Source organism: Prunus mume, linkage group LG4 (assembly GCF_029339155.1).
Source record: "Prunus mume cultivar Tortuosa linkage group LG4, ASM2933915v1, whole genome shotgun sequence".
Lineage (NCBI taxonomy): Eukaryota > Viridiplantae > Streptophyta > Magnoliopsida > Rosales > Rosaceae > Prunus > Prunus mume.
In genome coordinates, this window is record NC_142701.1 from 9982394 (window position 1) to 10118078 (window position 135685).

Genomic DNA, 135685 nt, shown 5'->3' on the forward strand with positions numbered 1-135685 from the left:
TTCAATTCCAAGAAATTCTAATACTTACAAGTAAGGGTTATGGAATGAAATTGATTATAATAAGAAATGGGAAGTCGGGAATTGGAATTATTCTAATACCTATGTGTTATTAAATACAAGACTGTGATCAATTAGGAGGGATAGTTGATCCCATTCTTATTAATTGTTCATCCTATTCCCTTACTTAACATACGAAGAATTTGGGTTCAAAAAAAAGTCCTACCAATTAGGCCTAACTTATAGAACGCGGAGTTACGCCCAAAAGAGTCAGATAATGCATGCACAACAAAGTTACGTCATAACATGCGACTAGCCACAATAAGGTATCGAACTCATCACAAATATATCATTCTCGCAATAATGTGAGTCGAACTTTAGACATCCTCCAATTAAATAGAGACAATTACAACTAGACCAAAAGCTAGATTTCCTTCCTTTTTTTCTTTTTTCAAGAATGGAATTATGGAAGGCCATTAAGTCATGTCCACCGCACATCTATTAGCGGGAAAAACACATACCTTATTTAACTAACAACCCAACAAGACTCGTTCCTTGCCACCCAAAACCTATATCTCTCTCTTCTCCCTCAACCTAACTTGGTGCACATTTGCATCTGCACCTGCAACCCTCGCCAACACTGCCGGTGCAGTGTGTACCTCCTCCTCCCCAGCGCAGCACACATATACCGAATTTGATATAATATCTTCAAGAAAACCAAAAAAGAAAATGTATCCACCCGCGCCATACTATGCTCCACCTCCACCAGCGTATTACGCACCGCCACTAATGCCGCCACCTCCAAAGCGGTACTCTCCGTGGCTGGTGCCGCTTATCTTTTTGGTGAATCTCGGGTTGTTCATATGGATCATGTATGAGAATAATTGCCCGTCTAGAATTTCAAAGGATCAATGCATGTTAGGCCAGTATTTGGATAGGTTCTCTTTCCAACCCTGGAAAGATAACCGCATGGTTGGTCCTACCCCTGAAACGTAAGGACACACTCTCTCTCTCTGTCTCAATGTTTTCATTTGTTTATTTCTGTTCTCTTATTTTTCTATTTATGCTAATGGGATTACAAAACTTGTTATGAGGGTAATTAATGTGACGAAATTGAGATGGGTTTTGCAAATGTTAGAGAGCAATTATTTCCATGTAATTTCCATGTAATTTGTCCTTTTCTTTTGGGAGGGGGAGGTGGAGGTTAAAAACCATAACCTATGAATTTCGATTACAATTAGGGGAAAGTAATTGATCTTAAGGACCTAAAGATTTCAAGTTATAATTGGAATTGGGTGAAAAGTTAGACAAAATATGATATCCATCACTTAGGTTGTGATTGGAAGTGAAAGGAGATATCCATCACTTAAGTTGTGATTTTATAACCAACTTCAACAAAACTTTCTAGAGTGAGGAAAAATGGAAAAGCAATACAAATTTAGCAACCATCCCTAATTCTCTCTCTCTCTCTCTCTCTCTTGTCTGTTCCCTAATTCTCAATTAGGCCAACTTTAATTAAGCTTCTACTAATTACTGACTGTACAAAACCTTAATCTATTTGCAGACTTCAAAGACTAGGAGGCCTTGATAGAAAACTAGTTGTGGATGGTGAACCATGGCGCCTTTTGTCCTCCATGTGGCTACATGCCGGGCTGATTCATCTGTTTGCCAACATGCTCAGCCTTGATTTTGTAGGACTTCGGCTTGAGAGGGACTTTGGATTTCGTAAGAAATTAACATTCATGATATAAATATATATACATTTTCTATGTTGAGGATGTTCTAAATTTAAGAAAAGTGCACACATCTCTCCTAGGGTAATCCAACAATGTAATTCAATGATTGAAACCGTCTATGTTTTAGGTTATCTTTAAAGGATCATCCTTTAAAAAAATCGTCCGATCTTGGTTTAGCCCTGAATAGGATGTTTACAATTCAAGTAGTCAATTTTACATGATGAATGCTTAGCTAACTGTTGTGTGAACTGTTTGGATTTGGCAGACAGATTCGTATTCGTGTATGTGCTAGCTGGGTTAGGTGGAAATTTAGCGTCTTGCCTTAATATTATCAAACACGACTGGTCAAGCAAGACTATATCAGTTGGCGCATCTGGGGCAATTTTTGGATTGTTGGGAGCTTCCCTTTCTGAGCTCATCACAAACTGGACAGTCTATGACGATAAGGTAACGCCTCTTTTCTCTTTAGTTATTCCCCTTCTTTTCTGTAACTCTTAACTGGCAAATAAAAGTTTACATAAACTCTAAGCTCAAAGTGCTGATATTGTATTTGTATCCAAAACTACGTGGTTTCCTATTCGGGTTTTCCTTTAATTTCTTTTCAATATAAACTCTAAGCCCAGAGTGCTTAACCTAAATTTGGACAGAAGCACAATGTCACAAGAGCATAAGCAGAAGTCCTATTTCCCAACAGTTAAAAGTTCGCACTGCTTATATTTTCTGTCCTAATATTGTGTTCATATCCAAAACTACGTCGCTCTACACTTCCATTTAATTAGCTTTTCAATGCAAACTCAAAAGCCAGAATGCTTAACCTTAAATTCCAACACAACCACAATATCATCACAGGAACATAAGCAGAGATCCTATTTCCCACACCTAATCCAACCTCTTAATTTTCCTATTCAGTGCTCAACAATCATGATACTCATCCTCAATGCTGCCCTCAACTTGGCTATTGGGTTTCTACTTAAGATGGACAACTCAGGTCATGTAGGAGGACTCGTCACCGGATTTTTCCTCGGTTTTGTTCTTTTTGTGAAGCCTCAGTTTGGATATGTAAGCAGCAAGTACATTCCATCATACCATCAAGTCAAACGTACAGCAAGGCACAACTTCTGTCAATATTTTCTAGGGCTCCTTGCTTTGGTCGTGTTGGTTATTCTGTAAGTTACTAATTTCATTTTCTCTTTCGACAATCTGTTCAAGGTTAACCATTGAAAGTTAGCTATCCAGTCTCTGATTTAAAAAAAAATTTCTTAATTTGCAGATATGGAGTTGGCTTTGGTAAGCTATTCAACATAAAGGAGATTAAAGAGCATCTGCCTGACAGCGTCAAAAACTATTGAGCTTGTATAGGTTTTGGGTAATGAACAAACCATAGTTTCTTGACGGTTCAACTGCATGTTCTTGAAGAATTGCAAGTATAACACAACAAAATATATACTTGCTTATGTACGCAAATCATATGTATGAACCGCATGCATATGTATCGTTGATGTATATAAATACCTGCCAATGTTCATATGTAAGTGTACATGAGAGAGATGATTGTGGGGATTTAAGAGAGGTCAGTATTTTGTGGATTGTGAAAGAGATGCTCAGATGAGTATTTCATAATTTTAGTAATCACAACAATTATTTAGCGATCTTCTTTTGGTTTCAGAATTTTTTCTGCATTTTTCGGACTAAGCAACCCGAGCATTTTTCACAGAAATTTTATTAGATAATGATGAAGTCGATTTCATTCCATTTTAATGAAAGCAAAACTTAGGCTACAAAACAAAATTCATGATGTCTGCAGTTGCCAATATGCATACCCTTTAGTATGTGCTAGTGAAAAATGTGCGGCGGTCATCATGATGTACGAATCTCAGGAGGAACCTACAACCATCCTGAAGAAAGAAAGAAAAAAAATTGTAACTAGTGTACGATCTATTGCATCTTGCATCGATTCCAAGATACCCTTGAGTATGGCCAATATTTCACATGACCAAGACACCCGATTTGACAAACACTTGGGGCATCTTGGCTTCACTGTGATATATATCATTTAAATCCCCATAATCAATATACATCCTTATTTTCTAACTAAAACACCTGGAGATGAAAAGGGTCTATTGCTGGTAGGCTGACTGCCAGGTGCCGGCACACAACATGCGTCATCATCACGACTCGACTTCTGTTCAGAGGTAAACCTTTGTGTTTGGTGAAAGACGATCAGAGTGTGACTGCAAAGAGAATGAGTAACAGACCGAGTAAAAATGATGAACTGTATTGATTATCACAAATGCCCTGTTTGTTGACAACATAATCGCCAATACAACTAAGGCATGAAGCCAATCCTAACCGCCTAACCAGAAACTCCTATCAAATCCTAACACACTTATGTTGAGTCAGCTTCCATATCATTTGGAACAAGTCATCATAGCTGGCAATCAACTGGTCAAAGTCAGTGGTTTGAGAATATGAAAATTTGTGGTAGAAGGCTGTGGCTGATATGCCAAGTCCTGTAACAAATACTAAACTATATCCAGGTTCGTTTTGCTGGCACAATTTCTCCATGTAACAAGAATCTACAATGGGATAAGTTAGAGCGGTTGAGCACCAAGTACCACATCATAGAGATTCTTGGATGTAATTTTTAGCAAAAACCAATCGAACCGATCCAATTATCGTTAAGTATCATAAAATTAGCACTTGGAAATTTTAAGTTTTAGTATGAAACAAGCTTATTTGTACATTTAAAAAATATATAAAATCTGAGAGAAACCGATGGAAACCACATTTCAATATGGATTGGTTTTTAACTTTTCATGAAAAATTAATTGAAAGCAGTTCAGAGGCATCATGCAGCATGGTCATTAATCATTCAGCTTCCTCTACGTAGCTAAAGTCAAACGTATTGTTTACTAATCCCAACCATTTTTTTTAATTTTCTCCCTTTTTTGTTACTTGTTCTGTTTGTTTTTTTCGTTGAAGAATGGAAGGTTATAACATAAAAGGGGCATAAAGTAATTTCCTCACATCTATTATCGGGGAGAGTTGCCAAACTTATCTACCACCCTAGCCAAACTTAATCCTTGCCACCCAAAGCCAAATATTTTTCTCTCGTCTATCTCTCCTCCTTGTAACTTGGTGGTGCACATTAGCATCTGCCACCGCAGCCAATAGTGCCGGTGCAGTGTGCACCCCTTCGCCTTCCTCCCCGTGGCTGAAATGGGGAAGAGACCGCCATCCTCTGAAGACATGGAGAAGGGACGTGAAAAGGCTCGACCTTCCATGCCTCCGCCACACTTATGCCCCCCACCACCAAAGCCATGGGTGCCGTGGCTTGTGCCGATCATATTTGTGGCCAATGTAGCCGTGTTCATTTACACCATGTACGTCAATGACTGTCCATCAATCAACGAGAACAAGTGTATTCTTCCTTCTTTGAAGAGGTTCTCTTTCCAACCCTTCAAAGAAAACCCTCTCCTTGGTCCTGCCGGACTCACGTAAGAATTTCCTCTCTCTCTCTCTCAATGATTTCTATTCTCAGTTTATTTTCTTGTTTCGCAATAGAATTTATGAGGCTAATCTTTTCGTTAAATGTGTTTCATAATCCTTACCATTTTCTCTTCTCTCTTTTTTTATTTTTATTTTTATTTTTTATTGTGGATGGTAGAGGTTTAAAATTAATAATCAACTGAGGTACGAGAGTGGAAAACAAACAAACCATTTGTATGGAGTTTGATTATGACTAAAGCATAACTCATTTGAGCAACCTACAAAATTGAAGGCGTATGGAAAATTAGAGCAACCTATAGAGTCGGCCTGTTGGCTAGCATTGTTAGAGGCTTGAGACTTGCTCAGAACATGAACATGCCATTCAATACTCTGTTTGGTTCTGTACATTCATATACTTCCGTCTGTGCAATCTCTTCGAATTTGAAAGAAAAAGAAGAATTTTCTTACTCAAAAAGGGCTAGTTCCAATTAATATTTGGATTCTTATGTCTTACTTAAGTAACCTAATCTCTCTAGCATAGTGTCACATTCTCCCTTCTAGGTCTTGGCAACTTCACTGCCCATGATTCTATGCCACCCCAAAATGTAGGGACAGTGGATTTCAGCAGCCCGAGTCAAACACGGGAAATCTATCCGGTTGCACTGCCAATTTAGAAATCATTCCTAGCGCAACTAGGCCAACTCTAAGCTACAACTTATTGCACATAGTCAGCATGCTCAATACATGAAAAACCTTGATCTAATTGCTACTGTTTGCAGTCTAAAAAAACTAGGAGCCCTTGAACGACAACGAGTGGTGGAAGAGGGCGAAGGATGGCGCCTCTTGTCTTGCATGTGGCTTCATGCGGGAGTCGTTCACTTACTTGCCAATATGCTGAGCCTTTTATTCATAGGAATCCGGCTTGAGCAGGAATTTGGATTTAGTAAGAACTTAAGATTCAGGGGATTTTAACTCAGTTTTTACATGATCAGTGCATGCTAACCATTCTCCACTGTTTAAATTTGGCAGTCAGAATAGGACTCTTGTATGTGCTTGCGGGATTAGGTGGAAGTTTAGGATCGACTATGCATCTTATGAGAACCACAAGCCCGACTATATCAGTTGGTGCATCCGGAGCACTTTTTGGATTGTTGGGAGCCATGCTTTCTGAGCTTCTAATAAACTGGACAATCTACGTAAATAAGGTAACCTTTCTTTTCTCCTTCTCTGGCTTTCAATCACTCTTAACTGGTAAGTCAAAGAACCCACAACTATGCCCGTGAACCGCCATCAAATACTATCAATATGACCTCTAACATATATGTGGCACTCACTGTTATATTGTAAGATCACATGTATGTTGTGCGAGGTACACCATATATGGCAAGCTCATACAAATTTTAAGCACAACTATAATTATAAGCACAGATCTATGAGGGATGCATCTAAGATCTAACTTTGCTATTCAGTGCACAGCGCTCCTGATACTCATTGTCGTCATTGCCCTGAATATGGCTGTCGGGTTTCTACCTAAAGTGGACAATTCAGCTCATATAGGAGGATTCCTTGCAGGATTTTTCCTTGGCTTTATTATTCTTGTTCGTCCTCAATACGGTTATATACGCCGTAAGCATCTTCCATCAACCTATGACGGCAAACATAAACCTAGGCACAAGGGCTATCAATATGTGCTAGGGATCGGTGCTCTTGTTATCTTAATTCTTGGGTAAGTTTATTTCCTTTAGGCAATTTACTGAATACCAATGAAAATTAATCAACCTCCAGTCTCTGATTAAGTTTTATGTTTTTTCATTCATTGCAGATACACATATGGCTTTGGTAAGCTATATGGTCTTAAGGCACTGAAAAATCTGCCTTAAGTTCTAGAAATCAAATGAATATTCTTGAGAACTCAACTGCCTACTCAAGAATTTCAGGTAAAACACCACCTCCTCTACAAGACCCCAAAAAGAAAAAGAAAAACAGAACACACCACAAATTATACTTCCTTATATCAGAAAAGGCTGAAACACATGCATATCTAAAGTGAATCTAACTTTACTGCTGACGTATGGATATATATTTGTGAATGTTCAGATGTTGTAAATGTATGTATATGTATGCTATGCATATATCTTGAAAACCAGACAACTAGAAGCTACTACAGATTTGAATACAGTTTGACATATGCTATATTCAAGTTACAGTGCTCCAACAGATATAGGAAATTAAGCTACATGAATGATCACTTTATACTAAGTTTGGCTTGAACACTGTTTCAGTATTATTTATTTGAATTCCGCAATTAGCAAAAGTTGTAGAATATACCACACACATATGTATACATGCAAACATATATATATATATATATATATATATATGTATATATGTATATGTATATCGTACGAAGTTACTGATAAATAATTTTTTATTCTTTCTTATCTGTAAAGAGTTCATATTCTCTTTAACGAGATGGTTGCTTACACCGATCATGCCAATGACAAGCGAAATATGAAATTAGTAAATTATGAAACTTCCGTTGCTAATGGTCCTTGATTGAATTTCCTTTTGTTTTCGTCTGAGAATGAGCATAATGAGTTTAACACTAAACTTCAAGATGGTAAACAGGGCTAATGGTCCTTGATTGAATTTCCTTTTGTTTCGTCTGAGAATGAGCATAATGAGTTTAACACTAAACTTCAAGATGGTAAACAGGGCTAATGGTCCTTGATTGAATTTCCTTTTGTTTTCGTCTGAGAATGAGCATAATGAGTTTAACACTAAACTTCAAGATGGTAAACAGGGCTGTGAGAAAGACGTAAATACCTACATGGTATCACCCCAAATATACTCAAAACATACTTGCGGGTGTGCATGCACACTCACTTGACCACAAAAAACAGGACCGACAAAGAGATTTTAGCACGGAAGAGGAACAGAGTATAAGCAAAGACAGCAGGGAGTCTTCTAGGATAAGGAGGAGTAGATGAAGACAATGCTATGTTTTAGTCAAGGTAGCAATGTAGATGAGTTCTGTAATTTCTATTTCAGAATTTTTCTGCATTTTGATTAAACACCCCAAGCATTGTTGATGGAAGATGATTTAGTCTCCCAATTCACATGCACACTGTACTTCTAGATGTCTTGTTAAAATTAAACTATACAGTAATCAACTTGAGAATGTCAATTAGACAACTCTGAAGGAAATTTTATTCTATTTAATGAAAGCAAAACTTAGCTTAAAAATCAAAATTCATCAGATCCGCACTTGCCAATATACATACCTTCAGTAGGAAAATTAAGTATTCTATTGCCTATAGCTCACATGCGTCTGAGCGACCAAAAATTGTGTAACGGTTGTTTGCAACATTGTCATATAGAAAATCCCGTATGAAACTGCATTCGTCAAGAAGAAATAAAGTCATGGAAACAGTTTATCATCGATTGCTTCTTTCATCAGTTTTAAATCTTAGCATACAAAAAATATAAAATAAGAAACAGGGAAGGACTTACAGAGGTACAAACTGTAGAAAGAATGCTAGCTGGGGGAAGGGTAAGTCTATGTATTCCATTATCTTCACAACAGCTTCTGACTTGATGAAGGATCTAAAATTCACCATGTCAGCTCTCATTTTTATTCATATAATCCCTTTATAAGATATATCTGCTACATTCTAAGTTATTTAAGATTAAAAAAATGTAAGCGGTTGGAAGCATCAAACCAAGAAAGTGTTTCACTGAAAATAAAATACGTTAAGTGAGAAATGACAACTATTTAGATGGAATTTAAAGTCGGAATCATTTATCATAAAGTTAACTTGAAGATGGTAAACTTAACTTAGGCAGACTATGTTCGTAGCTTATTAGAAACTGCTCTTAATAAACACAAAAGTCATTGTAAATACCTATCCTGTTCAACAAAAACAACACTTGAAATATCATCCGGAGCTCTTCCGGACCTTCTTAGCAGTTTCTTCCCTGCTTCACTCTGGAGAGCTTCAAACCTTATTCTCCTGTCAGTGGTGGGTTAAACAAGAATAAGAAAACTGAAGATAAACCTCATAAGACACCAAAACATTTGCAGTCATGAAACATATGGATGACATATATCATAATTAGAGTCTACAAAAGATCAAAGGAGGAGGAGAATCGAACCTATTTCGATCATTATCACGCACGAACTTCACACCTCCATTACATAAGTTACAAACACCTGTAAAACAAAGATTAAGAAACGAAAATCGGCAATCATGTGATGAAGTTTAACCAAGTCCACATTGACCAATTGAACTTATAACGTATCAAATTAGGTTGCCTTTTAATGCAAAGATATCACTTTTTTAGGTGCATCATTCAACAACACAGAGAAATTATTTGTCCATAAAATGAAAAAACCAAACAACCCATAATATTAAAAGGGTTCTATTTACACCAAGCGCATGATAACATAACAATAAGATTATGTGCTAAAATGAACTGCTTTACCGTCAAATAACATGATGGGCCTCGTGTCATTTTCAAAGAAGCCTGAAGTTGCTTCGACCCAGTCCACTCTATCTCCTCGGGTTGGGGATACGGTAGCAAACGTAGTTAGCCTTCGTCTAACGTGCGCCGGCCGTGACAAGCTTACTCGTACGCACCCACCAGGAACCAGAAGCGCCATGAAAGCCGTTGGAAGCGAAGGAATTCAGACCCAAAAATATAAAAACACAAGGAAATTGTGAAATATGTTAGTGTATGAATTATTTTGACCTTGAAGAGGTGAGGTAATTACATGAAGTACCCTTTTGGCTAGAATGAGTTTTGTGTGTGTTGGGGATGTGAGAATGGCTTCCCTGTGATAGGAGGGAAAGTTATGGGGTACAAGGGTAAATGGACGCTCAATTTTACAAAGTAGTTTTACGTGGCTTCACATTTGGGGTACCACGTGGAAGTTCACATACCATTGACATTGAGCTCTTGTGTTTTTTTTTTTTTTTTTTTTGGGGTCAAATTGAGCTCTTGTGTTAGATTTTTGTTTGTTGACAAGAGCAAAGCTTTGGAGGTTGAGGTGGAACTTTGGTCAACGGAATGGAGCTGGTAACTATAGTTTGACTCAAAATCTCATTTGGTGATTGTGCTTTTTAATTTTGCAATTTTGATCATTTTTTGTCTGATTTTATTAGAAATATAATTTATGACTTCTGCTAATTGAATTTGTTATCTCCCCCGTTATGTCAAACTATAACATCAACATGAAATGACAAGCATTGCAGGAGAAAATTGATTCAATCAAGTATGATAGTTGACATCTCAAATTGTGCTAAAAAATTTACAGTGTTAAATTGCTACTTAAGTCTTCGAATTCAAATTTAACATTTAACATTTCACATTTCCCTCGAAAACGATTACAACTCAAAAACATTTCATAGATAGGTTGAGTGAATAATTGGGTCAAAATATAAAGCTCGCCTTTTATTTAATCAATTACCAAGAAGATAATATTTTCAACAATACCGACCGTGTATCAATATGGGAATTTGGTACTCAGAGTCAGCCTACACGCATTTATTCATTCATCACTCTTGACAGACTAATTTATATCCCAAGACATGCAAAGTCCACTCCTCTGAAAAAAAACAAGCAAAAAGCTTTGAGTAGTTGTGAGTTGAATTCCTGACAATTGAGTTGATTGGGCAAAGAGTTCATTAATTGGCTACCTTCTTCTATTACCTACCTCATGTACTCACCATCAAATCAAATAAAAACTCTCCCCCTGCTTTTCTAGCTGAGAACTGAGGACAAAACACATTGCTAAAGCTTTGAAACACAGCTTGAAGCTTTTCAACTTCAAAAATGGCTTCTTTACACCGGAAAATTCATAACCGGCCAACATTTTCCACTAACACTCCCCATTTCTTAAAGATTATCTCAAAGGGTACTTGTAGACAGAGCAAATTTGTGAGCATCTCTCTCTCTCTGTCTCTCTCTCTCTCTCTCTTTGTCTCTAGAAATGTAGCTACTTTGCTTTTACATAGCTAGCTAGAGCCATTCATGCATAATGAGGATGTTGTTTCCACAGATAGGTGTCCGTAGTTTCCTTGTGATTAAGTTTTTGCAGAGATATAATGGTGTTTGCTCATGGTTGGTGTTTCCTAATTAACTGTTTTATGCCATGGAAACCTGTTATAATTTAGATATGATATGCATGTACTCATAGCTAAATGTCAGTGCTTAATTCTAGAGACTTTTATAGTACCTCTGGGACTTTGCCATCAGATTAAACCGAGTAAACACAGCTTTGTTCCATAAACTGGAGAAAAATCTTTGAAACACATTTGAAGTTCAACAATGGCTGCTTTTCCGCACGAAATTGATGACTCACCAACATTTTCTGCTACTGTTTATATGGCTAGTGTTTTTTTCTCTTCTCTACGGCTAGTATTCATAATACATGTGTGTGCTGCTGCTTGAAGTGAAAAGCGAGAAATGAATCTACATTGATGTGGTAGTGAATTTTTATTTTTATTTTTATTTTTATTTTTTTGATGCAGTAGCTATATGCTATATAGTTATTGAATCACTCATTTCTTAGCCGCAAAAGTATGGGATAATGTTTTTCACTTTATGATCTGTTACTTGACTGACACGTACTATGTTGCACAGAGGATTCCGAATAAGTTTTTGATGAAATATGGATATGATTTATCAAATCCAGTATTTCTCAAGCTTCCAAGTGGTTCAGAATGGAAAATTGAACTCAGAAGATGGGAAGACAAGGCCTGGTTGGACAAGGGTTGGCCAAAGTTCTCTAAGTTTTACTCTCTAGACTACTGTCACTCGTTAGTTTTTGGCTATGAAGGGAAGTCCAAATTCTGCGTTCGCATATTTGACCGAAACTTCACAGAGATTGCCTATCCATTAACAACGCCCGAGATGAAAGACACTGATGAAGTTGATGATTCTGAATCTGAATATGATGATGATTTTAGTGATGATTCTGAATCTGATTTTAGTGATGATTCTGTTGAAATCTTGGACAAATTTCTACCCCGCTCAAGAAAATCAAGTTCAAGTGGTATTAAAACAGAAACCAACATCAACTTCCACAATGCGGCTCCACATCTTAACTAGACCAAGAAAACACTCAACCTTATGAAATGATGCTTGAGAAGTCAATTATAACTAAGAATTCTCATCTGTTGAAATCAGACATGAAAATTACAGCATATGTGTTTTGCTTTTTATCTTCACCTTTATTGCGTTTTCTCCCATTCTGTTCTAACTTGTAATATCCTATTATTTTATTTAACAGGAAAATCTGAGTTTCCTGCCAAAAGACATTGTGGTGGCACGTCTACCACTCGAAGATTCATAAAACGGACTAGAAGGGCAAAAGTTATAGCTCTTCAGAGAGCTAAGGCTTTCAAATCTGACAAACCTTCTTTCATAGTTCCCATGACGCGATCTTATACCAATCGATCTTTTGTGGTAAGCTTTCAATAGACAACCGTGCTTGCCATCACAACTTCTGTTAACTTGTATTTATAGATCATACAGTAAGAAAAAGAACTAAGCAACTGTACTTCCACAGAGCACAATCATGGTACTCTCTCTTCAACATTTTCTTATTGTCTTTTTCTTGTTTTCCATTTAATTATTTTCAGTGGTTGCCATCCGATTTTTCCTTCCATATGACATGTCTTAGTAACAATTCTGGCAACGTTATGTTTCGGGTTTTGGATGGGAGAACTTGGTCTCTTGGATTGAAATGTGAAAGGGCAAAACCAAAAGCCAGATTCCAGTCTGGTTGGTTTAAATTTGCGCGAGACAATGATTTGAAAAGTGGTGATGTGTGTGTCTTTGTGTTGGTTGACGACATTAGACTTACTTTTGAAGTTGTCATTTTCCGTGCCATAGAAGCTGCAAACACCTTGTCACCGGGTAAGTTGTCTTTCAATTTGTGAACTAATTCAATCGAAGCACCACAGAGATTAACTATCTGTCTGTCACCTTCATCTCTCTTTTTTATATGCCTACAGATGTTGATGGGGAACAAACAATGTCCGAGATGGAAGAAACTGATGAAGATTATGATTCTGTTGAACTCTTGGACTATTTTCCACCATGCCCGAAAACAAGGAAGAAATCTCCAACAGCACCACAGCCTAGCAAGAAAAACAGAACATGTTCGATTAGTACAGCAGAAAATAACATCAGAAGTGTTGGTGGCTCGTCTAGGAGTCAAAAATTCCTAAAACGAAGACCTCAGGTTCCTAGGATGATGAATCCAGTTACGGAAAGCGGAACAGATAGAGCTCTTCAGAGATCAAAGGCTTTCAGATCAGAATACCCCTCTTCCACGGTTCTTATGCATCCCTCATATATCCGTGCAGGTTATTTGGTAAGCTTTCTATAGAGACATTATGCACAACTTCTGCTAACTTCTATCTGCGTATGTCAGTGTGAAAATAATAGCTAGCAAATTACATCATAAACGCTCCAAAATTCTCAGTTTTAACCTGCTTCTTTTTCTCCTTTCAGCATATAGGAGCCAAGTTCATCAAGGAACATCTTCTTAACCGGGGTCATGAGAATGCCATCCTTCGTGTTTCGGATGGAAGAACTTGGCCTGTCTCATTAGGCAAACAAGGCAAAGGTATAGTCAGATTTCAGACTGGTTGGATGAAATTTGTGCAAGACAATCAGTTGGAAATCGGAGATGTGTGTGTCTTTGTGTTGACTAATGCCATCAAACGTTTAATTGATGTTGTCCTTTTCCGCGCTACAGAAGCCGCAAAGTGCACCTTGTCAGGTGAGTTATCTATTGGTTAATTTGTGAATTTGTGCTCCATTAGGGCCGTTCTGCTTAACACATGTGTTATCCTTCCCTCTTTTTGTTTTAGGGGAAGGCAATCGACGTCCGACGATCAGTTCAAGTCGAAAAATTAAAAGAGAAGCCTGATGGATGAAGCAATGGAAGCTGAATATTTTGTTATGAATCCACTAGTACTACCGAGTCCTATCTGAATATTGAAGGCAGAGGACGCCTGAAAATTTAAAGATGTTCTAACATAAGAACTCATATTACCAATATATGCTTATATATTTGTCTTCCATTGTTGTTTTGATTACCTTAGAAAAGGGAACAATCTAAGAATCTCTTTTGTTGTTTTGAATTTCAACTTCATCTTGAACAGTTCATTTTGAAAGGCATGAATCTAGGAGGTCTCTACATGACTGCAGCAGAGTTGAATGATGATGAAGTATACTTGTGCGGTTCAATTCACTCCTCCAATATTGCTTGTATTAAAAAAACACTATCATAATATATCATATCTTTTGGTTTTCAAACTAATGATGGGTTTCAAACTAATGGCTTGATAAATTAAATGGGTAGGAAGAGAAGAGACAAAGCAGAAGTTATGTAATTAATACTTCTGTATAAAATTGACAAAATATTAGTACTTCTCGTTTCACTGATTCAGAACCAGAACCAACTAGTAGAGCTTTACTTACTAAAAGAAGACTATGAACTTGACATGAACTTGATTACTCTCTGAATTTTTGTATTGATGGAGTTTCTTTACTTTTTCATGTGCTCTAAACACAAATGGGAAGTTGTTAATGTACATCAAATTCACTCAGACAATGAAGGGTTTAGTCATTGATCTTTCGGCAAGATAACATGGAACTTATCTCTATCTATTTGGAAAACCTTTTAAAGAGGTTTCAAATCTCTAACGCCATCTCCAATGCTAAAGGGGCTAAATCCAAATTTTCATTTTTCAAAATACAACTATTCATGTATTGCCCGAACTCAAACAGTTTTTTTCCCCAACCCTCCAGACTCATTGTAGCCTTATTAAATTGTTTAAACATAGTTTAACTCTAATTTTTTTTTTTATAGTGAAACTTTCTTGAGCTAATTTTTGTTCATAACTTCATGATTTATTTTTCCAAACATTTTAACCTAAAAAAATTAAAATTCGACAAACTTAATTTTATTTCAATTAAAATGAAAACTTGTAGGCCATTATCCCATATGGCTTGAATTATTTTCTGATTTGGTGCTCGTCTCCTCTTCTCTTCTTTCAATTATTTTTTGACTTTGTGCCCATCTCCTTTATCTCCTTCAACTTTTCCTTTCTTGGATTCTCTTAATTTCACCTATATCTCCTCATCTCTTCCTTGAATTATTATTTGACATGGTTCACATCCCACACTCTACATAAAGCCTCATCTTCTTGTGGTCTCCAATTCACACCTCTTTGGGGTTTTGGGGCCATATTGAAAAGGATTAAAAGGAGAATGAACAAAATTATACGTAAGCTCCAAGAAAACCTTCAAGCTCTCTCAACTTATTTACAAGAACTCAAGGCTTTAAAGGATGATGTCCCGCGATTAAAGCGGTTAGAGCAGGTAAGTAACTGGATTTTAAGCGTGGAGGCTCTTAAGACTGAAATGAACGAAGTTATTGAAAGCCATAGCACTCAAGAAATTGAGAAATTATGCTGCGGAGGTTACTGCTCCAAGAACTACAGATCCAGCTACAAGTATGGAAAAAAAGTTGCTAGAAAGTTGGTGGAAGTGGAGGCTTTGAAAAGCAAGGGAGTTTTTGAAGAGGTGGCAGCAGAAAGCTTACCTACAACTCTAGTCGATGTGATACCTAGTGACCCAACAGTGGGCATGGAGCCGATTTTTGATCGGGTTTGGAGACACGTTGAAGATGAACAAGTGGGAATGATTGGCTTATATGGAATGGGAGGGGTGGGGAAGACCACCCTCCTTACCCAGATCCATAACAACTTCAACCGCACTCGTAATGATTTCAATCTTGTGATCTGGATTGTGGTATCCAAGGGCCACAAAATTGAAGTTATTCAAGATAAGATTGGTGAAAAGATTGGGCTGTCTATTGGTGAATGGAAGCATAAAGAGCAGCATGAAAAAGCTAAAGACATCTTCGGAATCTTGAACACAAAGAAGTTTGTGTTATTTATGGATGATTTATGGGAGCGGGTTGAATTAACCAAAGTAGGGGTTCCAGTTCCTGACAGTCGGAACAAGTTTAAGATAGTTTTCACAACTCGCTCTGAGGAGGTATGTGGTCATATGGGTGCCCAGAAGAAGATTAAGGTGGAGTGTTTGACTTGGGACAAAGCATGGAACTTGTTTCAGGAGAAGGTTGGGAAAGAAACATTTCTTCTTCATCCAGATATCCCCAAGCATGCTGAAGATGTGGCGAAGGAGTGTGGCCGTTTGCCACTGGCACTCATCACGTGGGCAGGGTCATGGCCTGCAAGAAAACACCCGAAGAGTGGAAGCATGCAGGTCAAGTCCTGAAAGAACTTGCCTCCGAGTTTTCAGGAATGGAAGAAAAGGTATTCTCACCTTTGAAATTCAGTTACGATAATTTACCAAGTCCGAAAGTTAAATCATGTTTCTTATACTGTGCTCTGTTTCAGGAAGATTTTGTTATGCGTAAAGATGACTTGGTATATTATTGGATGTGTGAGGATATATTAGCTGAATATGGTAAAGTAGAGAAAGCCAAAAATGAGAGTTACAATATCATAAGAACTCTTATTACCTCATGTATGTTGGAAGAAGAAGGAGATTCAGTAAAAATGCATGATGTAATTCGTGACATGGCATTGTGGTTAGCTTGTGACCGTGGGAAAGAAGGCGAGAACATCCTTGTGGATACAGGTGCTTATGATGTTGCGAAATGGAAGAACGCAAAAAGGGTTTCATTGATGGGTGGTGGTACCAAATCTCTAGATGAAACACCAAGATCTCCCAATCTGTTGACCTTATTTCTCAGAGGAAGTTTATTAGAGAGGATTGTGGATGGCTTCTTTGGTTTCATGCCTACGCTACGAGTTCTGGATTTGTCTGAAAATTACTCTATAACTCAACTGCCAACTGGAATTGCAAATCTAGTTTCATTACAACATCTGAATTTGTCCTGTACATGCATAAAACGGTTGCCGGTGGAGTTAGCAGCATGTGCATGCCTAAAGTATTTGAACTTAGAGTATACACGTAGTCTTGATTATGTTCCACCAAATATATTATCAAATTTCCCGAGGCTTAAAGTTTTGAGAATACTAGATTGTGGTTCTTCTAACCGAGTATTTTTTGACAATGAGAAAACCATGATAGAAGAACTGCAGGGTTTGAAATACCTTGACGTCTTGTCTTTGACAGTAGCAGGTACCTCTTGTTTCCAGAATTTGGACAGCCACCACATATTAGTGACTTGCACTCTAACTTTATGCCTCAAGGGGACCCATTCAAGCTATCTTGATTTATCAAATGTGGCGATGGCAAATATGAAATACCTATTCAAGCTTCTAATTAAAGATATGGTGGATGTGTACTCTACGTGGATAACACGTCTGAAAAATCTGAATTGCTTCCTTGGTCTTCAGTTCGTAGTAGTAGGAAATTGCACGAATCTCAAGAACCTGGAATGGCTCGTTTTTGCTCCAAATCTCATCGACTTGAGGTATATGGCTGCTCTAAAATGACGAGAATACATTTCGTGGCCAGCTGTTTACCTCCTTTGGGAGAGCTCCCTGTGAAAGGGATTAGTCACTGTCGTGGTGGACACCCTTAGGTCTAACCAAAAAAAAAAATGACGAGAATACTCGGTTTGAACACAACGGAAACTACCCCATTTGCAAAACTCACTGTTTTGCTTTTGATCTCACTACCCCAGTTGTGGAGAATATGCGAAAATCCCTTGCCCGTTCCATTTCTGAAGAAAATCATTATAGTTCGATGTCCAGTGCTTACTAGGCTGCCTCTCAACTCTAGCAGTGCTCAAACAAGTAATCTCATTATTAAAGGAGGGGAAGAGTGGTGGAATGGCTTAGAGTGGGAGGACCAAGCGGCTAGAAATGCTTTTCTTCCCTGCTTCAGACCCTTAATGTAAGTAAGGAGGGGCTTCCCTGATATGTCCGTTCACCAGTTTAATTAAAATATGTCTGACCCATTGCCAGAGAATACATGAGACATATATAATATAATATTGGATGTTTCAATTTATTATTATTATTTTTTGCTAATAGCGCAATTGGTCTATTTAAATAATGGCAAAAGAAAAAGTAATTGGTCTATTTTTTAAAAAAAAAACACTATCATAATATATCATATCTTAATAAATGATTTTATCGGTTGGGCACCTGGAATTATTAGTTCTACAATTTGTAAATGTTGTTCCGTCGGAGTCAAAGCATAGAATCACTTCAACCAAGTAATCGGCTGTTCTTATCGCGCTTAATTAGGAGTTGTGCTTGATTAGTTGTTTCTCTATACTGGCAGTTTCAATTTCTCCAAACTTCTTGTTTGGCTCAAACTTGGCATCCTCAAAGATTTTACTAACCTTATACCTTCTGTAAGGATTTAAGGACTGGTTGAATTTTGTACACTTTCCATGTTTATTCCACTGGTGAGCCCAAAATCGTTCATACATCTGTTGGAAAAAACACCCTTGGCCAAGATTTTTATCAAGTAAGATGACAAATTCTACATCTGTGCAATATGAAAAATAAATTTTGTAACACTAAAATGAGAATAAAAATTATATGTACGACACCTTGTCCATCTTAAAATCGGCATCAGGATGCTACTGACACACTTTTCGGGTATGAGTTTTCCCGAATTTAGACTTGGCCAAAGGCCGTGAATTGTAAAGAGTTTTGATGGGATTTCAGTGCATGAGACCTCTTCTTCAAGGTGGCACAAACACCACGTTACCGTTGCTACCTAAATTGAAAAGACTAGTAATAAGAAGCTTTTGCTGAAAATATTAAGCATAAGAAGAAGATAATGGAAATGGGTATGATGATTCGTAATATCAAAGAAGGAGATTGAGAAGCAATTTAAAACTCTAACACCAAAGAAAGATCGATATTATTGAAATATGAACTTGTCACACAATGTAGTATCACCTATTTATAATGAAACTTTTGAGCAACATGTCATGTGGGATTACTTCACCTATTTGAGCAACATGTCATTTGGTCCACAGAAGGTAGAGAGTATATGTGTAAAGTTTGCTACATCATCTTGCTGATATGGTACGTCTTCATTGGTTAAAATCTTTTCATTCCATTTAGTGACTTCCCTTATTAAAATATAATTTTTTGTATACTTAAACCCAGTGTTTCCTCACCCAAGTCGTCAGTCTCGGTTCGAAAACCCTTAAACCCACTGTTTCCTTCTCTCTATTTTTCTCGTTCTGGGTCGTATTCTTAGGAATTTATACTTTCTATTATCTATTTGGGTAATGAGAGTTTCTTTACTCTCTTTTTTCATGTGCTCTAAAGAGAAATGGTAAGTTGTTAATGTACATAACCTTCATTTTGGGCATTTGAGCAGTGTCTTTTCTATTTTGTTTTTAAAGTACATAACCTTCATTTTGTACTGATCATTACAAAAATGGCACCCATTATCGGTAGCCATTTGTAGTGATGAACCAGAGGCAGTTATGATATCCTGCAGAACCAATCTAGAGTCATGAATTGCTGATTGTTCACATTCATCAATGTCCCTTTTGATTGACTAAGAGATGCTCAATATTGTGGGATGCGTAATGATTCTCAGAAAACTAAACTCTGAGTCGTATCATTGTTTTACAGAACTAATGAAGCTTTGTGGCTATATGGCAGTGGAATCTAGAAGTGTGCAGAATTCGAGGACTTCTTCTACAAGTATGTCAAAACTTAGGATGGGAATTGGGGCTACTTATCATAAACAAGTGCAGGGTATGGAATGCAACTTCAAGTGGAACGAACTCGAGAAAATGAGTCGCATCTATGCTGATTGGATTGAAGATATCCCCCTTGTACATGGCTCATCAAGCAAAGCGGAGTGCTGATTAAGTTTAGGGATTTCAGTCGTTACTTTGCTTTTGTAAAGACGTGTTTTCTTTTTACAAGTGTGGTGTGTCAAATGGATGTAACTAGCAGAAAATTGGTTCGTGTAGTGTGAACTGACTTGAAAATGTTATTTGCAAGTTACTCTCAGAGAATGCTCCTTAGCTATGTGTGTTCTTGGTTGTGTGTGTATGAATCTGATTTGTGGTTGCTCAAAACCTACCGTATGTGTTTGCTGTTGTGTTAGACTCTAGTTAATTCCAGTTGGTAAATTTGTAGAAAATCAGTAATGAGGAATGGTTGGTGTTTCCATGGTAGCAGAACAGCAAAATTTTCTTTTTCAATTATTCCGTCATCTGTAGTATAGTGTAGCTTTGCTTACCAGTAAAAGTACGTTAAAAATATCGAAAGTTCAAAACTTTACTGAATGCAAAGGTTTTTGACTGCGCCTCAATCTGTTTGTTTTTCTATAATTGGAGGGCCATGGCCGCCGCCCTCAGGGCCGGCCCTGAAAATTGTTGTAAAGTCTTTGAGTGGAGCCCACATTTGGAAATATTGAATGTCATTCATCTATTTTTCTCATCAAATGTCTACAAAGGGCGTGTGATATAGAAAAGTTCTTTTAAGTCTGACTTTTCTTTCATTAAAATTGGATACATATATATTAAAAATCTAGAAGGAAAAAATAAAAATAAAAATTCAGCCTATTGGCCCAAGGCTAAACCGAGAAGCCGAAATTACAAAACCAAAAGGCTGACCCAGCCCAAAATACCAACCAAAAAAAAAAAAAGGGCACCGAGGCAACAGGGGATCAACCAAATAATAATAAGAAATAAAAATAAATAATAAGAAACCAGCTCAAAGATTTGCGCAGGAGCAGAAGACCCCGAAAGCCAACCAAAGAAAACGATACCAACTCCCACCAAAACCAGCAACCGGAACGTTCCAATTCTGCAATATAGTCAGACTCAGATTGGTTTTGGAAAGCTTTGAATCGTATAGAAAATTTGACCTTTTTCGAGCTATGATACTTGCAGTCTTGTTCGCCAACTCGGAAGGCAACATCCTAGTTGAACGGTAAGTGCGGATCTACATCTTCCGTTCTTTATTCAAAATGGTTTCACGCTACACCTACAGAATATAATATATATATATATATAGCTTCCACGTTACCTTACAGCCTGTAAAGTAAAGCAATGGCTAAAGTCTTCCTGTTTCTACACAGCAGCCAGACAATATAAAAGCTCCCACGCTACCTTCTAAAACGCCATAGTTGACTTACAGCCTGGAAGTGAATTATTGTTAGAAAGATTAAGAAATCTTTGGTGAATTTCTCTTACAATCTTGTGCGCAGAGCAAGCAAAGCAATGGGTAGCTGCTTGTCAATCTCCTTATCATGCGATGACATTGTTTCACGCTGCTGGGATTCCATTTTTGAAAGAGTACGGTATGTACGTAACCTCCAAGAAAACCTTCAAGCTCTCTCAACTTATTTACAAGAACTCAAGGCTTTAAAGGATGATGTGCAAAGAAAGGTTGAGCTTGCAGAGCGGCAGCCGCGATTAAAGCGGTTAAAGCAGGTAAATAACTGGATTTTAAGTGCGGAGGCTCTTGAGACTGAAATTAACGAAGTTATTATAAGCCATAGCACGCAAGAAATTGAGAAATTATGCTGCGGAGGTTACTGCTCCAAGAACTATAGATCTAGCTACAAGTATGGAAAAAAAGTTGCTAGAAAGTTGGTGGAAGTGGAAGCTTTGAAAAGCAAGGGAGTTTTTGAAGAGGTGGTAGCAGAAAGCTTACCTACAACTCTAGTCGATGTGATACCTAGTGACCCAACAGTGGGCATGGAGCCGATTTTTGATCAGGTTTGGAGTCACGTTGAAGATGAACAAGTGGGAATGATTGGCTTATATGGAATGGGAGGGGTTGGGAAGACCACCCTCCTTACCCAGATCCATAACAACTTCAACCGCGCTCGTAATGATTTCAATCTTGTGATCTGGATTGTGGTATCCAAGGGCCACAAAATTGAAGTTATTCAAGATAAGATTGGTGAAAAGATTGGGCTGACTAGTGGTGAATGGAAGCATAAAGAGCAGCGTGAAAAAGCTAAAGACATCTTCGGAATCTTGAATACAAAGAAGTTTGTGTTATTAATGGATGATTTATGGGAGCCAGTTGAATTAACCGAAGTAGGGGTTCCAGCTCCTGACAGTCGGAACAAGTTCAAGATAGTTTTCACAACTCGCTCTGAGGAGGTATGTGGTCAGATGAATGCCCAGAAGAAGATTAAGGTGGGGTGTTTGACTTGGGAAAAAGCATGGAACTTGTTTCAGGAGAAGGTTGGGAAAGAAACACTTCTTCTTCATCCAGATATCCCCGAGCATGCTGAAATTGTGGCGAAGGAGTGTGGTGGTTTGCCACTGGCACTCATCACAGATGGCGGGTCATGGCCTGCAAGAAAACACCCAGGAGTGGAAGCATGCAGTTCAAGTCCTGAGAAGTGTTGCCTCCGAGTTTTCAGGAATGGGAGATAAGGTATTCCCTCTTTTAAAATTCAGTTACGATAATTTACCAAGTCAGAAAGTTAGATCATGTTTCTTATATTGTGCTCTATTTCCGGAAGATTTTGTTATACTTAAAGATGACTTGGTATATTTTTGGATGTGTGAGGAAGATATATTAGATGAATATGGTAATGTAGAGGAAGCCAAAAATGAGAGTTACCATATCATAGGAACTCTTCTTACCTCATGTTTGTTGGAAGATGAAGGAGATTCAGTAAAAATGCATGATGTAATTCGTGACATGGCATTGTGGTTAGCTTGGAAAGAAGGCGAGAACATCCTTGTGGATACAGGTGCATATCATGCACCACATGTTGCGAAATGGTGGAACGCGAAAAGGGTTTCATTGATGGGTAGTGGTATCAAATCTCTAGATGAAACACCAAGATCTCCCAATCTGTTGACCTTATTTCTCAGAGGAAGATTTTTAAAGAGGATTGTGGATGACTTCTTTGATTTCATGCCTACGCTACGAGTTCTGGATTTGTCTGAAAATAACTTTATAACTCAACTACCAACTGGAGTTGCAAATCTAGTTTCATTACAACATCTGAATTTGTCCAAAACAGGCATAAAACGGTTGCCGGTGGAGTTAGCAGCATGTGCACGCCTAAAGCATTTGAACTTAGAGTATACATATGATCTTGATTATGTTCCACCAAATATATTATCAAATTTCCCGACGCTTAAAGTTTTGAGAATACTATATTGTGGTTCTTCTAACCGAGTTTTTTTTGATAATGAGAAAATCATGATAGACGAACTGCAGGGTTTAAAACACCTTGACGTCTTGTCTTTGACAGTAGGAGGTACCTCTTGTTTCCGGAATTTGGACAGCCACCACATATTAGTGACTTGCACTCTAACTTTATGCCTCATGGGTGAGAACCCTTCAAGCTATCTTGATTTATCAGATGTGGCGATGGCAAATATGAAATACCTTGATACCCTTCTAATTAAACGTACGGTGGATGTGTACTCTACGTCGATAACACGTCTGGAAAATCCGAATTGCTTCCTTGGTCTTCAATTCGTAGTAGTAGTAAATTGCACGAATCTTAAGAACCTGGAATGGCTCGTTTTTGCTCCAAATCTCATCCACTTGGAGGTATATGGCTGCTCTAAAATGACGAGAATACTCGGTTTGGACACAACGGAAACTACCCCATTTGCAAAACTCACTGTTTTGCGTTTGAGCGCACTACCCCAGTTGTGGAGAATATGCGAAAATCCCTTGCCCGTTCCATTTCTGAAGGAAATCCATATATCTGGTTGTCCAGTGCTCACTAGGCTGCCTCTCAACTCTAGCAGTGCTCAAACAAGTAATCTCATTATTGAAGGACAGGAAGAGTGGTGGAATGGCTTAGAGTGGGAGGACCAAGCGGCTCGAAATGCTTTTCTTCCCTGCTTCAGACCCTTAATGTAAGTAAGGAGGGGCTTCCCTGATATGTCCGTTCACCAGTTTAATTAAAATATGTCTGACCCATTGCCAGAGAATACATGAGACATATATAATATAATATTGGATGTTTCAATTTATTATTATTATTTTTTGCTAATAGCGCAATTGGTCTATTTAAATAATGGCAAAAGAAAAAGTAATTGGTCTATTTTAAAAAAAAAAAAACACTATCATAATATATCATATCTTAATAAATGATTTTATCGTTTGGGCACCTGGAATTATTAGTTCTACAATTTGTAAATGTTGTTCTGTCGGAGTCAAAGCATAGAATCACTTCAACCAAGTAATCGGCTGTTCTTATCGCGCTTAATTAGGAGTTGTGCTTGATTAGTTGTTTCTCTATACTGGCAGTTTCAATTTCACCAAACTTCTTGTTTGGCTCAAACTTGGCATCCTCAAAGATTTTACTAACCTTATACCTTCTGTAAGGATTTAAGGACTGGTTGAATTTTGTACACTTTCCATGTTTATTCCACTGGTGAGCCTAAAATCGTTCATATATCTGTCGGAAAAAGCATCATTGGCCAAGATTTTTATCAAGTTAGATGACAAATTCTGCATCTGTGCATTATGAAAAATAAATTTTGTAACATTAAAATGAGAATAAAAATTATATGTACGACACCTTGTCCATCTTAAAATCGGCATCAGGATGCTACTGACACACTTTTCGGGTATGAGTTTTCCCGAATTTAGACTTGGGCAAAGACCGTGAATTGTAAAGAGTTTTGATGGGATTTCAGTGCACGAGACTTCTTCTTCAAGCTGGCACAGACACCACGTTGCCGTTGCTGTCTAAATTGAAAAGACTAGTAATAAGAAGCTTTTGCTGAAAATATTAGGCATAAGAAGAAGATAATGAAAATGGGTATGATGATTCGTAATATCAAAGAAGAAGATTCAGAAGTAATTTAAAACTCTAACACCAAAGAAAGATCGATATAATTGAAATATGAACTTGTCACACAATGTAGTATCACCTATTTATAATGAAACTTTTGAGCAACATGTCATGTGGGACTACTTACACCTAATTTGAGCAACATGTCATTTGGTCCACAGAAGGCAGAGAGTATATGTGTAAAGCTTGCTACGTCATTTTGCTGATATGGTACGTCTTCATTGGGTAAAATCTTTTCATTCCATTTAGTGACTTCCCTTATGAAAATATAATTTTTTGTATACTTATTTTCCCATAATAAATTTATTTTCCTTCACAAATAAAATTTAGTTTTCTTTTTTGCTGCAGAACAAAAATAACTTGTTAAATTGTTTTTTTAAAAGAAAAAATTAAACAATAACAGAGAACAAAATAAAAGAAACGGCTTCTGAAGAACACGAAGAAACGGCCCTTTTAGTACGGCCTATTGTAGTTCTCTCAGACAAGCAAAAGGGAGAAGAAGAAGAAGAAGGAGGAGGAGGAGGTGGTAAGTGGCAAAGAGAGAGAAGAAATGGATTGGATCGGTGAGACCGTGGACTCTATCAAATCCCTTCAGATCCGGCAGGTCCTCACCCAGGCCGTCAGTCTCGGTTCGAAAACCCTTAAACCCACTGTTTCCCTCTCTCTATTTTTTTTGTTCTGGGTCGTATTCTTAGGAATTTATACTTTCTAGTATCTATTTGGGTAATGAGAAAATGTGGGTAGGCATCAAAATGTGATGTTTTCAACGTTTACTTTTCATTGTTTTTCCTCCAGGCGGTTTTGGAGAGTAAAGCTTGAAACTTTAATGAGCTTAGTGATAATTATAGGGTATTATTAAAAAATAAATAATGTGAATGAATTGTTTGGGGACTTTATTTGATTAACTAATGCTAATTTGGTTACTTGGTAGTGGTTCTAATTTGTGGCTGCTGGTTTAAATTTAAGATGTGCTTCTTCTTCTTTTTCATTTGGTGTTGAAATTTTATGACTTAGTAGTCAATTTCGAAATCGCACTCCTTTATCATACTTGGATTTTGGAAGAGTGATCATTGTTGTGGTTTCATATCTTGTCTGCAAACACTTAAGTGGGTGTTGTCTGATTTCTGTTTCAGGTATGATTGTTACATCTGCTCTTATAATATGGAAGGCATTGATGTGCGTTACCGGCAGTGAATCTCCTGTTGTTGTTGTTTTGTCCGGAAGTATGGAACCCGGTTTCAAGAGGGTGAGATAGAATAGTGCATGAAGGCTTCAATGGTTTAGTACCAAATAATATTTTGATCAAAGTAGTTTTGTCATGCCTTTTGATTTGTCTTAGTTATTAGTTTAATTCACTTTGTCTAATTTATACTTTTATCATAAAAGAAGGGTTGTGCAGGCTCTACATATTGATAGAAGAGAGAAGAAAAGTTCTCCCTTCTCTTATGTTACTGTATCTTTCTTTGAGAAAACAATTCTTGATACTCCTCTTTGTTGTACCTGGATTTATCTCTTTAGCAATGTCGTTTCTCAATGTATATATATGTTTCTTTGGCCGCTGAACTAATTATAAGAATGAATATGTTTTGCAGGGGGATATTTTGTTCTTGCACATGAGTAAAGAGCCCATTCGTGCAGGAGAAATTGTTGTTTTTAATGTTGATGTAAGTGCCTTTATTTATTTTTTACTCTGTTATATTGTAAATTTATCTTTTTATGTTTGGTAATTGTCAGGCTTGTTTCAGTATTCGTTCTGATTTCTTTCCTAAATACATTTTAATAATCTCCATGTCTTGCATTTTGGCTTACTGTGTTGTGAACTTGTGATGATAAAGAGTATATACTAGTGAGACATTATTTCGTGATGGATTTGAACATTTTTCAGTCTTTGTTGTTTTTGTATGATGATGAATTACCGTACAACCCACTCTTCTTTAAAAATAAATCCCAATCCTCTGGCATTTAAACCATTTGAGGGTTGCAATATACATTGTTTTCCTATTTTGTCAACTAGCATGTTTTTAGGGCCTGTGAGAGCTGTAATTGGGAACTTTCATTGGAACCTATAAGTATTTGTACAAAGGGCCGAAAGTTTTCAGTTGTAATCTCAAGAACAAATATTGGAATTTTCTTCTTTCTAATAATTTCTTTCCCAACATTCTAATTAATATGTGAATGGAAGCTGTGTGTTCCGTTAGGTAGTAAGTAGTAGCACTTTTTAAAAATAAATAAATAAATAAAAATTATTTATTTATTGATTCAGTATGCATCTTGTCAATAATGTGATGTAGGAATTAGTAGAGTGCCACTATTTGCTGGTGATGTATTCTCCTTATTGAGAAGTACATGCTAATATGTCCTCCTTTCCTTTGTCAATTTTCTCCAGGGCCGTGAAATTCCAATTGTCCATCGTGTCATTAAGGTAAATAATAGACCTTTTGATGTTGCTAAATCATGTTGACTTTTGGCCTTTGAAATGAGGTGGTGCTGAGTTTTATCTTTGAGCTTCATGAAAGGAATAATGAATTATGGAGGAGAATATAGGACTCTAATCAGATTTTGTGGACAAGGTTCAGGCATCTGTCTATAAGCATTTGATATTGTATCTGCAGGAAAAATTATGTAGGATCAAAAGAATCAAAATTATACTCACAGATTAGGTTATTCCTTCACCACATTATGGTTTAAAGGATAGTAATGTTATCATTCTTTCATGACATACACCTTGGACCTATTAGGTTAGTTGGAGAGGAACATAAAAGAGATCGTGATGTTCTCGAAAGGACCATACTAAATAAGGAGTAAGGTTCACATGCCTGATGTAGATTTAGCCTCTTCCTTTTTCTTTTTTCAGAATCAGTTCATTAAAATCACCTGGGGTCCAGTGAGCAGTAATCATCAATTGTTTTTGCAGGTTCATGAACGAGAAGATACTGGAGAAGTTGATGTCCTTACAAAAGGTACCAGTTTCTGGTGTATATGTAAATAGTTGTTTTGCGTGATATAATCCCTCAAGTCTTGATCAATTAAACTCTCCCAAGATGTGTCATACTTCATATTTTTGCTCTTACCTCATTATTTCTTCTGTTTCAAAACATGCTGCTGATAGTTATGTTTGTTTCCTGCTACATGGGTTCTTTACTCAAGTGTTCACCCCAAATCTATGTTGTGTCCTCAGGAGATAACAATTATGGGGATGACAGGCTTCTGTATGCTCATGGTCAGCTGTGGCTTCAACGGCATCATATCATGGGTAGAGCTGTGGGGTAAGAACTCTAAGCATTGCCTCCTTTTTCGTTTCATATGAAAAAAGAAAATAAGAGTATTGCCTCCATTTTATTTTTGGGTATTTTCCACGTATTGAACATCGGCAACTTTCGTATTGTGCTGCTGGGACAAAATTTCGAGCTATAGTTTTAAGCTTTTTTTCTTTCTTTTCTCTAGTGAATTATCTACCCCTCGTAATTCAACTTTTGGTTGTTCCAGTGCACTGAAAATGGAGCCATCCAAAATTATTTGAGAAACAAAATACTGTTTTTCCTGTTCCCTTTTTCTTACAAAGAGAAGTAAGTTGCGTGCCTCTTATCACAGATTTAATCACTTTGTAATCATTTTCAGGTTTTTACCTTATGTTGGCTGGGTAACAATTATCATGACTGAAAAGCCTATTATTAAGGTTTGTTTCTCCCCCAGAAAAGTTTCAGAAAACATGCACAGACAGATGATTTTATTCATATCAGGAAGTAATCCCTTCTGTTTCTTTTGTTCAGTATATTCTAATTGGCGCATTGGGGTTGCTTGTTATAACATCAAAGGACTAACTGAAGCAAACTCCGGGGGTGGTCAATCATAAAAAGAACCGTTCTGTCAATTGCCAGAAGTTCTCATCCTCCCCTTCGCATCTGCTAAATTTCTTGTTGTATGCTACATTTTTATATGATAGATGACAGCAGATTAGTTGGTTAATGTTTTAATTTTTATTTAAAGTTTCTCCTTTGTTGAACCAAAATTTTGCTGAGAACTTGGCCGTTCAAACCTGACTGTCTACACGCCCCATATACGGAGTAATTTTTCAGCAAGACTGTAACACTACCCTGTCCTGTTACTAATTTACCAATGTTATATAACCAGTGTGCTATACTATGCGCGAAAGTTTAAGTCTGATTCTTTCTCACAACCCTCCTCCAAACAAAAAAGGTTAGTTCCACAACGTATAATAAAGCGAGCCATCTTGCAAGGGGATTGTAGCTAAAGTAATTAAAAGCCGTCTTGCAACGGTAATTCTTTCTGCAATATTACTTGTATAATATATATATGTATATGTATATATATATATATATATATATAAAAGCGAGCAATCTTTTGAGTTACTTGCTTCCAATTATCAGACAACATGTGCGACATAAATATGTAACAAGGATTTGATAAAGCATCCAGGCATTTTACCATTGGAAATACAAATGCAATGTATAAACAGTGTTTTTAGTATCAATATATAAAATAAATTGTAGTTTGATCACGGTATTGAAAAGTATTTTCCTTTTTTCCAGTAATAATTTTCCTGTCCATTCTTTGAAACGTAGACTAAATCCCCAAAAAAAAAAAAAAAAAAAAAATTTGATCCTTTAACCAGTCCCCTCAAAATGTATTTCAGCAGTCCACGCTTCCTTACCATGGACCTGCACGCTGTGCCATCACAGTCCACAAAGTAAACCTAACTAAAACCCCCAAAAACCCCACAGAGCTTCCGCTTAGATCCACAATGCTAAAACTCCTCGCTCTCTCTCTTATAAATCTTCCTTCGCTCAATCAGCTATTATCCAACCCTTCATTCGCAGTCTCCACCAATCTAAGAACATACTTGTATGCCTGTATTTCTTCTGTTAATTTAATTTGATTGTAGTTTACGTTTCTGGGTCTTTGTTTTGGCACATGGGCATTGAAGCTTCTCTCAGGTTGGTGCCTAAATCTTGATTTTAGCTAATTGGCGTGTTCTAGTTTGAGAAATTTGAAGAACAATATATGATAAAGTCTCTGGTTTTAGTCATTGGGTGTTCTAATTTCTGGGTTTTGTTCAACTTGTGAAGTGGGCAGTGGATATATATTCATAATGGTTTGTGTAGAATCTTGATATTGATGGATGGGTATGCATCAATCTGAGGAAGCTCCTAAAACATGCTCTCTCTGCGAACCAGTCGCAGATTTTGTCATGCCGCCATTGCCATAACTTCGAATGGTTGTCCTGCAGCTGTGTCAAATCACGTTTTTGATACAAAACCTTTGGAAGAACCTGCCCTCGTTAAGCTTAAAGCCGAGAGAGACCCCGAAACGCTATTCCACCTGTTTAAGGCCAACGCTCACAATACGCTTGTCATTGAGAACCGATTTGCATTCGAAGATACGGTGTCTAGGCTAGCTGGAGCTCGAAGGTTTGATTACATTGAACATTTGCTTGAGCATCAGAAGACTCTTCCTCAAGGTCGGCGAGAAGGGTTCATTATGAGGATTATAACATTGTATGGTAAGGCTGGGATGACTAAGCATGCTATTGATACTTTTTGTGATATGCATTTATATGGTTGTTGTAGGACTGTTAAATCCTTCAACGCTGCACTCAAAGTTTTGACTCAAACCCGTGATTTAGGAGCCATTCAGGCATTTCTGAACGAGGTTCCACAGAAGTTTGACATTGAAGTGGACGTATTTTCGGTTAATATTCTTATCAAGGCTTTTTGTGAAATGGGAATTTTGGTTAAAGCATATCGGATCATGGTAGAGATGGAAAAGTTGGGAATAAGACCAGATGTCATTACATATACCACACTGATGTCAGCATTTTATAAGGAAAACTGGTGCGAGATTGGTAATGGTTTGTGGAATCTTATGGTGCTGAAGAGGTGTTTGCCTAATCTTGCAACTTTCAATGTTAGAATCCAGTATTTGGTTAACAGAAGACGAGCATGGGAAGCTAACAAATTGATGGGTTTGATGCAGAATGTTGGGATAACACCTGATGAGGTCACATATAATTTGGTGATCAAAGGGTTTTTCCAGGCCGGGTATCTTGAAATGGCCAAAAGGGTGCATTCTGCTCTACATGGAAAGGGATACAAGCCAAATATCAAAATTTATCAGACCATGATTCATTATCTTTGTAAAGGAGGGGATTTTGATTTGGCATATACTATGTGTAAAGACTGCATGCAAAAGAATTGGTATCCGAATGTGGATACCATTCATACATTGCTTGAAGGCCTAAAGAGGGGCAAGCAGCTTGGTAAGGCTAAGGCAATCATGATGTTGGTTCGGAAAAGGGTGCCTCCATTTTCTTCAAAACAAGTGGGGGATTTACAAACCATACTGAACAAGAGTTGAATTAAGATGAGGGACTGGAAAACTGAAAAGTGGTAGATTATGTAAACTGGACAGCTCAACAAGAGCTGGTATCTTTTTGCCCCATTCATTTGTAAATTTGCAGAACAATTGACATGAATTTTTTTAATCATACGAAAGGGACATCCTCATTTATTCAATAATTTGTAGTACCACCTCAATTTAAATGGAGCTCTGAATGGACAGCTATCACCCAAATTTGTTGTAAGTTCATTCTGCAACGGCTCCTCTAATGCTGTAGTCAGCTCTTCTTTTCAACTGTTGGGTCATTAGCTTCTGTGATTTTGATTGTTTGTTCAATGCTTTCAGCTTTGGTGGTGCAGAGCAGAAGGGTCAGGGAATAATGGCAAAGTCCTACCCATTAGATATCATTAAATGCTTATTTCGGTAATTTCAAATAATTTGAATAATGATGAAACAAGTGTTTATTTATTTATTTATTAGTATTGCATCCATTTAAATCAAATTCCTTTTATTATAATTAAAGACCTTACAAGTACGAAACTTGTTATTTAAAAGTAACACATAAAGATATAAGATGGCCGATGGTCAGAGTGATGGTTAGTTTATAGACATTGGATGCTTGACAATTAGTTGGTCATAATTAGTAGCTGTGGTGGTTTTAAACAACTAACTCTGCAAAATTGGGAATGGTGTTCTTATGTCTCAAACTTGCCAGATCTTCTTGACGATTTTACCCAATTTCTTTAATGGACCTCAAGTAAGGTGAGTAACGTATAGGGATTATTCTTTAACAGAATGTATATACAAAACCTTTTGATGATTAACAAAGTACATGCTGAATGGATGGTAGGTAATGTTTAGGCATACATGAGCAAAATGATAAGTTATCTGATGTGACTGGGGGGTTGCTGCAGTGTACTCTAAACGAGGAAGATAGAGAATAGGATATGCACATTTGTATATGATATGTACACACTAATGAACATATACTGGGTCAAATGTTGCTTACACACTAATGAATATCTATGCTAATTTAAAGTTTGTCTATGTGTCCCCATGCATGGTTTTCATGTAGTGTGAGGTCAGCACACAGCTAGTGTTTGCCTTTACTTTCTTTTTTCTTCTGGGGACTGATAGTGTATATATCTCTTGTTAGATGGACTGAAATCTGGATTGTGAAAAGATCGAGTGTCAGTTCCAGAAAAAAAAAAGATATCAGCAAATGAAGAGAGGATTCAGTTGCGGTACTTATTTAAACAACTTAGTTTATACGTCTGCAGTCCATGGTTCTCCAGAAGAACTAGAGCTTTTATTCTTATGAATGGGGCCTTTTTTGCTTGAGATGTTTTTGTTCTCGTATCGCTATTTGGCTTTAGGAAATTTCTGAAGTCCTCCTATCCAAGCTCTAATGCACACTTTTAGGTTACTCTCTAGTAAAAGATATATCTGTATTGTTGAGTGTTTTAAAAGGTTAACCATATCATTTAGCCTGTCTTTCATGGGAGGAACAGGGTAAAAACTTATTTGAAAAAGAAAAAGGAGGAGGAACCTGATGAAAGCATAACGTGATGTTCCTTTTGAGATATTTCTTCATAAGAAACCCATAAAAAATAAATAAAAAATCTCATAAATAATAACTTGCAGGGCTAATTGGATAGACTTTCTTTGCATATAAATTCTGATTTGGTATCAGTATAATGTTTTTCTCACCTTCCTACAATATAATCAAATATTTATTCAGCTATATTTTACAGAAAATCCTCAAACATCTTCTTCCTCCCTGCCTCAAGGTGCACTTTCTTCAGGTAAGGATAATAAATCTGTCAGTGGGCCCAACGTCAAGAACTTCCTTTCATTATAGATAGCTTGACGCTTTTTTTTATCTGGTGTAGTTGTGTGTGTGTGTGTGTGCTCTTTCTTTTGTTGTGTGTCTTTGATATATTTTCGACCAAAAAAAAATGTCTTTCATATATTGCTTTCCTTGCCTTTCTGATTTGGTGGGGTGTGTATGTGCGTACATTTGTGTGTCTCAGTCTGTATGAACAGCTGGTTAAAGTGAATATTATTGGGGGGGTCATTTGGTTGAGAATTGATGTCACATGTGTAACAGTTCTTCAGCAGCAAAGTGATTGCTAGATGTGTTTCTTTATATTTTAAGGTATATTGGATTATGTCTCTGATCAGAATGTTGGCTTAAACTGTTCTGTGGCAAGGGAAAGCGGAACGCACCAAGGTGGGAGTTGATTCATTACGCTTCATTTGGTACATTTGGAGGCAAAAAGAAGAAGTTGAGTTGCTGCATCATGAGCTGGAGCTTGTCCTGCCTAAGTTATTGTGGTGTGTTTCCTTTGCTTAGATAGCAGATCTTTCTTCAGCTCTTGGAATTCTTGTGTCGGAGGAGTTTTAGTGATTGCTCTGCAGTTTCAGATGGTTTAACCATTAACCACCACTCTCGATAGGTGAGAACAGGCTTGCTATTGACTGCTCAACCTCGATTCTTAAATACTGGCGCTGCCTAGGAAGTTAAGTAGCATTTTGTCTATGATAGAGCTTTCCAATTGTAAATTAACTGATATAGGGCTCTCTCTCTTGTTGGTTCTTGCCTTTGCCATTCTTGGAAATAAATCGTCTTCTAGACAAATGCGTGTTGCTGGTATAAATTTGTTTTTGTTCCAAATTGTGGACTTGACTTAGAGCTACCCATAGAGTTTCGGTGACATTTGTCTAAATGAGAAGTATTTGATTGGTGATGCCTGATAGCAACCCCAGCTCGAATATCCCCAAAATGACCCTTCCTTCAACAAGGCTTTCGTATAATTTAATAGCCTCTCCTTTACCTTATATGTTATGGGGTTAGGAAGATGGGAAAGAAAAGTGACAGATAATGCCAATAGATGAAAGCAAAACCAACTTCCCAATCTAAGACCACTTTTGCAGTTTTGAGACTTGGTATAACTAATCCATCCAGCCAGGAAACAGAAGGAAGGGATTGAGTCTCATATCTCGTTTGGTTTGCGAAATAGTTCTTTTGGAAATATAATTCCTTCATTAATTTTTACTTAGTTATTATTAAATGTCAACTGGCAGCAAGAGCCCATGCTTGTTGAGAGTGTTTTTTACCACGTGAGTTGCAGGATCATTGTTTGGCGAGAGTGTTTAAAAAAGTTAAAGGGCTCGTTTGATAATCATTTTGTTTTGTTTTTTTGTTAGAAATAGAGAAAATAACATATACAAGAAGCGAGAGATAAAGCAAATCATAGAGAAAGGGAGAGATATGGAAAAAATACATTTAAAATGGTACATAAAATGGAAACAATTTTAAGTGATTTTCTTTTTCAAGTACTTTCCCTTCTATCTCTAGCTAAAAGAGTAGAAGCGGAAAACTAAAACCGAAATTACCTTAAATATGAACTTCATGGTAACAAAATACTTACTGAACTCTCAAGACTGTAAAAAAATGGTGTCGTCGTTTAGAGCACGAAACGACAATAGAATACTCTGGACTTGACCGTTTTTGGGACCTTCAAAATAAAAAGCCAGGAAATTAAATCAAACTTGGCGCTTTTTTTGTTCAAGCAAATGCGTGCACTGATTCTTACTGTAATCTTCTTCTATACCAAGAGAACACCACCTCCAAACCCTCAAGGAGCTCCAAACTTGTTCAGACTCTCACATGTCGAAGACCCTTCTGTCTCGCATCAAACCCCTCCACAACCCGAAGCCCGCTTCTTTATCTTCTTCTTCACCACCCCACATCAAGAGGCTAGTCAATGACACCATCCAAATCCTCAGAGCCGACGACCAGTGGGAGCAATCTCTTGCAACCCGATTCTCCGAAACCGAAACGCTTGTTTCCGACGTTGCCCATTTCGTTTTGGACCGAATACATGATGTAGAATTGGGTTTGAAGTTCTTTGATTGGGCTTTTAAGCGACCCTATTGCTGCTCTCCAGATGGGTTTGCGTACTCTTCGCTTTTGAAGCTTTTGGCGAGGTTTAGAGTGCTTTTGGAGATTGAATTGGTAATGGAGCAAATGAAATTTGAAGAAGTAAAGCCGACCATTGATGCGTTGAGTTTTGTAATTCGCGCATATGCAGATTCTGGGCTCGTTGATAAGGCTCTTGACTTTTATTGTTTTGTAGTTAAAGTGTATGATTGTGTTCCGGATGTTTTTGCGTGCAATACATTGCTAAACGTGCTTGTAAAGAATCGGAGAGTTGATGTTGCACGCCGGGTGTATGATGAAATGGCGGAGAAAGGTGGTGGTGATCATGTATGTATGGATAACTATAGTACTTGTATCATGGTGAAGGGTTTGTGTAAGGAAGGGAAAGTTGAGGAAGGTAGAAAGTTGATTGAGGATAGGTGGGGAAAGAGTTGTGTACCAAACGTTGTTTTTTACAATACACTTATTGATGGATATTGTAAGAAAGGTGATGCCGAAAATGCTAATCGGCTTTTTAAAGAGTTGAAGTTGAAGGGGTTTTTGCCCACGTTGGAAACTTATGGAGCTATGATAAATGGATACTGCAAAGAAGGAAACTTTAAAGCGATTGATCGACTTTTGATGGAAATGAAGGAGAGAGGCTTGACTATCAATGTTCAAGTACATAACAGTATTGTTGACGCTAGATGTAAACACGGTAGCTCAGCTAAAGGAGTGGAGTCTGTAACAATGATGATTGAGTGTGGTTGTGAGCCAGATATTACGACCTACAATATTTTGATTAATAGTTCATGTAAGGATGGGAAGGTTGAGGAAGCTGAGCAGTTTTTAAACAATGCAATGGAAAGGGGATTGGTGCCAAATAAGTTTAGTTATACTCCTCTTTTTCATGTCTATTTCAGAAAAGGGGAACACTGTAGGGCATTGGATATATTTACTAAGATAACAGAAAGGGGACACAAACCTGATTTGGTTTCTTATGGAGCTCTCATCCATGGACTTGTTGTTTCTGGGGAAGTTGATACTGCATTGACAGTCCGGGACAGAATGATGGAAAATGGAGTAGTGCCTGATGCTGGCATTTTCAATGTTTTGATGAGTGGCCTTTGCAAGAGAGGGAGGCTTTCTACTGCCAAGCTGCTGCTTGCTCAGATGCTTGACCAAAATATACCACCTGATGCATTTGTTTATGCCACTCTGGTAGATGGGTTAATCAGAAATGGAGACCTTGACGAGGCAAAGAAACTATTTGGGTTAACAATTGACAAGGGTCTAGACCCTGGTGTTGTTGGGTACAATGCCATGATTAAGGGTTTCTGCAAATTTGGAATGATGAAGGATGCACTGTCATGCTTTAAAAAAATGAGGGAAGTGCATCATCATCATCCTGATGAGTTCACTTATTCAACAATAATTGATGGGTATGTCAAACAGCATAACTTGGATGCTGCTCTGAATTTTTTTGAACTGATGATCAAACAGGGATGCAAGCCAAACGTGGTCACGTACACCTCCTTGATATATGGGTTTTTCCACAAGGGAGATTCTTGTGGAGCTGTAAAAACTTTTAGAGAGATGCAATCTTGTGGTATGGAGCCAAATGTGGTCACATACAGCATACTTATTGGAAACTTTTGCAAGGAAGGTAAACTTGCAAAAGCAGTCTCCTTTTTTGAACTAATGCTGAAGAACAAGTGCATTCCTAATGATGTTACCTTCCATTATCTGGTCAATGGGTTCACAAATAATGAACCTGGTGCAATTTTGGAGGAAGTGCATGAGTCTCAAGAAAATGAGAAATCTATTTTTCTGGGTTTTTTTGGAAGGATGATATCAGATGGTTGGTCTCAGAAGGCTGCTGTTTATAATTCCATTAACATTTGCCTTTGCCATAATGGGATGGTTAAAACTGCGTTACAGTTGTGTGATAAGTTTGTAAATAAGGGTATCTTTCTAGATTCTGTTTCTTTTGCTGGTCTGCTTTATGGTATTTGCTTGGAAGGAAGATCCAAGGAATGGAAGAATATCATCTCTTTTGACTTGAAGGACCAGGAACTCCAAACTTCTTTAAAGTACTCGCTCATATTAGATGATTACTTACATCAAGGAAGACCATCTGAAGCTACACTTGTTCTGCAGTCATTGGTTGAAGAATTTAAGTCTCAAGACCAAGAAGTGGATCTTACAGACATAAAAACATAGAGGAAGAACATCATCTTTGTTTTTGTTTTTGTTTTTTTTGGCAAATGAGTCGTCAGTTGAGGTAAGCTAGCGCTACAACGGAAGTCACTTTTCCACTCCATGATACATTGAGTGGTTACATAACATAAATGAGGGTCATTTAGACATTTTGTGGACATGGTGACTTGATAAATCCATCATAAGAATTGGGTCTCGAGGATCCAAAAGAGTTTCTGTGACTCTATATACAAATCTTTTGGTAAAGGTATTCTTAACAGACCAAACACTTTGGACTTACGAGCCGAAGGTTGCTTTCTTTGATCATAGATTAATCCTACGTTATGGTGTTTGTGAATGCAGTTTGGTGACGCTCAAGTACAAATAGTTCAGTACACTTGTAGATTAGCTTTAATTATTACGTACGAAAGCAATCATGCATGTCAGCAGGATATTGGATCAAACGTGACTTTCCTTTTGAGGTATGTAACAAACGCAGTGTGTCTGTTGTGATCTTTTCTGTCTTTCTTTTTACTATTTCTGTTTTTCTTTAAGGCAAATAATGCGATTTTGGTTGTGATAGTGTTAACAGTATGCTCCTCTTTTTTGGTTGCCAGGCTAGGAAGGATTATGGTCAATTCTACTGCAGGGTGGTGAAGCCATAAAGGAAGTGGTTTCAGAGGTTAGTTTTACGTCAGTTACATATACACTGTTTTTCCTTTTGTTTTGAGTGTATGTTAACTTGTTAATTGCCCTGATAAGCAAATTGTACACAAACAATTGCATCGTGTAAATTGTTATAATGCTTAGGAATTTAAGCTAAAGCATTCATTTGTGCTCAAACACTAGGTCAGTGTGTAATTTAAAGGAACAATAAAATGAAAAAGAATTGGTTCTTTATTGATGATGTATATGAGGCTTGGATGCCTTTGACTTTGAGTAAGAAATTTGACTGAAAAAGTCCAGAAAGCATTGAATTTGATATTTGATCTAGCAACTTGAGTTACTGTCAATTCACAAGATAGATTTTAGATGCTTCAGCACTGACCAAAAAGTGTGAAAATATTTATAGTAGGTTTTTTTATTCTTTATTCAGATTAAGAAGTTTTAACACTTAGAACCTCAAAAGTATTTAGTTTGAGGCATCACACTGATGCAATTAATCCCAGTTTCTTGATAAGGCCCCGTGTTTAGCTCAAGATTAGGTGAAATGTTCCCATCTTTGACCTCGATTTCCTGAATTTTCAAGCAACTTTGTTGAGTGCCTAACAGAAAAAGAAAAACAAGCAATAAGAATTACATTTAAAAAAACATGTGCATTGGACATGTTAAGCTTTAGGTCATCCATTTCTAGCTAGCGAAACCCATGAAGCACACAAAGGACATAATAATAATAAACAACAACAATTCATCACTGTAATTTCTGGTGTCATCAATGTTTTGGCCTGATAATGATACCTTTGACGATTAGCCCACTTTTCCAGTGTCCGCCATGTTCATAAAGATCAAAGCAAACTTCTCCAGCCTCTTCTTCCTTGGCCTCAAAACGGCTACCAACAAGCTCTATCCATTGGTCTTTGGCCTAGATTTCCTGAATTTTCAAGCAACTTTTTCCATCCGTGAGTTTTATCAGGAGTGTAATGGGGAGTTCCCATCCATACCCTCCATTTGTTAATTTAACCATGTATGCAATCTCATAAACAACTCCTGATGGCAGCTCTGACATGTTAAACTGCCCTCTCACATTTAGCCAGCACATATCCAACACTTTGACTACCTCAATGTTATCAATATCACTGCGAAAATTATTCAAACATATAAGTACTTACTACTAATTACCAATGGAATTCATTTTTCCTAATTCGAAATTCCATTATAAGCTTATTTGAGGGACACCGTTGTGGAGCCCATCCATATTGTATTTTCATAATCCAAACCGTCTATTTTTTAGGTATTTCTTCAAAGATCTTTCATGCAAAAAATTTGGGTCTGAGCTGACGGCTTCAAGGCCTGCTTAAAAAATTTGGGCATGATCCAATTTCAGCTGGTGATATAATTTTATATATATTTTTAAAGTTTATTACAACCCTGCTAGCTACTACATTTTGTGATGACTTTTCTCATCGAACTCTAATCAGTTTTAACTTGAAAAGCCTCCTACTTATTTTGAGAAGCTAAGGAGAGCCTTATCTTAAGATCCAGTCAAGTACTAAAAACCAATTTAAATTCATGAGAGTAATGTTTAACAACTTCAAGATGCTGGATCCAGTCAAGTAATCAAACGAATTAAAATTGATGACATTTTTGAGAGCAACGTCTAACAAATTGCGATCATATACATCTTTATTATGTTAGAATTTATTTTAACCATCACATGAAGTTGGTGAAATGATTTTCTTCTTACTTGGGAGTGATTCTGGGCGGGGGGAAGCACCTTCCACTTGCTTCTCCATAAAATATATATGGAGAATTGATTCTTCATAGAAGTGATTATTGGTCTATCCAGAATTACTCCGAAACGAGCCTAAGATTGGCTTTGACTGAAATAGTTTTCACACTCGTTACATGAGTAATTGATTATATACACAGCAGAACAATGGAAACAACAATTAATAGATATACACATACATATGGACAATGATTTAGGAATTCTTAGAATCATAGTTAATGAATAGTCATCAAGGAAGAGTGATTTGTGGATCATGCTGGGGTTGACTTTTGACGAGAAGATCTCAAAGCCTGCTCTCCTGCTTAAGAAAGATAGGGCGTAATCAAACACGATCTCAATGGGTTTAATATATTTTTAAAATTTATTACATTTCTTTGATAACTTTTCTCGTTATTTAATCAGTTTCTTAATCACCTCTTAGATGTTAGCTAAGATCCAGCCAAGGACTCAAACCATATTTAAAATTGATGACACTTCATGAGAGAGCAACATTTAACAACTTCTAGATGCTAAGATCCAGTCAACTTACTTAGACCAATTAAAATTAATTTTTCCCCTATTACTTGACTTTGTTTCTTTTAATGATTTTTCTGATGATTTCAAAACTCTCACTTCTTATTTGTGCATGCATGCTTTGTGTGGTGTGGCTTGTGGTGAAATCTCTTCTTCCTCTTACAAGACAAGTAAGAACTCATTAAGGATGCATCATCATCAGTTGACATGCATCATCATTCGTCGCGCGGGGATGATGCTCCTAGTTGCCACCTTCCTCGCCGCCTCGACTATCCACGCAAGCCCTCCAACTCCTTCCCCGAACAGCTACACCTTGGCACTCCACAAGGCTCTGATGTTCTTCAATGCCCAGCGATCAGGAAAACTCTCAGACCATAACCATGTGTTGTGGAGGGGTGACTCTTGCCTGACAGATGGCAAGCCATCCACCGCCGGTTCTCCAACGAGTGATCTTGTGGGCGGCTATTACGATGCCGGAAATTCCATCAAGTTCAACTTCCCTGCTTCCTTCGCCATGACCATGCTCAGCTGGAGCGTTATTGAATACAATGCGAAATACGAAGCTGCTGAAGAACTCACCCACATTAAAGACGTCATCAAATGGGGCACCGATTACTTCCTCAAGACCTTCAACAATTCAGCTGATACCATTGACAGGATCGTTTCCCAGGTATGCATATATAGCACTAAACTTTCTTCCTTTTTTTTTTTTACTAATTTGCTGTGTATTTTGACAGGTTGGTTTGGGGAACACGGATGGTGGAAAAGACACAACTCCTAACGATATAAATTGCTGGATGCGTCCTGAAGATATAGATTACACGCGTCCTGTGACCGAATGCCACGCTTGCTCTGATCTTGCTGCGGAAATGGCTGCCTCCCTAGCCGCTGCATCCATTGTTTTCAAAGACAACAGAGCCTACTCAAAAAAGCTCGTCCATGGAGCCAAAGCACTTTTCAAATTTTCAAGGGATTCGAGAGGCCATTATAGTTCTGGTAGCTCGGATGCAGCACTCTTCTATAATTCCACCAGTTACTGGGACGAATACGTATGGGCCAGCACTTGGTTGTACTATGCCACAGGCAATTCCTCTTATCTTCAGTTGGCAACAACACCTGCTCTTGCCAAACATGCTACCTTCTCCCAGGCGCCTAATCAATACTGGCCCAATCATGGAGTATTGAGTTGGGACAACAAGCTTGTTGGTGCTCAGGTACATATTATCTATATATAATAAGTGGTGTTCATGTTTCAATATGTTATGTTGATGCAATTTATGATTAGTACTCTTTTATTTAGGTGCTTCTGACCCGTTTGAGGCTATTCTTGAATCCTGGGTACCCATACGAAACAACTTTGAGGAGATTTCACAACGAGACCAACACAATCATGTGCTCATACCTACCAGCTTTCACAATCTTTAACAGAACAAGAGGGGGCTTGATCCAATTGAATCGTGGACATCTTCGAAGGCCGCGACCTCTTGAGTATGTAGTCAATGCAGCCTTCTTAGCCACTGTCTACAGTGATTATCTTGAAGCTGCAGATAGCACCAAACCAGCAGGGTTGCATTGTGGACCCAACTTCTTCTCTGTTGATGTCCTGCGTGATTTTGCTAAAACCCAAATTGATTACATCCTTGGAAGAAATCCACAGAAAATGAGCTATGTTGTGGGCTTTGGTAACCATTTTCCGAAACAAGTCCACCATAGAGGCGCATCTATTCCTAAGAAGAAGATTAAATACAGTTGTAAAGGGGGGTGGAAATGGAGGGGCAGTTTAAAGCCAAACCCATATACAATTGTTGGTGCCATGGTTGCTGGTCCGGACAAACACGACGGCTTCCATGATGTTCGTGCTAATTACAATTACACCGAGCCTACTCTTGTGGGAAATGCAGGTTTAGTGGCAGCTCTTGTTGCTTTGTCAGGAGATCGAACAACTGATGGGATTGACAAAAACACCATGTTCTCTGCAATTCCTCCAATGTTTCCAACTCCACCACCTCCTCCTCCATCAGCATCAAAAGCATGAGAGATGTCGAAGCCGTTATTGTTCATGTTCTCAATGTGTCATTTTTAAGTTCTACACTGTGAGAGTAGTTTGAATTTGAAGTAGCCTTTACCTCAATATATATTTATAACTATGCAAGACATGCGGTGCAGGAAAACAAATTATACCCTCGAGATAAGTACGATCAGCAGCATATATATGTAGCTTTGAAATTTGATAGTTTTGTTTCCCTAGACCATAGGGGAATGAATAGCTAGGAGCTAGTAAAACAGAGAATGAAAGATATAGTACATTTGAAATTATCTGCATGCAAGAAATTATTTGAAATTCATTTGTTTTATTCCTTTTTTTCTTGTTCAAAATCTTTGCATACATGATTTACCAAAAAAATATATTTGCATACATGGATTATCTATATATATAAAGCAAAAGGCAGAGAATGGTGAAATATTCAAAATACCAGAAAATGTCATTGGTTAATCCAAACATTAAGAATTAAAACTATTAATTAAATGAGGATAATATGGTAAATTCACCTTTTATATTTAAAAATTAAAATTAAAAGAAAAATTAAATAATGAATCCTATTTTTATGGAACACAACTATCCATTATATTTTTTAATTCTAAAATAAATTTAATCTTTTAAAAAAAAAAAAAAACCTCTCTCAGGCGCGGAAGCAAGTGCGAAGAGGCTAGTAATAGTCTATGCAAATAATTTTCCATTATAATGTCATCTAAGTACATTATAACCTAACCATGGTATAACCAAGTACTCATACCAAGCATCAAAGTCTTCTTTTACACCAAACTCTGGCTAATTAAGGATATCACCCATTCCTAGTTGTAGTTTGTTTAACCATAATTAATGATAAGATTTCAAACCCATAACACAACGTTAGAGCTCTGATACCAAGTTAAAATAATATTGAACCTGTAAAGCATAGGTTGTCAAAGAATTGGCCAACGATGTATATGCAGATCTTGCGTAGAGTTGGCGTACAGTCAATATCTCCTTTTTAATTTTAATTTTAATTTTTTTGACCAAGAGTTGGTGTCTGTCTACATTGATGAACATATTGATCCTACCAAATTCCAGGGTAGGAGAGACGGGCATCCACAAAGGTTCTTGTATAGTACATTAGTAATAGCAATTACACAAATGAATTGAAGGAAAAAAAACAACAGGAAGGAAGCAAAGACCAACTTGGGATCTGAAATCATAATTTGAACTCACAAAAGCAATCAGGCAAAGCAGATCCTCTCCCCATGGCAAAATCATCTCTGTGGGCCTTCCATAGAGCGTTCATCAATTCCTTCCCTCTCAAACCTTGAAAAGTGAATTCTGCAAAAGCTCTTCTGCTTAAGAAAAGAGTCTTGTACAAGCCATTAAAAGCTCTCATTGCTGCAACCATCTTATCCATATTTCCAAAATACGTTGCTATATACGAATCGCTGTTAATAGACACGTAGTAATCCAATGCAGCTTTCGTGTTCCCATGCATGCTTTTGAAATCCTCACCACTAAGAAGGCTAGACTTGGTAAATACATTGGTGTAAACAGATGTTAATCCTTCAATTTCCATCAGACCGTCCCCAGCAGCCAGATAAATGTTTGTGCTTGTTGGGATGGAAAGCACTTTAAGTATGAAGGCTGTCTCATTAGGTGTAAGGGGGCATTTCCCTCGTTTCCTCCAAATTTGGGCCACCTCTCCAGTCCATGGTTTTCTATCCCCCCGTGCTGCTTCAATGGCTTCCATGGAGACAGAAGAAAGGTCTGGGTATTCGCATTGACTGTAAGCTACCATATCAGGCTCAAAACGAAGGTGAAGTGATAGAAAAGGTTTAGGTATGGCTTCAAGAAGCTCGGAGGCTTTCTTCTCCAGGGATTTGGTGAGGCGTAATGCACTGTAACAAGCTTGACAAAGGGAAGCTTTTGCATACTGAGGATACCTACAAAGTACAGAAGACAAAACGGTATCAGTGTACTTTAAAGATCAGCAGTTGTAAGATCCGAAAGCTATGTATATCCTTTTCAGTCATGAAACTACAAATGTTTATTCAGATTAAAAAATAAATAATAACCAAGAATAAGGCCTGTTTGGTTTACAACCCAAAACCTTTTTTTTTCCATTTCTTTTTTGGCTTTTTTTAAAACAAGGCATTCAATAAATCTTTATACATATGTATACATAAGAATAACAAGGGAGCCTTTGACAGACTGTTTCATATAGACCTAAAAATAACCGAAATTTTGAAAAAGCCAAAAAAAAAAGTTGTTTCAACATTTTGTAAAACATCGTATCCAAAGAGACTCAAAACATCCGACCTCAAGTACAAAGTCGCCACGTGAATCTGTAAACCAGAACATGGGCCTAGATCCCAAAACTCCGAACCAAACACTATGCCCTAGACAACAGATCACTAACTCAAGCCCTAAACCTAGCACTCTGAACCTTGGATCTAGGAGGCCCTTTTCCCGAACACCGGAGCCAGGCTCGTATCCCATACCACTGACCTTGGACTCAAGTACCAAACTTCAAACTCCGGCCCCTAGCCGTGAACCTAAGTCCAAAATAAAGAATGCATGCCCAAGCAAGGCTTCATGCCTAGAAAAAAATCTCAAAACCAAACCGAAAGCCTAAGAATGAATCTCAAACCTTAGACTTCAGCCCCTAGCCGTGAACCTGAGTCCAAAATAAAGAATGCATGCCCAAGCAAGGCTTCATACCTCGAAAAAAATCTCAAAACCAAACCGAAAGACTAAGAATGAATCTCAAACCTTAGACTTCCGCTTAGACTTCACCTAATACCCAACCCCCATATCTGGACCAAGTCTTGGAGCCCCGGATCCTAAACCTAGTCAAAACCACATCCCTGAGCCAAAAGTGACAGACCTCAACCCATAACCCAAGTAGCAGACCCCAGACTTGAACCCAGGCCCGAAACCACAGCCACAGAACCCAAGCCCCAAAACCGAGTCTTCTAACCCAAAGCCACACATTTTGGACGTGACCATAGCCCCAAATGTATGCCTCACTGAGCCCTATATTGAGGATTCATAAGCCAATACCAACTAAATGGAATTTGAAAACGATTTTGTATTAATACCAAACTTGTTTCCATATATTTAAAAGACTGAGAATCCCACCGATTTTTTTGCATAGTATCTTAATTTTGAATTATGAATCAAACAGGCCGCTATTCATATTGAATCAAATTTCATATCCAACGTGACGATAATCTTACACATTACAGATTTATCAAGAAACTTTTCTATATGCTAACAACCCTAACACAAACTAACCAACATTTTCAAGTTGACTTTTACAACTTGATGGTAAGTTTTTGACCACATTTATTGGCCTTTACCAAAAAATTTGGTACCTATTCACAGTACCAAGTCTTCCAATGTAATTTCCAAACACCCAAATATAAGAACAGAAACGAATAATGTTGAAATACCTATCCCTTCTTTGGCTCATTGCTGGCGTGATTGAAATATAATGATGCTCTAGTAGCGAAGGAAGAACACTTTCAATGTAATCAAATTGGCCTTTGCGTTTGCTGCAATCTACATGGAAGGGTTCTTTTGATGAAATATCGGACGGCAACTCTTTCACAACTTTGATGAAGCCATTCATCTGTTGAATGAAGTAGTCAACATCAAAGACATCTGCAAAACCACTGATGTGAAACCAAAGCGTTACATGAGGATACTGCTTGGACAAGCAAAATTAAAAAAACATATTCTTTTAAATGAGTGGAGTAGCCATATATTCTGCATATGAGATCATTACCATAATCAATATTTAGGTATAGCAAAAGCCATTCTGTTCAGTTTGATAGATAAAGTAATTAATTGTCTTTGCCTCAAGACATTGAAGGTGGGTCCCATAGTTTATCAGAATTTCAAGAACCAGAGGAGGTGATATTCCACCAGTCCCATGGAAATGATATGCAAAACACCAATTACCTTGATTCATTCCAATAAGCAGCCACCTCAAACTTTGGCAAAACCAGGGTTGCATTTAAAAGACGGGCAATACCAACACCATCACATAACTGCACTCCACATAAATAATTTGTCATACTTGGCAAACTGGCTGCTTAAAGTCAAGCAATTTTAAAACAATTAATGAGATTCTTCAATCACTTACATCTCTTCTCATCTGATTAAGGCCACCATAGCAATCCACCCGAATGAATCCATTACTCTTTGATGGTAGAGCTGCAGCATTTTAACAAAAAACCAATGCAATTTTCTGTGATAGTCAATTACGCAGAATGAGTAGTACCATAAATTTTTGTCTGCAATGATAGTCAATTACGATTGACTCAGAATATCAAAACTATGCAGTAACCTCATCTCAATCCTAATTCTATTCCCATCACAGCAAAATACCATAAATTTTTGAAAATTTTGTGGTGTCTACATTTTCATATAACAAACAAAGCCCAAATAAAATCTATAAAACTAAAGAGTTCTCAATACCCGAAACACCACAAATCATTCTGGGGTAACATTTCAAATATTTTAATTTCAGCACGCAGATATTACTTGCTTTCTCTAGTTTGTCATTGTTCAATTTAAAAGCATTATTTGCCCCAATTTGCCAAAATAAAAAATAAAAAATCTAAGTAACCCAACGGCGGGCTAACTTAACAGGAGGGGAAAGGCAAGGAAGCAAAATTAGCCGGAATTACCAGTGAGGTGTCCTTTTAGCCACCACTTGCAAGGTCTCCATTCTACCATCCTCTCAACACTCCATACATCCAACTTGTTCCTGCATTCACAAAGTCAACCAGATATTTATGGTTTACGCAGTTTTTGGTTCCCAAATAATGGCAAAGTCACTTCAAACTATGCCCAAATTGCGTTGTAATTTTCTTTTCTCACATTTTAACAGCAACCAAACATGGAGGACACGATTGAAAATAACAAGGAAAAAAAAAAAGAGACAAATCTTTATTTAATAAATGAATGGTTTTTGCATATAAATCGTACACATATCCAATGAACTAAAAATATATGTATATATTATACACATATATGCATAAGAGAACTCTTGAAGATCTAAGATTTCCTCCAATTTCTTCACCACTAAAACTATTCAACAAATTAAAGATGAAAGAACAAAGAATGGTAAGAATAAGAAGCAGAGGAAGAACTTATAAACACATACATGGGTGAAGTGAGAAAGAGAGGGGCTTTGTAGAGAGGCGAAGTAGGCGATAAGAGAAGCACGGCGAGGATGAGAGAGAGAGTGAGGACCCCTATGGTGAAGATGGGCTTCACTGAAATCACCACCATCTCATTTCTCAGCAGCTAAATCGATCTGAATATTTGTTTGATGACCCTCAGAAAAACGAGCGGAGAAGAAGAAGCTCACTGTGGATTGTCTATCTTCTCATTGCTGTAAGATCGAGAATATATTAGAGTCGGTGATTTGGAACGTGGACCGGACCGGATTGCACACCGGTTTTCTACGATTATTGTTTTCTCAGTTGTGCCTTTGATCAAAAGGTTGAAAGGGCATAACTGTAATTAAGCCATTATTATTCAAACTTCCGTGCAAAGGAGCACACTGGCCCGAACAACTGGCATGAAAAATTAACAATAATCGATGTCAAATACAAAATGTTATATTTGAATTTGATGACTTGAGTGACAATTTCGTACTCTATAAAAAATTTTACTCCACTCGAAATGTGAAATAGCATTTTTGTTATGAAAAGTTTTCCACAAAGGCAAGCAAAGACAACATGAGAGAGGCACGTGCATCAAACAAAGGGGGAATTCTGAAGGGACATTTTGGAAAAGGCCAAAGGAAAAGAGAAATTTTTTAAAAGAAGTCAAAATGGGCAAAAATGCCCTTATTTATTTTTAGATTTCTAAGGAATCCAATACATTTATATATCTTTGGTTTGAAAGTAGAGGGGTTTTTCTGTTTTTTTTGACATTTTTTTGACATTTTCCAAAAGTGAAAGTTTTTTTTGTGGCTAAAACCTAAATGTACTAATTCATGAAAACGTACCCTTCCTCTTTACACATGAAGAACTTTTAGACTTGACCTTTTTTTAAAGATATAGAAGCATAATAATCACTCCCTAAACAACTAAAGAAAAGTTGCAATAAGTGAAAATAATTCCCAGCACAAGCTCGGATGACATAACTAACCACAACAACAATCATCTTTTCTCTTCTCTCTCAAGACTTGTTTTGTGTTCTTAACAAGTGCTATGAAGTTTGAACTCATAATCCCCTCTAATAAAATAGAGACTAAAATGCCACTAGGGTTCTTAGTTATTGGCAATTATAATTTGGAGCTGAATCCATTCTGTTCAAATCAATTACTTTTCTTCAGTCAGAAGATTTGAAATTAAATGTCAGAAGGTTGGTTGTTATTGCATATTAAAGAAAGAGAAAAATAAAAATCTTACAGGCAATCCTCCTTCCAACATAAACACATGTAGGAAGGTTTGCTTATTCTTACACATTAAAGAAGTAGAGAAAAAAAAACAAAACAAAAAATTTACAGGCAATCTCCTTCCAAGCCTCTAAAACAAGATACATCCATCACCAGGAAAATTAAAAGGAAAAAAAAAAAAAGGCTGTAATTCTTTTACCATCATGTTGGTTTTCCATCCACCTTCACTTTCCTGCAAGTCAAATATATAGAGCCTTTAGCAAACTTGTAACTGTTGGGCTTAATTTGTATCAAGCAAGCAAAGTGTATATATATATATATATACACACACACACTAATTAACTATCAACTAGAAGAAAATAAATTAAGGATCGAAATATATGTACCGCCACTTGCTCAGCACCCAGGAAGACGATACCGAGGTGCTCATGATGAGGTTCTTTTGGTAGATGGCTTAATTTCCCTATCAGCAATGCCTTCAACCTTGGGCAAATCACCATCTTCCTTCTCACACTGTTCTATCAGTGAAGGGCAGCTTTGGATAGACAGATGCTGGAGGGAGGTTGGCAAGCCATCCCCTGGCAATGACTGGAGTGCTTGGCAATCTTCGATGTAAAGATCATGGAGGGAGGTAAGATTCTTGAGCACGTCAGGGGCCCCAAATGACTCGAGGCTCGCGCATGAGCTAATGATCAAAACTTGAAGAGAGATTGGGAGCCCTTCAACTGGCAGTGTCACAAGCTTAGGACACTTCTGGATGGAGAGAAGTTGAAGAGAGGTGAAGCCGTTGAACAATGTCCTGTTTTCTTGGTTGGTTAGATACTCAAGATCTCCACAATTACTGATGTACAGCGCTTTGAGTCCTGGGAGACTAGGCCATTTTGGAAGGCAGATGAAATTTGAGATGTTTGAAACCGCCAAGGAGTATAAACTCCCGGTGCCAGGTATCATACTCACTAGTGTTTCATCAGGACAAGCATCCAATGCTAAAACCTGAAGCCTCCCCGAGCAGCGTTGGTCAGGTAAGGCTCTCAACGACATGCATCCACTTAATTCCAGTTTCTGTGGGCAGAGGTTTCTTGGCAGCGAACACAGCTCGGGGCAGTTGATAATGTTCACTTCCAAGAGAGAGAGAGAGGAATTTAGGTGTCTAGTTCCCCCTTGGACAACATAAACTAGTGGTACTTCCGGCCAGTGCTTCAGCACAGGATTGTCAACAAGTTTTACGAACATTGCTCTGTTGAATGGAACGGTCTCCAGTAATGCGCACTTTGTGATCTTTAGAACACGCAGATTTGGAAAGAGGCGAGGCATGTTCATCAGCTTCGGGCAGTTGCTTATCTTTAACATTAAGAGCGATTCGAGCACCTCTTCTTGCCATTCCTCCAACTCCAGCATATTTTTGAGACCGAGTTCTACAAGGTAGGGCAGCTTTCCAAGAGTGAGGATTTTGATTCTTGTGCAACCATTCAAAGAAATATTACCCAAATTCCGAAGCTGTCCATGTTTCATCCAATTTGGAAAGTCAGTGCCCCTGTAGTGACATATTTGGAGCTCTTTGAGCCTTGAGTAAGGTTGCAGGTCTTCGAGTACCTGCTTAGCAGCGGCTTCATCTTGCAAATTAACGTCAGATGTGTTGCTGCTCCATTCATATACTACTTTTTGAATCATTTCTTTTCCTTTCAAGTTAGCCTCCACTGCATTCTCTGAATTTTCCAGCTTTGAGATGTGCAGTGTTCCTGTAAGGTATTCCATTTTCTTCAATTCTTCAAGTTTGTATCCAGTATCCCTGCCAACCTGAAATTGTTTTATGGGGGTTAAATGGGAGCATAAGGAGCAACAACAAAAGAAGAGAAATGAAAAAGGGAAAGCCAACCTGAAATTTGTGTAAATTGTGCAAACTGGTTAGACACCCCATGCCTTGTGGAAATGTGGATGCCTTGTACCAGAACATTTCATCCAGCTCCAGATGCCTCAACTTGACAAGATTTTTGAGCTTCTTTGGCAAACTGAGAAGCCAAGGGCAACCCAAAAGTTTCAATGTCTCCAAATTGTAGAGCTTGCATACAGATTCTGGAAGCTTTTTTATTTCAGTTTTTGATAAATCAAGGTAGTGCAAAAGCTTCAACTTTTCAATTGAATCTGGCAGCTTGAGAAGTGTGCTTGAACTCAAGTCTAGCACACGCATATACGTAAGTGAATCGAATATCTCATATTGCGCTTTCCCAAAGGTTCTCAAGTGCTGAACAGGAAATAAAAGTGTGCGCAGCTTGTTCGATCTGCTGATGATCTCTATAGTAGGCTGCTCAACATCTTTTGAAAGAAGTGATACATGACGAGATTTTTCATCAACTCTTGGCTCTAAACTTTTCGTATCTGTCACTTGGCAACAAAAAGGACTGGAAACTGTTTGTGCAAAGTCATGGATAAGATCATGCATCTTATATTTTCCGTCATCCTCGCCTTGGGTTAAGCTTTCAAAGAAGAACCTGTCTGACAGCTCCTTGAAGTATGCTCTTCCTATGTCTTCTGTCCTCTGTCTGTTATGAGGTCGAATAAATGCTTCTGCCATCCACAATTTGACCAATTCATTCTTTTCATAAACATGAGCTTTTGGAAACAGGGAACAGAACGCAAAGCACTGCTTGTGATCAGGTGAAGGCAGATGGTTATAACTCAATCTAAGAACTGGTTGTATCTTATCCTCTTTTACTTCCAATGCTTCACTTCTCATGATATGTTTCCACTCATCCACAGTTTTCCCACGTAGCAGACCTCCCATTTGTTTTACTGCCAAAGGCAAACCACTGCATTTTCTTACAATTTCTTTTCCATATACTTTTAACTCTTCAACATCACACTGTGCAAAACTACCCTCTTTGAATGCAATCTCTGCGAACAATGACCACGATTCATTATCATCCAAACATTGCAAATAATAAGGGGTTTTTGAACCCTTAATATTTGCAACATCTGAAATCCGACTAGTCACCAGAACCTTACTTCCCCTGCCCCCTAGATTTAAGACATCCAATAGTGGCTGCAATTCCACATGATTATAATTCCATAAATCATCTAGGACAAGTATAAAGCGTTTTCGGGTCAGGATGTCTTGAACACGGGTTTGCAGTTGGGCATAGGAGAGGTTGTTGACATCATGGCCAATATTTTTTTCAGACATGTGAGAAACCACTATTTCTCTGAAAATGCTCTTCATGTCAAAGTTGTTTGTTACACAAACCCAAGTTTTAATCTTAAAATAATTTTCAACCTTCTCATCGTGATAGATAAGTTGGGCAAGAGTTGTTTTACCTAATCCTCCCATCCCTACAATGGGAACAAAAGAAAGATCGCCCCCATCACTGGCTTCTTCATCTGGTATTAGCAGTTCTATAATCTTTTTTTTATCCTCTTCCCTGCTAACAACTAGATTGTTTGAAAGAGAACCAGTTTGTTGTGGTTGTAAACTACTTTGACTTCTAGACGTAGGGTTCCCAATGATGGTTTTATAGTGCTGTCCATTTTGTAAAAGCGCACTTATTTCTGCTTTAATTTCTTTCAACTTGCGCAATTGGCGCTGCTGAAATAAAAAGTTGCAAATGTTGAATGGGAGTTTTCGTACCTGCTTCTTTATCTTCCACTGGTGATATTCTGTTGCCCAACAGTCAATCAAATCCTCCGCATCATAAGCTACAACTTGAAGCTTTACGAGCCAATTCTTCATGTCGGTAGAATTAGAAGAATTGAGTTGAGTAAGCAACTGCTGAATGTCTGTTAACGTGCTCTCTAGCTTTTTTATGTCATCCTTGACATGAATGAATGCAAAAAACTCCGCTGTAGCAAGAGAAGACAATTTTTCCAGTGCAATGCTCACGGCAGGACTTACAAGGGTTGTGATAACTGTTTCTGCCATGTTGCTTGCTAGCTTGCTATTTGCTTCCAAAGTAGAAAACCCAGAGCAACAAATGGAAGAGAAAGATGATTGAAAGAAAGGAAACAATAAGCTAGTATGGCCTAAGGCCTGAAGAGCCTCCCAGGCTGCCTTCCTTTCTTGAATGAAAGAGAGGCAGAGCAAACATGGCCTGCAGGCTGCTTTAATTCTATATGCATGTTTGTGCGCTTATTTATAGAGGAAGTCATTAGAAAAGTTGCATGATTTGATTAGACTATTATGATTAAACTGGATAATTAACGATTTTTCTTTGGACGGGTAAATGGTAATGTGGATATGAAACTTGTGTAGAACAATTTGTGAATTGGTTAACGTTTTAAGTAAACAGTGACAGATGATGAAGTACATTGCAAGGTGGTCGAGAATCTTGTTGGGCATCCTCCTTGTAGGGTAGAGATCAGCTTGTCCCAATAGTTAAACTATCATGAATTAGTAGAAAACTGTACATCTGTTATGTCCGAGTCCCAAAATTAAAACTTGTTTTAATCCCCACACTATTATTTTATTTAAAATATATACTTTAAACACTACCTACAAATTAAGTCCACCCCAAATAATAATTCACTTCAACTAGCAAACAAAGAACAAAAGTTGTATGCCACGGGTTTTCTAGAAACATCAAACATTGTATTCATTGCTCATGGAATTAATTTTTCTTGCTGAATGAGTCAATTTTTGAACCATATAGAAAAGTATATATCCCAATTTCAAAAAATTGACTCATGTAGCTTAAACCAACTACCAGAAACTTCAAACATTGCATTCATTGCTCATTGAATTAATTTTTCTTGCTGAAGGAGTCAATTATAGAAATTTCAAAAAATTGACTCAGACCTACCAACTATCGAAGACTTGCTTGGTCTATTGGTGGAAGACCTACCAACTATCAAAGACTTGCTTGGTTTAGTTGTTGTTTTCTGCGGTTTCCCCCTTATTTCACCCATACAAAAAACTACCAAGGACTTAAACCAACTAGAGACCAACAAAACTTAAGTCTTAGGTATTGAGTAAGTTATACCCAAGATCTAAAATATTGATGGTTTCGGAAACATCAATAGTCTAAAAACACGAAAATTTTGATAGAATTATTGGGAAATTATCGATATCGATAAAAATTGAATAAAACCCACGGAATTTGTAAGAAAAACTTGAAAAAATTTCTTGAAACTTTGGAGGATGTTTATTTAGTCAATTATCTATTACTTTATCACAAAAAAAATAATAAAAAAAATGGAAGGAAATGCATTGCATGATGGGTTTAACTCATTTAAGTTAATTATATAGCGAGCTAACAAAGACTTGCGAGTATAGAAAATATGTAATAATTAATGAAAGATGATTAAACATACCATAATCATTTATTTATAATGATTTACTATAATATTTTACACTCTATACATTACATGATAAGATACATGAGTGACTTAGTACCACATAGAGTTCCTATAAAGTTTAAGTTTGAGCTATTTACACTAACATTCCTTGAGGTTTTCCCTTTTTTTACAAAACTCCTTGAGATTTTAGAAATTACAATAACACCCCTTGAAGTTTTAAATTGTTTTCACAACACTCATTTTCATTGATTTTTCATCCAAAGATTAATGATTTTATTTTAAAAAAATTCTCCAAATGACAAAGTTGGCATTTGAGATTAGATTGCATACATTTCATTGAGGTTAATTTTGTCATTTGCATAAGTTTTTTTTTTCAATGAAATCATCAATTTTTGGACCAACAATCAACGAAAAGGAGTTTTGTGAAAACAAACTGAAACCTCAGGAGAGTGTTTGTGTAATTTTTGGGACTTGATGAGGGTTTTTTGAAAACACAAGAAGTCTCAGGGGATGTTAGTGTAAATAACTCTTCAAATTTTTCATTGTCTTCATCATCTCAATATTATCGATATTATAGCCATATTTTGGCCAAATGTTACTGAAGTATGAGAGAAATTATCGACGCCGATATTTTCCGATATAATTGATATTTATACGATATGTACATGGATATGTCCAAAAATATCCTAAACTCGAAAAAACGATAATATCCTCAATATTTCCTTGATATTATCGAGATTTTAGTCCTTGGTCATACCAACTATCCAGCATCATATTAATCACTAGGTTACACAAACTTGTGTCTCACTAATCTCTACTTTGGTTTTGGTCCTTCTGGAATTTTAAAAGTCACTTGAATTGAAAAGGTCTCAATTTGGTGGAGCCTAGTTAATTCGACATAGTTCATCAAACATGAATATGCCAACTTGGTACCAAAATATAAAATTTGAAAAGTCATTGATAATGTTGATTCTCAAATTTATACAAGTCATGCGATCCAGACCTCACACCAACCATATTAATTAAAATTTCACTTTCAAATTCGAGAATTGTTGAATGAGGATACCATCGAGTTTCTTTGACGGAATTATGACGTGAAGGGCAAGTGTAAGGGTAAATTGGACGTTCTAGATTTTACTCTTGTAGATTTTATTCTTGTAGCTTCCTAAAAGGTTCAAATTCGAGAACTGTTTGATATCGTGAAGTTTTTTTTACAGAATTATCACGAGAAGGGCATGTGTAAGTGTAAATTCGACTTATGGCACGTTTTTACTTGTAAATAATGGAAATTAGAAGAAAGTGAATGATTTCCATTCATGACTTTTCGTTTGTTTACTTACACAAGGAATCATTTAATACATGTCTCTCACCTAAAAATCATTCATCAAAATGGGAATTATTTGACCTATCTCATTTCTTCTTATTCCTATTACTTAAAAGTAAGCATACCAGGTCTAAGTACCTCACACACGTACACCACACGTGCTAATTCCGTTGAACGGTAATTGTTACCCTGGAATTGGATTAATAAGTAAACTATGAAAAAGTGAAAAACTATAGTATTATAGTAAGGTAAAACTTGACCCAAACTATGGGGACGAAAATGGTTATTTGGCCTTTATAAAAACTACATGAAACTCAGTTCGTTCCAATTCCAAACTGGTAGGTTGTAATAGTTTTAGAGAAGCCGAGCAGGTGAGGTCAGTTCTTCCCTCTCTCTGACACTGGTGAAACAATTTGATCATGACGGATTCTGCGAAAGGCGAATTCCAGGAGTTCAAGAAAGTGGTGAGCCTAATTATATATATAATTACCAGACAATTGCAAGGTGCTTATCTTTTAACTTGTTTTCCCTATTCTTTTAATCATTGTGCATGCAGAAAGTATGGGTTGAGAAGAAATCTAGATGCATGACGTTGTACGCAAGATGGTTAGATGTCACTTGGGGTTTCCCTCCATACTGGGTTTGGAATTGTTACAAAGAAATGAGGTACGCATCATATTATCTATCCATGCCTTATTCGGGGCACAATTTGAATTATATATTACTATCATCATAGATTTTTGTTATTAATTAAGCACGGTAAAATGGTGATTAACTATTCGTTTGATTCACAGTGAAGACAACGTTGAGGTAGTCAAGCTAATGTCTGTATGCTGGGTGAATGTGAGAGGACAATTCAAAATGTCAGAGCTCTCAGCAGGAGTTGTGTATGAGATTGCATACAAAGTCAAACTAACAAATGGAGCATTTGGATGGGAACTTCCTGTAACTGTTAAGATCAGATTCCCAGACGGACGGGAGCAAAAGCGGCAATATAGTCTGTTTCAGAAGCCGAGAGGGGAGTGGATTGAACTTAGTGGTGGTAGTTTTGAGGTTAAGGGAGAAGAAAATGGAGAGGTGTGGTTTGATCTTTGTCAACATGGGGGGCACTGGAAGAAGGGGCTTATCATCCAAGGTATCATCATCAAGCCGGCTGAAAAGATTGACTAGACGGCCATTATTTGGTTATCAGAAATAAAAGATACAAGTGTAGGATTTTTTTGTTGCTGATCATTGCTAGCTGAAGTCTTTCTCCAATGGCTCTGGCAGGGATTTGTTGTACATGTAATACTATCTCTTTCTTTTTCTTTATTCTTTTGGGTTATATGCATCCTAACTTTTTAACCATATGACCGAATAGGATTTACAATCTTGGTAAGATGCTTAGTGGCCTAAACAGAACTTGGATTTGATGATGTCTAAACCTACAAGCCTAAATGTAGTAGGATTATGAATCTCCCAAACAGCTGGAACTAAGATGAATAAGATTACGTCTAATCGTAATGCTATGATCACCAACTTACTTAACAATTTATGTGGTACATGAGATGGCAACTTATGTCATTTGTCACGTAATTACTTAATCAAAGAATTAAAATTAAACCATTTATATAAAAACTAAATAACCATAAGTCAACGCCTCTATCCTCCCTAGATCTGCCATGGCCTCCCTTGGTTTCCCTCCCCACACTCTATATCGCTTTCCTTAATCACCAACACTCTATCTTTTCCTCCTCATAACCCATACCCCCTAAATACTTATTTTTTTCATCAGTCTCCATGCTCTATTGGGTTCATGATTTATCATGTTGTGTTGGTACAAAAAAAGCAGATTAATTTCACTGAAGGTGTAAAACAACAAGTTTGAGTTCTTCGAAGTAATTTAGATGCCCTCTTCCCCTTGATCCGTACCCCTCTCATCTGTCTTCTTTTTTTCTTTTTTTTATGGCCTGCAAGAGTTTTTTTTAAGATATAGGTTTTTTTTTGGTTGGATGACTTTAGATATAGTTCCTTGCGTGTATTTTGAATACAAAGAACATAAACAATAAATCAATTTGTCACCAAAAAATATTCCATAATAAATGAAAATCGAGAAACTCAATTAGACAGTAGAGGAGTAAGTAACTAACCCTTCAGATAACAACCCATAATCTTTTCAAGATTTCTCCAATCATATGATGCCAATGTCAATATCTGCAGTAACATAAAACACATGACGATGATCAAAATGCAGTTACCTTAGCCATGTAGCAAAGTATTTAATGATGTGTAATTAAAAAAAACTAAATAAATAAAACCAGTACCATCTGAATTCCCCAGCCCCAGGGAATTAAAATTATTTACATTTTTATGCAGCCAAATATCATGAATATGCAATACCAAATTGATGTTTTAGCGATGGACCGAGCATCAAAAGATGTATAACTGCCAGTAGGCAGTAACACTACCCACCAACCACACAACTGAGAAAACAGTAACTAGTATTACTTACTAACAGAGGCATGGAAACCAATAATTTGCTTCTCCCAGTTCTGGTTTCACACCACCTGATTATCAATTCTAAGGATATAGTCCTGGTTAAGTAACTAACTGGGGTATTACTTAACCAGGACTATGCAAGAGCACGATTCTATACAGATAGACAAATAGAGTAGCATGAAGCGGGGACTACACCTGACAGTTCATCCGGAGAGCTCTCTTCAGACTCAGGAAACTGAGTCATGCAGATCCCGCCAGTCCCAAATACCCAGCCTTTTGTTTTATCAATCACTTTCATTGTCAGTATGCTCACTTCTAGATGTTACATAAGTTTTATTACCTCTCATCAAGTTTGCCATCTCTAGTATTGAACAAGAAGTGCTTTGTTCCATCTTACTTGCAAGTATCTCAGTATGCTCGAGGAACCCTAAGCCCCTGAGCCGGTTCCTCAACATCTCAACGGTAGAAGAGTATGGTGGTATACCTTCATCGATCATTATCTCAAAGTATTTACAAGCCTCCTCTAGCTTATGTTTTTTCTTGCACAAACCGTGGATCATTACGGAATATGTTGAAACAGAAGGATAAAATCCCATCTCCCCCATACTCTCCCAAACTTCCGTTGCCCGATCAAATCTTCCTATCCTAATCAACAACTTTAGCACCATATTATAAGTATGTCTATCTGGCTTGCAGTTATCTTTTTTCATTCTATATAACAACCTAAGAGCCCTGTTAACCTCGCAATGATCACAATGATAAGCTTGGATTGCATTGTAACTCCACGCATCCGGCATAACTCCACTCTCAATCATCTCATCCAAAAGTTGGTAAGCCTCTTCCACCTTGTCATTCTTACACAGTTTCTTGATAATACAATTGTAAGAATACACATTAGGCAAAAGATTATATCTCTTCATCCTGTCAAGCACCCTAAAAACTGAATGAATGTCATTGGCTTCACAATATGCACGAATGAAAATCGAATAAGTACAAGCATCCTGGTCAGTTCCATTTGACCCCATCTCCCGGAATATCTTATAGGCCTCATCAACTTTCCCACCTTTACACAAAGCTTCCAAATAACTATTATATGCAGGCACATCCACCAAACATCCTCGTTCAGTCATTTCATCAAACAACTTACGTGCTTCATCCGAATCACCAATGTCTCCCCAACCCCTCATCAAAATACTATAAATCTTAGCATTCAACTCAAACCCACTCTTAACTTTATCAAAAAACTCATGGGCATACTTGACATGCTTTCTTTTACATAATGTATACATAAGCTGATCAAGATCATGAACACTAGGCTTAATTCCAAACTCAACCATTCTATTAAAAGCTCGAATAGCATCACGAGGCAAATTAGCTCTACTGTAAACTCTAAAAATAAGCCAGAAAACTTCTGGGACAATCTCAAAACACTTGGACTCTCTTACTTCTATAAGAAAATCCCACAACACAGCATATTGCTTGCTACTTCCCAAAATCTCAATCAAAATGTGATAGCTTTCAAAACTGTGCTGAAACCCCGGAATTGTTTTAGCCCAGAGAAAGAACCTGTGGGCAGGGAGGCCAAGATTTTTGCACCGTTTTAGAACTTGTTCAACCAAGTTTGTGGATATTTGGGTACACAAAGGGTTGAGGGAATGCTCCAAGTCGTGGTGAGGGTTTCTGTGGTCGCTGAGAATGCGTGAGATCTCATTCACCAGGTGTGGTGATGGTGGAGGTGGTGGGTTTTGGTAAGTGAGAGAAGAGAAGGGATTGTAATGAGTGTTGGGTTTGGAGGGTGAGAGAAGAGAGTGGAAGATACAGTGAAGGGTTTTGGGTTTAGAGGTGAGAGATCTTAGGGACATTTTAGAGAGTTAGTAAATGGATTTGGTTTTTGAGAGACAAGGCGGGGCCAATATACTGGAAATGCAACGCAGTTATAGGAGAAATGCCAAGGCCTACTCATGCATATGTGATTGTCCGCAGGAGTTTGATGTAATTCGACTTCACTTGCATAACTATCAATTATAAAACTTACGCAACTACAAGGGTCTTTCTTTTAATTTTTTATTAATAAATCATATAGCCATGCGGATATACTCCGTTTAGATAAAACATGCTCAACTCGTATAGCCGCCCGGCTATACTACGGTTTTTTATTATAAAAATAGTATCGCCGCGCGGCTGTATTGTTCTCGACACAACTGCTGCCCGGGGCTCGGGGGGCCCTTTTCTTTGTTACTATGAATAGTAGAGCCGTACGGCTGTACATGGGATCGTTTTATGAATAGTATAGCCGCACGGCTATACGTGGGTTTTTTTTTGGACCGGCTATACTATTTTTTTTGAAAAAGACGACGGACGACGACCGACGACCGGCGACCGGCTAGGCGGGTCCTCTTTTTTATTTTTTATTTTTAACGTATAGCCGAGCGGCTATAATTGGGATTTTAATAAATAGCCGATCGGCTGTACTGTTTTTGGAAAAACACAAATTTAACATAAAAGAATGCATATATTTTGTGAAATATTGATGGAAGTTATATAAGAATAAATAAAAATTCATGATTATCATGGAAGTCTTAGAATGTTTATTGTGTGAAATATTGATGTCGCATGATATTCATGAACTTGGGTTAGATGCGTGAATTAGTTTGTGACAAGAATGCATATACTTTGATTAAGAGGAAAAGTTCATGGTCTAGTTATGCTACTTTTGGAAATGTAAATGCAAATTATTAGTTCCTTTGAATTTAGCACGTAGGGTATTCCTCACTCCCATCTTGTTTAAAGATTCGTGATGTGCAACCCTTAACATATTCTCAAACCTATTTGGAAATCATACATTGTCACATTTTCATTGTTTTTCTTTTTCTAGGACTTTGAAAACTTCAGGGAACAATATCAAAGACTTGGAATTAAACTATTTTGAGATGGTGGAGTAAACTAGTATAATGTTTTTGCATCCGGTCCAACTTCTTTAGTGTTGAAGATTGCGGGAGTTAAGTTTAACTTTTTTTATTAAGTGTTGAAATTGCAGAAATCAAATTTAACTTTTTTTATTAAGCAGCGTCATGAAATATGGAAAAGATAATTCCAACAAAGTCCTTAATTTTATATGATTGAGAAACCTTTAGCCACCCAAACAAATTCAAATTCAAAGCAACATAACTTGGACTTAGTGTTCAAATTTGCATGCATACTTTTTTTTTCTTTTTTTTTTGGGTGAAACAGTAACAATTCAATTGAAGAAACAGGGCACAAACCCAGATTACAACAATAAGAGCACAGCCCTGGAAGGAGGTTCTTGCAATACATATTGTAACAACACCACCAACTAAGCTCAAGTATTACAAGATAGTTAGAAAATAAATATACAACTTTAAACCCAGCTAACAAGGAGTTACAGATGATGAGGATCCTATTTCTGCAGCAACCAGTGCTTAAGAGAGATCAAGAAAGAGAACAAACTCTCAAACTTCATGGGACAGGAAATACCCCAAGAGTGGAGGGCATTACTGCTCAACTTCCACTAGGATATTCCAAAGAATATCACAGCATCTCCTAATCCCCCTTGATTCCCAAGCACAATAAAAGAAGATCCACCAAAATCAGCAGCTCCACCTCCAAAACAGTGAGACCGACACTAGATCTACCACAAAAGTAGCAGATCTAGCAAGATCAGCCAAAACCCAGCCCCAAAAGACTGGGAAACAAACCCTCAAGAAACGGGGAAGAAACAAACACTTGCAACAGCAAAGAGCAAACAAAACCCAACAAAAGTTGGGAGGGAAAACCTCTTCACAGCATAACGGGGGGAAGAGTTGCATATTATATATTTGGTTTGTTGAAAATATTAATTTCATCCATAACAAGCTTAGTATAGAAACATATGGTTTCAGGTCTTGCCAAATAGCTTATTACCAATCAAATGGGAAATTAATCTAAACTTTTAAATAACTTTAGGGTCAATTACACTTGGCATGTCCCATCTTTTTCACGAAACAGATAGCCCCACACCCCACCCACTCCTAAGACAAAACGGAAGACAAAAGTTATAAGCATACAACAAATGCCTTTCCCATAACATATTCTATTCTTGGATAATATATTTTGCAAAAAATTTATTACCATAATCAAGTTTAGGGTACATAATTCAAGCTAAACACACTCTAAGAGGAACCTCAAACAAGGAATTTCTTTCAGCTTGGCTCCTCAGCACCTGCAATTTCCCTCTCCTCAGCTGCAGCGGCCATCAAATCATCAAAGTTTTCCGACTTCCCAAGTATGATCTCAATCTAAACCAAAAGAAAATAACAATAAATACATATAAACAAAATGGAACACAAGGTTATTTCTTATTTAGGGGACAGGGAAGACAAGACTCAATCGCTTGTCATGGATGTGGGGTGTAAAGTTCTATGCTTCTTGAGCTGGAAGCCCTCGCAAAATGGTAGAACTCTTGTTGAGATGACCTCAGAAAACAAGATTATACTCTAATGACGTACACTAAATGGATATGAAGATAAATTTTGAAAAGAACCCAGGAAATTTTGCTAAATGGTCAAAAAGTAACTGCAAAGGAAAATAACCATATAAAGTTCATATGAAATGATAACACTATTGGTGCACTAAACTTTTAACCTCCATGTAGGAACCTTTACCAGGACAGATAGCCCAAGAATATAAATCCATACTTATTATCATGAATCAGACCAATCAAGTAGGGCAACAATAATTGCAAAAGGATCTCTCCATGCAAAACTCCAACGTTTCATTAACATAAACATTCAGTCATTCTTTTTAACAGACCTAAGCTAGACATATTTCAAGATAAGATTCAAAAAACATTTTAATAGAAATAAAACTTCAAATACCTTGGCTTTCTGGACTGGTCTCCCTCTAGAATCATCCTTTATGTCAACAGTTGATGTCATGATTTCTGCATTGATATTCAAGAATATATAAATTGAATAATGATAGTAGCTTTGCAGAAAGATATAAAAGTAGATAGAAGCCTCACTTTTCTCAACGGCCAGCCCATTGTTTTTCAGAATTTCTGCAATTGTAACAACAGTGGCAATAGCTGCAGTGGTACAATGAGAATTAATCTGCGAATTAGCATTCATACTAAAGAAATCCAAACTATAATAAAACACTACAATATTCAATGCAACTTAGCTCCCTCAAACTATAGAATTGCCTAAGTTTCAACATTCTTAGTTAGAAGTTTGTTTCGCGGAATCACATTCATTTCCCATGTTTGATAAGTGCACACAGGAGGGGAGGTTCCCATTGCTATTGGTGTCCAAATCCCATAAAATGGGGTTTTGCATTCCCAAAAGGAGCAGGCAGGTCTCCCATCTACTGGCTTAAACTTCATAATAAATGACAATAACAACAATGAACCTATTTATGCCTTCTAAAAACATTAAAGAATTTCATTGGTTTCATAAAACTATCTCCCCTTCCAACGTTGCCAAATAATGAAATGGAGCTTACTGTCATGGGTTTCTATAAACCCATGGAACAGTAATGGGTATGGGATTCTTGGAATCCCATTCTGCAAAGCAGACGGCACCTTAGAGCAACCCCTCTACTTGTTAACTAAGCACTTGTCCATTTGTCCCTTCCAACTACCAATTAGAACAATTCTACTAAAAGCCTTTGTTTTCCTATTAAAAGTTTGTTCTCTTTCTTTGAGTATATATTGAAATAGTAAGGACGTATTTACTAGAAAATTGTAATAATCATCATATTAAACATGAGCAAAGAAACCTAAGCAATGACCAAACTGGACCAACAAACAAGAGAACTTCTTCATCCTCGCCCATTGGAACATGTATGCAAGAGTCTACACTCTAGAAGTTGTGAAACACGTCAAGATTTTATTCAAATTCTCACTACTAGAAACAGAGTTATTATGACATAATGGCTCTTGGCAAACTTTCTCTTTCCAAAGCTAAACAAATGTAACATCCACACTATAGATCCCAGCTTTAATTCACTATGACCAACAGACATCAAACAACAGGAATGTTAGCTTGTGCATAGAAACCACAACAGGAATGTTAACTTGTTTAATAATATATATGAACCCAAAGAACACCCATACAAATGACCTAACATTAAGTTTCATTAGTTATCCAGAACTTAATTAGGAACGTCAACAGTTCTGTGATTTTAGCGTCATATCCAAGAACATATTAATAAGGCACACACTAGCACACGCACAGAGATCCACACACACACACACACACACACAGACAGTCGTAAGTTTTAGAGCTTAATGAGATGGAAACAGCTCAATGATTTCATACCCATTCCTAAAGCAGAGAGCTCCACCTCATTGTACTGTTGCATATACCTCTGCAAAACAATCAATTGACAGAAACATGATGAATACAAATAATAAAAGAACTGATAAGAATAAATTATTAATCCCAAAACACTTAAAGAAGAGGAAAAAAAAAAAAAACTGCTTCGTTTATGTCAACCAAAAACATTCTATTTCCAGGTAAAGATTAATTTTGCAAGTTAACCAACAAACTCAAATTTCAGCAGAAGCCAGGCATTATAAAAAAGAAAGAAGAGAAAACCCAGAACCAATTTAGGCATACAAGCATATCTACACATGTATGCGTATGTAAATATCCGTACAAAGACAGAGAATTAAGAACAGGGTTGGGAGAAGGGTTTACCTTGGCAAGATTAACATAGAAGAAGAGGGGCTTTTTGGTATTCGAGACCTGAATTCGGTTCTTCTTGTGTGAATCTGCGATGATGATGTTGTTCACACCCTCAGTAATCTCCTCCATTGCAGTGAGCCAATTAAGTGAACAGCTTCCAAAACCCTAACCCTAAATTCCCTTTTTATCAGTCTCTCGGTTTTTTCTCTTTCTAAAATTGATTTCTCATATATATATGGGCCTAAGGTAACAAAAAGTGGTTCGGTCCGAAACGATAAGGATACAAGCATTACAGCAATTCGGTACCCACGGTACAATACTTCAAAGCACATAATTTTTTTTTTTTTTTTTTTTTGGGTGTCATTCTGGACAGTGCAAAATTTCAATCTCGATTCTCACTGAACACTAAAAACTAAAACCTTGAAATATATACAAAAAAATAGGTTCATTTTGTCACAATAGGAGTTTTGTTTATACTCTTCTCTTATTTGATTTCTTTGGGTAAATTGGAAGTACTCACTTATTTGAAATTTTTTGAAGTGACCGAGTTCGAATATTAGCATCCGTAATATGTGTGAGTTTAGTATGCTATCGCCTCTTAATAGGAAAGATCCTCAAAAATAAATTATGTGTTTAATTATAGAAGCAAAAACTGCATTACACAACTCCAAAGTCATAAAACATTAATTAGCCAAGTATTTAACCATGTCTGTCAAGATTATGTACGTTAATTATTAAGATTTTCTTTCAACTGTTCAATTAAACTTTGAAAATTATTTATGAATAATATATAATATGTTTGGGGAAATTGGTTCTGTGCAACTCTTATTTCATTTAACTTCTTGTTAAAATGTGTGAAATAATTAATGCAATTATTGAAGTAACGACATTTCAACCGTCGAAGTTTGGGCTCATTCTTAAGATGGCCCCCACAGGTTGGATGGTTGGTCCTATAATGACACAGCGTCGGGTTGGGGGAATTTTGGCACGTGTTCACTTCCTGTTTGGGCTTGGCTCTTGGTGTCATTGGATCCTTCGAGAGAGAGGGTCGCTTTACGGGCCTGACGGCCATTCCCTATCTCGGTTGGGCTTTGGATGAACTTAGGGTTTGGATTTTTAGTGTCTGGATGGAGTCCAACCACTTCCTCAAGTGGTCTGGGCCTAAGTTATTTTTAGGCTCTCACGAGTAGGCCCCATTGACATTTTGGGTACCAACACTTTCAACTCTCCGTAATTGATTGTGTTTATCAATAATATTACATCTTTTTCGCAAAAAATCAAAAAAACAAAAACAAAAACAAAAAAAAACAAAAAAACAAAAAAGAGGTAGAGGAAATATGCAAGAATATGACAGCCCAAACTGAGAGCATTACCCAATTGGGCAAACTGGTCTGCAACAAAATTCTTTTCCTTGGTAAAATAGGTCATCGAGTAAGCCCAGTCACAGCAAATCAACTCATGAGGCATTCTATAGTGAGGGTCTTATATATGGCCTTAGGTGAGTCCTATCTTATAATCGTACGATCATCCTAACCAATTTGATCTAATGGCTAAGAAATATGACCTCACCTAAGGGTCATATAAGGCCCTCACTATAAAATTCTTGATCAACTCCTTATACTACTTCATAAGACTGAAAAGAGGGTGGCTCTCTTGAGTCTTGAAGCCTTCATCCCAAGAAATAGTTAGCCCTTAAAACAGACCCTCAAAGTCCAGAGCACCCTCGTCTCTTGAGACATAAAAAGAAAGAACCTTTTGAGAGCTTTTGTTGGTGAAAATCATACTGTCAACCAACCACAGAGCAAGCAAAACACCTTTCTGTTTATTTTATTTCCTTCCTCTCTCTTTCTGGTTTAATATATTTATTCTTGCAAGAAGTCTACCAGCTAGCTGGTTTGCACCTGAGAAAGAACTAATTAATATTTTTCTAATATTTGCAAATTGCATGCGCATGCTGCACTTGGTGCGTTATTAATGTATAAGCTGTAGAACAGTGGTGCAGGTTGACATGGATTAGCAAGCAAAAGCTGAGGGCTTTATCGTGCATGCCAAAGCATGGTCACTTTCAGTCCCAGCATGTGTACGAATTTACCAACTCTGATTAAAATTTTATAAACTTTACAAGCTTTAGGACAAACGTTATCATAATTCATAACGTTGGTTGCTTTCGACATCACACCTGTGACCAGTTCGCACTGCTCCACTGGAGTATGTTTTTGGACATGTTGCCAAGTCTTAAATAAATTATCATACCTACTTACAAAAATAATATAACTTTATCATGTATTGAGAAAAATTCGGTGACTTCATTAAATAATCAAAGAAGTATATTAAGTACTTGTTAATATATATTTAATATAACCCAGGTGTAAAACCTGATCCCCAATTCGATTAGATAAAGTACCTAGATTAGGTTAGTTGGTTAGGACAGTGAGCCCGTTTCCTTGCACTCAAGTTTGAATCCCCTTCCGATAGAGTAATAGAATAAATATAAGTACCACTACAAAGTTAACTTTTTTGGATATAGATTTTAAAAACTAATCAGTTAAAATTTTCTTATATATAAATTAAAGTAGCAAGAAATCGTTAAGATATATTAACTCAAAAGGATAAAAGTTATTCTTGTACGAATACAAGATCAGTGGGTGGTGAGTACCAATAAATGGTTCGTTAAATTGGACTTGGATTGAGACTCTCTTTTAATGTTGTCTTCGTCCGATATGGCATGATATGTCTCCTCTCATATAGTGATTGAAATAAAATTTATTTGATCAATCATTCAAACGTACAATCGTACCTGTTTGGTGCTTAATATTGGAGGAGAAAATGAAAGTAGAGGCGAATGACTTTTATGCTGGACGGATTAGGAAGGATTAATTATAAGTTACTGTTATCTTACCATTTTATGGGGGTTAGATTGAATAAGTTTTTTTCATGAGTTATTTATCTTCTATCTTCAACTAGATTATAAAACATAAAAATAAAAAATTGATTTCTTCCTTAAACATGCTTTAAATATATAAAATATCCAATCCAATGTAACGAAACATGCCCATCCGACAGTTTGATCGAGAACACTTTCATACATTTTAGTTGGAATTCTATACCAGAGAAAAATCGGAGCCTCGAAGCGGATACCTACCTTACTTGAATATTCCCAGAAGTGGTCTTGCCTATGTAATTAAAAACTCATAGTCAACACTACAAAATTTTACATCATGCCAAAACTTGTGTTTTTTTCTCTCTCTGGTTTTGTTTTTTCACATACGTTTGACATGCTAACTGGATCACTCATATTAAACCCACTCAACAACATTAATATATGAATCACAAAAGTGTCACCGCAAGGATTCCAAAACACAAAGCTGCGCCCTACCAAAATTTAAAACAATTAATAACCCACAACACAAGTATAAAATAAACGTGAAATGCATGCAGATCATTTTCTTTATGCTTTAATTTCTGTTTAATTAATTTGGGTGCTTTATTATTTATGCAACCCATTGTTGTCGCATAAAGCCGGTGATATTATTTTATGTAGAGGCAAGTAGGCCACATGCACTTTATATGTGCCCGCGTGGTGATGTCAGAGACAGAGAAAAGGGAGGGGGGGCGGCTGCAGTTGTCTCTACTGTAAAATTTTAGTGGAGTTTTAGTAGAAGAAGGTGATTGATCCAATTACGATCCTTTCAGAAAAGAAGAATGAGGAGAGATTCATGTTGCGTAAGCAAATGAGACTTGAGGATAATTGGTATATATATGAAATATATGCCGACAGAACCATAATCTTCAACATGACATTTGAGGAAATTTGTTGGCGTGAATCAACTATTTCTACTACGAATAGATTTTGTAATTAATGTATTTTATTGTAATTACTTAATTTGAGTAAAATTAGAAGATTTTGTATATATATTTTTTAGTTTTGAATCGGTTCCAACTAACAAGGAGAGATATCAGAGGTCGGTTGAGAGATTTATCTATTTATCACTTACACGTCTTAACATTGCCTATGCGGTAAGTGTTGCTAGCCAATTTATGCATTCACCTACTAAGGATCATATGGCTGCTATGATATGTATTCTAAGTTACTTAACGTCTGCTTCTGGAAGGGGTTTATTATTTAAAAAGCATGATCATTTGGATCTAGAATGTTACACTGGTGTAGATTATATAGGGAACATTACATATAAGTGTTCTACATCACATTACTTCACCTTTGTTGGAAATAACCTAGTTATGTGGCATTGCAAGAAACAAAATGTTGTATCTCGGTTTTTTGCAGAGTGTGAGTACATAGGGATTGCCCAAGGGATTTGTGAAATACTATGGTTGAGGTGGTTACTTACTGAAATTGGGTTTAAACAGAGAACTGCTACAAAGCTCCATTGTGATAGCAATGTGCATTCGATGTAGCTAACAATCAGGTGCAATATGATCGAACTAAACATGTAGACGTTTATCACCATTTCATTAAGGAGAAGATGGAGCATAAGTTAATTGCTATACCATTTGTGTCTTGTTCGGAACAGCTTGCAGATATATGTTGACCCATGTCATGTCAAAGTGACGATTCGAAAACTCATTTGACAAGTTGGGCATTACCGATATCTATGCACCCACTTGAAAGGGAGTGTTGGCATTAGTCAACTATTCCTTTTAGGAATAGATTTTGTAATTATTTATATTTTATTGTAATTACCTAATTTTAGTAGAATTAGTAGATATTGTATATATTTCCTATTTGTATTATCTCTGTATGTAAGTATATATCTCCCTCCGTGAGAGAAGAATAAATATATCAATTTATCCCTAATTTATCCATATTTCCTATTCCAATACAAGTGATACTATGGATGGTGAAATTGAACCTATGACCTTAGGTGCCGAGTAAATTTTCTTAACCACTTGACTTGAATTATAAGTCCCTTTTATCTCCACTTTACACTTCAGGTAAACATAATTACAGATTATATTAGGGTCATGAGGCATTATTTAGGGATATATAAAATTAATTTTCCATCCCCTTGAGGTATTTTCCACTTGCGTCATTTGAAACAGCGGGATCCAACCTAACCTCCTGTGATGCATGCATGTTCCCTCAACATGTTGCCAGCTGACTCAAAAATCTTATCAACTATTTTACGGTTCATGTTGATTATGTTTTTGTCACTTCTTCTCGCTACACCTACATAGTCTACACTTTTTCTACAAAAGGATGGCCGACTTGACAGTCACTTAGAAACCTGGAATAAAATCGAGTAATTTTGATTTGAAACCATCATGTTCCATTGAAAATTCAACAAAAACAACTATGCATAATGGATGCCTTGTCAACCGAACCTAATTGGGAGTTAGTCTCGTGATCAAGTTTTGTATTATGCGAGAAAATCATGCTAATTGGTAGCAAATTTTTTTAATTAAACAAATATACATGAACCATAATATGGTTTTTATACAAGTCATAGTAGGTGGAGAGTGACATATAGGTTTGGTTTATACACAAGAAATCGTAATTTTAGATTTTAGTTTATAAAATAGGCCGATAAGCTTTGCTCTTTCTCAAAACAAATGGAATTTTGACACACTTGTCAGTTTCAGCCAAGCTTTTGCTCTTAAAATCCAAGTTCATCTCAAACCTTACCCGAAATAATGTGTATACCAAAAATGGCCTAGTTTTTGCTTAGTTTCTTTTTTAGTTTTAACTTGATTTGATTGCACTGATAAAGTTTTTCTTTGACTAAAATAAACAAAGTTACAAAAGTTTATTATATATTTTGAAACAATACTGTTCATCATCAATTAGAGCACTTCCACAAGTTGTAATTTTCTATCAATTAAATTTAGAAAATTCACAACTTTATTTATTTAAACAATTAATTTGATAATATTTTCGAATAAGATACGTTCAATACTATTCATATCGGATAAGATAATTTCAAATAAATTTCAGATAAATTTCAAAATTCAAATTTGAGATAAATTCCAAATACCAGATAAGAATCATCCTTGTTGATTTCATATTCTCAATTAATGTCAATGGAAGATCAAGAGCGAGAAGGTCAAGAATTCTCCGTTGCTTTGATTTGGTTCACGAGAAGCATCGAATGTGGATAGACATAGACATTCTCGGGGTAGAATCTTACGGAAGATTATTTTATCCCAAATCTGGATGTTCATTTTCCACCTACTAAATAGAGAACCAATTACCCTTTCACAAAAATCTTGATGAATTTTTTTCCACATATGACAATTGCCCGTTACGGGACAATGACTAATGTGGAGCAAGACTCACACAAGCTAACATCGTCCATGACACTCCATTCCGGTTTCACTAGAAGAACCCATAAATTTTTATAGAAAAATTCAACTTCAAAGTGAAAAAAATATTGACTACAAAGTGAATAATGGTAGAATGAGAAGAAAATGTATGAAAAGTTGGTGTTAAAAGTGATTGGTATTTGTTGGTATTTATAGGAAAAAAAATCAGTATTTTTGGGTATTTTTTCAAATTTTTTCATTTTGTGATTGTTGGAAAATTGAATCGGGCGCCGGAATCGCCACGTGGAAGAGAGCCGTTGGGTGCAAGTTTGATTTTTTTCATTTTTATTCGCTGGATGTTGGATTTGGAATAAAGGTCCAAATGTTTTGTTACGGGCCCCTTGGTGGACAGATCTGCCCCCAGTCCCCCCCAGCCCTCAGGCCCCTTGGTGGAAATGCTCTTATACAAGTGGTAATTTTCTATCAATTAAATTTAGAAAAGATTTATTATTTATTATGTAATAATCCAGTTGTTTCCTACCAGGTCCCTTTTGTCTACTTTCAATTCTCTTCTCATTTTGGAGCTCTATGGCCAAGGACACAGAAAGTCACATGGACCACTCCTAGGAAATTTGAAATAAAAACACCATCAAGTTCCAACTTTTGTGATCAACTTGAAAACCTAGTTGGTGGTCCAAATGCGGACGCTTCATATCCACAGTCAAAATGGAAATACACAACAACGTATGCAAGTTAGAGACTGTGTTCATGCTCAACTTGTGAATCTAAATCAGTGGGTGGAGTTCCAGTCACATCCAAATGAATGTGACACATGTTTAATAGTTAGCAAAGAGAGTTTCGATTGGCCTTCCAATTTTCGTTCATTAATCATCCCATTTTTCTTGAGCCAGAAAAAACTTAATTTGGTTGAATTTATTTATGTCGTCCAATTAATGAGTGAATATCATATTAGATTCCTGTTACGCGGCATATTGCCACCCCTTTTACTCATGTGTTTTTTTATTTTGACCTAAAATGGATATAAAAAATAAGCATCTCCAACAGTATCTTGGCAACTTTAAAATACTAAAATAAGTGAATACGTTCTCAAAACCTCTTTAAAAATCTTGTCAAATTCAGTCATCAAAGCTGCAACCTCTTTATATTAAAAGAAGTTCAGTTACTATGAGAGTACGTATAAGATACCATTAATAGGGCGATTCATAATAACAAACTAATTTTAAATATAATAATATTTATCTCCACTTCATTGAAAGATGTGTTAAATTTCGCCTATCATTATTGAGGAAGAAAGAAAGTTGACTGTTCAATTCACATGTTTTAAATTTACACAAACTTGTACTAAAGCCAAATAGATAAATAAAAATTAAATAAAAAATATAATGTGGCAGACCAACAGAGACCAACATCCCCCAGCAAGATCAATTTTGTCATTTATCTATGCATGATCCGATTCGTTTCAACTTTTTTTCTCGCTTTAGAAATTGACACCGAAATGAAGACTCTAAAAGAAACCCATTTCAATTTTCCACTGAGAAGTGGGACCAGCACGAAAGCTCCTCGAAGTTTCACTAAAATACTCAAATGGGAGTTGAAATTATAAAAAAATCAAACATTATTTAAACATAAAAACACACTCAAAACCCATCATTACACACACTCAAAATCCATTTATAAACATACTCAAAAAGTTGATTTTGGGTGTATTTCTATATTTAAATAGTGTTTGAGTTTTTTTATAAATACATGCTTATGATTGGGTTTTTTTATAAATTTATATAATATATTTCACCAAGAGCAAGAATAATAATAAAATATTGGGCTGCTTACGTGCCCGGCACCCATATATTTGTTGTCTCTATAGTGCTCGTGATCCCAGTCATCAGCAACGTGGAATCTACGTGTTAGAGTCATGGCTATCCGACACGTTGCATGGATGGACACGTGGCAGCCATGAAGCTCCGTCAACTTCCTTATATAAAGAGAGGTCCCGTTTTCTTTCGGTGACAAACTCAACTTCCTCAAAGATTTTCTAAGATTTTCGTCTCTCCATTTTCGTTGTCTTTTTTATTCATTTTCTGATCGTAGTTTGAAGCCTTTTTTTTTTTTTTTTTATCATCATCATCTTCAACACCATGAAGGAAACCATGGGAAACCCTCTGCATCTGAAATCTTTGAACCACATCTCACTCATCTGCCGATCGGTTGAGCAATCCATTGATTTTTACCAGAATGTTCTTGGGTTTGTCCCAATCAGGAGGCCTGGATCTTTTAATTTTGATGGTGCATGGTAAGCTTCACTAGTAATTAATGAACTCGGGTTGATGGGAATTCTTTTTTATTTTTTTATTTTAAAACCCAATAAATTATTATTTTTGGTTTAAATCTTTATGAGGTTTTGATAATGAATGCAAGTTTATTTTGTGTGTTGTAGGCTATTTGGATATGGGATTGGAATTCATCTTTTGCAATCTGAGGACCCGGAGAGCATGCCCAAGAAAACTGAGATTAATCCCAAGGATAATCATATTTCTTTCCAGGTAATTATGTTTTTTTAATTAAAAAAATCCATATAGATAGCTTTGAATTCTTCTGGGATTTAAATTCCCTTGTTTTTGAGTACGACTTGATAAGCTTTGTATTTGGAGCTTATCTTAAATTCATATTGTTTGCTTCTAGTGTTTTCTAACCTTGGTTTCTCCACTTCTTAATTTTTCAATGATTTCCTTTTCAATGGCCAAAAATAATATTTATTATATTATATATATGTTTCCAAATTCTTTTGGGTCCTAATGAGCATAAAAGCTGCCATAAAATGGGAATATCATTATTTTGTTATTTCAGAAATAATGTTGTCGACACAAGTGACAACACTTCCAACACTTCCACGTAGTATAGTATTTTTGATTGAATATAACAAAATAGTGCTATTAAGTTGCAACTAATGAGGACAAAAATGCAACTAAAAAACGTAGACAAAGACAATAAGGCTGGCTCCAGCTGACAAGTAACATCCCTAACGTGCCACTTTCAATCTGATCAATTATTATTAGGTTCTTATTTGACAACGCATGCCTAACATGCCGAAGAGTCAATATTATACGAGTATTACTTAACTCCCTCGTTTGAGAAAGATAAACAAACAAATCATCCTAAGATTTGTCTTGGATTTGATAGATACGATGAGAGAAGATATGAGATCATTGATTTGCTTTCCTGTGTATTATTGCAACTTATTTTTAATTTGTCATGCCTTAGTGTGAGAGCATGGGCGCTGTGGAGAAGAAACTCAAGGAGATGGAGCTCAAGTACAAGCGATCCATGGTGGAGGAAGGTGGCATCCACGTTGATCAATTGTTCTTCCACGACCCGGATGGCTTCATGATCGAAATATGCGACTGCGACAACCTCCCAGTGATCCCCATCGCCGGGGAGATAGCCCGGTCATGCTCCCTCGTAAATCTGCCTTTGTTGCAGCAGCAGCAGCAGCAGCTAAGATTGTTGCAGCAATAGATGTACGGGCTAATTGTATGTGTCAATAAGATTTATGAGAGGAAGAGGAAGAGAAGGAAGACTACTACTACTAAGTCGATTTGTGCTCTATGCGTCATTATTATGTGGCTTTTGTAATAACACTTTAATTAATGTTGAGAAATGAAAATCTTCATCCAAATTGAAGGTGGTTTGTTTTTGGCTCTCAAGTGTGGGAATCTTCTGAGCTGGCCTGCATGTATTTTGTGCTGAGTTGAGTTGGGGATGGAGATACTTGGGTTACTTTGAAGAGAACACTTCAATTATCTTTTTATGGTGATGGCATCATCAGATGTTGTCGTGTTCTGAGAGGTAGGACTTGGTTCCTGTCCTTTGTAGCAATATAATATAGTAATATTTGATTGAGCTTTTGTACTTGGTTTGATTATATATTTTTTCATATTCAGCTTTGCAGTACTCTGTTTCTGAATTCGGCCCTACCACAACTCATTTGTTGAGAAGAAGTTCAATCAAGTTGATTCTACAAATCATTTTTAATTTATTTTTTGATAATAGGTAAAAGAAGTGATAAGTATTTTATTGATAAAAGAGAATCACGCACAACCCATAAATTGATTAAAATCCCTAATTCAGCAACCAAAAGCACACATATTCAAATCTAAAATACAAATCCGTCGGTAGAAATGGAAGATTCATATTGAAAGTCGAAAACTAGAAAGAAATAAAACTAACAAATAATAACAAACTCTTAAAGAGTTCTTGAAAATTATTATACAAACAAATTAAGAAGCAGGATCACCACTCCACATTCTTCTGGGTAACCCAAAGAGAGCCATAGCTCCATACAACTAGACTCATAGTGTCGTACTGGTTAAACTCGAACACAACGCAACTCGACATCTTCATGTCATTGCAACTCTAAATTCATGTTAAAGACTGATAACTGGAGTCAAATCTTTGTGTACATGGGCCAAAAGACGACAACTATCACAACTTCTTACAGTCTGTTCCACACCACAAAATAAAATAACAAAGCAAAATAAAAGAAAAAAAGAGGGGATAAAAAGAGGATGAGAGGAGAGAAAGGCCGCGGAGGGGTCGGCTGAGTTCTTTTTTCTTAGGGTTTTGTAAGGGAGGTTTTTTCTCCTAACTTTGTGATTTTTTTAATAAAAAAAACAATGATAAAAAGGTACTAAAGGTACACGACCTACTTTACTCACTCACTCCACTCATTCACATCTTTTCAACTTTCACGAAGATAAAAAGGGAAAAAACTTGTTCTTTTCAATCCACCAAATCAATCGATGCTCGCTAATTACCTTTCACTTAACTTTATTGTTCTTTCAGATCAAGCTGAAAATGCAATTGCACGATGGATACCGACTGGTCTTTATGAGAGAGCAATGCCTCAAGTGACCACTAAGTATGGCGAATAATTTACGAGTCCGCTTAAATTATAACATTTTAAATTTTAGACGGTATGAATTTTAAATTTACCTAATATTCTATAATTTATGTGAACTTAAAACACACACGAATATTGGTGTGCCACGTGTTCTAGCATCATCACACACCATAATTTTTCCTATCTACAATGTGTAAATCTAAACTTCTTGTTTTTCATTTAATATCTGTTTCGTTAATTTTATTATTGGATAAAGTTGTAGTTAAAAAAGTTATAGGGGTGGATGTGAGCCGTAATTGAGTGGGAATAACGTCACATGGTTAGTGTTTTAGTTGCTATATATATATATTTTTTTTGGAGAAACAAACATGCCATTTCATGAAAACCTATGAAAGAATGGCAACTCCATCGCTGCTTCGCTGCCATCCACTGTTCCACATGCTTGCAGATCCCATACATCCTGCACAGAAACTGCAGATGCCTTTTGATTGGAGTCCACAGCCTCATGATACCCGTTAATCAGCACTACTTCTCACAAGATAAGACAAGTCAAAATTTGCATCTTCACCTTAAATGAGAAGTAAGAAAAGAAAAAACAGAGACACCAGGTGTTTGTTTTTGAGGGAATATGGGCTTAAGAATAGTTAAAATTCGCCCGGACTGGCAAATTGTGGCTCTTCAATAGATATGATTGAAGAAACAAAACCATATCTAGGATTAAATTCGAAATGAAAGATATGGGCTTCGTATCTTATACTTTTAGGAATATTACGGATTCGAACCTCTATACTTAGCATCGATGTATTTATTTATATCAACACAACTATCTAAAGAAAATCCTTAAAAGATAAGATTGCAAGCCAATTAGCTACCTAGCTAGTGATTTCTTACATCATCAGGATCATGTGTGAGATCTAGGACTATATATGATCATGATGACAAATGACTTCACTATGTGTGTATTTGATGTATGAGGTACACCATAACATTGGTGTACTAGCATACACATAACTAAAGGGTCTGATAAGATGTAGAACGTATCATAAGAGTTGTAAACTATCAATAGGGCCAAAGGGAATACATTTTTATCATGAAAGGATAAAGACTATACAAGTTACCACTTCCTAGAGAGGATATGATCAACGTTTACAAACGAGGATACACGTCGTGGTGACAATACATCTATAGATTTCTCAGGTTTAGTTTTAAGAAATTAGAGAACTCATGAATTGGGAATTTAAGAATAAGTGAATAAGAAATTGGAATCAGATCAACTACTCCCCTTAGTTGATTTGGTTTTCTTAAGTGTAAGTAAATGCCGGGAAAGTAAGTATTGGAATCATTCCAATACCCATGTGCCAGTAAACCCAAAATAATAATAATAATAATTTGAATGATTCTGATATCCATTACTCAAACATGCCAATAGTGTGCATTCTTCCCCTTGACATTATCACATATATGGAGATAAACAATCTAACCACATTAAGAAATTGATCTTACATATGTGTCCCCATGCAAAGTTACAAAAGCCAATACATTGGGAGAAACTAGTTTTCATTTCAAGATCTAAATTTTTACGCATCTGAATTAGGATAATGCTATCCATATATACAGCGCAGGGTGCCATAAGTCAACATGCATGTGCTCTGTTTTTTTTTGGGTAACATGCATGTGCCGTTTTGTCTTTTTTGGTTAGTCCCAAAAAATTTGAGCTCTCATTTGCCAAAAGGACATAAGACATGAAATGAAATTTCTGACTATGAGAAAGATTAGCCTCGATCAGTTGGTTTTGCCTTTAATTAGAGGTTTGCTTAAGATAATTAATCTGACAAACTCTCCATAACCACACTATTACCACCTAGAAGCACTTTTTAGTTTTAATGCCTAACACCTGCCAGCCAGAAGCGCGATTTTAATTTTTCCAAAAGCAACCTCAAACATTGTTTCATATGCTTATCCTTCTAAACCTTCATATCCAGTGGGAACAAGCAAGTGATCAAGCAACAAGAACAAATAAATAAACAATCTCATATATAATTTAATACGTGCATAACATTATGACAATATAGTGCAAGTAAAGAACGGAGGAAGAGTACATCAGTTAGAGGCCCCTTGCAAGCATTTGCTCATAATTCTCAATCGACTCAAGCCTTTGGATCAAAAGCTGCTTCCTGAACTTCTTGATGAACGCCTCTGCGCTTTCGTTGATGTCTTCAGTTGACTTCCTCTCTAGCTTATTCTTTGGTGCTTCCTCTTTGCCATTTTCCATAGCATGAGACCTGGAAGCTCCAACTTTCTCCACTCTAAAGCTTTTGGCTTCGTCTTTCTCGTCGACAGTTACCGGAGACATGGTGCTCTTCTTCATGGTTGCTGCTTTCTCTTCAGTTTTCTCCAATCCAAGAACTATTCACAAAAGATGAGCTTTCTGAGCTCCTTTGCTTCCATATTTATATGGGAAACAAAGTGCTACAGTTTATTATATTCTTTTTTTCTTCTATTTTTTTAGCAAGATGCTAATTAATAAAAGATCCTCTTCTAAGTTAAAAGTTAGCCAAAAAAATACAAAAAGGATAATGTCAATTATTTCTCCATGATCAGTTTAAGATTTCAAGGTTCTGACTTTCTAGTTAAAGACAACTAAGAAGTTTATATTGATATTGAAAGCGGCAGTTGGTTTTCTTTCAATAAAATTTGGCAGGTATTCTCTTGTTTCATTGAATTTTGAAAAGGGGTTTGGCTTAATCATATAGATGCGAAAATTGACCATCTTTCCTGTAAAGATTTGATGTATATATTTATTTTGTAGTTATTAAGCTACACGCATGTGAGTGGACCTTTGAAATAATTTGCGGCTTAAGTCAAGGGTTGTTAAGGCCGAAAGATGCCTTATTACTAGGCGCCATAATTGTTGAATCAAGAAATTATGTAATACCTTGGGATGCAATTATGTGTTTGTTTCTCCTCTCTCCTTTCTTTCTGTATTATTGGATAAAGTAGAAAGAGGAGGGAGGAAGAAGCTTCGTGACTCATGACTTGTTGTAATAAAGAATAGTATGGCATCTGTACCTAACTCTGCCCATCTATGGAGGTACGCAGGATGCACACGTTGTGTGTAATAATAATAATAAAATTGCAAACGGGTCTAGTTTAGTGGAAAATGCTTTGATTTGCATACTGGTGATCTCAGCTCAAACTTCGTTGGTAGTGTGTACGTGAGAAAACCCGGCCGCTCCTCCATTATCCAAATAAAAAATGAAATTTAAGAAGTACATTGCACATGCCTGCGATTAAATGAGAAGGTATGGCAGGTTGGCATCCATATGATATGGGTGACCTAAATAAACCTTAGGGATGGCAAAGGAGTGGGTTTGGATCGGATGGAAGTGACAAGAGAATACATTTTTGCTTTAGGAAGGCCAAAGGGAAACAAATAAGAACAAAGCCAAAGGAAGAAGAAACAAAAGCATTATTACGCTGGTGGACCAAAAAACACAGAGAACAAGATAAGAGATGAGGATTTAGTCGATTTGGTTTGGATAAAGGCATTTGACCAATTCTTTTTTTAGGAAGATAAGATAGAAAAATTCTTAACCGGAGCATCTTAGCTAACAAATACTTTGAGGTGAATTTCAAAACTTGGGTTTGATAGGAGAATAAGCACATTTCAATGACTTCATACAAAATAGAATGCATAGAGATATTAACACAAGACCTTATCAAGCACATAACATATTCCTTGTCTCACATATGTACGACCATCAAATGTCGGAATTGATCACTGTTATATCAATGGTTTCTCACGGTGCTATGTCAAAACAAATTATGCAATTTTTGAGCTTATCACCGTATATTTTTACTCTATGATCACACTCATGCACATGTACACAATTTCTTTTCCAAACATGTATACATTATTCCAAGTCCATTTGGTGATCAGTTTGGTTCTGTCATTTAAGAAAATCTTATGTATTTTCTTACATATATAAAAGGGGAGTTCATATCCCAATTTTTTTGTTTTTTGGTCAGAAAGATAATTCCATTAAAAGAGGAAAAGAACACGCAGTGACACAAAGGTAGGCTTAAAACAATAAGCCCAGCAAAGCAACACACATAGCCCATAGCCCGCCCAAAACCAAACAAAGCCCAAAACCAGGCATATATGCCGACATGAATTCTATAGTGAAGACCTTATATATGATGTAAGACACTATCTCTTAACAAATCGGATCAAATTGGTTAGCATGATATAATGATTAAGAGATAGAATCTCACCTAAATTATCTTTATTTTATTTTATTTATTTATTTATTTTTTGCCAAATATAAATTATCTTTGTTGACAAGGTTTAAAATAACGTTTAATTTAATAAATTTCTAGTAACAACCTAAAGCCCAAAGAACCAAACACCAAGAAACCAAAAGGGAGGTGATGCAAGCATCACAAACACTATGAGGATGGGGGATGATATATCAATTTTTACATTTACAATAGTCATAACTTAACTATGCTCCATCGATCTACAATTAATTTATTTAAATATATATGATTAACTCCCTAATTTCACTAGCTTTGAAAAACAGAAGAAGAAAAGAATATGCTTGGTGTGAACACCACTTTCGTTGTCGTTAAGTGCCAGAACGACGACGACATGCATTCTGTCGTTTGATTTAAGCAGCGGACGACACTATCTCCTTCACAACATCCTTAAACCCTGTCCTGCAAATCCAGACTACGGCTATGGAAACCATATACCGATTCTCACTTCGTCTCGCCCCGATATCTCTCGCCGAAAAATGCCTCCAACCCAGAACAATCACCCCGATATTTCGGAAAACCCGAATACACTTTTCGAACCCCGGACCTCTAAACCCGGAACTGGCCTTTAACACACATTTCCCGACTCGGAAAAGCTACAGCTCAGGCTCTTCTCCAGTTGCCAAAGCGGGTTGGCTTCTGGGTCTGGGAGAGAAGAAGAAAAGCACGAGCTTGCCCGATATAGTGAAAGCGGGTGACCCAGTTTTGCACGAACCGGCCCAAGATGTTGAGCCAGGGGATATTGGGTCGGAGAGGATCCAGAAGATAATTGATGATATGGTGAAGGTGATGAGGAAGGCTCCTGGGGTCGGTCTTGCTGCTCCTCAAATTGGAATTCCCTTGAGGGTCAGTTTTGGGTTTTTCAGTTTAGTTTTTTCACCTTAATGGCTCAATTTTTGACAGTTCTTTCTCTGTTTTATCATTCGTTTTTGTTTGGCTGCTGAGAAAATACGGTGAAGGAGCAAAATTGTAGCTTTCTTTTTGTCCCCTTGTGTTGGTTTCTGGGAAGGGTTAACTTTAAACAGTAGATATACCTTTTTGAGTAGTTAAATCTTAGTTCAATTGAAGCTACATTGCTGAATTTACTGATGTCAATATTATTTGAACTCAGTCCCTTTAACGAAATCAGTCTTGCATTTAACAAAACAACTTCTTAATTCAGGTAACAAAAATTTCTTTCTCATCTCTGCAGATAATAGTTTTGGAAGATACAAAGGAATATATTAGTTATGCACCCAAGGAAGAGACTGCCGCTCAAGATAGACGGCCTTTTGATCTTTTGGTATGTTAATAATGTGTGTGAGAGGTGAACATCCTCGTAACATACTAATTCTTAGCATTGAAAAGGTTTCACTTGACCATTACAACTTATTTTTGTTGTTTTTGAGGCAGGTGATTCTTAACCCAAAGCTTCAAAAGAAGAGCAACAGGACTGCAGTATTCTTTGAAGGGTGCTTAAGGTAAGGGACACAACTGGTTTTCTTTGTTGGCCAGAAACGAGCTAAATCTATAATTAAGTTTGGAACATAAGGTCAATGAATCATCCCCATTGAGGAGAACAGAGTCTTCCTTGATGCCCTATTCTTCCTTGAGTCCCTGGATTACAGAATTATATCTAGTTCACAAACTGATAGGAAACATGATGCTACTGCATTATCAACATTCCTCATTTTGTAAATAGTTTTAATCTCAATGGTTGAAATTTTAAAACTAGGAATTGCAAGAGACTACAAAAGACCACATCAAATGATGAGCAATATATGCGTTGTGTTATTAAGTTATTCAGTAGTTTCTTTTGGCAATCACCGTTTTCTTTGCGGATCTCCATCATTGGGACATAGCAAAACGAACATAGGATCATCATCTTGGTATCCTTGTTTCTTTTGTTTGTGTAGGGTGCTCAACTTACTTAAGAAATATTTGCATGTGAGTTAGACCTTGATGATGATGTCCATGAAAATTCAAATTATCTAAGGTTGGTAATTTCTTCTTTCACCGTGATGTTTTGCAGTGTTGATGGATTCAGAGCAGTGGTGGAGCGAAACCTTGATGTTGAGGTTTCAGGTTTTGATCGAAATGGCCAGCCCATCAAAATAAGTGCTTCAGGTTGGCAGGCTCGGATTTTGCAGCATGAGTGTGATCATTTGGAGGGAACTCTTTATGTGGATAAGATGGTCCCTAGAACGTTTAGAACTGTTGAAAACTTGGATTTACCTCTTGCTGAGGGGTGCCCCAAGCTTGGAGGTCGCTAGCTTATATCTATGGCTATGGAAAGGCACTCCAGTTTACAAAATGCAAAGGTAAAGCTGTCATATGCGATACTCAGAATTTGTATGCAATTGATTCTGGTCTCTTTTAGTGCAAATGACTGTTGGAGATCAATTTATGATTTCAAAATAGATGTGAAATTTTGTGCAATCTTCTAATATATTGGAAATGGCTTACTATTGGACATCAATTTATATATACTAGTCTCTCTGCACGCACTTCCACGCATGTGAAAGGCCTTTCTTCAATCACGCAATGCCACCAACCATGTTCCGAAGGCCATTCATTGGTCCTTGCTTGTGAATCATCGTTTCTGTGCCATGCAGAATTGGCTCTGTGGAAAAAGAAATAAAAGAAATCAGTGTAATTATCTAAAAGTGCTTCCTGCTGATATCTGATCCTAATGTTAAATTGGATTACTCATACATGTATCTCTGTGTGTCATATGTTAATGTTAATCATGTTATCATTCTCAGTCCAAATTGAAATTTCATTATAGTTGTACTTGGTACTCATATGTGCAGTGTTGTAATGCTTGATTTATAGGTCAAATGAGAGTTTATTGCTTGAAATGACAATTTTATCTGTGTACCTGATGAGCACATGAATAATATTAGACGAAAATTTCGATTTCGATTTCGATTGAGATTGTAACAGTAAAATTTCGTCACCTCATTTAACATATGACCCACACCACAAGAATGAGTTGTGGAACTTGGATTATGGGCATAAATCTATATTCAAAAAAGTGTTGGAACACTTAATCTAGATAAGGGGACTTGGTACTAATTTCTTAGAGAGATAATTTTGCATATGCTAGTCAAAATCTATGCCGTTAAGAAATAAATATCGGTCACCATGTAATGTGCACTAATAAGGAGACCAGTGGTCTCAGAATCCCCGTAGCACCTTGATAGTGTGTAAGTGTGAGAAACACCCTCTCTCTTAGATTTTAGATTATCGCTTCTATTATAAACAAAAAACCAAACAAAGCAAGAATCTCACTAACTAGGGCAACCCCTCGTAAAGCAGAGGCCTCAGGGGAATTGAGAAGTGCAAAACCAACGATGAGGCCCATGAAAAAAGCAATCTTCGCAAAGTTCATCTTCTATGATGGCAAAAAAACCTAATTAGCTAAGAAGCACTATTTTGAAAAGCTCACTACAAGTGATATTGGATGAAATAAACCACGGCAACTCTTGTTATATATAGAATTTTTCTGAGACAGGTAGATTTGAGTAAATTACAGTGCCAAACAAAATAGTCTAATAATATTAAATACTGCATGAGCAGTGTTAAAAATCACATTTCACTCAGTTTTTATTGATAATTTTCAGAAGATTTAAGCCCACAAAATCTCCTGTAATAATGTTATATAATATGGCGCATTGCGGTGACTCTTCAATATTTCTTGAGCTTTCTAATAAAAAAGCAAAACTAACCTATTGCTAAGCATATATAAAGGCTTCGACCAGAAAAAGATAAAAGAAAAAAATAAAGGCAAAGAAGGAATCTCAAGTGGAGGAGAGCATAGGAAGTTTATAAGTTTCTTAAATTAATAAGAGTTATTTACACTAATACTCTCATGAGATTTTCGGTGTTTTCACAAAACCCCTGAGGTTTTAAAAATTACACGAACACCCCTTAGGTCTTAAATTATTTTCACAAAACCCATTTCCATTGATTTTTAGTCCAAAACTTAATAATTTTATATACAAAATTTCTTCAAATGACAAAGTTAGCATTTAAGATTAGATTGCACATACATTCGTTGAGATTAATTTTGTTATTTGCAAAAGTTTTTATGTATGAAATCATCAAATTTTTGGATGTAGAATCAATGAAAAGAGGTTTTGTGAAAACAAATTGAAACCTCAAGACATGTTTTGTAATTTTTAAAACCTTAAGGGGTTTTGTGAAAACACTAAAAACCTCAGGTAGAGTTTGTGTAAATAACTCAATTAAGAATCTACAGGGAATGGACTCGAACTTGAATGCGAAGGAGCGGACCTGAAAAATTGGCCTAACTTACATAATGCATTAATTTGATTATTATGTTTTACCATTCAATGTTTACCCAACTCCTTCCTTATGTTTCAGTTTACCCAACTTCCTTTGCCTTTTATTTTACAAAATTAAACTCTTCTTTCTCAGTTGTCATCGGTTCGGTGCTTTTTAGGTATTCTTTTGTTTCTTTAAATTGTAAATATCATCAGGAAGTTCACTTGGCCATTCCCAAACTATTCCATTCTCAAAATTTGTAAACACTTTTTCTCTCTATTCGTGCGAATAAATAAACCAGTTGCACATTTCATCATAAGCTTCTTAACCATGAACATTGCAGAACATACCATAGAACCAAAACAGGCAACACACAAACGAATAATAAAAAAAATATTTCCCTCCAAAGTTTATTTATTTATTTACAATATACATAAATATGTAGAAATAAAGTTTATTAGAGTCATAAGATAAAATATGTACCATTTATTTCAACGCATGGATATCATCAAGGTCTCTTTTCTTCAAACAAATTTGTTATAGTGGGATGTACAAGGAAAAAATGCTTCAAGGATCCCATATGCCTTCAAGAACAAGAAGGATTCCAAAAAATAAAAATAAAAATAAAATCCAATTTATAAGCTATATAGGTAGATATTTACCACAAATCTATTGGGTTGCCCTTCCTCCATAGTTCAGATTGGCTAACCTCTGTGAATGAATGGTCTGTGGATTGACTTTCTGCTTCATGAAGTTTTCACTACTCGAAAAACTTGAAAAGCAAGCGGGTGGGTCGACTGAACCTGAACTTGAGCCCTGAGCTTCCCAGCAAAGAGATCTTGTAATTCCCCCAATGGATGATTGAAGTTGAATATCTTCTAAATATAATCCTTCACATGGAGAGTCATCACTGCAAGCAAAACTTATTGCTTCTTCTGTAGCAGAAGTCCCTTTAACGTGCACGAAGGATATATTCTCCACCTTTACTGCTGAACTCTGCATTTTCTCAGGATTCGGATGTTAGTATATTTTACATTGGATAGCTCAAAAAATATATGATGAGGGAGTAGTATCTAACGCTCTTTGTTTTGCCTGGACAATTAAGAACCCTCTCCATCCTAAGTATGATAAGAATTCCATACCTGATTTAGACATGGCAGCCAAGAGTCGCAATAATATTGATCTATTATTATCGGATTTGATACATTGTCCATCAACACATTCCGGAATGCAATGTTAGAGGCAAAACCACTACCTCCCTGATGGTGTCAGAAAACCCAATTTCAATCAACTACATATTAGTTCAGATCAAAAGAAAAGAAAAGGAGAAAAAGGAAAAAAGGTACATATGCCTCGTGTGTGCATGTGAACAGAGAACTTAGAGAAGAAAATTACCTGCCATGTTTTGATCCTCACTCCATTGTCCGTGTTAGACAATAATGCTTCATCAACCAATACATCATGCACGTGTGACCAAGAGTTTGACTTTCCCAAGCTTCCAATGCTTAAGAAGGCATTTGAAAATTAGTAAGGTGTACGTATGATTCCCAGAGTGAAGCCTAAATGAAAGTAAATATTTACCTTATGCCATGACCAGGGCCACAAGCAATATTTATAATCCGGATTCGTGAAGAATTGCTGACTATTGAAATGCAGTCATCTCCTGGATTGAGTATAAGAACTTGATGTAAGATAATGAATGAGTTACAACTTACAATGCATATAGATGTGCAAACTGGCACAAAAATCAACATCTAATTGCTAAAGGTAACAAGTAACAACCTTCTCTGCAACAACTCGAGAAAAAAAGAAGATATAGTTCTAGGATCAAGAACACTGAATAGATTTAAATTTAGCAACAGTTTCCTTGGATAACTGACCTGTTCTTATTATGCTGTTCTTGACTTCAACGCCCCTTGATGCACTAATGTGGATTCCATCAGTATTGGGACTAACAGCAGGGGCCATCACCCTGAGATTGGATGCCACTACCCGCATACAGTTAGTGAATGCCATGTGCATTTGTTGACTATTGACAATCATAAGATCCTTGACCTTCAAATTCTTACACCTATGGAATGTAACCGCCTGGAATGTATTTAATATCCCAAATTAAGGCTATGAAACCATCAGAGACAAGAAACTTTCTCAAGTGAAATAACAGAAGTAAAATGAAAACAATATGAGAAGAAACGAAACACTGCTTGCTCATAAAATAAGAAAGCACTAACCGTTGGAGCATGTCGACATGGCTGCCACAAACAAGTTCAAGCTAGTTTTAGACAGATGCAGGTAGAATCGTCTTTAAATGAAACATAAGTTTACAGGGTCAAGAGAGCAATACATTTGTTGAGTTGGTCTTGCAAGACCGAGTCCACCACTCCTGTCCCATCCCATTGATTCTCCCTCCCCCTTCTAGGGTAAGGTGGTTCACTCCATGGAAATAAAGCCACTTACGTGGATTCAAACCAATCCAAGCATCCGGATCTTTGGGAGCAACAATGGTACCAGAGATCTATTAAGACATGCAGTCTTTTAAAGTGAATGCAGATATTTTTGAATGACAAATATCAACTGAACAATAGATACATTATCATCCAAATACTGCTAATTAGAAGGGATGTAAGAGAATTGAATCATACCATTAAAGTAACCTTTGATCTACACGGTCCAGCAATATCGACAGGGTGGACAAGGTAAGTGCTTCCAACAGGAATTACAATTCTCATACGCATGGGCAATGAACAAGCTATCTCCCAAGCATTTTTGAAAGCCTGAAGGGAATGGGAAAAAATATCATTCCTGGACACGGGACTTCACTAATAGGTTTGTGCAAAATAATGCGCAAGAATGGGGCCTGCTAAATTCTCACAAAATGAGGCTCCATAGCTATCTCATCAAGCATAAACGGCTGTCGATGTCCTACATAAGTTATTTATTAAGTGATTTAATTCTGCAGCAAACTTTGAATAGGGGATTTAATACCAAATTTCTTAAGTCAATCATGGTTCTGCAAAATGGGCACAATTCAATTTCCGTTCAATTCACAACTCTACCTAACCACATAGACAATGAATTGTAATCACTCAGTTAATAAATTGACCATTGAAACAACACTAAAGTAGCAATGTCATCATTCTTATACCCAAAATTAGAATTTCCAAAACCAGAGAAAAGGAAAGAAAATGGAGACATAATTAGTAGATGATCAATATATACACATTAAAAGCTCAGCACAGAAAGAACTGAAATTTGTTACCTTAGAGTCATCAGTGATGCCATCTCCTTTTGCACCAAAATCACCAACAAAAAGAACCCTCTTGGATTTGGGTCGGGTTCTGGTCGACCCGGATTGTGGGAGCTGTAAGAAAGAGTCAAAATCTTCTCCATTTGCAGTATTTGAGCTACCCAGCAGAAAGAGCATGTGAATAAGAACAATTATACATTTTGAAGCAGTTGGGCAAGATCCAATGCTTCTCATTGTGTCAGAACATGGCAGACAGATCTGAAGATTTCCATCAATCTTAATAAGCCCAGAAAGACACTAATGTAAGTTTTAATTTAATTACTCAAAAATGAAAGTGTCGGTCTTTGTTTATCGGATTATAAAAAAATAACAAAAAATAAAAAGTCGCAGGTTAATTTTTTTTATATAAATGATGGTCCTTTTTGTTAGTATCTTTTTTTCTCTTTCTTTTTTAAATCATGTCGGCTTTGAATTTCTCCTTGATGAAATGTCAATCAACATGAACATCTTAGGTCATGTTGTGCGGGACTGTGCAATATCAACGACAGACAACCCAATTATCGCAGGAACCATACTTTGGCAATCAGATATTCTCATTTTGATTGGGCTCAAATAACGGGCTTAACCCACGGGTTGGCCCAAATTGATATAGGATTCATCTTCAACTGAACATTAATTCCTCGTCGACTATCTCGTCTGCAGCTCCCATGGCTTCCACTTCCCGCAACATTAATTCATCTTCAACTGAATATTAAGTCATCGTCGACTCTCTCTCGCTCTCTCTCAGATTTCCACTGTCTTTCCTGGAGAATCCATTGAAGAGTTCCGATAACACTAAGCTAGCGTTCACACCAAAGAAGCCACTGAGCAAGAGATTAGAATCTAGGAAGTTGAATTGGAAGCTTCCATTCAGGCCCTGGAGGTTTGTTATTTTTGCTTTGATTTCATTTGTTACTTTTGTTCATTCTTGGTTGATTTAATGTAGTTTTTTTTTCTTCCTGAATTAATTGTATTTGCCTGTTGTTTTTATGTTGTGAAATAGTGTAATTACTGATAATGTGGATGCAATTACTTAATTTAAAAAAATCTGATTCACATTTAAGCATGATATTCCATAAGAATGTGGATGATTTGCGTAGTGCTTACTTTTATTGGTAATTTTAGAGATGGGTAAAGATGAATCAAGGAATCATGTGCTTTGCCTATTAATTCACACAAGGCAGGAAAAATGGAAATTATAAAGCAAGCTGATCAAAATCATCTTTAATAGGCTTTCCTATGGTTAATGAATTTACTTCAAGGAATGTTCTTCACATTGCTCTTCAGGAAAGCACAGGTCAAAAATACTCAATACAAAAGCTCTCAATGGTTATATTTGGAGATGATAATTGGTACCGTTAAATACGCACCGGCTGCACCACTATATAAACAGTTTAGGCTCCATACCTGTTTTCTTTTAATTCAAGTGACACAGGAAACTATCTTGATTTCTGTAGGTTAGCATTCTGTCCCACAATGCACGTTGATCGTTGATTTAATTCTGTTGATACCATACTATCCTATACCACCTGTTAATATGTCCTGTTCATTAACAAACATGAAACATTTGCCTCACTCTATAATTTTAGTTTGAGATTGGAAGTCACAGATCTGTAATGCTATCTTGTGCTCTGAACTATATTGTTTTGCTCTTTTCTTTTTAGAGCTTTATTGGAATTATTCAAGTGGGTGCTCTTTTGCATGCTTGTTATTCTTTTTCGTGTTACACGCATAAGACTGCTATCATTTTTTTCTTCAGGTTGGCATCTTGAAACAGATTTGATTGCTTTTCGGTACTTATGGGGCAGATCAATTGTGTTTTATAACTAGTGCTGCTCCATGAGCATCATTCAGAATGCTTAGACTGATATATCAAATTTTCAAGTGGTTTTAGGACTTATCTTACAGTTTATGGCCACTGCCAGTGATTGCAGTTATTTCATCTTTCATTGTTTTCTTCTTTCTTATTTGGGTTTATTTTATTTTATTTTATTAATATTATAAATAAATAAATAAAATTCTAATTCTTGTGTCTGACCCAAGGTTTCAGGCTGCTCAGGAGTGCATGCGCCTTGGACTAAAAAATAGAGATTTGTCCCTTGGACTATGAAAGTTGCATAGTCCAAAACTTAAAACCAATGCCAAAATTTCATGTGTGCTTATTCTGTCTGTCCACTCCTAGGAAAGCTCAAACCTATTACCTCTGTCCCATTTCACTTCTTTCCCAGGAACTACCATTCCCTCCCTTTTAACTACTTTTTTAACTCTTGCTCTTCTTTTTCAGACCTTAAGTGCATCCATGCTCTAATCTTCCAACATGGATCCAACCAAAACCTTCTCCTCTCCACAAAGCTTGTTACTTTGGCATCTTCCATGGCCCCTACCATGGACTATGCACGAAAACTGTTCGACACAATGCCCGAAAGGGATGCATTTCTTTGGAACACTTTGATCAGGGGTTATGCTGATCGGGGTCCTTGCCATGAAGCCATAGTTTTGTATAGAAACATGCATCACAGTGGGTTGTCCCCTGATAATTATACTTTCCCTTTTGTGGTTCGCTCCTGCACAGTGCAGTTGGCTTTGAGGGAAGGGAAAGAAGTGCATTGTAACATTATTAAATATGGGTTTCATTCAGATGTGTTTGTTCAGAGCTCTTTGGTCAGTATGTATGCACAAAGCAGTGAAACTTTGAACTCAGAGATTGTTTTCAGTGACATGATTGTGAAGAACATAGTTTCTTGGACTGCGATGATAGCAGGCTATGTGCAAAATGGGTTCTATAAAGAAGGGTTATCTGTTTTGCGAGATATGGTGGCTTCAGGGACCCAACCAAATGTGGTTACGCTGGTCAGCATCCTCCCTGCTTGTGCTAGTTTAAAATTTTTGGATTTAGGAAAACTAATCCATGGTTGCGGAATTAAAGTTGGTGTTGACTCAGATATGGCACTCATGAATGCTTTGATTGCATTTTATGGTAAGTGTGGGAATCTTGACACGGCAAGATCTTTATTCAAAGGGATGGTTGTAAGAAACCTGGTCTCGTGGAATGCAATGATCGCCGCTTATGAACAGAACAATGCAGGGACTGATGCAATAAAGCTCTTTCGTAGGATGCAAACTGAAAATGTAGAGTATGACTATATCACAATAGTCAGTGTTATTTCAGCCTGTGCTAGCTTGGGTGCACTGAACACTGGTAGATGGTTGCATGAGCTGGCTCGAATGAAAGGCTTTGGAACCAATGCTTCAATCACAAATGCACTCATTGACATGTATGCGAAGTGCGGGAACATAGACCTGGCCAAGGATGTATTTGAGGGATTGCCTCATAAAAGTGTTGTGTCCTGGTCATCTATAATAGGGGCATGTGCATCTCATGGTCATGGGGATGATGCTCTCAAGCTTTTCTCTATGATGAAAGAACAAGGTACTAAACCAAATAGTTTCACTTTCACTGCTGTTTTGACTGCTTGTAGGCATGCAGGTCTAGTAGAAGAAGGAAGAAAGCACTTTGAGAGCATGATTAAAGACTACTCGATCTCCCCTGGTGTAGAGCACTATGCTTGTTTGGTTGATCTTCTTGGTCGTGCTGGTTGCTTGCATGAGGCATATAAGTTTATTGAGACGATGCCGGTTGAGCCAGATGCAGGTGTGTGGGGAGCTTTACTAAGTGCTTGCAGGATACATGGCAATGTTGAGCTAGCCGAACTTGTGGTAGCCCGCCTATCCCGTTTAGATACTCAAACTGTTACATCCTATGTTCTTATGTCAAATATATACGCTGAAGCTAGTAGGTGGGAAGATGAAGCTAGATTGAGGAACTTGATGAGAAAAAAGTTGTTGAAGAAGTTACCTGGGCAAAGTTTTGTTGAGGTAAATTGAAGATTTTATGCTTTTCTTTCAGGTTCAAGATCTCCGGCATCTTGTCTGACTTAAATTAATTGGATTTTTTTCATCACTAAAGATCCCCGTCATAATTTTTATGAAACAAAATAAAATTACAAAGACCCCGAGGAATTCCAATATTCCGAATATTATTTAATTAAATTCTTAAAGAAACAATTTTGTATGAGCTAATCTTATGAGAAGAAATTTTATGGAACGAGAATATTACTATAACAGTACATTAAGCCAATTACACATTGTCATATGAGAAAGTATAAACACCCAGTAGTCCATAATTGACTTGAGATACGTCTCAAATCCAAGGCATAACGTAATTAAATGTGCCTTTAATAATACTTAGATGCTACAAACTACAAATTAAAGTGAGAAAACCAAGAATCTCACTAGTTGGTGTAGCCTCATATAACTCGCGTGCAGAGGCCTCATAAGAGTTGTGAAGTGCAATGGTAATAGCCACAGATATGAGAGAAAAAAGCCTTTGCAAAGTTCATGTTTTATGACAACAAAAGAAAGTCCAAGACAAACGACTAGGGAAGCACTATTTTGAAGATTTTTTATTGTAGCTAAAATGCTTTTGGAGGGTGGTTCATTTATACTCTAATGCAAATCTAACTAATCCAACAATTAATTCATAATGCTAAAGAACTATTTAATTACTTATCTTCCATCCCATCAACTTTTTTGTGGTACATGTAAGGTAATCGAATCTTAATTGTAATATTATGAGGGGCTTTTTTTAAATAAATATTAAAAACATGGTATAGCCGCGCGGCTATACTATTAATGTGAATAAATATTAAAAGCAGGGTCTAGCTCGCCGCCCCTCCTTTACCGAACCTATGGAAATCACTGAAAAGGTTGAGGAACCATTAAAATGGAGATTTCTGGGAGGAAAGGCACTGAGCTCTTGTGTTTTCCTGTCGATGAATCCGAGATAAGAATCTAGTTAGTTTCCTTCTCGGCGGACCGGGACTCCACGTCTGGGTCTTATTCCATCTCAAACTCGGATTAAGAAGAGTGCCCTTGAACTACAGATCAATCATAATAAACAATACAAGAAAAGAAATGGATTCTCCTGCCAAGGAAAAAAGGGCAAAAAAGAAAGGGGGCCGGGAAGAGGAGATTAAGGATAGTCACCCCACTCCATAGATAGTGAACACAGATTCTTGTTTAATTTTAAATTCCTTTCGGGTACTATTTTTTTAGAAAAAAAGAAGAAGTATAATACAATTAATTTTAATCAGAGTATAGCCGCGCGGCTATAGTATTTACGTAAACAAAGAAGAAAAAAAGATCTAGTATGGCCGCACGGTCGTACTATTAATTAGAAAAATAATAATTTTGACTAGTTATAACTGAAAATTTTGGCCATTTACAATAATTTGTTTTAATATTTTAGTATATATTTTTTTCGTCAATAATATGTTAAAATTATGTGTATAATAAGTGAAGTTTGTGTGTATTATTGAAAATTTTGTAAAATAAACGTGTATTAAACATGAAAAATACGTACATACTTGTATTTTATGTTTGCTTTTTATAAGATAAAAAAAATTATATTTTACTGAGTCTTTAAGATGTGTAAGAAAAACGGCAGTATTATTAAAAAATACATACGTACGTGTATAATACAAGTATTTAACGGGAAAATATACGAATAATAACTCTAGAAAAAATCAACATGAAGTATTATATGGAAAATGTTAGTGTTATTGAGAAATATGTACTTACGTGTATAATACGAGTATTGAACGGAAAATACTAAATTGTTTATACGAATAATAACCCTGGAAATACTAATAATATGAATAAATACTTGAAAGAAACATATTATAGCCGGTCGGCTATACTATTGATTTGAAAAAATATAAAACCAGAGTATAGCCGATCCGCTATACTATTATATTGGGAAAAAAAATAAAAATAACCCGGCGTATAGCCGTGCGGCTATACGATTAATTTGAATCAAAGTTATAAACAAAAGGAGCATAGCTGCCGAGCTGTACTATTAATTTAAATAAATATTAAAAACAGAGTATAGAGGGATGGCTATACTATTTTCTTGAAAAAAAAAAATTACAAACGGAGTTTAGCAGCCGGCTGTACTATTAATTTGAAAAAATATTAAAATTTGGAGTATCGCCGTGCAACTATACGATTTACTTTATAAAAAAATAAAATAAAATAAAATAAAAACTAGTATGGCCGCACGGTCGAACTATTTAATAGAAAAATGATAATTTTGGCAATTACAACTGAAAAATTTGGCCATTATGTAATATTTTACAATAATTTATTTTAATATATTTTAGTATATATTACTTTTCATCAATAATATGTGGAAATTATGTGTATAATAAGTGAAGTTTGTGTGTATTATAGAAACTTGTGTAAAATTAAACGTGTATTAAACATGAAAAATAAGTACATATGTGTATTTTATGTTTAATTTTTGTAATTTAAAAAAAAACTTGTATTTTAGCGAGTCTTTAAGACGTATATGGAAAACGGAAGTACTCTTGAAAAGTACACACGTAAGTGTATAATACGAGTATGTAACGGAAAAATATACGGATAATAACTCTAGAAAAAATCAACATGAAGTATTATAAGAGTATTATATTAAAAATGTCAGTGTTATTGAGAAATATGTATGTACATGTGTAATACGGGTATTAAAGGGAAAATACTAAATTGTTTATATGAATAATTACTATGAAATATTAATATGAATAAAGATTAAAAAACAGAGTATAGCCTCTCGACTATACTCTTAATTTAAATATATATATATATATATATAATGGAATATACTAAATTGTTTATACGAATAATAACCCTGGAAATATTATTAATATGAAGAAATATTTTTCTTTTAAAAAGAGTATAGCCGGTCGGCTATACTATTAATTTGAAAAATATTATAAAAAGGCGTGTAGCCGGCCGGCTGTACGTTAATTTGAATAAAAGTTAAAAAAAAACACGGAGTATTGCTGCCGGCGATACTATTAAGTAGAATAAATATTAAAAACAGCGTATAGCCGGTCGGCTATACTATTTGGAGAAAAAAGAAGAAAAGGAAGGCGTATAGCCGCCCGGCTATACTACTATTTGATTTAAAATTTGAAAACCACGCAGAATTGGAATATAGGGGTGGGCATCTTAAACCGAAATACCGAAACCGTACCCTAACCGCACCGTACTATACCGTACCGTACCAATTGGTATAAAGATTTTGGTACCGGTCAATACCGTACCGTACCGAATAGTATAACTTTATGTTTTTGTCATTTATGTTTGTATTTTTGTAAGCCATAATGCATAATTTTAACTATTTTGGTTTGTAAGCCATAGGGCATAAGTTTTAACCATTTGGGTTTGATGAATTTGTTGATGGATAAATATTGATTTGGTTGATTTGGATATTGAATATGTTGATTAGGATTTGGATATTGAATATATTGATGGATATTGAATATGTTGATTAGGATTTGGATATTGAATATGTTGAATATTTGAATTTGTAACTTAGACATCACTTATTTTGATGTTGAATATTGAATTGGTTCATTTTTAGTTGTATCATTTTGGTACCGAAATGGTACCGATACCGATTTGGCACGGTATAGTATGATATCAATTTTGGCAAACCATAATCCTATACCATACCATACCGATTTAAATTTCTGTATCAGTAGCGGTACGGGCTCAATACCGTACCATACCGCGCCCACCCCTATTGGAGTATAGCCGCACGGCTATGCGAGTTACTTAAACAAAAAGAAAAAAGACCTATGGCCGCACAGTCATACTATTTATTAGATATATAACAATTTTGGCTACTTACTATACGTTCTTGACGAGGTATGAACTGCGAGTTCATATTAATATTAATCTTAATTAAAATTATGAACTTTGGATATATATATATATATATCTAAAACTTCAGGTTCGAGTACATATATCAAATTAAAAAATATATATATATTTGATTTTAAACTTCAGGTCTAAATTTGTATTGATATGATATTGTTCAAGGTAATAAAATAAAACTATAATAGAAAAAATAGAAAATATGAATTATCAATTTGGAGGTTGACACAATTAGAACTTCATGGTCTAGAATTTACCTATTTTAATGCATACGTGGCCGAAACTTATAGTTTGGATTAGACATAAATTAGAATTTTGGGTTCTAAGATTTTTGAAATTCGGGTCATATTAGGTACTTCATGTCCTTAAATATAAATTATTGAAATTAAAACAAGTAACTGAATATAACAAGAAAAATAAAATAATAATTAAAATACTGGAATAAAATAAACTGTTGGAACTTCTAGTTCTAGTTAAAGAAAAATCAAAGAACTCCAAGTCTTGATTTGCTTTATGAAAATTGCAGAACTCCAAATTCTTGTATAGATATGATATGGATTGCAAACTAAGAGATTTCGAGTCTTTATTTAATTATATAAGAATAATTTAGGGACTTTGGGTCCTTGCATAAAATAAAAATGAAACCAAAGAAAAGAATTAAGTAAAATAAAATACAACAAAATTTAAAATATTGCAATAAAATAAATTGTTGAAACTTCTTGTTCCAATGAAAAATGAATCAAAGAGCTTCAAATTTTCATTTGCCTTTTAAGCATTGAGGAATTTCAAGTCCACATATATTTATATTATAAGGATTAAAATCTACGGATCTTATAGCCCTTACATGATTGAATAAGAATTGAGGAACTTCTAGTCCTCCATTAGTTGTATAAGAATAGAGATTCTTGAGTCTCTCACTTTGCTCATTAACGAAAATCTTTGATTTCTACAAATAACAAAATACATTTGAAATCTTGTAAGTAGATAGATAAGATAGATATCTATAATAAAAATGCAAATGTGTCATAACTCATGCACTACCTATGTAAATGAGAAACATAATAAAATAATTCTTATATGTTTGGAATCTTGTCATTCAACTTCTTTTTGTTGATGCACTTCTTTCCATTTGATAAGCCTATGTAACAAGAGCTTTCATACTTGAGATGAAACTGTGCTATCTCAAGTTGTTAGAGACTTGTGCTGATAATGTGTTATATAACTTAAGGGAGTTTGTAGAGAGAAATGAGGAGTTAAAGGAAGACAATAGAAATTACTCTCTCTCTCTCCTTGCAACTGCGTTGACTTTTTGGTCAACCATGTTTTGCGGACCACAAAAGCTAGTCGGTAACCGGCGGTATTCTGTGTTTGCAGTACAACCGCACAGCTCTAAATATTTGTGTAACCCTCTCTCCCAATCACTTTTACTAAGATTTTTTTATAATAAAAAAAAATAAAAAACCATTGGTCCCTATACCTAAACTAAAATTCAAACTTTTTAAAATAGTAATGAAGGCCGACACAATTACAGGAATTTAAGCATTAATAGTATTTGTTGAAAAAACTAGCTAGTTCAAGCTGGTTGCCATGATATCCATCTTTCTTTTGTGATCCACAGAATACCTAGATCATGAAGATTCTCCGATGTTCTACTTTTTTTTCTCTATCAACTGCAACCCTTACGAATTATATTGAGATACGAAACATGTTTTTTTCTTTTCTTAAATCATTTTTAAAACCCACATGAAACCAAGAAGTTACAAACCCAAATTGCCCAAAACTTAATAATTAATATTGCTAGACTTCATTTAAGCTTAATTTCCTTCGTACATGATTGAGATTTCCTGAAGAACCTCATACTTAAATTTCACTCGTAACCAATCAAACTAAAAAAAGTAAATTATAAAAAAAAATCATATCACAAATATACCATCGTTTTTGCTCCGCTTCTTTGTTGTCCAAACCTTTCACATCGTTTTTGCTATCCTAATTCTACCGTAATCTACGCTTACCAAGCCCTTGCTCTAAGATTAGTACTCTTTCTCGACGGTTTACCAAAACCGCCACAAAAGCCGCATGCAGAGACCTTTGGCGACGGAGGTTCAATAGCCGGCGTGACCTTCCCAGTCCTGTAGCCGCGTCCCTCACCGTTGAACCTGCTTCTACTGACGGTGTTGATTGGTTTTGGTGCCCTAACTCCCTCTATAATCTCAGCCTTCTCTTGGTCTTGTCGTGCTCTTCCTCCTCCTCCTTTTAGCAGCGGTGCTACTTTGTCTACAAGCTCTCCTGATAAGTGCTTGTCATCCCACACAAACCCTGAAGAGCCTTGCCTCCTAAACGACACTGAAGATCTTTGCAACCCAGCCATTGCCTCTGACCTCTGTGTTTCTCTGTAGATCCTTGCAAATTTATTGAGGTCGATATTTTATAAGACTAACTTGAATAATTTTGAATCGAGGGCATAAACAAGATGTTATGTGCCTGGCTTTTCTCAAGTATATATATGAGGTGGAAATCCCAAACACTGGGTGCAATAGAAAAGGTCATAAAATTGCCGCTCAGTTATTTCCCGTTTCTTCTAAAAAATAATGGGCAACTCAGTCAATATTGTATGTTTTCTTCATTATTGTAATTATTAAAAAATTATTTAACTCAAAACTTTCCTTTATTTTTTATTTGTTAACTCACGTATTAAAAGTTTGTCATTAACTTGTACGATAAGTTTATATATATTTTTTAATGAATTTATAAAAATATTAGGATTATATCTTGTATAATAATATGGTCAAACAAAATTACCATATCTTTTAATTTTATATAATTAATGATAATTAAGGACGTGACGGAATTTTGTTTGTCCACAGCGGCTGACCTAGCCTGGTCATCAAGACCGCCGTGTTCAATCATTAGGAGTTTTTTAAGTGCATGACTTCATTTTTGGCGCCAACTAATCAATGATTAATTAATGTTTAATTTATATGAATGATGAAGACGAGATATATATATATATATATATATTTGTGATAAGTTGGATATTGAATCATGACTAAGAGCATATGGATGAGCTTGGCTTACTATTCTCTATCACCACTGCCTGCCAAAAGTGATTGCAATTTTATTTTATCTTTCCTTGTTTTCCTTCTTTCTTACTTGTTTTTTCTGTTGTAAAAAAAAGAATTCTAATTCTTGTGTCTGACCCAACGTGTCAGGCTGCTCAGGAGTGGATGTGCCTTGGACTACAAAATAGAGATATGTGCCTTGGACTATGAAAGTGGCATATATATACCTATCCCAATACTTAAAATCAAGGGTTAATTGTCCCCGCATTCTCAATTTTAATGATTACATACCTAAAGTTTTTTAATTTTTTGCAATTTGGTTCCGACGTTAATTCTGACATCAAAATTTCCGTTATTGCTTGCCTGACATGCATGGGTCTCACCTATTCACTTATTTCGATGTTAGTTGAAGAATATTTTCGGGTAATTGGTGTCTTCCCGCCCATGAAGAACACATTACACACATTAATACCAAACTATTTTTTAAAACAAAATACCCTTCAACTGACATTGAAATAAGTGAATAGGTACTCAGGCTTGTCACACAAACAATTAACAAAAATTTCGATGATGAAGTTAATGATGGAACCAAATTGCACAAAATTGAAAAGCTTAGGGTATGCAATCATTAAAATTGAGAATATAGGAGCAAACGTGCCTTAAAAGTAAGAGTTCATGATACTAAATTGAAATTAACCATAAGAACAAGGAGTTTCACTAAAACACCCAAAATGGAGGTTGAAATTATAAAAAAACCCAACATCCAAAACACTTTATAAACACACCCAAAATCCATCATTACACACACTCAAAACTCATTTATAATCACACCCAAAAAGTTGACTTTGAGGTTGATTTTGGGTGTGTTTCTATGTTTAAATAGTGCTTGGGTTTTTTTTATTTATAAATACATGTCTAGGATTGAGTTTATTTATAAATTTGTATAAGAAGAATGCAGAAATTTGTGACAGTTAATGATCGATGGCCGCATCCAGCACATCAGTTTGTTAAAGAAGACCCCGTCCAAAATGCTAACACTTTGCACATTTTCTTCTATGGAAAGAAAAAAAAAATCAATGCAAAGAAATCAGTTTTAGAGAATTTATTTCAACCAAAAATATGTTTTTAATTAAATTCTTAAAGAATCAATTTTGCACAAGCTAGTCTTATGAGAAGAACTTTTATGTAATGAGAATATCACTGTAGCGGTATATTAAGCCAATTATGCATTGCCATGTGGGAAAGTATAAACACCTACTAGTTCATGATTGACTTGAGATACCTCTCAAATTTAGGGCATAACGAAATTAAATGTGCCTTTAAGAGCACCTCCACCCTAAAGAGCAAGGGCAAGGCAAGGCAAGGCAAGGTTTGTTATTCACGTCAATAGTGACAACTTTTGTCTTTTTTGTTTCCACCCCAAAGGGCAAGGGCAAGGGCAAGGTTAATTACTACTCACATGAGATATGAGGAGATGAATTTGTATAGAGTTTTTGGTGTGGGAAGTAAAGAATATGGTTATGTATTTATAAATATATATATATATATATGGAATTTTTGGTTTAAAATTTTTTTTTTTTTTGGGGTTCATTGTATCATTTTGCCCAAGCAACAACTCGGGCTGAATTTGCCCATGGGCATGCCTGGGCTCGTGGGACCCAACTCTTGCCCAAGCTAGACCTTACGCGTTGAAAGGGGTTTTGGGGTCTGAGATTGCCTTTTGCTCGGACTGGACCCAAGCGCTGGAGGTGCTCTAATGAATGCTTAGATGGTACAAACTACAAATTAACGTGATAAACCAAGAATCTCACTAGTTGGTGTAGCCTCATGTAACTCGCGTGCAGAGGCGTCATAAGACTTGTGAAGTGCATGGTAATAGCCAGCCACGGATATGACAAAAAAGGCCTTCGCAAAGTTCAAGATTTATGGCAACAAAAGAAAGTCCAAGACAAACGATAAAGGATTTAAAGATCTTTTTAATAGCTAATGCAAATCCAACTAATTCAACAATTAATTCATAATGCTCAAGCACTATTTAATTACTTATTTTCCAGCCCATAAACTTTTTTGTAATATTATGAGGATTATTATTATTATTATTATTGAAAAAGTGAAAATTTTGCATAAATATTATCTAAACTTTTAGGTATATACCATATTAATTTTAAAATTTTATTTTGAACCACATTATGGTTTTAGCGGTTACTTTAAAAATCCAAATAAAAAAGCCGCGAAAACCCAAAATCCGAAATAGATAAAAGATTTTCACTTTCTCAATTTTTCTCTCCCACGCCTAATCTTACACTGATAGGCACCATCCCTCGTCCCGCTCATCCCTTCCTTCGACGACAGACACATCCAGTAAACACCAGAATGCGCTTCCAGGCTTCTAATTAGAGTAAGCATCAGTCCATAAGAAGCCCAAGGATTATAATTCATGGTCGCCAACTCTTGAAGCAGTGAGTTCCGAATCTTCTGCTTCTTTGAATTTTGTGGGTTGCAGTTGGGTTTCAGTTACTGGATGCGGATTTCTCTATTTTATTTTCTTCTAAATTTGAAATTCTTTTCGGGGATTAATCTCTCTCTCTCAAAATAGATGCTTATTGAGCAACCCACAATCTAAAAGTGGGATCTCTACTTTTCAATCTCAAAACCCATATTAAAAATTTATTCAAAACCTCTGCCTGTGGTGAGTTTTTGACCTGGGTTAATTGGGTACTTTAGGGTCTCAATTTTATGTGCCTAAGCTGTTTGATGAAATGTTTCAACGAATGCAGGTCTTTTAAGGAGCACTCATTTCGATCGCCTCATTTTTATGATGTATGGAACAAAAGCCATCCAACTGGTCAAAGAAATTGCAAATGGTGAAAAGGGGCAGCTCACGCCTTTCAGTGTACAGAGAGAACTGCCCTGTTTCTAATTTTTTATCCGAATTTCCCTAATTCTATCTGTTTTTGTCAAGTTATATGTAGTATCCTCTAATTTGATATATCTTGGCTTCATCTTGTAGAGTGATGTATTTAGTGAAGTAATTGCAGAATGTAGTCAACACTTTGCTGACCTTCGATCTTTGATAAGGTAACACAATTTTGAGTTTTTCCTATTGTAATTGGTTTTTTTTTTTTTTTGGTTGCGTTTCCTCATTTGCATTCCACAGCAGCAAATCACATGCTCAATCTCACCTGAGATGATGAAGTCGTTCAGATTACCTGATGTTGTGGTTGTGCTGGTGCTATAACTAACTAAGGGGACTTTTCTGTTGTTTAATTGCTTTTGTAAATCATTTTCAACATTGAACATCTAATATGTCAGTTAGCAATTATTTATATTTATGCGGTCCCTGTAAGTCTTCCAGTTAACACAATATATTGCACGTTTTACTTCCATATGTCTAAATCACAGATGATGATTTCTGTAAATGACTTCCTGTAACAATGTTTTATGATTACTTCATGTAACTCAGGCTTTATTGTATGCCTAGTCAATTTAATATATTCTTTCTTTGAAATTTTTTGTTTTCCTAACTTTACAACTTACTGGAAAAAAAGATCTGTGCCAGTCAAGACATTCAGACAATGAATATGACATTTACAATTTACGACATTGCAAGTCATTTTTTCATTACACTGTTTTGTTGATTGGTGCATTAGTTTGTTGAGCCAGTCTTTAACATTTTTCAGCGTGGACTTAGGTTGTCCCAAGATTCAGAGTTGGATTACAAATCATGTTGTAATAGGGGCATTTTGGCACTTGCCTCAAGAATTCAGTTATAGTTTCATATATTTGGTTTTGAGAACTCCCGTTTCATGTATTGATTAAAACTGTGCATCTCTTTGCTTCCTGTCTACAATTCCATATGCATGATATATCTTTTGGCTTGTATACTCAATCAACTCACATATGACTTGATGTTGCAACAGAAAAATGCAGGAAGCAGGATTAGATGTCGAAACAACTAAGGATGAGGACCACTATGGGCAGCTCATTCACCACCTCTCTTTAGTTCGCAATAAACGCTGCTTGATGGCATATATGTAATGTTTTTATCTGTTGTGTTATTATATGATTACGCTTCGTTTTAGTTAGTATATTTTAAGTTCACATGGTTCTTATAACCATGCAGGTACAACCGAGCCGAAATTTTACGAAATCTGGTATGGAAGGTCGGGTCTGACATTCCAGAAGAAATTCAAGAGAAGCTTAGTCACTCAGAGAAAGAGTACTTTAAGAAACATTCAGAAGCTTTAAAATCATATATGTCGAGAGTGCTTCTCGAGTTGGCAGTGGTAATCTCTCTCTATATACTCGCAATTAAACTTCATAGTAAAATAAACACATAGGTTATCGAGTCCTTCTCTTTGATATTTAGATGTTTGTGAATTACAACTAAGATGGGTTGCTGATTCAATGGGCATGTTCATAATTGGAATGATTCAAGCTGGATGACTGTTTGTTGTTAAAAACTGGAAAGTACTGTACTTTAATTGAGTGGCACAATGGAGATGTTATTAATGAAAATGATTTGAGAAACTTGACTCTTGGTTATTAATGACAGAAGTTTCATTATCATTCTGAGTTCTTGTGTTTTCCAGGATATGGTGCCCCCAAAAGATCCCTACATCAAGGTGAGAGTACTCGATGACATGGGTGAAGTAGAATTACCAAGCGATAATACGGCCAATTTTGCTCGTCACTCCATGCATTTTCTTAAACGAACTGATGCTGAGAAATATATTTCACTGGTATGTTTCATTTACATGACAGCTTGATCCTCATCCACTTCGGTTTGTTAAAATCCTTGCTCTCTAACTACTATCCTGGACTAATAGGGCAAGATGGAGGAGCTCACAGGCTGATTTAATTGGCTCAACCTGCTAAACAGTCTTCCTCGGACTCCGTACTATTCTGTATACTATTCTGTATACTATTGTATCATGTTCAGTTTGTGGTTAAATTAATAATTGTTTTCTTAATTTATCCTTAATAATGTAGCTTTCCGACTATATTAGCATAAACATGTCGTGTGTGGCAGTTCCCTGCACAAATTATGTTAATGAAGTTGACGGTTTAAGTGCTTAGATTTTACTTATACGTCTTTGACGAATGCATATTATTGGTTAATTTGGGTCAACTTCTATGATGAGTGCAACTTTACCGTGCTTAGAGTTATTGTCTAACACTTTCAGATACAGAAACAATACATGGTAGCAGATCATTTGGTTGATTTGGGTTCAAAGTCCGAGTTAAATAATGTTAAACCAATTAGCCCTTAATTAATAACCTTTTAGTTCACTTATCTTACGGCTATATTGACTTGCTTAAACATTATAAACCAAGTGGCCTACTTCTGTCTCTGTTTTTGGCATGGTTAAATTGCTTCTGGTTGGGATATCGCATCTCACTTTGTTTGATTGTAGTTCACTTAATGCTTGAAGTATAAGCTTTTCCTCTGCATAAAACTGAGAATATTAACAAAGTAACAATGGCAAAGTAACAATGGCATAATGCCAAAAGATGAAATCGATAAACATTAGGACCTCTAATTTTGTAGATTCTAGTTGAATTCAGATTCCAAATTTACTGAGATTCAATCAGGCTTTCAGTTTGATCGAGGCCATCTTCCAAATTGAGAAAAGTGGACTGCCGATCATATAATACATTTCAAAATTGATGGAGTCCGGATTGAACTAAATACTTTGATTGACATGTAAATCTCAATGCAAGATCTTGTAATTTCCACTGAAGAAGCTGCAAAGTTATGACCTTTTGTGTCTACTACTACTGCTACCACTGCTGCTGCTGCTACCAGATTTTGAGCCCTCAGATACACAAGCATCAACAGCTCCTAAAATTTGACCTTCAAATTTATGGCCTTTAAGGGAAGCCCTTATCTTCCTAACCACTTGCTTTTTCATCACTCTGCGCTCTGCTGTAGAAAGGTGCTTACACTTATCTATGCCCTTCAGAAATCCAAGCAAGGTTTCCCCAGTCCCCCCACTAGCCTTTTCTATTTTCACAAGCTTCTCCACCACTAGCAAAGAAAACATGAGCTCTATGCAGGATTTGTTTCCGAGCTCCACAATATCTAAGAAGCACCGCATGTTCACTTCCCGGGTCTTCATTGATTTGCTCTCCAGTGATTGAACCATCCTCTCTATGAGACCCATCTTAAGGATTCGGTTCAAAACGAGAGCACCACCACTGCCAAAAAGCATCTGGTGTAGTGCTGTGTAGGCTGCATCCTGCAACTCCGCAATGCTGCAATGCATCATCTTAACTAGGTTGGGTACAATATCATACTCTAGAAACTTTTTAATGCAGGGTTCTCCGCCCGAGCAAGCTAGCTTCGTCAATAGAAAAGCAGATTGAGAAATCATTGAATTTTGTTCATACTGTCCGGGCTGCAAGAGTTCGGAAAGCCGTTTGATTAGTGGACTATTTGTAATCATGTCTCTGAATCCTGGTTCTCCTGCGTTCTCCACAACTGGTATGAGATCTTGCATTGCCTCCAATACCATCTCGTTATCGCTGTCTAGTACCTTATGAATGACATCTTCAAAAGTTTGCGACTTCGGTAGAAGGGGCACATTTTGATCTTTCAAAGCAAATCTTTCCAAATAATGTCTAGCTTGCCATGGCAAAACGTTTAGATTTGTGGGTTCAAGAGACCTTAACACATGAGGGCCTCCCAACTCATAAAATGCCTTCAATGCAACTATGGCATGATGTTGAGCTACTTCGGATCCATTCGCAAGGAGCAAAAGAAGATTCTTATCAATCTCAAAAGCAAGCATTCTCTCGACGGCTTTCGATTTCCCAGATTTGGTTAACGACATCAATATGGTAAACATGCTCTCATGCCATTCCTCGGCAGTTGGAGAGAGCAAATTGGCCAAACGATTGAATGGAATGCTCCAGAGCACCTTCTCGACTGTGTTTGGGCTTCCGAATTCTGCAAGCTTTGCGAGGACAATTGAAATATCTGTTTGGATCAAAGGGTCCTCACAAGTTTCTAAGATTATTGCCAACTTGCTGACTGCACCAGTAGCTTCAAGGGATGGAAAATAATTGCAATAATCAGTCTTGCTAAATACAGTGGTGATGGCTTTTGCAGATACAGCAATCAGACTCTGTGATTCTGTAGAGATCAGGTCTGCAGTCCTAGGACCCAATAAGCTACCAAAGCTTGCTCTACTTTCTTCGAGTTCAGAAATGGATTTGCTGGCCATTAGAGCCTGGATAGAGGCCTTTAATGTGATAATCACCTGCTTTTCCTCAAAAGCATTGAGGAAATGCACTATTTTCTTTTCAGCAAAACTTTTTACTCGCTCTTTCCCAAATATAAGAAGCCAAGGGCAGATGAATGCAGTTTCTTCAGGTGTGGATTCATTCAGTAGTATCTCCACCGAATCGTTTGTCTTGCTACCAAGGTACAGAGCAACCATGTCATGTACCAAGTATAAGGGATCTGTATCGATTTTCATAAGCAAAGAGCCTTCAACAAGCTTGCATACTATGAGAGGGAACAAGGTATCCTGCCCAAGAACTGACCAGACAGCCTCAACACAAGCTTCTGGTACAGGTTCTACCCATGAAAGAGCCGATAGAGCAATGAAGAGCTTTCGAGAGTCTCCAGGCATTGCATCTAGACTGAACTCAAAGGACCCAAAAATGGTTACTGCATTCTCAGCTTCTTTTTCGTTCACATATGATACAGGACCGGGTGCACATGTAGCGTAGGTGGATAAGTTGGTGATGGCCTGTGCCCATTTATCAGCTCTCATTTCTTTTCTGAGAGCCTTACCCATAACAGCAACTGTCAGAGGGTGGTGGCCACAATGCTCTAGTAAGCTTTCCGCTACATGCTACATATAGAATAAGAAAATTCCAACAAATAAGTGAAGAAAAACTGGAAAATTGATGGAAGAGCACATAAAGAAAGTGGATGCATCTGAGGCTTAATCAATGTTATTCAACTACATCTCCACCTTTTACAAATACGACTGCAGGCTTGACTATAAGATCATGTAAAATCTCTATAGGAACCACACAGAAAACATATATGCATCAACAATGTAATGGCTGAAAAATTGTGACAATGCAATTTAGTAATTTGCAGAAATAGAATTGTAGCGTAATGTGGTTCATACCGGTAACTCTTCTTTGCCTAGGAGGCTATGGTAGAGAAGAACTTCCATGCTTATCTCCTTTATGTCGTCTTTGCTTAGTTCCACCTTTTCAGCTTCTGTTATTTCATAGACAGCTTCATTTCTTGTTGTGACAAGGTACTTGCAATCATTATCATATAACTTTGCAAATCTCTCAATTATATCCTGCTCCCATACATCATCGAGAAGAATAAGAATGCTCTTCCCATACAAGGCTTGTTGAAGCAAACAACCAATATATTCAAGGTCTCCAGAACATTCATCCTTAATCTTCTTCCAAAATCCGATCTGCACCAGAAATTTACACAGCTTTCTTGCCAAGCGCCTCTGGTATTCACCTATACTTCTGTTGCAAGCAGCTCTACTGCACCATTGGCCAAAAGCAAGTTCAACTGCACCATCCATGAATTTCTCTGGAGGATCAGAAGCTACTTGACGAGCAAAAAAAGACTTCCCAATACCAGATAGCCCAACAATTAGAATGACTCGATGAGAACCATCTTGTTCCAGTAAATCCCTCACAAAATAACATTTACTCGAAACTGGGTAGCCTTGTTCAGTCTTGATTTTCAGTTGAACTGAGGTGTCTTGTGCAGTTGATTCTATTGCTTTCTCAACATGGTGAACCATTGTTTGAGAATCAAGCCACCAATTCAAGTCATCCCTTATTGAGTTCACTAGTCTTTCAAGTGGATCTCCAGCCATAGAAGTCCAAACTACCTTAGCTATGTTCTTAACCTTATTTTTTGACACCATTCTCCTGGCCTTGCTGATATTTGGACGTAGGCGTTCTATCAGGGAATTCAAGCTTTGGATTTGGTAATCTAATTGAGGATTATGAAGCTTGTTGACATGTTTTTGCTTAATTCGGCGACTCAAGTTTTCAAGATCACAGACAAATTCCTCTAAGCTCCGAATTCTCTTTGGAGCTTCATCGAAATTTCTAGATGCTTGTTCTAATGCAGATATAGCACTTACCATGCTTGAAACTATCTGTGTTGCAGAAGCAATAACTTGCAGAGCATCCATTGCTACTCAAAACCGTATGCTACCAAATTCTACATGTATTTTGTCAACTAAATACACATTCCCACAGAAGGATTCCCAGTGATCAATGAGATGTTAGAGGTTCCTTAACCTTATTTCTGATAATTGGGAACACATTCTCACCGAACTTTACTGACTTTTCCAACCGTCTATCTAGAGACTCTGTGAGGCAATTGATTCAAGGAGCACACTCAATCAGCAAACAATTGAGACGAAATATCCTTCACAGATTAAATCAAGATTCATTTGGGGAAAAGAAATGTCTTTAACTGATGCGTGCCAAACTGATCCATCAAATTTAACCAAATTGCAATCAGACAACATAATAGATAAACCTGGGACTTCCAATCCACATCTTTTTGCACCAACTCCCATTAATTCCAGAGCATAAGCAATAAGAATAAAGAAAGCAACCAAAATCCATGAAAGAATAAAAACCCAGTTTTCATTTGAAGGAAATGAATGAACTTTCAATCCCCCAAACCATCCAAAACTATCAATTCCAGTTCATTAAGCTCTTAGAGTCAAAACCCAGTTTCCAAACCAGCAAAATGAACAAGCAAGCACTTTGAACATTCAAGAATTTTTTTAACAATAAAGCATGCACTAAATTAAGTAAAACTTGAGAAAGACAATACTATTACCTTTTGAAGGCTTTAAATTGAAGAATGAAGATGTTAATGGTAACAATAATACCAAAATAGTGAATGGTGAATTAGCTCGAGATCCATTTAACATATCCAACTCTGTTCGTCAAAGAGCACAAATTTAAAAATAAAAATAAGTGTCAAGGAAGATGATGCACGAAGGAGACTCCTGCGCCAGATTCCAGGAAGTAAACTTCAACACTTTTACAGCTCAGAAGTCAACTCAACTGCACTTTCCCAAAGAATGATTCTTTGATGAAATTTCAGTGGGGAAAGTTGCAACTTTGGTTTTTTTATTTATTTTTTATTTATAGGTTTTTTAGGTTTTAGACATAAATTTTTTTTCACTTTTGAAAAAAGCAATAGCTTTTCAAAAAAGACAAAAAAACACTCAATTTTCAAATCAAAGACATACAAATGTATTGGATTCCTTAGAAATCTAAAAATAAATAAAGACATTTTTGTCATTTTTGCTTCTTTTAAAATTTTTCCCTCTCCTTTTGCTTTTTCCAAAATGTCCCCTTTTTTTTGGGGTCAGAAGTGGCAACTTTGGTTGCCAATGAAATTGCAGCTTGGCAGGTGGGAATGAGGGATTAGCATTTAGCAATCAGGCTTTGGTATGGGCATAGTGATCATCTTTGGTCTGGTTTTATTCGAAAAGGGCCTTAGACTTTTCAACAAAGGCACATTTTGTCTTTCACTCTATTTACCAAATCATTTTTGTCTTACTTTTAGCCACCTCTTGTAAGAGTATTTCCCCCCACTAGCCTAGTCCAGGCAAAAAGCTTCTAGGTTTCAAAATCCATTTCCAGCGTCCAATTTTTGTCAGGACAAGAGATAAGCTCCACCAATCTGGACAAGGCCTAAGGTAAGATGAGTCTGGGCTCCTGTTCGCTGGCTGTGACGAAGTGTACAATATTATTATTATTTTTCCTTTGGCACGTTACGTATATGTGGGGATCGCGCATGTCATGCACGCCAACAGTAAAAAAATTGTATTTTTATTTGCTGACGGCTTCCCTCCAAAGGCTAGAAGCCACATGGCTCTACTTGAAGTGTCTGATCAATTTTTCTGCTGCCATCCTACAACTCGAAAAAAAAAAATTTGTTGCATGCTATGCAAGTTATTGCTTCTACAATACACTTTTGTTTCACTATGTTGCATATCGTAGTATATGTACAATTTTTATAATATTAATATTTATAATATAAGGTAAAAAAATATTTAAGAACTCTGCAGTGGCACCAATTGCACCATGCCATTCCGGCCCAGCACCCAATGTCACAACATCTTCTAAAACAAATACTGGTATAATAATCTAAAAAAAGGTTTGTCCACCACATCAGAACAATGGTTAAGATATCCGAAGCTTATTAAAAACAAAATGACATTAGGGATCCAGAATCCATGAATTTGCATGCACACTCCATGAGAATTGATGTAATGTAGATGACATTTTATCTAAATATAATACATGATGTATATGTAACATCCCACATCGACCAACGGAGAGTAAGTGATGTGCCTTATATATACATGCCCACCTCCATCTAGCACGAGGCCTTTTGGGAGCTCACTGGCTTCGGAGTTATAAGAACTCCGAAGTTAAGCGAGTTAGGGCTAGAGCAATCCCGAGATAGGTGGCCTGAAAAGTTGCTCGTGAGCTCCGAAACAAAACCGTGAGGACAGAGAGGAGGCACAAAGCAGATAATATCATGCTACGGTGGAGTCGATCCCGAGATGTGACAATTTGGTATCGAGCCACTTTGCCGTGTGGTGTGAGTGTGACGAGGACGTCGGATCCCTAAGGGGGGTGGATTGTAACATCTCACATCGACCAACAGAGAGGGGGTGATGTGCCTTACATGTACATGCCCACCTCCGTCTAGCATGAGGCCTTTTGAGAGCTCGGCTTCGGAGTTATAAGAACTCCGTTAAGCGAGTTGGGGCTAGAGCAATCCCAGGATGGGTGACCCACTGGGAAGTTGCTCGTGAGCTCCCATAAACAAAACCGTGAGGGCAGAGAGGGGGCCCAAAGAGGACAATATAGTGCTACGGCGGAGCAGATCCCGGGCATGGCAGGAAGCTTTAGTATCTCTTTGACAATGAGCTATATTCTGTTTGCGGACATGGTTTATTGTAACATCCCACATCGACCAACAGAGAGGGGGTGATGTGCCTTATATGTACATACCTACCTCCATCTAGCACGAGGCCTTTTGAGAACTCACGGCGGAGTTATAAGAACTCCGGTTAAGCGAGTTGGGGCTAGAGCAATTCCAGGATGGGTGACCCACTGGGAAGTTGCTCGTGAGCTCCCATAAACAAAACCGTAAGGGCAGAGAGGGGGCCCAAAGCGGACAATATCGTGCTACGACGGAGCGATCCCGGGCATGGCAGGAAGCTTTAGTATCTCTTTGCCAATGAGCTATATTCTGCTTGCGGACATGGTTTATTGTAACATCCCACATCGACTAACGGAGAGGGAATGATGTGCCTTATATGTACATGCCCACCTCCATCTAGCATGAGGCCTTTTAGGAGCTCACTGACTTCGGAGTTATAAGAACTCCGGTTAAGCGAGTTGGGGCTAAAGCAATCCCAGGATGGGTGACTCACTGAGAAGTTGCTCGTGAGCTCCTACAAACAAAATCGTGAGGTCAGAGAGGGGGGCCAAAGTGGATAATATCGTGCTACGGCGGAGCTGATCCCGAGATGTGACAATTTGATATCGAGCCACTCTGCCGTGTGGTGCGAGTGTGCCGACGAGGACGTCGGGCCCCTAAAGGGGTGGATTATAACATCTCACATCGACCAACGGAAAGGGGGTGATGTGCCTTATATGTACATGCCCACCTCCATCTAGCACGGGGCCTTTTGGAAGCTCACTAGCTTCGGAGTTATAAGAACTCCGGTTGCGAGTTGGGGCTAGAGCAATCTCAGGATGGGTGACCCACCGAGAAGTTGCTCGTGAGCTCCCAAAACAAAATAGTGAGGGCGAGAGGGGGCCCAAAGCGGACAATATCGTGCTACGGCAGAGCAAATCCCGGGCATGTCAGGAAGCTTTAGTATCTCTTTGCCTACTGGCTATATTCTGTTTGTGGACATGGTTTATTGTAATATCTCACATCGACCAACGGAGAGGGGGTGATATGCCTTATATGTACATGCTCAGCTCCATCTAGCACGAGGCCTTTTAGGAGCTCACTGGCTTCGGAGTTATAAGAACTCAAAAGTTAAGCGAGTTGGGGCTAAAACAATCCCAGGATGGGTGACTCATTGGGAAGTTGCTCGTGAGCTCCTAGAAACAAAACCATGAGGGCAGAAAGGAGGGCCAAAGTGGACAATATCGTGCTACGGCGGAGCTGATCCCGGGATATGACAATTTGGTATCGAGCCATTCTGCCGTGTGGTGCGAATGTGCTTGACGAGGACGTCGGGCCCCTAAGGGGGGTGGATTGTAACATCTCACATCGACTAACGGAGAGGAGGTGATGTGCCTTATATGTACATGCCCACCTCCATCTAGCACGTCGCCTTTTGGAAGCTCACTGGCTTCGGAATTATAAGAACTCCAAAATTAAGTGAGTTGGGGTTAGAGCAATCTCACGATAGGTGACCCACTGGGAAGTTACTCGTGAACTCCCAGAAATAAAACCGTGAGGGCAGAGAGGGGGCCCAAAGCGGACAATATCGTGCTACGACGGAGCAAATCTGGGGCCTGGCAGGAAGCTTTAGTATCTCTTTGCCTACGTGCGATATTCTGTTTGCGGACATGGTTTATTGTAACATCCCACATCGACCAACGAAGAGGGGGTGATGTGCCTTATATGTGCATGCCCACTTCCATTTAGCACGAGGCTTTTTAGGAGTTTACTGGCTTTCGGAGTTATAAGAACTCCAAAGTTAAGCGAGTTGGGGCTAAAGCTATAACAATCCGGTCTTTAATTAATATTTAATTATTAATTTATTATGGTAAAAGACCACTATACTCCTAGAATATTTTAATAGTATGAAAATTAACTTTTTTGACCGGGAAGGAATTTGGGGATTTCAGTTGTACCGTTGCGTAGAGCGCGACGAAATTAGTTCGTAGACACATAGTGGACTCAAATCAGAGTTGTAACGAAGGAGTTACGATCAAAATAAGTTCAGTGGCATAACCGTAAATACTGCAAACTTCAGTTTTTAAAACCCAGTTTTCTTCCTCCTCCTCCAGTTCGACCGGCGGACTTTAGGAGAGGGTTTCTCTCAGCTCCGACAACCAAATTGAGCAAGACCAGTGCCAAACGAACCACCACACTCTCCTCTTTCAGTGTTAACCCATCTCAGCCATGATCCGCCGGTGTGGTCGCCAGAAACCACCACGAAACAGGGCGGTTTGGACAATTTTTTATGGAATTTCAAGGAGCTCGTTCGGACACCTCCGACCACCAAATCGGACGAGTGAAGTATGGTTTTCTAGCTATTTTTTATGCTCTAGTTGCTGGTTGGGTCGGATTTCAGAGATTTCAACCGTAGATCATTCGATTTTTAAGTTAGGTTTCAGCAGACTTTCAGTCAATGTTCCAGTTTTAGGGTAGGCCCAAGAAAAAAAGTGATTCCAAATGGGGTGTTATACCTTGGATAGGAGTCTTGAGCCTAGATGTTGGGTTTTTCGTGCGAGGCGTTATCGCTTTAGGCACCACGCTGCGAGTGCGTGGGCAGGTGGGGACCACAATCACCTAGAATGATGTTCTAGCCTCACGAGCGCGTAGAATTTTGCGGATCTTAATTCGGATATCGTTTGAACCCTGAACGGATCTCGCCTACTGTGCGATTTCCGGGTTCAATACGTTTGAACCGTTAGATCGTAGTTAATTCCAAGTATGTTAATCTAGACTTTCCCAGGATCGTATAGTATTTGACAAATCGTAAAACGGAGTCCCGAATACTCCAGAATGGTCAGCCTATAGCGCTTTCAAGCGTTCAATTACAGTCGAACAGAGAAAAGAACTATGTGTGGCTTGATCCTCAAGAAGGGTAATGAGGCGACCTCCATTATCGAGCGCAACCATGAGTTAAGGGCTTAGGTTTATGTTATTTTGTGGCATTTTGATCATTTGCGACCTACGGTTACTAGGTGTCGTTTTAAATAGGATTCGGCCCGAATTTCAAAGTGGAATTTGGGTCAGTCGTTTAAAAGCAATCCCAAGATGGGTGACCCATCTGGAAAGTTGCTCGTGAGCTCCCGAAATAAAACCGTGAGGGCGAGAGAGGGGCCAGCGGACAATATCGTGCTATCTGCGAGCCGATTCCGGATGTGACAATTTGGTATCGAGCCACTCTGCCGTGTGGTGCGAGTGTGCTAACAAGGACGTCGGGTCCCTAAGGGGGTGGATTGTAACATCTCACATCGACCAACGGAGAGAGGGTGATGTGACTTATATGTACATGTCCACCTCCATCTAGCACGAAACCTTTTGGAAGCTCATTGGCTTCGGAGTTATAAGAACTCCGAAGTTAAGCGAGTTGAGGCTAGAGCAATCTCAGGATGGGTGATCCACTGGGAAGTTGCTCGTGAGCTCCCAGAAACAAAACCGTGAGGGCATAGAGAGGGCCCAAAGCGGACAATATCGTACTACGGCGGAGCTGATCCCGGGATGTGGCAGTATAAGATTATGTGAAGGCATTCAATTATATAAGATGGTTGCTTTGATTGAAAAATGAAATTATAATAAAATTAATGTCGCAGATGTGGATAATAACAATAATAATAATATAGATGGCCACATTTTTTTTTTAATACAAGCGAGGGTGGTATTCTCATAAACACTGTCAATGTATCATAGGAGCTCAAATCTAAGACTACTAGTTTGCAAGTTAATGCCATTTTCCATTAAGCTAGACCGTAAGTATAGATGACCACTTTTGGCTAGATATGTTATGATTATAATTTATATTTGCAAGAATTGTTAGTAATTTTCTCTCTTTAAAGAAGTAAACAGTGCTACACATATGTACTATGGATCATCTTGGTACATCTCATTTTTCAAGATGTATATGATGAGGACCAAACTTATATCTTGCTTGATTATCAATAAAAAATTTCCGGATTTTCAAATTCTGGAAATTTTGGGTGTCTTTTTTCGGATTTTTCATAGCTTGGAAAAATACATGTATAGACAACTAAGAGTTGAAAGAAATTTGAATGAAACAGGCCTAGCCATGAGGAGAGTCCAATGGTGCAATTAAGATTCCCTCAAGCCCACTTTATATGTATAAGTCTAGGAAAGCCCTAAAAGAAAATATCCAAACTTTTTTTTCTTTCTCATGAGCCAATACAAATAATACAAATCTATAGATATGCCCAAGTCAACTTTGAATATTTTGTCCACCCAACATATGTTTGGTGGAGTCATTCTATAGTAGGAGCCTTATATATAGCCTCTATGTGAGGTTTTATTTTTTAATCGTTAGATCAGGCTAGTCAATTTGATCTAACAGCTAACCAATTTGATCCAACAATTAAGATATATGACTTTACGTAAGGGTCATATATAAGGCTCTTAGTATAAAATTCTTTATGTTTGGTGATGGTGAGGATTGTAACCTTTTGTTCTCATCTAATTTTTTTGATTTTTTGTGGAGAGATTTGTTTGCTGGATTTTTTACTTTCATAAGAGGGGAATGGGCGAAAAAGAGAGAAGTCACGTGCTCACAACATGTCTTATTTGATTAAAATATGAATGAGGGTACAAGATTAGGGTGTATAAGAACTCCTTTAATTTGCAAATTTCTCACTTTTTTCCCCCTAATTGAAAAACACCCATCAACCCAAAACCATGCCCATTTATTTCCATCTCCAACTTCCCTCCAAACTACCATTCCTGACCAAAGATCTCTATACAAATAAATAGCCCCATCACTCCCTACACACTTTGTACTTCCCCAACTTCCCCTTTCCCCTAAAAATCTCGTCTCCAATTCACTTGGCACCTTCTCAACCAAAACCCAAACGTCTCCCTCCCCAAGCTCCCATATACGGACTCCCAAAACACATGCTCCTCCGCCGACAAGTGTCAAGCTCCCATTGCGCGAAACCAGCACGGCGAATTCCAGCTCCTCTGCCATTGGCACACCCAGCTCCCTCCACATGTTCGACTCAATCTCATATCCCATCAAGCTGTAGGCCCGGGCCGATGTCATCCAATACAAAACCCCATCACAATACACACTCTCCTTCGGGGTCCAAACTGTTAGCCTCACCGCAAATTCCATTGGCATGGACCCCACAATTCGCCACGTGTCGAGCTGCGGATCGTACATTTCCAATGTGGGCTCGTATGTGGCGCCCCCGCTGGATGCCTCGGACATCCCGCCTGCCACGTACACTCTAGAATTGAGAAATGAATTTCTTGGGAATGAAAGTGTTGAAAGGTGTACAACGCCAATAGCCGGGTTGGTCCTTCTGATGTTTAACGTTGGGAAGGGCTTGTACTGCCTAGTAAACGGGTTGCACATACCCAGCCGGAGAAATGTGGAGTTAGAGGGCCTCAGCAAGAGGAGGCTCTCAAGTGGGCCCACAGGCCTAACTGGGTCCGGCAAGAAATCCAACGGCAGCACATACCAATTGTTGTTGGTGGGATTGAGGGCATAGCAGCAGAGGCCATGGTTGTGCAGTGGCAAGGCTATGAACCAAGGAGGGTGAAAATTGTGCGGCAAAAATGGGCTCTTCGTGAGGCCATGAGGGTAGTGGTTATAAGTAGCTGTGGTGCAGGCACAGGCTTGCCAATGTCTGCATGTTGACTTGGCGCATGCAAAAGAGTCAGCAGAGAGGAAGGAGAAGATGTTGGTGAGCAGATCGGAGGGGAGGCTGCTCCACATAGCGAGAAGGAAAAATTGTGGAATGGTAAAATTTGAAAGGTTCTGTAGAAATGTGGAGGATCTTGTAGTTGCAATAATTGGAGGTGAATTATTTGAAGGGCATATATTGACGTGGGATGCGTGACCCACATGAGATATCAAAGTATAAAACGTTATCTGATCTGGCCCACATGTGACAAGTTGCTTGATTGAGCCACCAAGGGACAAGAGAGACATCAATGAAATTGGACGATCTCTCTTCACTTTTGGCTTCACTCTTTCTTGACAACCCCTTCTTATTCAATGATTTAATCAAGCACTAAACTATTATATTATTAATTGTTAGTGGAGGCGGCTTGATACAAACTATAATATGTGAGTTAAGTTTCACATTCGAGAATAAAATAATAATTTATATTTTAAATATGAGTAGTCTACTTTTAATTGTACCGAGACTTTTTAAGTTAAAACTTTTCATTTAGATGTCCATTGAGCCTAACCCAAAAGGACCCGTCAATACAATTGAGAGAAAATGACATTTATGGTCCTTATTTTATAGGGTTCACAACTAGGCACTTTCCATAAATTATATGGTTACTTGATTAGCTTAACTGGGCTGAAAGTGACAGAGTTAATTGGTACAGTAACCAACCTTATAAAAATTGAGTTTGTGATGTCTATCATCAACCAACTTGATCAGAGAATAAGCTGCTTTCAACAATTAATTTTAAATAAGTGAGGAATTTGAAACTTGACTTCAATTTAATTTTTTTGGTAACTAATCTGAAACTTAAGTTGATTAAGGTAACATGTAGCCTTCTTTAAATTAATCAAAATATCTTTAATTATTCAAATGGTTTGTGATATAAGAGTATTTTTACCCATTTGTCATGATAAAAGGCAGGGAAGACAAGGATTATTCTTATTCACATGAATAGTGCCCATCAAAGCCTTTTTTTTGTTGGTTTTCCACCCATTATCATAGCAACCTAAAGACAGCCACTATTCACATGAGATATGAGGAGAGGAATTTGTATAGAGTATTGATGTGGGGAGCGAAGAATATGGCTAGATATTTATGAAAAAAAAAGTAAAAGAAATTATTGGCATTTTTTCATAATTTTTTTTGATTTTTTAAAATTTTGTTGTGTTGACTTCATCATTGACGCCATAGCTCTCAGGCAACAACTCGAGCTGTTCTTGCCTTCGGGCCTGCCAGGGCTTAGTGGAGCCCATGCTTTACCTGGGTTGTTTTGTACCGCTGAAAACGACTTGAAGGGCCTAGGCCCCCTCTTGTCCGGGCTTGGGGGTGCAGTGAAACTGCTCTAATTGGACCATGACAAGAGCCATAGGGGTTAATTAGTGTATGAAATGATTGTAATCTTCATCTTTTTGGCTCTCCATAAAAACTTTAAAATAAAATAGAATAATTTTTTTGAGATTAGTTACATGACTAAAAGAAGATGTGTTTCATGTTATTCAATGTGATTCATCCACATGTATGATTTACTTCACTACATACGAATCAAATTAAAATATTTCTTATAGTATTAATAAGTGCATAAATAACTATCAATTGTTGATGCATATAAATCAAACAATACATCAACAATTAATAGTTATTTGCTCACTATATGCTTAACATAATTCATCTTAAAAGACATAGTGCAACTTAAAAGGAATATCTCACTTGCTTATCAAAATTAGTAACTACCGCGTTAATCATGGCAATCACTTAATTGCTATACTCAAGTACACATGGTTGGTGCAACTTTCTTATATTATATCAATAAAACGCCCACAATCACGGTCTTAATTAATTGATTTTTCCTGCGTAGGGTCCCTTCACTCAAGTGTCAGTGATCCTCTGTTTCTTTATGAAAGATCTGAAATTCTTTGTGCGATTGGTGCTGGAAGAAACATATATCTGTATCACATGCTTGGGGCTTCTCAATTTCTGGGAATTCGAACCAGGTGATCAAACATATCTGCATCACATGGTTGTCTTACTTGGGGGAGGCTTGTCTCTGTGGTCCTATGCTGATGATGAGCAGTGGCTCCGGTGGGGATGCTCGCATAAACTTTTATCCTCTTTTGCTTGTACTTGATGATGCTTTCCAATTAATGAAATCCACTATGTTTGATAATAATAAAATAAAATTATTGACAAACTAGGTTAGGTCTGCTGTATTCAAGTTTGAGTCGCCTTTTCGTAAATTAGATTAATTTAGAATAATTTAGACTATAATTTATATTAAAAGAAAACACAATTGACATATATCATTGTTTCTTTTACATAAATAGGCACTCAATAAAGAGCACGAAAATGCTAATACTAATTCATGGGTTTTGTTAGATATGAGTGTATAATTGCATTGAAATAGGGCATTGATTTGCAGACTACAGGCCTTAGATTCGAACTCTTATGACATTTTAATTGTGTGTAGAGGTGGGCATTCAAATTAGAAAATTGGAAAACTGAGCCAAATTGGACCCAAAAAAATTGGAAACAACTGGGTTAACCAAAAATCGAATCGAGTTGACAAAAAATGAACCGAACCAATTTGGTCCAGTTTCGATTCTAATTTTTGTGTTGAAAAATCAGACTAGACCAAACCGGATCGACTGTGTATTTTTTAATAAAATATTTGACCCCAATGTTAAATTTCTAAATCCATAACTAATCTTTCCCCAAGCCCAACTCTAAATCACATCTCTTTTCTAGACCCAATCACCTCCATTTGCATAAAATTAGATCATTTTAAGCCCTAAAATTAAAATTTTAGTTACATTTTGTAAAAAAAAAATTCAAACAAAAAAAAGATTCCGGTCCAAAACCGGAGGGTTTTGTAAGTTTGTCATACTTTTATGAATACAAAGTTAAAGCCCAAATTATTGAGTGTATGGACCAGTATTATAGGATGGGCTTTATGTATTATTAGAGCCCACTATAATGATAAGACAGTTTTTGTTTTTGAGTACATAACATAAGACAGTTTTTTCAGAAAATCGAAAAAAAAAAAGGAGAAACTTAATTCGACCAAAAATAATTGTCACTAGGTCAATGTGCAGGGTGCACTCCATTCCCACAGCGTCTTCCCCTTCCCTTCGTACTCTGTACGGATCCTCTGGGCAACCCATTAAAAAACTTCCTTGCCATGGCTTCTTCAAAGAAATGGGCAAGCATCATATCTTCCATTGCTTCATGTGTATATTTCCTTGTCATTATCCTTCAAGTTCCTCTTTTCAGGTAATTTCAGTTTTGTCTTATTTTTCTCTCAATTTCAGTTTATTTTCCCTTTTTCTATAGAACATTAAATGCCTAAAAGAGAAACACATTCAAAGGCCTGGGCTTTAATGACAAATTCTTCCTACATGTTGAGTTCATATGTTAGAAAATTTTACTTACTACCTAGTTTGCTTGTTACAATGAATATGGGTTCTCTTCTCTTTGCCCTAGTTTTAATGGGTTGGATATTATATGCAACAACAGATGTATTAAGTCATATACAAATCCATTATGAAACTGCTTTATTTTCATTTGTGAAATCTGGGTTGTGGGTTCTACTCATTCAGATATTTCTTTGGGTTACATTTGCACAAATGGCAAACTACCTACTGCAAAATGATCATAAAGAAATCATAACTAGCACAACCTTTTTTTTTTTTTCAATTTCCTGAAGTGGGAACCATTTCAGAAATAGTAATCATTGATTTTTTCTTTTTCTATTTAAATTGTAATCATTAATTGATGTGGGAGTTAATATTAATTGCTAAAGTAAACAGGTTAAAATGGGAACAATACCTCTTCACTAGGTATTTGAAATCTTGGGATTTATTGCAGACATGTGCTTAGCCAAGTTGGCTAGAGTGGACGTGCTCCCCACTCTGCATCGGAGTTTGAATCCCTCTCCCCGTAGTTTAGATTAGTTTAAAGTAGAATATTGCTTGTATTTAAAAAAAAAAATCTTGGGATTTATTTTGGTGGCTTTAGTACTTATGCCACTAAATTCTTCCTGCTTATCGTCATTCATCCTCTTCTTGATATGAAAATATGCTTCCATCCAAAACTAACAAAAGGAAACAAACAATTATGTTAGGCATCCAATATATTTTCAACACTGAAACATATTGTTCTCCTTGCTCCACAGGGTCCCCTGCACAGCTGGAATATGCAGAACACCAATAGAGGTAACATCCTCACAGTTAATTGCATGTGAACTTTTCCCTTTAGTTGTAGTGAAAGCCTTACTTTACCCTGGGGCCTTTGCAAATGCATTGATAAAAAACAGACCAATCCCAAGCTATGATAGCTTGAAATTGTATAACTTCACCAATGTGAAGGCAGCTGATGCAATCTCTGAGCTCCAGCGCCTAGAGGTTAGTATATCAATAACAATCTCACTCAATATCCTGTGTTATATCTACCAAAACTTTATTGTATTTTAGTTTTAATAAGGTGAACTAAGTGGGGTTTATGTGTCTTATAGTATATGTGTTGTGATAATTAAACCATAGGTTCTTCTTCCAAATACTGATAAAAATGCAACAAGACAAGAATTTACAGCTATTTGGTACCTTTTTCTCCTATCATACCAGATAAGGAATAATGCAGTAATAGAGCATTTTGAATGAAGAGAAAAAAAAAGGAAAAGAAAAAGAGTAAGTACATGATAGGTTAAATATTGTTCTAGTTTTTCTCACTATGGCCTGCACCAGGTTCTTGCTGGAAGCTACTTATCAGTGGCAGGAGCACTTCTAGGTCTCATTAAACCGGGGAGAATGAGCCTTTGCGGTATGCTTCTGATCATATGGGGCTTAGTTAGGGAGATCATTTTGAGAAAATCAACTAGCACAACTCATGTGTATATCTACCCTGCAATGTCAATTGCCCTGTTTTCTGCCTTCTTGTCTATAACAAAGGATGTAAGGAGGATAATTCGTAGTTGCAGACATCCGCGGAATGTAAAAGCAAAACTGTTTTAAGCCTGCCTTCGAAATTCAGAATTTTTAATCTTCTTTCAGTTGTATCCTTCCTTTTTTTCCCCCATGAAAAGGACTACTTGATGTAAATGAATCTTTATCTTTCTCTACTGTAAGTATAAAGAAGGAACAGATTGTTTCTATTGCATTCAGAAAGCAATTTTCCTGTTAAAAATGGATGAAATTACAGAATACATGGTGCCTGTGGACCAGATGCTGCCATGTCTTACTATATAAGCAAGGTTTTTGTGGTTAGAATCACTTGGTGGGGTTTAGAGGCAATCATATGCACACGGCATTAAGTATAGACTTTGCAAAAGCATTTGGCAACCACTGTTGACCTTACTGATTAAAGAGTCAATAATCTTTTTCTGGTTGATAATATTGTCTGGTTTCAGAAAGCAGTGGGGAAACCAGAAAGCAGTGGTTCGGTGCCACTGTCCAAATAATGAAGTTCATTTCAAGTTGCAACTTGCAAGTATCCAATTTTTCCCAAGCAATTAGTTTAGGTGATTGAAACAAAGCATAAAAAGAACAGAAAATGAAGTTCAACGATGTTATTATTATTATTATTATTTTTGTGTAAACAGATTTCATTAATTTTTTTCTAACTTATTTACAAAAAAGAAAAATTACAAGACTACAGTCATGCATGCCAACCCGAACCCTCATCAGTTCATGTTTAAAGGAAGTTCCTCTCGTATGAGCCGGAAGAAAACCGTGACGTTAAGGCTTGATTCATGTTTTCTGAATCCAATTTTACTCTGTCTCCCCTCTTCCAAATCCTTCTCACGATCCCAAGGCTTCCACGGATGTTTCCCCACCCAGTCCTCCTCCTCTGTCTGTTGTTTCTTGGATTTTCTCTTTGAACGCTTTGCAGTCTCCTCTTCGTAGTTTTGCAAAAGTGATTTTGATCGTTTTTCTTTATTGTATTTGTCCACCAAATCTCCATCTGAAACCTTCCTTTTCTTTTCCTCCGCATTTGAAGCAAAGGCTGCAGCGTCATTACTACTGTTAAATCTTGTCGATCGCCTAGGAGGCACACCGTGTTTCTTTTCGGGTGGCAGCGTTGTCATCCACTCATCTCTTTTTGGTACCACCTTAACATCCATCATGTCTGCTAGGAGCTCATCATCACCCTCCATTCATATTCCTTGTAACTTTCTCCACCGTGCAGCCTCACGCATTGCCTTCAACTCAACCCTAAATTTTTCGCGTTCCTCCTTGAGTTGAATTTTGTCATCCAGCACTTTCCTCTTATCTGGATCTTGTAATTCTTTGAAAGCTTTGTTCAACTTAACAAATGCTTGTTGAGCGCGAGGATGCGAGCATTTATCAGGGTGCACCAAAAGAGACATCTTCCAGTACCTTTTCTTTATATTCTCAGCTGACATATTTTGGTTGGCTCCTAAGATATCATATAAATAAACTATCATCCGCAGAATCCATGATCCTTGTAACCTCTTCAAACCGCTCAGCTTCATTAGCTGATTCAGTTTCAGCAACCACGGCAGGTGGTGGAGGTCCTATAAAAAGTTCACTATCTTCTTCCAACACAGCTTCTCTGAGCTCAGCCTGTGCTTCTGTCAGTTTGGCTGCAGCAGCAGCAGCAAGCAACTCAGCTGATGGCAACGAAGGGCCAATTATCCTTCGTTTAGGACCAGTATCATTTTCCTCCATGCATCTGCTCGAGCTGCCGGAAGCAGGTCTGGCCATGCCGCAGCAGTGGCGCGTGATTGTAGGAAGAGAAGAGGAGAAGAAGAGAGACAGAGAGCAGAGAAGAAAGAGAGAGGAAAGATACCAGAGGGCGTTGAGAGAGAGTGACGAAGGAAGAAACACTAACAATTTAATTTAATTTATTTTTTATTTTGCTAAGAAACCTTTAATATTGTTGTTATAATAAGTAAGGAATATAAAAGAGAGAAATATTTGAGGGAATTGTGAAAGTGTTTTCCCCTTCCTCGTTAACCTCTTATTTATAGGGAATCAGGTGATTAGAGATGGGGCCATCTAACCTCCTAGTTATACATGGATGGCCATCTAATCTCCTAGTTATACATGGATTCCCCTTTTAGTATTTTAGACTTTTCATAAGCACGTTAAATCATATCATTTCTAATTACAAAAATAATAAAACTTGTCCGTCTCAAAATTATATTAATTTAGTCTAAGATGGAATACGGTAACATTGATAGAATTTTAATCCACTTTAATTTTATCTTCCGCATAAAAAAGTGTTATAAATTCACCACTTTTTTACTTGCATAAATTTCGTCTACATTAATAGGATCCACCTCTCAATATTTTTTTTCACCGAATTGAAAGAATCTCACAATCACGAACTGAAAGACGGACAAGAAGACTTTCATACTTGAGATGATGAAATGGACCCCAGCCCCAGGATCAAGTTGCAAAACATGCACAGCCGCACAGCTAACGCAGACACGTGTCGTCTGAATACGTTAAATCATATTTTTGTTACAAAATCAGTGGCTTCCATTGGTTTAGGGACAAACAAGGCTTCATTTGTTTAAGTGCTGAACATGATGTAATGCCAACTTTGATACTGTTAGAGGCACAAACATTTGTCCCATTTGTTCCATTAATGAATTATGTCTTTCTTGTGGGGCCCCCAAAGCAAATAGGTCCATTTGGTGATAACAATCCCCAAACCCTGGAAAACATGTACCTTGGTCTTTTGTTCTTCTTTGTAGCTGTCATCATGGAGAGAGAAATACAGAGATTTTTGGGGTTTTAGAGTTGGGTTTTGCCTTTCTCAGTTTAAGAACAGAAAGGGAGAGAGTCCATGGATTTGCTTAGCTAGACTTGGTAGTTTCCTTGGGAGTAAGTAACCTATAATTCAGTGATTGCATTTACTGCATAATTCTAAAACCAGATTCTGCTTTTTTGGTGAAGTTTGAAATGTATACAGAATTATAAGCTTTTAGCAGTGATTTTGGACTTTTTGGTGTAGATTGATTGATGGAAGCAACGTCTTTGTGCACTTGGAAATATCCTTTCTGCAAATTGGGCTTCGTGAATACACATAGAACCCTGTATAGGACAAGGTTGAATGTTGGTCTAGCTTTAAGTCCATCCCCAGTGCTCTTACACACAGATGGAAGTGGCAAGTTTCAAGAGTATAAGAAGGGTTCTGGTTCAAATACAGTTGGTATAATAGGAGGGTTATCTGTTAATTCTACTCTTAATTTTTTGAGAAACCTTGTTAACTGGAGTTCAAGAGATGGAGAAAGTTGTCCTCCTTTTGTTCTTTGCTCTGATCCTGCGTTGAATAAGGAGCTGTTATCGATTGAGAGACCTTCTTTTCCTTCTGTTAGCCGTAAAAATGAAGGTACAGAATTGGATCCTACTCTGATTGTGGAGAATTTGAGGAGTAAGAGGATTTATCTTGAAAATTCGGGATCTCGTTGCATCGTAATGCCTTGTCATATTTCACATTCTTGGCATGATCAAATTTCAGAGGGATGTTCTGTTCCTTTCCTTCACGTGGGTGAGTGTGTTGCCAAGGAACTCAAGGAAGCAAAGTTGAAGCCACTTGAAGCTGGGAGTCCTTTGCAGATTGGAGTGCTTGCAACCTATGCAACTTTGAAAGCAGGATTCTATCAAGAGAAACTGCTGAGTGAGGTAATTCGATTCTGCATATTTTCTTTCAGATTGTCCATTCTTGTATAGTTGGGACATGGTCCTGGAAATGGTCAATCTGTTTATAACAGATGCCCAATTCCCCAGGAAGAAAACAGATGTTTTATGCAGACATGTCAAATGATACTGCTGCAGAAGATCATGGTTTTGAGGGAATTGGATATCCAATGTAATTTAGGTTACATTACAAGAGAGATGAGCTTACTAGTTTTCTTAATAGGATTTTAGAAAGTTCACACACACACCATTCTTGGCCATTCTTTCTTTTTTTCTTTGGTGAAAACACTCCCCATTCTTTTGATTAATTAGGGTAATTTAGGTTTATATTAAGACTTTGTGTCATTTTGCTGAAAATTTTGATTGAAATGAAAACACTGAAATTTCAAATAGCATCCTGTTCTTGCCTGTGCCTGCTAAAGATGGCTATTTTGCAAGATGGTTATAACTGATACTGATTAGAATTGTACATTTTTATTGCTACATCATGTCATGGTATTCATTTGACCACTCATTAAGTGCAGGGTTTTGAGGTTGTTCTGCCAGATAAAGCAACCATGGAACACACTGTAATCCCTGCTTTGGAAGCCTTAAACAGAAAGGACACAGAAGGGGCACAGAATCTCTTGAGGATTGCAGTCCAGGTTCTTCTAGTGAGGGCTGCCAACGCTGTAATTCTTGCCTCCGATGATTTGCAGGATCTTCTTCCCCCGGATGATCCTCTTCTTAAGAAATGCATTGACCCTATGGATGCATTGGCCTGGTCAACCATAAAATGGGCTCAATCTGCTAAAGAAGGTACATAAAAGAGAAAACAGTTCCTCCTACTTGAATCTTGATATTAATGTAAAATATATTACTTCATCAATTAAATGTTGCCCCTGCATTCTTTTGTAGTGACTTTGTGAATTAAATGTTATTCGAATGACGAAAGAACTCTTTGAAGATTACCAATGAAAGAAGTAGCTCAAACTAATCCTTAATTTTGTTAAAATGGCTCTGGTTAAACATGGTATTTGACCATACTGCTGCAAGGAAATGATGAAAATCCTAGATTTATATTGTGTGCCATCATGGTAAAAGCAAAACCCTTTACAAATCCAGCATCTATTTCAGCCTTAAAACTTCCTACTTTGACTTCTTAATTCTTTTTTGAAGATGGTCTTTAAAGATCCTAGGATACGTCAAATAATGAGTAAAAATACAGGGGAGCAAGCTGGGATCACTATCTCCAGCAGGGCCTTTGCTATCCCAGAGCTTACCTTATTTCCTATTCTAAATTTCCTATTATCTTGTGGTAAAATCCAATATCCTATAGCTGAGTTATGGTGTGTAAAAATGGTGAGGAAGGCAGCAAAGCAAGCAAGGGTGCAGGATTATTTAGAAATTGGAACTCTAGGGCCTTGAGATTGAAAGTCCTAAAAGGGTTCTATCCTCCACATTCAGACTTTCTGAAGCTAATTGCATTTGCAGGAACTATGGACAAGACATTACATCTCATTGACATATATAACACACATAACAATCTAGTATAAATAAAATCGTTCTGTCGATTTTTCAATCATACATATAATTCTCATCCTTGTATACAGTCGATGAGAACTGTGGTTAGTGTTTAAAGCATTCAAGGAAACAAAATATCTGGTACATCTTGTTTTATTGCGAAGACACACACACACACACATATATAGAACCTTTCGTTTTAGTAAGTAAAAATATCTACTGTTAATGATTCTTACAGCCGTTGTAGCAGGCTCTAAAGTAGCTTTCCACTTGAGCCATACTTGTCACATAAAGAATAGGGAAATTTGCATAAATATCACATGAACTTTCAGGTATGTGCGTCATTACCACATGAACTTTTAATTTTTATTTTTAACCCTGAACTTTATAAAGTGTTGTAATCCACCACATACATCTAACTCCGTTAAAATTTCTGTTAAGTTTAGGACCTTTTTGGGATATTTATATATACTAGGAATGCAATTGATTCCTTCCCAAAACCCATGATGAAGTTACAAAATTTAAATTCTAGCTTTGATGTTACATTTTTTGAATTTGCTGGACTGAGGGTGAGAGAGAGTAATTGTAGTCTGAATTTTTTTTTCTTTCCGATATGCAAACTTCCATTGAAATGAAGGACAAGCCTTTGAACAAATAGTGCAAGCCATGAAATGAATGTAGGAAGGCTTCGGCTATAAAAAAAAAGAAAGAAAAAAAAAGGAAATATAGGAGGGCAACAAAATCTATGGGCCATTGCAATCTGATATGATATTTGGTAGAATAAAGACGATGGAGTAGAGAGAAGAGAGAGAGAGACAAGGAAGTTAACTTTATTTTTTTTGTATTTTTAATTCTGTTTTTTTATATAATTATTTTTAGTTATAGTTCATTGACGAAAATACCCTTAAATTTAACTGAAACTTTAACGAGTTAGACGTATGTGGTGAATTGCAACACTTTACAAAGTTTAGGTGGTTAAAAATAAAAATTAAAAGTTTAGGTGGTAATTACGCACATGCCTGAAAGTTCATGTGGTATTTTTGTAAATTTCCCTAAAGAATAACAATGATTAAATTCGAATCAATTTTACGTCTAGCTCAGATTGTACACTTTTGATTATGGGTTCCTGCATCTTTCCATATTGTAGATAATTAAGTTTATACCAATCCCATGATATACATTTTCATATTTGTGTAAGGAATCTCAGTGAGGTTCACATGTATAAAGTCATTATTGTTATATGTTATTTCACACATGAATACAATCCTTATGTAACTTGCAAGGGTGGTCCAGTTTGGTTTCGTTTAGGATTCAAACCGTAAACTGAATCATTGTAACATAACGGTTCAGATTAGTTCGGAGCAGGGCTCAAAATAGTAGCATAACTAAACCAGTCCATTTAGTGACTAGTTGAGTGAGTCATTACCCTTGCAACTAAGCAAATATTCTATCTTCTTTTACTTATATAAAAGGGAACTCAATTGAACTAGAGTTGAGAAAACTTTTTGTCATAGAAGACAGAAATTTTGAAAGATGTCTAGAGAAAGAGGCCTAGGGAAGCTTACCAGTTGCAAACTGGGTGCTCAAGGACTTTGTACAACCAAATGTACTACTGTAGACACCATCCACTAGAGTTCTAATGTTGGGCTCCATACATGTAGTTGTACATTTTGAGTAGACTGGGTGCTCTGATGATTCCTTCATGTATCTGTTCACACACCGTTCCCCACAAGCATAAACTTTCTTATTTATCGGACTCATAGGAGCCTAATCAGGAGATGGTGCAGGAGCTGAAACTGGGAAGTCACTTATTCAGTTATCATTGTCATCAGCATCAGCATCAGCTAGAACACTTGTTGCCAAACACACTATTAACACTACCAGTATCACCAAACATCTTGGTACAACCATTCCACCCATTTGCTCCCAACTTAAGTTCTATACTTTTTGAAACTTAATTTTGTGTTGTCATTTTGAAGTTTTAACCTAGTTGTTTTTATAGGGTGTGTAATAATAATAAAGTTGGGGTTTTCATAAGTAAAATTTCAACTGGCTTTTGAGCTACTCAGAGTTAAATTGTTGTCCTTTTGATCAAACCATAGAGAAATTTGAGAAGTTGACTATTGGAAAAGTATGTGTAATAGACGAAAAGGCCAACAATTGAAGCTAGAGCTCGGAAGGTGGCTGCGAATATTTCTAAATGAAAGTTATTTGTTGAAATATATTAGGAGCAATCCAAGTTGTCCGTTAATCATTCTCCAGATTTCATTAGTCTCTTGGGCTTGGCAAATAAAATCAAGGCGCAAATGTCACATTATCTCTTGCAAATTTTATTACAGTGATTCGAACCATCTATCATATCATATTCATAGATCACTCCTGCAAAAAAGAAGACAACTTTAAAGCTTTTAAGACATCTAATTGTGACCAACAAAATAGACAAACAAGATTCTTTAAGAAAACAATAAAACAACAACCACTCAACTGAGTGTTCAAATGGATTCGAATTGAAGTGATGTTTTGCAGAGATCCTTGCAAGAATACATAAAAATATACGGTTCAACAAAGGGCTTGTAGCTCAACTGGCCAAGCGTATTTACCCATGCACTCGAAGTCCTAGTTGCAGACAATTTGAACACGAAGTTTCTTGGAAGTGATGACTTTTCTAGAAAATGTTGACAACTACAAAAGTCCAAAAAGGTCAAGGAAGATAAACATAGAAAGAAAATTAACATATGTAATAGACTTGTTAATTAATTAATCAGACTTGCTAGGTTGTTAAGTTTTGCTTTGTCTATTCTCTTCCTACCCATTTAATTTAAGTCATTAGTTCAAAGTTGTTTTAAAAACACATGTTACTTTTTCTTTTGCCATTATTTAAATAGACCAATTGCGCTATTAACAAAAAATAATAAATAAAAAAATTGGAACATCCAATATTGAAATTGGATGGCCACAGTTGTTATATATGTCTCATGAGAAATTAATCAATTGATTCTCTGGCATATTTTAATGAATAACTTCTTTTTATTTATATTTTATCCATTATCACAAAAGAATAAATTTTAATTGACAAACCACTGTTTCTTCATTACATTAGTTGGGTTGGATTAATAGTAACAATATAACATCTCATATTACCAAACTTATAACATGGAAACATTAGCAAATTAAACTTACGCTGGATCCAAAAAACTAGTCAACATTTTCTACCGTTTAAACTTAGTTGTGTCAAAATCCATACATCGAGAAATCTTTCACCCCTACGAGGGGCGGTTCTATTAACTTATACATCTGAATCAGTAGCCGCAACTCACTTAAAGGTCTGAAGCAGGGAAGAAAAACATTTCGAGCCGCTTGGTCCTCCCATTCTAAGCCATTCCACCACTTTTCCTCTCCTTCAATAATGAGATTACTTGTTTGAGCACTGCTGGAGTTGAGAGGCAGCCTAGTGAGCACTGGACATCTAGATATAAGGATTTTCTTCAGAAATGGAACGGGTAAGGGATTTTCGCATATTCTCCACAAGCAGGGTAGGTCGTCCAAACGCAAAACAGTGAGTTTTGCAAATGGGGTAGTTTCCGTTGTGTTCAAACCGAGTATTCCCGTCATTTTAGAGCAGCACTCTACATGCAAGTGGCTGAGATTTGGAGCAAAAACAAGCCATTCCAGGTTCTTGAGATTCCTGCAATTTCTTACTTGTACGAACTGAAGACCAAGGAAGCAATTCTGATTTTCCTGACGTGTTATCCACGTAGAGTACACATCCACCACATGTTTAATTTGAAGGGTATCAAGGTATTTCATATTAGCCATCGCCACATCTGATAAATCAAGATAGCTTGAAGGGTTCTCGTAATCCTCGCCCGTGAGGCATAAAGTTAGAGTGCAAGTCACTAATATGTGGTGGCTGTCCAAATTCTGGAAACAAGAGGTACCTCCTACGACTGTCAACGACAAGACGTCAAGGTGTTTCAAACCCTGTAGTTCGTCTATCATGGTTTTCTCATTATAAAAAAAAACTCGGTTAGAAGAACCACAATCTAGTATTCTCAAAACTTTTAGCAGCGGGAAACTTGATAATAAATTTGGTGGAACATAATCAAGCCTACGTGTATACTCTAAGTTCAAATATTTTAGGCCTGCACATTTTGCTAACTCCACTGGCAACCATTTTATGCCTGTTTTGGACAAATTCAGATGTTGTAATGAAACTAGATTTGCAACTCCAGTTGGCAGTTGAGTTATAAGGAAATTTTGAGACAAATCCAGAACTCGTAGTGTAGGCATGAAATCAAAGAAGTCATCCACAATCCTCTTTAAAAATCTTCCTCTGAGAAATAAGGTCAACAGATTGGGAGATCTTGGTGTTTCTTCTAGAGATATGATACCACTACAACCCATCAATGAAACCCTTTTCGCGTTCTTCCATTTCACAATATTTGGTGCATGATAAGCACCTGTATCCACAAGGATGTTCTTGCCTTCTTTCCCAAGATCACGAGCTAACCACAATGCCATGTCACGAATTACATCATGCATTTTTACTGAATCTCCTTCATCTTCCAACAAACATGAGGTAAGAAGAGTTCCTATGATATGATAACTCTCATTTTTGGCTTCCTCTACATTACCATATTCATCTAATATATCCTCACACATCCAAAAATATACCAAGTCATCTTTAAGTATAACAAAATCTTCCGGAAACAGAGCACAGTATAAGAAACATGATCTAACTTTATGACTTGGTAAATTATCGTAACTGAATTTTAAAAGAGGGAATACCTTATCTCCCATTCCTGAAAACTTGGAGGCAAATCTTCTCAGGACTTGAACTGCACGCTTCCACTCTTGGGGTGTTTTCTTGCAGGCCATGACCTTGCCCACTGTGATGAGTGCCAGTGGCAAACCGTCACACTTCTTCGCCACAATTTCAGCTTGCTCGGGGATACCTGGATGAAGAAGAAGTGTTTCTTTCCCAACCTTCTCCTGAAACAAGTTCCATGCTTTGTCCCAAGTCAAACACCCCACCTTAATCTTCTTCTGGGCATCCATATGACCACATACCTCCTCAGAGCGAGTTGTGAAAACTATCTTGAACTTGTTCCGATTGTCAGGAGCTGGAACCCCTACTTTGGTTAATTCAACCGGTTCCCATAAATCATCTATTAATAACACAAACTTCTTTGTGTTCAAGATTCTGTGTCTTCTGCTTTTTCACGCTGCTCTTTAAGCTTCCATACACCACTAGACAGCCCAATCTTTTCACCAATCTTATCTTGAATAACTTCAATTTTGTGGCCCTTGGATACCACAATCCAGATCACAAGATTGAAATCATTACGAGTGCGGTTGAAGTTGTTATGGATCTGGGTAAGGAGGGTGGTCTTCCCCACCCCTCCCATTCCATATAAGCCAATCATTCCCATTTGCTCATCTTCAACGTGTCTCTAAACCTGATCAAAAATCGGCTCCATGCCAACTGTTGGCTCACTAGGTATCGCATCGACTAGAGCCGTAGGTAAGCTTTCGGCTGCCACCTCTTCAAAAACTCCCTTGCTTTTCAAAGCCTCCACTTCCACCAACTTTCTAGCAACTTTTTTTCCATACCTGTAGCTGGATCTGTAGTTCTTGGAGCAGTAACCTCCGCAGCATAATTTCTGAATTTCTTGAGTTCTATGGCTTACAATAACTTCGTTAATTCCAGTCTCAAGAGCCTCCACGCTTAAAATCCAGTTATTTACCTGCTCTAACCGCTTTAATCGCAGCTGCCGCTCTGCAAGCTCAACCTTTCTTTGCACATCATTCTTTAAAGACTTGAGTTCTTGTAAAGAAGTTGTGAGAGCTTGAAGGTTTTCTTGAAGCTTACGTACATACGGTTCTCTTCCAAAAACGGAATCCCAGCAGCGTGAAACAATGTCATCGCCTGATAAGTTGATTGACAAGGCGCTACCCATTGCTTTGCTTGCTCTGCGCACAAGATTGTAAGAGCAATTCACCAAAGATTTCTTAATCTTTCTAACAACAATTCACTTACAGGAAGACCTTACAGGTCAACTATGGTATTTTAGAAGGTAACGTGGGAGCTTTTATATTGTGTGGCTGCAGTGTCGGTGTAGCCTGTATAGAAACCCTAATATTGGAGACCGAGACACCATGAGCAGTCAATTAAGTTTTGAATGGGAGTAGTGAGTGGGGAAAAGCAAACAAGACGTTTAGATGAACTGTATAATGATGTCTCCGTCACGTCAATTATCAAGTAAATCGTGAACGTTTAGATGTGAATTGTTACAACTACAATCTATTGCATGGGGACAAAAATTATTAATTGTATTAGATACACATTGTCCACCCAAATTTTAACATGCATTATGTTCACAATACAAGATTTGGAGTTTGAAATTGGTTACAACACATTCAACTATACAGGAAGAACGAATAGTAACACTCGTTGGTTATTATGGCCCACTGAGTGTTGTAGCAGCACTTCAAGGGTAGAATGTACCACTCAGTGGGCTACGATGATTCATTGAATGTATATTTCCATGTGTTCGTACTGAGCACGTGAATGTATAAAAGAAAATTAGTACGAGTGCAAAATACAACATCAACATGTCACGTGATATATTAGATACATGCCCCCCCTTATAATTGGGTGGATCAATATTCAAATGAAAACCATAGTCTCCACATCCACTTCTACAAGTTTATATTGGGTTGGGTTTACTTAATAGGAAAAATAGCTAAATACACTCTACTGGGCTTGTAGTGAAGGATTGGGCCTGCTGCAAGTGGGTAATAAAAGGGTTTTAGGGTGGTAAGGTTTTGGACGAGAAAGAGAGAAAGAAAGAAAGAAAGCGACAAACAGAGAGAAGCGATGCCGGCGGGTCATGGGTTGCGCAGTCGGACTAGGGACTTGTTCTCACGGGAGTTCAGGAAGAAGGGCTACATCCCACTCTCCACCTACGTAAAGACCTACAGAACCGACGACCATGTGGACGTGAAGGTAAACGGCGCCGTTCACAAGGGCATGCCCCACAAGTTCTACCATGGCCGCACAGGCCAAGTTTGGAACGTCACAAAGCGCGCGATCGGAGTCTAGATGAACAAGCATTTATATATGTGATTTTTAGGGCCGGCCCTGAGGCATGGGCACGGAGGGCGACGACCATGGCCCTCCAATTAAAGGGGCCCCAAAATGTTTTATACATGTATTTTACTTCGTTGTTTTTGCCATTCGCTCTACCCAAAGCATTTTGCCCATCACATCTCCATGCCACTGCACAATCAATTGAAAACTGACGAAATTGCTTCTTTGTTTATAGTCTTGAGAAAAATTATACCATAAAAGTTAAATCTAAACATCATGCAATGCATCTAATTTTTAGTTAATTATGAACACAAACATAAGGGAATTGGAGTCAGTTAAAATTGCAGGGTTGTAAATTGAAGTGCTAGTGCACCTCGATTCACCAACATGTTAATCCCAATGTTGGAAAAATCACTATGTAGTAAGGGGGCGTCAGGCACGGAACTAGCGCCTAGAGGGGTAATCGGAGCCTATGCAAGTGCCTATGCTTTTTTTAATAAATTATTTAGTATTATAAATTATAAATTTATACCAAAATCATGAAAAACAAAGGGATATATAAATTTTATATTAAACAAATAGTATAATATTTCTTTGATTTAAAATATTAAAATATTAATTTGTTATTTGTTACTTATTAGTGGTTACTTTAGTGATTTCATAATGCAAAATCCATTTAATGTGTATTTTTTGAAGCCCAGGCCTTTCTCTCTTGCCCAGGCCCTTTTCTAAACCCTAAACATAACACGCAACCTCTCGTCTTCTTCAATCTCATCGTCGTCTCTCTCTCTCTCTCTCTCTCTCTCTCGCCTCATACACTCCCAATAATCTTATTAGATACTCTTCTGAGTTCTGGGTGGTACAACAACAAAAGCTTTAATGAAAGGCATATAAACATGGAAGAAAGAGACAATGATGAAGAAGGTAAGATTTTCACACAACTATCCGGATCCCCTGGGCTATCAATGAGTCTCTTACCAATGTACTAACAAGGAATTTAAGGTTTCACATGACTTTTAGGAAGCAGAAAAGCAAATGGAATTGCAGTCCAAACGTGGCGGTGAGTGTATATATAGACCAAGTTTAGAGATTATGCACTAATATGAACTAAAAGAAAACTCTAAAGTGCACATCTCCTCTGTTGCAGATGGTTTCATTGCAAGATGAGCAGGTCAGTTCCAAGTTCTTGGTTATTTGCAATTTTGAAGTTGTTTCAGATTCTGTCTTATTGAATTTGTGAACAACTCTGTCCAGGTACCTATATCACACAACATTTACTGGAAGGAGTTATCGATGCTTGTGTATGTCTCGGTGGCTTTTCTTATTGTTCACATTGTTAAGGTAAGTTATTTTACTATGTAGTTCTGTATAACTAAATATGCTTTTCAAAAGATAAGATCATCACTAGAAATGTAGTTAAGTTCGATCTTTCTAATTCCTTTGCATTTACAGGGGACGCATTATTGCTTTGAATTTTGTTACTTAATGAATCTATCTGAATCTTTATGCAGACATCACTAGCAATGTAGTCAATTTTGATTTGTTAGGTTTGCTATGGTCACACATCACAACAAAAGCATGATTACTCATATGAATGCCCTAAGAACCATGAAATGAAATTATAAAGCTGTCCGGAGGACTATAAGCTGATTATGGGTGCACTTGTATTGAAATTAAGCTTTAGAATCGGGTTTTCTATTTTTTTAAAAAATGAAAAAAGAAATAGTGTAGCCAGGCGGCTATACTCGATTATTCGAATTTATTTAAAGTATACTGCTATACTACTAAACCACAAAAAACCAATCACAATCAATCACTAACCTGAGAAGAAGATTTCATGATCTTCCCTGTCTTGGCAAATTCCAAAACAGCTCCATGAAAGTAGCGTTAATTAATCATGATATTGACAGATCTGCATACCATTGGCAAGGACAATGTCTTTATAAAATAAGACATTTTCTGATTACCCAAAAAAAGAGAAGACAGTAGAATGAAATTCTATTTGCTCTTAATATGGAAATGAGACAAAAGGCTAAGGCAGATTACCTCTAAAAAATAATGAAATTGATCAGTCAAACAAGAAAAGTATCCTTGGACACACCAAATGCAATTCAATTTGTGCTCTCGATGTGCAGAATGCTGCTTAAACGCACAGAAAGA

The 135685-nt window shown here is 37.0% G+C and overlaps 24 protein-coding genes, 1 long non-coding RNA gene and 4 pseudogenes across 37 annotated transcripts; 17 read left to right on the plus strand and 12 right to left on the minus strand.

Annotated features, from left to right (window-relative positions):
• Positions 1-557: 557 nt before the first annotated feature.
• On the plus strand, positions 558-3384 carry LOC103341957 (RHOMBOID-like protein 5). Its single transcript, XM_008245505.3, has 5 exons — positions 558-989; positions 1562-1722; positions 1999-2180; positions 2643-2899; positions 3004-3384. The coding sequence occupies exons 1-5, from the start codon at positions 727-729 to the stop codon at positions 3080-3082; spliced, it is 942 nt and encodes a 313-aa protein (XP_008243727.1). The 5' UTR covers positions 558-726; the 3' UTR covers positions 3083-3384.
• A 266-nt stretch (positions 3385-3650) lies between these two features.
• LOC103341956 (Putative thiol-disulfide oxidoreductase DCC) lies at positions 3651-10014 on the minus strand. 2 transcript variants are annotated; one of them, XM_016796684.2, is made up of 6 exons: positions 9708-10014; positions 9378-9435; positions 9128-9235; positions 8736-8828; positions 8507-8618; positions 3651-3964 (listed from the first exon to the last, which is right to left on the minus strand). In XM_016796684.2, exons 1-5 carry the CDS (start codon positions 9883-9885, stop codon positions 8537-8539), a joined length of 519 nt encoding a protein of 172 aa, XP_016652170.2. In that variant the 5' UTR covers positions 9886-10014; the 3' UTR covers positions 3651-3964; positions 8507-8536. The 2 variants fall into 2 exon arrangements, with proteins under 2 accessions (XP_016652170.2, XP_008243725.2); XM_008245503.2 differs by lacking the exon at positions 3651-3964 and having other exon boundaries at positions 8421-8618; positions 9708-10013.
• On the plus strand, positions 4828-8204 carry LOC103341955 (RHOMBOID-like protein 5). Of its 2 annotated transcripts, XR_016126160.1 has the most exons (6): positions 4828-5230; positions 6002-6165; positions 6252-6427; positions 6692-6948; positions 7045-7159; positions 8026-8204. XR_016126160.1 is itself a non-coding variant. In XM_089050644.1 (5 exons), exons 1-5 carry the CDS (start codon positions 4953-4955, stop codon positions 7100-7102), a joined length of 933 nt encoding a protein of 310 aa, XP_088906770.1. In that variant the 5' UTR covers positions 4828-4952; the 3' UTR covers positions 7103-7493. The 2 variants fall into 2 exon arrangements, 1 of the variants encoding a protein (XP_088906770.1); XM_089050644.1 differs by lacking the exon at positions 8026-8204 and having other exon boundaries at positions 7045-7493.
• A 943-nt stretch (positions 10015-10957) lies between the features above and the next one.
• LOC103342078 (B3 domain-containing transcription factor VRN1-like) lies at positions 10958-14559 on the plus strand. The gene is made up of 7 exons (XM_008245645.3): positions 10958-11162; positions 11868-12279; positions 12517-12692; positions 12869-13145; positions 13244-13605; positions 13746-14016; positions 14108-14559. Exons 1-7 carry the CDS (start codon positions 11058-11060, stop codon positions 14164-14166), a joined length of 1662 nt encoding a protein of 553 aa, XP_008243867.3. The 5' UTR covers positions 10958-11057; the 3' UTR covers positions 14167-14559.
• Positions 14560-15631: 1072 nt separating this feature from the next.
• LOC148917872 (P-loop containing nucleoside triphosphate hydrolases superfamily protein) lies at positions 15632-16547 on the plus strand. The gene has a single exon (XM_089049793.1). The coding sequence runs from the start codon at positions 15666-15668 to the stop codon at positions 16545-16547; it is 882 nt and encodes a 293-aa protein (XP_088905919.1). The 5' UTR covers positions 15632-15665.
• Positions 16548-20852: 4305 nt separating this feature from the next.
• LOC103342075 (putative disease resistance protein At5g63020 pseudogene) lies at positions 20853-24204 on the plus strand (annotated as a pseudogene).
• Positions 24205-25422: 1218 nt separating this feature from the next.
• LOC103341952 (Peptidase S24/S26A/S26B/S26C family protein) lies at positions 25423-29112 on the plus strand. The gene is made up of 8 exons (XM_008245501.3): positions 25423-25654; positions 26159-26271; positions 26618-26689; positions 27412-27447; positions 27940-27985; positions 28204-28291; positions 28644-28701; positions 28796-29112. Exons 1-8 carry the CDS (start codon positions 25576-25578, stop codon positions 28844-28846), a joined length of 543 nt encoding a protein of 180 aa, XP_008243723.1. The 5' UTR covers positions 25423-25575; the 3' UTR covers positions 28847-29112.
• Positions 29113-29683: 571 nt separating this feature from the next.
• LOC103341950 (Tetratricopeptide repeat (TPR)-like superfamily protein) lies at positions 29684-34059 on the plus strand. 2 transcript variants are annotated; one of them, XM_089050698.1, is made up of 3 exons: positions 29684-31622; positions 31728-32626; positions 33137-34059. In XM_089050698.1, the coding sequence occupies exon 1, from the start codon at positions 30201-30203 to the stop codon at positions 31398-31400; it is 1200 nt and encodes a 399-aa protein (XP_088906824.1). In that variant the 5' UTR covers positions 29684-30200; the 3' UTR covers positions 31401-31622; positions 31728-32626; positions 33137-34059. The 2 variants fall into 2 exon arrangements, with proteins under 2 accessions (XP_088906824.1, XP_088906823.1); XM_089050697.1 differs by having other exon boundaries at positions 29684-32626.
• Positions 34060-34201: 142 nt separating this feature from the next.
• On the plus strand, positions 34202-37532 carry LOC103342074 (Pentatricopeptide repeat (PPR) superfamily protein). Its single transcript, XM_089050696.1, has one exon. The coding sequence runs from the start codon at positions 35056-35058 to the stop codon at positions 37528-37530; it is 2475 nt and encodes an 824-aa protein (XP_088906822.1). The 5' UTR covers positions 34202-35055; the 3' UTR covers positions 37531-37532.
• A 3123-nt stretch (positions 37533-40655) lies between these two features.
• On the plus strand, positions 40656-42825 carry LOC103341949 (endoglucanase 9-like). Its single transcript, XM_008245499.3, has 3 exons — positions 40656-41138; positions 41206-41682; positions 41769-42825. The coding sequence occupies exons 1-3, from the start codon at positions 40656-40658 to the stop codon at positions 42501-42503; spliced, it is 1695 nt and encodes a 564-aa protein (XP_008243721.2). The 3' UTR covers positions 42504-42825.
• Positions 42826-43481: 656 nt separating this feature from the next.
• Positions 43482-47970, minus strand: LOC103341948 (O-fucosyltransferase family protein). Of its 3 annotated transcripts, none has more exons than XM_008245498.3 (6): positions 47668-47970; positions 47189-47268; positions 46642-46712; positions 46458-46546; positions 45947-46168; positions 43482-44434 (listed from the first exon to the last, which is right to left on the minus strand). In XM_008245498.3, the coding sequence occupies exons 1-6, from the start codon at positions 47793-47795 to the stop codon at positions 43702-43704; spliced, it is 1323 nt and encodes a 440-aa protein (XP_008243720.1). In that variant the 5' UTR covers positions 47796-47970; the 3' UTR covers positions 43482-43701. The 3 variants fall into 3 exon arrangements, with proteins under 3 accessions (XP_008243720.1, XP_088907004.1, XP_016652141.1); XM_089050878.1 differs by having other exon boundaries at positions 46642-46746; positions 47668-47968; XM_016796655.2 differs by lacking the exons at positions 47189-47268; positions 47668-47970 and adding an exon at positions 46789-47175 and having other exon boundaries at positions 46642-46742.
• Positions 47971-48864: 894 nt separating this feature from the next.
• LOC103342073 (putative disease resistance protein RGA3) lies at positions 48865-53326 on the minus strand. The gene is made up of 3 exons (XM_008245641.3): positions 50789-53326; positions 49299-50709; positions 48865-49144 (listed from the first exon to the last, which is right to left on the minus strand). Exons 1-2 carry the CDS (start codon positions 52823-52825, stop codon positions 49339-49341), a joined length of 3408 nt encoding a protein of 1135 aa, XP_008243863.2. The 5' UTR covers positions 52826-53326; the 3' UTR covers positions 48865-49144; positions 49299-49338.
• A 2487-nt stretch (positions 53327-55813) lies between these two features.
• LOC103341947 (protein PHLOEM PROTEIN 2-LIKE A1-like) lies at positions 55814-56833 on the plus strand. Its single transcript, XM_008245497.3, has 3 exons — positions 55814-55986; positions 56079-56188; positions 56317-56833. The coding sequence occupies exons 1-3, from the start codon at positions 55942-55944 to the stop codon at positions 56690-56692; spliced, it is 531 nt and encodes a 176-aa protein (XP_008243719.1). The 5' UTR covers positions 55814-55941; the 3' UTR covers positions 56693-56833.
• A 742-nt stretch (positions 56834-57575) lies between these two features.
• Positions 57576-60005, minus strand: LOC103341944 (Pentatricopeptide repeat (PPR) superfamily protein). Its single transcript, XM_089050870.1, has 2 exons — positions 58196-60005; positions 57576-57715 (listed from the first exon to the last, which is right to left on the minus strand). The coding sequence occupies exon 1, from the start codon at positions 59860-59862 to the stop codon at positions 58285-58287; it is 1578 nt and encodes a 525-aa protein (XP_088906996.1). The 5' UTR covers positions 59863-60005; the 3' UTR covers positions 57576-57715; positions 58196-58284.
• A 1801-nt stretch (positions 60006-61806) lies between these two features.
• On the minus strand, positions 61807-64907 carry LOC103341943 (uncharacterized protein At2g34160-like). The gene is made up of 5 exons (XM_008245492.3): positions 64699-64907; positions 64318-64366; positions 63021-63083; positions 62875-62939; positions 61807-62295 (listed from the first exon to the last, which is right to left on the minus strand). Exons 1-5 carry the CDS (start codon positions 64813-64815, stop codon positions 62200-62202), a joined length of 390 nt encoding a protein of 129 aa, XP_008243714.1. The 5' UTR covers positions 64816-64907; the 3' UTR covers positions 61807-62199.
• An 8059-nt stretch (positions 64908-72966) lies between these two features.
• Positions 72967-74865, plus strand: LOC103341942 (glyoxylase I 4-like). The gene is made up of 3 exons (XM_008245490.2): positions 72967-73258; positions 73403-73508; positions 74227-74865. Exons 1-3 carry the CDS (start codon positions 73104-73106, stop codon positions 74479-74481), a joined length of 516 nt encoding a protein of 171 aa, XP_008243712.2. The 5' UTR covers positions 72967-73103; the 3' UTR covers positions 74482-74865.
• Positions 74866-77879: 3014 nt separating this feature from the next.
• On the minus strand, positions 77880-78367 carry LOC103341941 (cotton fiber protein). Its single transcript, XM_008245489.3, has one exon. It carries the CDS (start codon positions 78231-78233, stop codon positions 77970-77972), a length of 264 nt encoding a protein of 87 aa, XP_008243711.2. The 5' UTR covers positions 78234-78367; the 3' UTR covers positions 77880-77969.
• A 2162-nt stretch (positions 78368-80529) lies between these two features.
• PDF1A (peptide deformylase 1A) lies at positions 80530-83090 on the plus strand. 2 transcript variants are annotated; one of them, XM_008245488.3, is made up of 5 exons: positions 80530-81028; positions 81375-81464; positions 81575-81642; positions 82194-82482; positions 82655-83090. In XM_008245488.3, exons 1-4 carry the CDS (start codon positions 80606-80608, stop codon positions 82432-82434), a joined length of 822 nt encoding a protein of 273 aa, XP_008243710.2. In that variant the 5' UTR covers positions 80530-80605; the 3' UTR covers positions 82435-82482; positions 82655-83090. The 2 variants fall into 2 exon arrangements, with proteins under 2 accessions (XP_008243710.2, XP_008243708.2); XM_008245486.2 differs by lacking the exon at positions 82655-83090 and having other exon boundaries at positions 80531-81028; positions 82194-82640.
• A 1827-nt stretch (positions 83091-84917) lies between these two features.
• On the minus strand, positions 84918-88107 carry LOC103341939 (Pectin lyase-like superfamily protein). The gene is made up of 9 exons (XM_008245485.3): positions 87711-88107; positions 87094-87225; positions 86796-86966; positions 86683-86703; positions 86332-86539; positions 86033-86114; positions 85847-85955; positions 85594-85710; positions 84918-85447 (listed from the first exon to the last, which is right to left on the minus strand). Exons 1-9 carry the CDS (start codon positions 87930-87932, stop codon positions 85121-85123), a joined length of 1389 nt encoding a protein of 462 aa, XP_008243707.2. The 5' UTR covers positions 87933-88107; the 3' UTR covers positions 84918-85120.
• Positions 88108-88184: 77 nt separating this feature from the next.
• LOC103341938 (putative pentatricopeptide repeat-containing protein At3g11460, mitochondrial pseudogene) lies at positions 88185-91703 on the plus strand (annotated as a pseudogene). 2 transcript variants are annotated; one of them, XR_016126014.1, is made up of 2 exons: positions 88185-88620; positions 89781-91703. The product of XR_016126014.1 is annotated as a putative pentatricopeptide repeat-containing protein At3g11460, mitochondrial pseudogene, transcript variant X2 (transcript). The 2 variants fall into 2 exon arrangements; XR_016126013.1 differs by having other exon boundaries at positions 88187-88620; positions 90022-91703.
• A 5578-nt stretch (positions 91704-97281) lies between these two features.
• LOC103341937 (MAPK kinase substrate protein At1g80180) lies at positions 97282-97990 on the minus strand. Its single transcript, XM_008245482.3, has one exon. The coding sequence runs from the start codon at positions 97885-97887 to the stop codon at positions 97528-97530; it is 360 nt and encodes a 119-aa protein (XP_008243704.1). The 5' UTR covers positions 97888-97990; the 3' UTR covers positions 97282-97527.
• Positions 97991-100810: 2820 nt separating this feature from the next.
• Positions 100811-103656, plus strand: PSF1 (partner of SLD five 1). Its single transcript, XM_008245481.2, has 7 exons — positions 100811-101037; positions 101356-101471; positions 101589-101656; positions 102499-102612; positions 102702-102864; positions 103171-103320; positions 103408-103656. The coding sequence occupies exons 2-7, from the start codon at positions 101394-101396 to the stop codon at positions 103432-103434; spliced, it is 600 nt and encodes a 199-aa protein (XP_008243703.1). The 5' UTR covers positions 100811-101037; positions 101356-101393; the 3' UTR covers positions 103435-103656.
• Positions 103657-104093: 437 nt separating this feature from the next.
• On the minus strand, positions 104094-108062 carry LOC103341935 (uncharacterized). Its single transcript, XM_008245480.3, has 2 exons — positions 106729-108062; positions 104094-106443 (listed from the first exon to the last, which is right to left on the minus strand). The coding sequence occupies exons 1-2, from the start codon at positions 107773-107775 to the stop codon at positions 104335-104337; spliced, it is 3156 nt and encodes a 1051-aa protein (XP_008243702.2). The 5' UTR covers positions 107776-108062; the 3' UTR covers positions 104094-104334.
• Positions 108063-115135: 7073 nt separating this feature from the next.
• LOC103341934 (F-box/kelch-repeat protein At3g24760-like) lies at positions 115136-116366 on the minus strand. Its single transcript, XM_008245479.3, has one exon. The coding sequence runs from the start codon at positions 116305-116307 to the stop codon at positions 115159-115161; it is 1149 nt and encodes a 382-aa protein (XP_008243701.2). The 5' UTR covers positions 116308-116366; the 3' UTR covers positions 115136-115158.
• Positions 116367-119283: 2917 nt separating this feature from the next.
• Positions 119284-121415, plus strand: LOC103341933 (uncharacterized). The gene is made up of 3 exons (XM_008245477.3): positions 119284-119536; positions 120438-120666; positions 121006-121415. Exons 1-3 carry the CDS (start codon positions 119445-119447, stop codon positions 121270-121272), a joined length of 588 nt encoding a protein of 195 aa, XP_008243699.2. The 5' UTR covers positions 119284-119444; the 3' UTR covers positions 121273-121415.
• A 536-nt stretch (positions 121416-121951) lies between these two features.
• Positions 121952-123182, minus strand: LOC103342071 (uncharacterized; annotated as a pseudogene).
• Positions 123183-123934: 752 nt separating this feature from the next.
• On the plus strand, positions 123935-128410 carry LOC103341932 (aspartate-glutamate racemase family). Of its 5 annotated transcripts, none has more exons than XM_089051391.1 (4): positions 123935-124621; positions 124751-124914; positions 125454-125727; positions 126671-127658. In XM_089051391.1, exons 1-4 carry the CDS (start codon positions 124252-124254, stop codon positions 126754-126756), a joined length of 894 nt encoding a protein of 297 aa, XP_088907517.1. In that variant the 5' UTR covers positions 123935-124251; the 3' UTR covers positions 126757-127658. The 5 variants fall into 5 exon arrangements, with proteins under 5 accessions (XP_088907517.1, XP_088907514.1, XP_088907513.1 ...); XM_089051388.1 differs by having other exon boundaries at positions 123938-124113; positions 124244-124914; XM_089051387.1 differs by having other exon boundaries at positions 123939-124914.
• Positions 128411-129663: 1253 nt separating this feature from the next.
• LOC103342070 (putative disease resistance protein At5g63020 pseudogene) lies at positions 129664-132400 on the minus strand (annotated as a pseudogene).
• Positions 132401-134321: 1921 nt separating this feature from the next.
• LOC148917873 (uncharacterized) lies at positions 134322-135210 on the plus strand. The gene is made up of 3 exons (XR_016126365.1): positions 134322-134449; positions 134546-134696; positions 134780-135210. It is a non-coding gene; the product is annotated as an uncharacterized LOC148917873 (long non-coding RNA).
• Positions 135211-135685: the final 475 nt, after the last annotated feature.

Excerpts from the sequence above, each read along its gene's own strand:
- LOC103341935 (XM_008245480.3), bottom strand. The coding sequence starts at position 107,775 with ATGGATGCTCTGCAAGTTATTGCTTCTGCAACACAGATAGTTTCAAGC. Across the intron at positions 106,444-106,728 it reads TAGGCAAAGAAGAGTTACCG|CATGTAGCGGAAAGCTTACT; the intron begins GTATGAACCACA and ends TTCTATATGTAG.
- LOC103342078 (XM_008245645.3), top strand. The coding sequence starts at position 11,058 with ATGGCTTCTTTACACCGGAAAATTCATAACCGGCCAACATTTTCCACT. Across the intron at positions 11,163-11,867 it reads CTTGTAGACAGAGCAAATTT|AGGATTCCGAATAAGTTTTT; the intron begins GTGAGCATCTCT and ends TATGTTGCACAG. Across the intron at positions 12,280-12,516 it reads AAGAAAATCAAGTTCAAGTG|GAAAATCTGAGTTTCCTGCC; the intron begins GTATTAAAACAG and ends TTTATTTAACAG.
- LOC103341948 (XM_008245498.3), bottom strand. The coding sequence starts at position 47,795 with ATGGTGGTGATTTCAGTGAAGCCCATCTTCACCATAGGGGTCCTCACT. Across the intron at positions 47,269-47,667 it reads CTCTTTCTCACTTCACCCAT|GAACAAGTTGGATGTATGGA; the intron begins GTATGTGTTTAT and ends TTGTGAATGCAG. Across the intron at positions 44,435-45,946 it reads ATGAGCCAAAGAAGGGATAG|GTATCCTCAGTATGCAAAAG; the intron begins GTATTTCAACAT and ends TGTACTTTGTAG.
- LOC103341939 (XM_008245485.3), bottom strand. The coding sequence starts at position 87,932 with ATGAGAAGCATTGGATCTTGCCCAACTGCTTCAAAATGTATAATTGTT. Across the intron at positions 86,967-87,093 it reads GATCAAAGGTTACTTTAATG|ATCTCTGGTACCATTGTTGC; the intron begins GTATGATTCAAT and ends ATGTCTTAATAG. Across the intron at positions 85,956-86,032 it reads GGCCCTGGTCATGGCATAAG|CATTGGAAGCTTGGGAAAGT; the intron begins GTAAATATTTAC and ends TGCCTTCTTAAG.
- PSF1 (XM_008245481.2), top strand. The coding sequence starts at position 101,394 with ATGATGTATGGAACAAAAGCCATCCAACTGGTCAAAGAAATTGCAAAT. Across the intron at positions 101,472-101,588 it reads GGCAGCTCACGCCTTTCAGT|AGTGATGTATTTAGTGAAGT; the intron begins GTACAGAGAGAA and ends TTCATCTTGTAG. Across the intron at positions 103,321-103,407 it reads CTGAGAAATATATTTCACTG|GGCAAGATGGAGGAGCTCAC; the intron begins GTATGTTTCATT and ends CTGGACTAATAG.
- LOC103341934 (XM_008245479.3), bottom strand. The coding sequence starts at position 116,307 with ATGTGGAGCAGCCTCCCCTCCGATCTGCTCACCAACATCTTCTCCTTC.
- LOC103341950 (XM_089050697.1), top strand. The coding sequence starts at position 30,201 with ATGCTCTCTCTGCGAACCAGTCGCAGATTTTGTCATGCCGCCATTGCC.
- LOC103341937 (XM_008245482.3), bottom strand. The coding sequence starts at position 97,887 with ATGGCTGGGTTGCAAAGATCTTCAGTGTCGTTTAGGAGGCAAGGCTCT.
- LOC103341947 (XM_008245497.3), top strand. The coding sequence starts at position 55,942 with ATGACGGATTCTGCGAAAGGCGAATTCCAGGAGTTCAAGAAAGTG. Across the intron at positions 55,987-56,078 it reads TCCAGGAGTTCAAGAAAGTG|AAAGTATGGGTTGAGAAGAA; the intron begins GTGAGCCTAATT and ends TTGTGCATGCAG. Across the intron at positions 56,189-56,316 it reads AATTGTTACAAAGAAATGAG|TGAAGACAACGTTGAGGTAG; the intron begins GTACGCATCATA and ends TTTGATTCACAG.
- LOC148917872 (XM_089049793.1), top strand. The coding sequence starts at position 15,666 with ATGAACGAAGTTATTGAAAGCCATAGCACTCAAGAAATTGAGAAATTA.
- PDF1A (XM_008245488.3), top strand. The coding sequence starts at position 80,606 with ATGGAAACCATATACCGATTCTCACTTCGTCTCGCCCCGATATCTCTC. Across the intron at positions 81,029-81,374 it reads AAATTGGAATTCCCTTGAGG|ATAATAGTTTTGGAAGATAC; the intron begins GTCAGTTTTGGG and ends TCATCTCTGCAG. Across the intron at positions 81,465-81,574 it reads GACGGCCTTTTGATCTTTTG|GTGATTCTTAACCCAAAGCT; the intron begins GTATGTTAATAA and ends TTTTTGAGGCAG.
- LOC103342074 (XM_089050696.1), top strand. The coding sequence starts at position 35,056 with ATGTCGAAGACCCTTCTGTCTCGCATCAAACCCCTCCACAACCCGAAG.
- LOC103341949 (XM_008245499.3), top strand. The coding sequence starts at position 40,656 with ATGCATCATCATCAGTTGACATGCATCATCATTCGTCGCGCGGGGATG. Across the intron at positions 41,139-41,205 it reads TTGACAGGATCGTTTCCCAG|GTTGGTTTGGGGAACACGGA; the intron begins GTATGCATATAT and ends GTATTTTGACAG. Across the intron at positions 41,683-41,768 it reads ACAAGCTTGTTGGTGCTCAG|GTGCTTCTGACCCGTTTGAG; the intron begins GTACATATTATC and ends TCTTTTATTTAG.
- LOC103341933 (XM_008245477.3), top strand. The coding sequence starts at position 119,445 with ATGGCTTCTTCAAAGAAATGGGCAAGCATCATATCTTCCATTGCTTCA. Across the intron at positions 119,537-120,437 it reads CTTCAAGTTCCTCTTTTCAG|GGTCCCCTGCACAGCTGGAA; the intron begins GTAATTTCAGTT and ends CTTGCTCCACAG. Across the intron at positions 120,667-121,005 it reads CTGAGCTCCAGCGCCTAGAG|GTTCTTGCTGGAAGCTACTT; the intron begins GTTAGTATATCA and ends GGCCTGCACCAG.
- LOC103341955 (XM_089050644.1), top strand. The coding sequence starts at position 4,953 with ATGGGGAAGAGACCGCCATCCTCTGAAGACATGGAGAAGGGACGTGAA. Across the intron at positions 5,231-6,001 it reads CTTGGTCCTGCCGGACTCAC|TCTAAAAAAACTAGGAGCCC; the intron begins GTAAGAATTTCC and ends TACTGTTTGCAG. Across the intron at positions 6,166-6,251 it reads TGAGCAGGAATTTGGATTTA|TCAGAATAGGACTCTTGTAT; the intron begins GTAAGAACTTAA and ends TAAATTTGGCAG.
- LOC103341956 (XM_016796684.2), bottom strand. The coding sequence starts at position 9,885 with ATGGCGCTTCTGGTTCCTGGTGGGTGCGTACGAGTAAGCTTGTCACGG. Across the intron at positions 9,236-9,377 it reads CGTGATAATGATCGAAATAG|GAGAATAAGGTTTGAAGCTC; the intron begins GTTCGATTCTCC and ends CACCACTGACAG. Across the intron at positions 8,619-8,735 it reads TTTCTACAGTTTGTACCTCT|TTTCATACGGGATTTTCTAT; the intron begins GTAAGTCCTTCC and ends TGACGAATGCAG.
- LOC103341952 (XM_008245501.3), top strand. The coding sequence starts at position 25,576 with ATGGATTGGATCGGTGAGACCGTGGACTCTATCAAATCCCTTCAGATC. Across the intron at positions 26,690-27,411 it reads TTGTTGTTTTTAATGTTGAT|GGCCGTGAAATTCCAATTGT; the intron begins GTAAGTGCCTTT and ends AATTTTCTCCAG. Across the intron at positions 27,448-27,939 it reads TTGTCCATCGTGTCATTAAG|GTTCATGAACGAGAAGATAC; the intron begins GTAAATAATAGA and ends TTGTTTTTGCAG.
- LOC103341943 (XM_008245492.3), bottom strand. The coding sequence starts at position 64,815 with ATGGAGGAGATTACTGAGGGTGTGAACAACATCATCATCGCAGATTCA. Across the intron at positions 64,367-64,698 it reads TCTATGTTAATCTTGCCAAG|AGGTATATGCAACAGTACAA; the intron begins GTAAACCCTTCT and ends ATTGTTTTGCAG. Across the intron at positions 62,296-62,874 it reads GACCAGTCCAGAAAGCCAAG|ATTGAGATCATACTTGGGAA; the intron begins GTATTTGAAGTT and ends CTTTTGGTTTAG.
- LOC103341942 (XM_008245490.2), top strand. The coding sequence starts at position 73,104 with ATGAAGGAAACCATGGGAAACCCTCTGCATCTGAAATCTTTGAACCAC. Across the intron at positions 73,259-73,402 it reads TTTAATTTTGATGGTGCATG|GCTATTTGGATATGGGATTG; the intron begins GTAAGCTTCACT and ends TGTGTGTTGTAG. Across the intron at positions 73,509-74,226 it reads ATAATCATATTTCTTTCCAG|TGTGAGAGCATGGGCGCTGT; the intron begins GTAATTATGTTT and ends GTCATGCCTTAG.
- LOC103341944 (XM_089050870.1), bottom strand. The coding sequence starts at position 59,862 with ATGTCCCTAAGATCTCTCACCTCTAAACCCAAAACCCTTCACTGTATC.
- LOC103342073 (XM_008245641.3), bottom strand. The coding sequence starts at position 52,825 with ATGGCAGAAACAGTTATCACAACCCTTGTAAGTCCTGCCGTGAGCATT. Across the intron at positions 50,710-50,788 it reads ACAATTTACACAAATTTCAG|GTTGGCAGGGATACTGGATA; the intron begins GTTGGCTTTCCC and ends AAACAATTTCAG.
- LOC103341941 (XM_008245489.3), bottom strand. The coding sequence starts at position 78,233 with ATGAAGAAGAGCACCATGTCTCCGGTAACTGTCGACGAGAAAGACGAA.
- LOC103341957 (XM_008245505.3), top strand. The coding sequence starts at position 727 with ATGTATCCACCCGCGCCATACTATGCTCCACCTCCACCAGCGTATTAC. Across the intron at positions 990-1,561 it reads GTTGGTCCTACCCCTGAAAC|ACTTCAAAGACTAGGAGGCC; the intron begins GTAAGGACACAC and ends ATCTATTTGCAG. Across the intron at positions 2,900-3,003 it reads TTGGTCGTGTTGGTTATTCT|ATATGGAGTTGGCTTTGGTA; the intron begins GTAAGTTACTAA and ends CTTAATTTGCAG.
- LOC103341932 (XM_089051388.1), top strand. The coding sequence starts at position 124,252 with ATGGAAGCAACGTCTTTGTGCACTTGGAAATATCCTTTCTGCAAATTG. Across the intron at positions 124,915-125,453 it reads AAGAGAAACTGCTGAGTGAG|GGTTTTGAGGTTGTTCTGCC; the intron begins GTAATTCGATTC and ends CATTAAGTGCAG. Across the intron at positions 125,728-126,670 it reads GGCTCAATCTGCTAAAGAAG|CCGTTGTAGCAGGCTCTAAA; the intron begins GTACATAAAAGA and ends TGATTCTTACAG.